Source organism: Amblyomma americanum, chromosome 1, assembly GCF_052857255.1.
Source record: "Amblyomma americanum isolate KBUSLIRL-KWMA chromosome 1, ASM5285725v1, whole genome shotgun sequence".
Lineage (NCBI taxonomy): Eukaryota > Metazoa > Arthropoda > Arachnida > Ixodida > Ixodidae > Amblyomma > Amblyomma americanum.
Window position 1 is genome coordinate 352,381,762 of NC_135497.1, and position 144,179 is coordinate 352,525,940.

Sequence of the window (144,179 nt, forward strand, 5' to 3'; positions counted from 1 at the left end):
GCGCAGTAAAGGGCGGGATAAAGGAAGGCGTGAAAGAAGAGAGAGGTGCCGTAGTGGAAGTCTCCGGAATAATCTCGACCACCTGGGAATTTTTTTTTTGAAGTGCACTGACATCGCACAGCACACGGGCGCCTTTTGCGTTTCGCCTCCGTTTCGCCGCGGTCGGGTTCGCACCCGAGAACTCCCGGTTCGGTAGACAAGCGCCTTAACCACTGAGCCACCGCGGCAGAGCTAACACCTGCTTTTTCCACATTGAAAAGGTGCTTCGCCGCGGAAAACAGGGACGAGACATTGGAAGAAAACGCATCACATTGCGTTCACTTTTTCAATACGGATCACACCAAATGGCCCGCAACAGAACCTTGCTGAGCGTTTTTTTCTCATTATTATTTGTACTTCCTTCAAACAACTACAGCGTGGTGCAGCTTGGCTCTATTCACCTATAATCATTATGAGCGGAACAGCGCGTCAACGCAGCGCAAAAGTGTAGAGGCACACTCTTCCCCCTGACGGCCACCTCCGCAAGTGGCGCCGCTGTGAGGCCAGGCACCGCGTACGCCACGTGCAAAGGTGAGCGCCGTATACCAGAAACCTTCTGACGTTCGGCTACAAGAGTAGCAGTCTACTCATGGACATTCTCCGTACAGCACCCAAGATGATGACGAAAGGATGGCGAGAATCAGCGCGGTGCCCCACTCAGTGCCCCGTACGAGGTCCTCGATTTCACTGAGCAACGACTGTAACGTGAATTAATTGCCAAAGGCGGCATTAACAAAAAAACGAAACCGGTTTGAGGGTTGCTGACGGAAAAGCAGGCAAAACATAACACTGTAGGAGTCAAATTCGCTATAGACTAAAAGGATGCAGAAATTTATACAGAAAGTAGAGTGACGTTCAAGAGAATAATTAATTGTTGGCATCAAACAATGCCGCAAAATAAATAAAGAAGAAATGGTTGGACCTCGTGGCCCCCGCCACGTCTCAGTTTCACTGTGAAGGATTTAAGCATTCTGCAAGAGTGGCTGACTTGGACAGTCGGCGATTCGTAGCAAAAAAAAAAAACGGAAAACAGCCCAACTTTTGAAACAAGGGATAGAAAATGGCGACCACCACCGCGCTGACTCATTTGATCACAAAAGAGAATTCAGTAGTCAGCGTGACAGTGTTCCTCTTTTTTTTTCCCCCTGGTCTCAAAAGTTTCGCACTGAACGCCCGTCCATCCATGCGGGAAATGTTCGAAGTCCTCAGCTTTCTTTCACAGCCAGAAACGGCGAGACAAAATTAAAGGCTTATCTACAAAGGACAGGTCTGCCTAGGTTGCAATCTTTTGGCTTGATACGCGCGTTTGACGGCCGACCTCCAGGGCACTTCAGGCATCCGCCAGGCACAGTGAAATAAATGCGAAACCCCACCACAGCGTGCCATGGCAGGTGCTCAGTCAGAGGCATACCAGTGTCGACCCTTTACCATGCACCGCGCGTGCACGGAAGGGCTAAACCAAATGCGCACAGCCAGAAAAATGGCCGTTGCGAATAGCTTGTCTGCGATCTAGGTTCACTGTCACCTTGACTCTTCGTGCCGAATGTTTTCCGCCCTCAGTGTCGCAAAGAGCGCGTGGCACTGGTCTCAGAGACAGCAGAAGACCGACCGTACACGACAGGGACGTCCTGGATGCTCATCTGACGGCATGTCCGACTGCAAGCGCGAACGTTTGTAGTCGCCCCCTTCGCGAAATGCTTCATTTAGAAATATTAAAAAAATTAAAGCAACTTACTGGTACTTTGCACGATCCATTCTTTCGCAGTTCTCTGGCAGAAGGGGCTGCATGCACATGTGAGTGCATATATAAGCAGTACTAAACCGAGGCTTCCAAAGCCCACGCACACACACACAGAAATGAAGACTTCCGACAAGCTATTTCAACTGCGAATGGGTTTGTAAAGGTAGTCGACCATACACTCAACTGTAACAAAAATATGTCCGGTATGTTCAAACCTAAAACCTAAAACAGGAAAAATAGGTCTCTGCCCACAACGAATACGTACGCCTTCAGCACGCACCGCACGCGCTTTCCGCCCAAAAGGTTATACGACGCGTACAGAAGCTAAACAGTGCAAGCACTAACATTCGGGAATCCGCTTGTCCAGCCTGGCTTTGCAACGTAATAAAACCACGGACGCCGAATAAATAGTTTATGCCCCCCCTCCCTAGAATTAACGCGTGAAGTTTGCACAGCTAGTGCTTTTAAAGGGACACTGAGGAGAAATTGAAGTTGGCTTGTATCGTTAGAATACCAGCTCCTGATCACAAAAACGCCACTCTTACTGATAGCAAAGCTCTTGTAAGGTAGAAAATAGCAAGAACCAAAATACAGGTATCGCCGCCACAGGCAAAACTCGCAAGTACAAGCGTGGTGACGTCTAGGACAAGAGACGCCACCTTGGAGGAATTTCCCTTCCTACATCCGCGCGAATCTCTGAGGCTGACAAAGGAAGATTGCGCGGTTCAATATTGAAGTAAGTTTTCTTTTAAAAGCGATAGTGCACTTTTATCACACAAAGAAGGCAGACAAAAGGCAACCTGAATGTTGGAAGCAAAGACAACCGATGCTTGGCGGCACCACAGGCGGCCAGGAGAGTTTCGATTTTTTAAGGCGCTTCGCGTCTATGAGCTCTGCGTGCCCCGTGGTTTTGTTTTTGACGCGCCACGATTTACAAGCGCCGAACAGCAGAGGAACTCCAAGTGCCGCTTAAAGTGCTAGTTAACCTTTGAAGGAGCCTGTTAAAGCTTGTCAGATGATCGCCACGGTCGATGAAAAACTATGATGGCACGATGGTCGGTGATCGTACAAGGCAGCACTTGTGTATTCGCACGCTTGCCCGGCGAAACATTCCCGGCTGTGCCGGTCAACTTCAAACTACTTAACGGAAATTGTTTATTAGGTACGGGAGACAAGGTACAAGGCAGTTCAGAAAAATTGCTGATGGCCTAGCTCTTTTAGGCTAGGATATACGTAGCAAAAGCGCGGAGATTTCTGCATCGGAAGAGTGAATTCACTAGATGCACTTTTATTGATAATTGCTACTTGAGCCGTTGTGGCGGAGTGGTAGCGTCTCCGCCTCAAACGCCACAGGCCCTGGTTTGAATTCCGAATCTCGGCAGATGATTTTTTTTTATTCAGTGAGTGGGCGGGGGGTTTCAGTGGCTCCCATAGATGCCGCCACCGAATACGTTGATTAGCGGTTAAGCGCAGGCTCTGTTAAGGCGCGTTTATGCTCCGGCGTAACACGCGCGCGCGCGCTGCACGGCGACGTCACATCGGCCAAAGCGAGACCCTCTATATTGCGCTTGACCGCCGAAGCGTTCGGCGGCTTGGGCGCACTCTGACCACACTGGCGGGGAGACTTGGAGCATGTCTCGTATTTCGCGCCGAGTGCGCCAGCCGCCGCCGGCCCGGCCAGACTGATTCGGCTCCGCGGCGAGGTGCGCGTTGTGACGTAATTCAATAACTTCGGCAGTTGGGCGGAGCTGTTCTTTTCGAGCTTTCGGCTAATTTGATCCATTCACGGTACACATCTGAAGGTACATGCAAGTGGGCGAGAGAGCACAATCCAGTGGACCCGTTGGATCTAGCGGAAGCCGTTGAAGCGTCGCGCGTGGGCTTTAGTTTCAAGGCGCCCAATTTAAACGCGACCGCCCTTCAGCCCCTATCCGTTTTTTTGTGGCAATAAAATGAATAAATAACTTGGCCCGTGCAACCGCGCCGTTCAAGGAATCCCAATCCGTTGGCCCCAAAGCCCCGATCATCCTCCGATGGGCGCAACGCGCCGACCTTGTCCATGCGCCTCGCCACTCCCCGCACTGGGATTATGATATTTAGTGTACAACGGCTGCTCACGGCGGAAGGGGGAAACGACCCGCGGGCGCCTAACCTAACCGTGCTCCCTCAAAAGCATCGCACGCTCTGTGGGGCTGAGGTCGCTGAAATGCAGGCCGGAGATTTTGCGAGAACTACGTCGTCGGGTTCGGGAACGGGATCCATCGCAACGCTTGCAAGACGCCGGTGCAAACGTAAACAGAGCGACGGTAGCGACCCCCGATAGATGCCTTCAACGTGCGGCGGCGGTTTCATTTCGGCAGCTGCTAGACCGCACCGCTAGCAACCAGAAATCACGGAGTCTCCGTTTACGTAACGTTTCACGTCACTCCGTCCTGTGACATCATAAGAGTTCTCCGCGTCGTCATAAGAGTTCTCGAGTTTGAATCGGAGCGGCGGGAAAAACTTTTTGAACTTCGAATCCAAATTTCTTTGAAATAAATGCATCTTTCGCGGCCGGACAAGCGGCAACAAAGCAATTAAATGCCGAACTATCAGATTTTGCTAACGAAAAAAATTTGATAGGGTTCTCCTCAGTGTCCCTTTAAGAGATTATCACACCTCGTTAGATTATTCCTGCACATTAGAGCATTTCACGAAAGTTCTCGGTTATATGCGTAAAAAAACAGCGCAACAAAGCCTTTCTGTGCAACAAGACGTAAGTCTACCGCAAAGGCAAAGCGCAACAGTGCCTCCTCACCCTCTGATGGAGCGACCATCGTAACCGACCACGCAGCGTTTAGTGTCACCTGATGTTGGGTTGCACAAAACCCACGAGCAAATCTTAGTTATGCGCAAGTTGTAGCCTAAATTAAGCCACCATAACCGTAATTTTCTTTTCAATGCGACAGTTCTCGTATCGCAGCCTTCACCGCACGACACGGCGGCGAGCGCAGCCTGTTTACGGCGTCTGCTACGCGGGCGACGAGCGTAGGCGTATCAGTCGACAGTTTCGAACCGGACACCAAAGCAAACTTAGCACACCCCGCAAACCGACTCGGAGGCAGGCGTGAGCAGGGCTCGCTATGCTGTCCAGGAAGTCCATCTCGATTTCCGTTGAATCCCATCCGAGAGAAATGAAGACAAAACAGCCTTCCTCCCCCCCCCCCCCCCCCCCGCCCCCTGGCGACTCGTGCGTCTGGACGCAGCTTACACTGAGCCAGGATATTGAAAACAGCACCTTACCCGCCGCGGTGGCTCAGTGGTTAGGGCGCTCGACTACTGATCCGGAGTTCCCGGGTTCGAACCCGACCGCGGCGGCTGCGTTTTTATGGAGGAAGAACGCTAAGGCGCCCGTGTGCTGTGCGATGTCAGCGCACGTTAAAGATCCCCAGGTGGTCAAAATTATTCCGGAGCCCTCCACTACGGCACCTCTTTCTTCCTTTCTTCTTTCACTCCCTCCTTTATCCCTTCCCTTACGGCGCGGTTCAGGTGTCCAACGATATATGAGACAGATACTGCGCCATTTCCTTTCCCCAAAAAACCAATTATCATTATTAAACAGCACCCAACAGTATGACAGTAATTTTTCGCGCTTCTATCTTATTCATAACATATGCTTTTAACAAGTACGTTTCTTATTTTCTCGCAACTTTTTCGTAGCTTCCAAACTTCCAGACCAGTTTCATCAAGGGAAATCAAAGGAGCCGTCTTTGCCGAGTTGGCAAAAGGGAAAGGAAAGACGAAAGGGAAACGAGAGGGGGGGGGGGGAACGAACTATAGCAAGGCCATCAAGCCGAGCGACCGCCTTCTCCTCCCTCCCTCTTTTTTTTTCTCCTGTCATTGTTTTCTCGGCCCATTTGGAAGGCTGGACGTCCGCGCAGAGCATATCGCAGCGCACATCATCACCCTGGTCACGATGCTGGCAGCCCGCGCAGAGTTGCAGAGAGCGGGCGAAAATTTTAAAAGAATAAGAAAAATGATGCGTGGACAGGACAGCAGCCTAAAGAAAGGCAACAGCTGGAGAATCGCTCACCGTGAAAGTCGGCGTCTTCGTAGCCCGACGCACTGCCGCGGCCCGTGGAACCGTAGCGGCGCTCAGCCGAAGCGTCATTGGCGAGCAAATTTTTCTCGGTCTTGGACACCGTAAACCGAGAAGTCATTCCGCTAATCGGTAGTCCGCAAGCGCTATATGTGAGAACTTCTCAAGAGTTTGCAGTGTCTCCTTCCGTCGATGCTCGCATGCATGCAGTACGGATGTCTCTCCGCTCAAGCGCTCGGTCACATTTGGGAGCCAAGCACGCGCGCACGCACTCCGCTCATAAAACGCGCCGCGCACTCGACGGGCCGGCCGTCGCTCGAGTGCACCCCTGGCGCGAACAAAATTCAGATCTAGCCGCGAAAGAGACTTTCAAGTTCAGCAAAAATCGTTAATAGCTGCTCTACTGCCCAAGAACAAACTTTCCTCGGCCGCTCCGAACTCCACTCGGAGTTTTATTTGACTGATGCCGCTTGACTGGCGCACTACGCTCCCGATCTGTGCCCGCCAGCTCACAAGCAACGCGTGCAACAGACCTCGAGCCGCTCTCTACCTGCTCTCTGTCGTGGTGCGAAAGTGAGGAAAGTGAGGCGGAGAGAGCACGGCCAATGTTGAGGCTAACCGTGTAACATGGTTAATGAGTCGACTACTAAGATACGGGGTAATGGAAGTTAACAGGGCAGTGTACGAGGTCAGGCCCCACCCTTTTGCACAGGATGGCATTCACTACGGTGGTGCCACTTTCAAAAGGGTGGGTAGTAGGATACGTCGCCAGGCAACAGCTTTTTTGAGGGGACCAGAGCGCTGAGGGAACCAGTGTAGAGAAGGAAGAACCAAGATCAAAAGGACGATGGAACCATAGGAGAAGAAATAGACACAAGCGCCAGGGCCAAGTTAATTAAGATATTGGTTTCATTAACATGCAAGGTGGTAGGAAGACTGAAATGGGAGGAAAGAGAAGAACAGTTAAGGCAGGAGAAATTAACAGTGTATGCTTTAGTGGAAACGCATCTTAGAGACATGAAGCAACCACCCTGTAACCCAGACTACGCATGGGAATATTGCACTAGAACAGAGGGCAGCAGAAAGAGGTGTGGAATCGGGGCATTCATTCATAAAAGTACGAATTTCCATAGGGTTAAACTGGGATGCAAGGAACATTTATGGCTAAAAGGAAAAGTGGCAGGGGTGAAAACACTCCTTGCCTTTGTATACCTGTGGACAGGAGCTAATGCCAAAGAGGAAAACAAGAAAAGGTTAGAATGTATTGCAAGCGACATTGATGAGCTAGGAGGACAGGGCGAGATATTTATATTAGGCGACATGAACGCACATATAGAAGACATGGATGGGTACACAGATTCGACAGGAAGCATGCTGCAGGAAATGTGTGACAGGCATGATTTAGTTGTATGCAACAGTACCGAGAAGTGTGAAGGGCTCACGACATGGGAGGCAGGGAGTCTGCACTCGACGATAGATTATGCACTAATGTTACAGAGGATGTATAATAGATTAGGCGTAATGAACATAGAAAAACATGGTTCCAGAAGTCTAGGTAGTGACCACAAGCGTATCAAGTTGAGTTTCAGAAGAGAAACCAATGTAGGACTGAAGCGAGATGAACAATCACAGGGGAATTTTTACTCGGAAGAGCAATTGGAAGCAGCAGCCAAACAAATTGAGAAAGTGATTTTTGAGGATAGTGAAACAGAATGAACTTATACCAAATTAATTCGATTATTAGAGCTAGAGCTAGCTAAGGTGCGAGTAAAGCTAAAAGGGAAAAGACGCGAACCCAAGAGTTGGGATGAGGAGGCCAAGAGGGTGATTGAGAAACATCAGGAAGCGTCCAGGGAACACAGATATTCCAAGAGGAGGGGTGAACCAGAAGTTGAAGTAGACAGAAAATGGGATACCTTCATAAATTTTAGAAGGGAAGCATCCTATTTTATTAATGAGAAAATTAGAAGAAGGGGTGCCCAATGGATGTCAAAAGTAAATAAACAGGATAAAAAAGCCGCTCAAAAATTCTGGAAACATCTAAATGCAATGAGTAATAAGACTAGGCTAGAGAAAAGGTTTATTGTTACAGATCAGGGTATTCGACTAGAAGGGGATGAAGCGATAAAACACATAGGAACAACGATGACAGAAAAATTTAAAGAAAGAAATGTTGCACATAATTTATCGAAGGAGGATAGACCGGTTACTCCAATAGCTTCACTTGAGCAAAGAGAGTGGGAAAGGTCAGAGAAGAAGGTTCCTAGTGGCACATCAACAGGACCAGATGGTATTCCGATTATGTTAATAAAGAAGCTAGGACCAAAATCCAAGCAAACATTAATACATGTATGAATAAAATGATAGTGGATGGGAAAGCCCCCGATGAATGTGATTAAGTAGAATGAACATGATATATATAAGGAAAAGGGGGACAAAGCTGACGTAAGTAACTACCGTCCCATGACAGTGACATCTGTGGTGTACAGGGTGGTGATGCAGATTATAAAGGACAGATTGCAGGCTTGGGTGGAGAACGAGGGGGTGCTAGGGGAACTAGAAAATGGGTTCCGGAAACAAAGGAGGTTGGAGGACAATATGTTTTCATTGACGCAGAGTATAGAGATTGCCAAAAAGGAATACAGGGCCATATGGCTAGCCTTTCTGGATATTAAGGAAGCCTACGACAACATTATTCAGGAGTATCTGTGGGACATACTTGGCACATTGGAAGTGGAAGATGGAGTAATTAATCTTTTAAAAGATACATGTAAAGGTAACAGAGTGCTTATAAAATAGGAAAAAAAAATGTATCAGAACCTGTAGAGGTACAGCGGGAGGCTTAGCCAAGGATATCCTCCGTCTCCTTTGTTGTTCATGTTGCACCTGCAAGGGCTAGAGTCCAAGCAAGAGAGGAGCGGACTAGGCTTCAACATTTCTTTTTTCAAGCAAGGAGAATTGATTAAACAGTCATTACCGGGACTAATATATGCTGATGATATAGTGCTAATGGCTGACAACAAGGAAGATTTACAGAAGTTGATAGACATATGTGGTACAGAGAGAGATAGATTAGGTTTCAAGTTTAGTAAGGAAAAATCTGCAGTCATGATATTTAATGATGAGGGCGGTGAGCATAGAACACAGGAGTTCACGCTAGAAGTAGTGGATGAGTACAAGTATCTTGGGGTGTGGATAAATAAAGGTGCTGAGTATCTGACAGAGCATGAAAAATATGCAATGAATAAAGCTAGTAGGAATGCAGCTGTCATGAAAAATAGGGCACTGTGGAATTACAATAGGTATGAAGTGGTAAGAGGGATCTGGAAAGGGGTGATGGTTCCTAGCCTGACTTTCGGTAATGCGGTCCTGTGCATAAGACCAGATGTTCAAGCAAGGTTAGAAATTAAAGAACGTGGCGTAGGGAGGCTAGCTTTGGGAGCACATGGCAATACACCAAATCAGGGGGTACAGGGTGATATGGGATGGGCCTCGTTCGAGAGCAGAGAAGCTAGCAGTAAGATAGAATTTGAGGAGCGATTGAGAAAAATAGGGGAAAAGCAGTGGGCTAGAAAAGTTTTCAGATACCTGTATATAAGGAATGTTGACACGAAATTTAGAAAGCGAACTAGAAAATTGGCAAGCAAATATCTGGACAGCAGTAGGGTGGAAAACCAGCAATTATCGGTTGAGAAAAATGTTAAAGAAAAAGAGAGAGCTCTGTGGTAAACAGGGATAGTGACGAGATCAGTACTGGGAACATACAGTATTTTTAAGCAGGAAATTGCCAAAGAAAATATCTATCATAACTGTAGGGGAAGTTCTTTGTTGTTTGAGGCCAGGACGGGAATTTTGCGGAGAGTCAGGTACCACGAGATAGACACGATGTGCGTTGCGTGCGGAGAGGAGGAGGAAACGGCTGAACACTTGATACGTTTCTGTGAAGGGCTTCACCCTACAGTGGAAGACAGCGGGGCTGATTTATCCAAGGCATTGGGTTTATGGACAGTGAAGGGAAAGTAGATTTTAAGCGGGTAGAAGTAACCAAGCGAAGATTATCTGATTGGTGGCTAAAATCAAGAGAATAGTAAAATTTCTTAAGTCATGGCTAGGTGGCCTGAGCCACCGCCCGATTTAAAGGGTTCAGCCGTATCCATCCATCCATCCATCCATCCATCCATCCACGTTGGCGCGCGGATCCGGTGAAAAGGCGATGCGGCATGTTCCGGAGCTCTGCCCGGCAAATACGATTTCACAGAAGCATTGAGTCATGTATTCTCCGCGGTAACTATGAGGCCTTTAACGTATTTTTTTACTAATTTTCATGTATAAACAGGTTCTTGTTTAATGCAAAGACGTGAAACGAGCCACTTAGACGATAACGTCTTTGCAGACGGCAGTTTTTCTCCTGTCATTCCGACGGTGTTTATGAAGATCGCCTACATCGCTTCCTAAAACGTGTCATTCATTCTCCGCGTTTGAAACACTGAAGCGGCAGCACTGCTCAAGAGACGCAAGAAAGCTGTTCCCGTTCGTATGCTTGACTTGCAGTGAAGTATAGTGGTTATTAATAGTTATAATAACACTTATTGTAGCTAGGGTTGTCTGTTTTTATTCGTCCAGGACGTCGTTGCATCTGCGCCGAGGTGTTGACGAGAAACTTGCAATGAACAAGCTGGTTTATTGCAACAACTGCTTTGCTCAACCAACCGGAACATCATTGTTCTTTGTTACAAATTGCGCACATGTCTTTTGCCGGGGTTGCAAAGAGGAATGTGAGTACATTCCCTTTATTAACGCGTGAAATGAATTTGAATTCATCTCTGTTGTACTTCTGCTCAGGCACTCGAAGCAAGTGCAAGATTTGCAACGCAACATGTTCAACTGCCCCCTTGAGTCAGAATGTATGTATCCCGACTTCTCGTGCGTTCAGCACAAAAATAAGGGCTGCTCACGTTGTAACTGGTTCTTTTTCAGATGAGCGCCGACGTTCGCGAACTCTTCAAAGACCCCAAAATCATTATGCAGAGGGCAATGATGGTAGTAGCTTTTGCAGTCACATATTTGCAGTCACGTAGGGAAAAATGCATGCAGTACCATGACCTTATTGTATCCGGGTGCTTCTTTATTGTCTGCTTCGATAAGAAGCCCAGCATTACTGTGCTTTTTTTTTTTTTGCTTGCTAGATCACCGGATTCCAGGTGTCGCAGCTCTCCGGGCTATCTGCATACCTGAGGCAACAGGTACGAGCAGAGCTTTCCAACCTATTGTACAGTGAAAGCTACACTAGGCTAGTCAGCGGCGCACTTCGGGAAAGCATCCCTTGTCACTAGCCGCGGGCGTTCATTGGGTTCATTGGCGTTGACAGCGTTGCAGAGGCCGTTCATTTTCACAAAAGGAAAGGTGCACAACTGGCTCCATGGGTCAGTGGACACCTCAATCTCACTTTCATGTATGTGGCGTTGGTTTCTGACTGCAAAAATTTGCTTTGATTGCATTGCGCACACTGGATAGGCAGCGCGCCCACCCTGCCACCCTGGCAGGTGGCAGTTAACGGTTGATCGTGAGCGGTTGGTCACCACTTCACGCTGTGGCCTATTGCTGCAGTGCCACATGCCAATCAGCCACAACGTTGTTAGCACTAATGCATGCAGCCCACATCTCTCTCTCACCATACCGAGCGTTAACACACCTAACATAGGTCGCCGGATCGAATCCCTGCCGCAAGCTAGACTAACTAGTAAGTTTATGCTGCATTAAAGCCGAAATCTTATGCCGCCATTCGAACACTCTGCATGCGACAAGCGGTTGAGCCACACTGTTCATATGATTCCTAAAGACGTGGAATTGGGAGTATATATGTCGCCGGTTGGAATCCCTGCCGTGAGCTAGGCTCCAACTTGTAAGTTTATGCTGCACAAAACGCTGAATTGTATGACACCATCCGGGACATTCTGCGGAAAATGGTTTGGCCACAAATTTTGCACGAATCTCTGGACTAAGTGGCCCGACTTTGACGCCTGCCAGACAGGGACATTTATACCGGCTTAACATAGTTTAGTTTAGAGTTATGGTGCTCGGGCGTCACGCTGCCGCCTGTTATTTTATTCTATTAATGTAACCACCTCGGCTACCATGGGGTGCAATGTCATTGCTGTGGAGGCCGCCATCTTGGATTCTATCCGTGGAATCAGCATAACTCTGAGGCTCGAAACGTGACCAGTAGAGCTGACACTCTAAGAACGAACTGCAGAAAGATGAAAAAGCTTGAGGGCCAAGGCCCCACGTATACTACATAGACAAACGGTCTCAAACACACCTGCGGCAAAGCTTAGTCGTGTGACCCGTAATGATTTCAGTCTCTGTCCTGAAAAAGCGTTGATACTTTTCGCATTTTCACTCTCTCACGGCTTGGAAGAACAAATAATTCCTCGACGTACTGTCATCCCTGGCTACACCAATAATTAGCTTTTCCTGAGAAGGGCTTACAAATTTAGAATATGATGACCTTCTACACCATGTTTCTGCCACATTCGAAATTTTAACATGACAGCGTTAAGGCTCCCAGTCTTCAGCAAATACGTCGTCGCCGTTGTGAGCAAAAAATCACTGGAGGATTACAACCTAGGTGGGCCACTTGGCACATGAGACCTTGTGGCGTCGCATAACCTGCCCACGTGGTTGTGAGAAAACTGACCACCTTGGGAGGTGGTAGTTCAATGATTGGTCGCATGAGGTTGGATCAGGAAGAGCAGCCTGGGTCGCACAAGCACCTGCCATCGCAAGGTAGTGGCGCATCGCTTAACCAATGCATCACTGCACCAGAAGTGATATGAGGACTCCCAGGGATCTAGAATGAAAAGTTGAGAATGACCATTTCCGCATATGTGGGCATTAACCCATTATCTCTAACCAAACAACATCCATCCAAGAACAGTGGATCCGAACACTGGAACCGAAGTGAAAACCTAAGTGCTAACGCACCTAATTTGCATTTGGCCTAATTGCGCAAATGGACCGTGTTTTTTTTTCACTTTACTGGAGACCAAACCCAACTAAAATCTTTGCTCTGACAATATTAATATATAAGTAGTGCTCATTTCTGTACATGTCATCACTTGAGGCCGTCACGGCTTGGTGGTCAAGCGTGTTGCTAAGTTAAAGAGGATTTCTTCGCATGATTGTTTAGATTTTTAAAATTTTTTCAAAGAGGAAAACTGCACCTCGTATTTTCTCAGGGTGAAAGCGTCTTCGTGTAGACTCGTGTGACTAGAATTGATTGAACATGCAAAATGGGCAGGAGATGTAGAGGTATTAAAAGCAGTAATGAAGGAAGATGAAGATTAGCGGTAGAAATAGTAGAATAGAAAAAGGTCGAAAACTGGTCGTGTTTGCATTCACCGCCAGTGTAGTGGAATCCCTGGCTACAGTCACCGCATTGTAATGGCCTATCCGCCTTGCAGGTATGTGCTATTATGTGTTGAGGACAAAACAGCACTATCTGCCAGCACCGAAATAGTGGAAGACGATCATGTTCCTTACTGCGCCCAAGGAAAAGGACAAATTTTTCTGGGTTGCCCCTGGTCGAAGATACTTATTGGTACAACCGAATCTATACCACTGGCTATTTACGACCAAGAAGTGTTCTGCTATGTTTTGTTGAGTTGTATGATGAATAAGCAGCCAAGAAGTGGCAACGGTGAAAGCTTGAAGGCTGTATCGGGAAACAACGATCAAGCGAAAGAAAAGAAATAGTACATGTCTATGTTTGTGGAATGGAGAAAAACAAACTGCTTCAAGGCTTTTCATGCACATCAATTGTGGCCTTCGGCTCAAGTTATGCTCAAGGTAACCAAGACGTGATTTTTGTCACATGAAAAATATATGTGCACCTAAGGGTTCTACAAGGGTAAAAGATCGTGTCCTGAGTTGGACTGTTTCAACCACTGGGCTGTGGCCTCCTCGTGGGAAAGCACGATTCATTATTCGGTAACCATGCATATGCACGATATGATTTTACTTTTTGGTTCCCTAGCCACAGTAAAGGACCTGAATATGGGAATAAAAAAATTCTAGGACTGTATATGAAAATCAGGGCTAAAAGGGTTAGAGGTTAACATCAGACAATTATGCAAAAAGTAAGTGCAAAATTTGACCAAGATCTGGCGCTGTTCACGACAGATGGTGCTCAGCTGCATTTGTGGACAAAATTGTGTAATGCTGTAGATATACTGTGCTACAACATGCGCGTCGTCCGAATATGTGCACCCACGTTCACTCTCTCGAGTGGAGGAGCAACGCTGGCGTATATTTTCATAGATCATCATCATCAGCCTGACTACGCCCACTCCAGGGCAAAGGCCTCTCCCATGTCTCTCCAGTTAACCCTGTCCTTTGCCAGATGCGGCCACCATATCCCCGCAAACTTCTTAATCTCATCCACCCCCCTAACTTTCTGCCACCCCTGCTATGCTTGCCTTCTCTTGGAATCCACTCCGTTACCCTTAAGGACCAGCGGTTATCTTGCCTTCGCATTACATGCCCTGCCCAAGCCCATTTCTTCCTCTTGATTTTGACTAGGATGTCATTAACCTGCGTTTGTTCCCTCACCGACCACCCGCTTCTGGTCTCTTAATGTTACGCCTATCATTTTTCTTTCCATAGCTTTTCTGTAGATATTCTGTAGCATTTAGCATGGTATCTTTTTACATGAAAGAGACATAGAATATTTTTTATACGTCGGTAATTCTTCTGCTGCAAGGGTTACGCAGCGGAAGTATCTATCTTACTTTGTAATGTCACCTGTTTTTATTTATGTGAAAAAAAAGTAAAATATTTGTGCTCCTGCAGACATTTCTTAGAGTTCAAGGGGCCAGCATCAGTCTCCCGTCCTGCGGCTACAGTATACATGCTAATGGCACAGATATGGAGCTTTTAGTGGAATCATGTTGTGTTATATAGCTTTATATAGCTTATAGCAGCACACCTATCCAGAACCATCACGAAAAGCTGAACGAACTGTAAAGGAGGATGCAGGGACTTGGACCTCAGGTGCTGCACCTAGTTCGGCTTTTGAACTAAATGCGCTCGAATGTCACTTTGAAGTTCTGAGCTTTACACATTCCAACATACGGCTGACGGTCCTTGTGCTAGCAGCAGTAGTGGTAGCAGCAGTCAAGGTAATATCGCCTTCATTATTATTGTGCCTCGAGTTTCTGCTAGACTTATTACTTTTTAATCGCGGCTGGTAGTAGTAGTAGTAGCTTGAAAAAAACCAGTCACAAAAGACAAGGGACAAGAGAAGGACTGTTCACGCCACAACGACTGGTCTGTCAACTGAGATTTATTAGACAAAACATAGTCCCAGCAAGGCCAGCAGAGCATGTGCAACAGTCACATCACAACTCCCGTCGCATAGGGCACACAAGATGCACATCTACCGTGACCAGCCTAAAGAAGCGAAGTCCTTCTCGAGTAAGCACACCGAGGTTGTGATAATGCAATCTTGGCCTGACAAACTGATATGGTGTGCTTCCAAGATTTTTCGCTCTTGCTTTCCCTTGCCTCTACCAAAAATCATTACATTGCTGAACTGTGGATAACACCCACATTCATTGCAATGGCGAGGCAAGTTGGCACCGTCATCAGACCCTAGGGAGGAGTGGTGCTCACGCAGCCGGTCATTAATACATCGACCTGTTTTGCCTATGTATACTCTTTCGCATGTGAGGGGAACTTGTACACGGCCTGAGCGACACACGCCGTGAAGCGGTTCTCATGCTGCGTTGTGCAAACGTGGTTCCTTTCCCTGCCTCTAGAAATGCGCGAGCACAGACCCGAAAGCTTGCAAGGGGCAGAAAACACCACACTCACTCCCTGCTTGGCCACAACTTTTTTGATGCTGTGGCTCACTTTATGCACGTATGGCATGACCTCAAGTTTCTTGCGTTCAGTTGCTCCACCATCAGCCCGCTTTGTCCGTTCTTTCTTGAGCTTCTGAAGCAGCGATTCAGCCACTGCTTTCAAAAGATGCTCAGGGAACCCCGTGGCTTCCAAACGTTGGAACTGATTATCAAGGCCCCTTTTGATAGCGTGGTGACAGCTTTTTTCCAGTGCATTGCGGAAACAATTCATCGCAATCCCTCTCTTTACAATGTTAGAGTGTGCAGAACCGAAAGGTAACAGAGTGTTCTTGCTTCTAGGTAAAAACATCCAGCATAAATGACCATAGTCAAAGAAGGTTATTTGCAATTCTAGGAGCCTGATAAAATGATTGTTATGGAGTTCATGAGTGAAATTAAGGGCGCGTGAAGGTTTAAAAGCACTCAAAACATCGTCTACTGCGGCAGGCAGTGTGTCATTAGGTAAAGCTGTAAAAGTACTAAAAGATCGTCCACGTACCGAAAAACTTTGCACACACCCTTTTCCTAGAGTGTTCTGTCAAATTTTGCTAAATATTTCTGAGAAAGCACTGGAGCAACGCTAGAGCCAATACATATTCCACTTTTCTGAAGGAACAAGGAGCCTTTGAATTCAACAACGGTTGATGACAGGTAAAAAGATAACACCAAAAAGGCATCAACCGACATGTCACATGCCACATTGAATTCCGACATCCCACATAGAATTCAAAGGCTCCTTGTACCTTCAGAAAAGTGGAATATGTATTGGCTCTAGCGTTGCTCCAGTGCTTTCTCAGATATATTTAGCAAAATTTGACAGAACACTTCAGGAACTACTTCAGGAAAAGCGTGTGTGCAAAGTTTTTCGGTACGTGGACGATTTTTTAGTACTTTTACAGCTTTACCTAATGACACGCTGCCTGCAGCAGTAGACGATGTTTTGAGTGCTTTTAAAGCTTCTTCACGCGCCCTTAATTTCACTCATGAACTCCCTAACAATCATTCTATCTGGTTCCTAGAACTGCAAATAACCTTCTTTGACAATAGTCATTTATGCTGGATGTTTTTACCTAGAAGCAAGAATGCTCTGTTACCGTTCGGTTCTGTGCACTCTAAGATTGTAAAGAGAGGGATTGTGATGAATGGTTTCTGCAATGCACTGGAAAAAAGCTGTCACCACGCTATCAAAAGGAGCCTTGATAATCAGTTCCAACGTTTGGGAGCCACGGGGTTCCCTAAGCATCTTTTGAAAGCAGTGGCTGAATCACTGCTTCAGAAGCTCTAGAAAGAACGGACAAAGCGGGCTGATGGTGGAGCAACTGAATGCAAGAAACTTGAGGTCATGCCATATGTGCATAAAGTGAGCCACAGCATCAAAAAATTTGCGGCCAAGCAGGGAGTGAGTGTGGTGTTTTCTGCCCCTTTCAAGCTTTCGGGTCTGTGCTCGCGCATTTCTCGAGGCAGGGAAAGGAACCACGTTTGCACAACGCAGCATGAGAACCCAAGAACCGCTTCACGGCGTGTGTCGCTTAGGTCGTGTACAGGTTCCCCCTCACATGCGAAAGAGTTTACATAGGCCAAACAGGTCGATGTATTAATGACCGGCTGCGTGAGCACCACTCCTCCCTGGGGTCTGATGACGGTGCCAACTTGCCTCGCCATTGTAATGAATGTGGGTGTTATCCACTGTTCAGCAATGTAATGATTCTTGGTAGAGGCAAGGGAAAGCAAGAGCGAGAAATCTAGGAAGCATACCATATCAGTTTGTCAGGCCAAGATTGCATTATCACAACCTCGGTGTGCTTACTCCTTACTCGAGAAGGAATTTGCTTCTTTAGGCTGGTCACGGTAGATGTGCATCTTGTGTGCCCTATGCGACGGGAGTTGTGATGTGACTGTTGCACATGCTCTGCTGGCCTTGCTGGGACTATGTTTTGTCTAATAAATCTCAGTTGACAGACCAGTCGTTGTGGCATGAACACTCCTTTTCTTGTCCCTTGTATTTTGTGACTGGTTTTTTTCAAGTTACTATGAACCAACTGGCCCGCATTTCAACCCTTCTGAGTAGTAGTAGTAGTAGTATTGGTTTAATAAAGAAATAAGAAATGGAAGGAAAAGATGTTGCTGGCCGCAGCATTTGATGTCTTAAGAGGAAACAAAAGGGACGGGGAGAAGACAGATAGGGGAAAACGCAGATAGCACTGATGGCGAGAAACGACAGGGGTTGATTTTTGTCGAGTTTTGCGATGTAGCTGCCCAGCTTGTCTGGTTCAGTGCACTTTAAAGGATCCAGGGTGGTCGAAATAAATGAGGTGTCCTTCACTGTGACGTCTCTAATATGCCATGTGCATTATCAGTAGTTTAACCCCTTACACTATATCATATTAGTACCATGCCATGCCGTACCGTACTGTACCATACCAAACCAGTTCTTTTGCCATTTCTTTTTCTTGCTGACCATATGCCTTACGCAAGATCCGCTTCCTTGTTACCCTAATAGCATCGCACGGCTCCATCCTTGCAGGTGAACTCGCTCAAGGCATCCCTCAAAGCGGCCACTGATAACTGGATCAAGCACAAGCAGTGAGTAAACCATATGCATGTGGCGGTTACGAGATCTGTCAGGTCAGCGAGGAAATGATTACGATTAACGTGTCCATTTCAATGCAGCCATGAGTAGCATTTCTTTTCAAAAGCCATATGCCTGCGCTCGGGTGGATGTTAACTGTAATCATTTCCTCCTTCGCGAACTGCTCCACCTCAGAAGGCTCCCCCCATACACTGCTCGATAAGGTGATGACTGTGGGCACTGCAGCGCCTTTGCCTTCATGAATTTTATGCGTGTGCGTGTGAGGGGTAATCTGCATGCACGTGTACGCAGTGACAAGTGACTGGTTGTGTATGTTTTACATTTGTTTTGTTTTAATTTTTTATACCCGGCCAGACACCATGTGAAGGTGCCCACCCCCTTAAAGGGCATGGGCACTAATCCATCACCATCAGCAGCAGCAATAGTTGCAGGTGTAGCACTGGCATTGATGTTCTTTGGAATTGGAATTTTATTTTTTGGGTCATCAAGAATCCTGGAGCCCAGAGCTCGAGGCAGATAAGTCTGAGTGATGAGGCTCTGGGCACCAAGTAAAAACATACAGTACAGGAATGCGTTTACAGCAGCACTGTGGGACATTGTTTACAAAAAGATACATGCATAAATACAAAAACAGGAACCAATGCATCTGATGAAATGAAAATAACTCGTCTGAATAACGCAATGAATAAAGCACCAGGGATATGAAACAGCAAATCTAGCAAATGAGGATCATTGAAACAAATATCAAGTATACAAATAGTTGAGAGAAGGTTAAGTCTAATAACCCTTTTAAATGAACGAACAGCTTTGAAATGCTGAGATAAAGTGTTGATGAAAGGGAGTTTATAAACCGAAACAACATAAGAGATTATCTGCATACCATAACTAGTTCTAATGCGAGGAGTGACATATCGTGTGTGTCTGAGGTAGCATGCATCATGTTTTATGAATTTTGTATTGAAAGAATTCAGTTGTTTGTCATGTTGTACCAGACTAACAAACAATACTGGAGTCGAGATTATATTAGGGAACAGTAAAATAATGTTTTAACCCTTTCGGCCCCAATTTTTTTTACCCCTTGAGGAATATTTTTCTTGTATTTTACTTCATTGCCACCCAAGAAACATATATACATGAAAGATTTCTTCAGGACCGAATTTGTATAAAAGGTGGCGTCGTATCCTCTATATAGGACACCTGGGCTTACTGGTTGTAAAATAGAGCAATATGACAGAGATTGGTGTTAGTGTTTATTTTAAAGCTTCCGTGATGTTTAGAAACTAACGCAGTGCTTTCTTTAACTTAAAACAATTAGTAGGCTGTGATTATTGCCTGTGAGAGGCCTTGAAACAATTCTTCGCTTTTGTTATGCTCAGCTAGACATTGCACTCCTCACATTCCGTTTTTGGTTTCTATTTGCATTCGTCCATCTTGTATATATAGTATTGGACGCATATATCGTGGCATGCTGCCACAAATGTATTAATATTAACCACAGAGAAAACTTTCCGCATCTGTTAAGGCCTTGAGTATCTTTGAAATAACACACAAAATTCTAATCGGGAACACACCTGTAGCTATAGAGAAAAAAATGCCAAAAGATGCGCATACCAATGCAGCCACTGCTTTGAGTTTCCACCATCTTTTTTGTTTACTCTTGGCGGCGTTGCGACAAGGACACAAGCATTTTCAGGCAGGTAGGCTGGAAATGCTGCTAGGTCAAAAAACGTGACGTCACACATGTGACGTCAGTGGGCACGTGACATATGATGACGTCATGTCTGGTTGTGGACAAGCACATTTTCTTTAGATTTTTCCGAGAGTTCCCCACATTTTTCCGAGCGTGCGCACCCCGCTCTCGCTGCCTGCTTCTGTCCGGAATAGCATCAGTATCCCAACGAGGGTCAACATCAACCTGATCACGGTGACCATGACTCTCACCACAATGATGCTGGTCATTATAGAGATTTCAGCATGTGCTACAAGGTCTTCACTAAGCGGAAGAACATGCTGAAGCGTATTAGTAATGCCCAGAAGTTGGAGACAGAAGGAGCATTCCTTAAGTACGACCAGTGCAGCAGCAGGCTGCAACACTGGAAAATTTGGTTCGTGACTGCTGCGTAGTACACCAGTTCCCTGCCGAAAGCCTGCAGCTTACCCTTGAGAACGACAAAGGTAATTATTTATATATCATGCATGAATTTGTGTGCGGTCAGCTACTGTGACGTCTCTGAATGTATCTTTTTTTTTGGGGGGGTGGGGGGGGGGAGTTTTTTCTGCGAGCTTCTCGTATCTCATATTTATCCGTGCTCGGTGCTGTGCTCCTTTTGTGGCCTGTGTAGAGCGTGCTCAAAGGGCGAGCTCGACCGTTGTGCATTTGTGTCAGTTGCCACTTCCTGGTGTACCATACAGCTTTTAAAGATATGAGGTTAAACACGGTCCGAGTTCCATGGGGATGTGCATGCACGACAAGCCACAGGCGACTCAAATATGACACAAGTGCACTGACAGACAGGAGTGGTCGACTTTGCATGTCATTGCATGCATGTAGACAGTTCTGGAGAATGCTTGACAAAGCCCCTATGGACCTCCTTCATGTTTGTAAACAAACGAGGTGGCGCTACAGTCGCTAGCGAGCTCGTGGTAGGCAAAAGGTCGGGGAGTGGCGTCGCGGATAGGTGTTGAGCGCGGGTTTTCAAGGCTTGTAGGCGCGTTTCTAGTTTCTGCGAAACATAGCAATGGTCGATGCTTCCAACTTAGTAATTTGTCGAAGTACACGAGCTCGCATTGTCCACGTGCGGCCTATAAAGAGAAATAGTTTGCCACTGTATTGTATATATGGTTAGTAGTAAACATGTAGAAAGCGTTCCTGCCGTTTATTTATCCGCTAGGCATTGAATAAAACAAGTTTTGACACTCTGCACTAGCCGGAATGATTTTACTTCGGGACAATAGTGAGGGGAAGTGCTGGCCTTGTTTCGTCGGAGCAGACATGCGCTCATCGTCTGCTGACATACGTACGTGTCGCGCTGTGCGAAAAGTGGGGACAGCGTCGTGTCCCTGATCTCTTGTCTAGCTTAGCGCTGTGTTTAGCCGCATGACCACGCACCAGCCAGGTCGACTTGTCCTCTTGTTAAGCTCTTCGATTTAGTGAAAATTTTTGATTTCTAGAATTATTTTCTTTCCTAGCCCTGAAGTCTAGTTTCGTGACGAAAAATTATAGCAAAATATTGAGTACAAATTTATAAATTACGCTTTTTAGAAGTGTGGTCGTCAAAAATTGTGAGGTAATTTCTTTGGTTTCAGTGCTGCATTTCTTTGACCAAAGCGAAAGCGAAGATGCCATAAACGAGGGAATAAACTTTAAGGTTCATTTTGTGACCTCTCACATTTTCTGCGACTGGATCACTCACCTTCGTAATTCGCATGAAAATCAAATGATTCCATTTGTCACAAACTGTTCCTGAGACATTGTGGAGCGTAATAAATCTCGATTTTTTTCCCTACACGTGCAGTACTGTGTTAGTTATTTCTTCTAAGAAACGTTTTCATGTAACTATGCATGCATAAGTACTGATCATATAGAAAAAGAACTAATCGCGTCATCGTACAGAACAGGGCTTTATGTACATGCTGGCATAAAAAAACTGCGCACTATCTACTAAATTATTTAGACCTTGGGGGGACTTGACGGTGTTAATTATAATCACCCAGAACTGCACCAGGTATAGCTATAAATAAAAGGAATTACTGAAACTAGCGTAGGAATTCCATATTTGCACCAAGTTTAGTTACATATCGCATGCATGAATAACGAAAACACTTTTCATTGCCGCGTCCCCTCTCAATCTCGCCACGTGTCTGTTAGTAGCACGCCTGCGGCTGCTTCTTTCCAAACAAGCTTCGCGATCATGTACTACCTCATGAAACATGACACATGCATGATGCAGTGAAAAAGCATATGGCGTTTAGCACACTTAAGGTACGCTATTCTAAGCACACCAACCGCGCAAGATTGACACAACTTACCAGACTTCTTTCTACTCGAATGAAATAATTACGTCGTCATATCAAGAAACAGTTTCAAGTAAATATTAAATGTAATAAAATGCGCCATTAAAACATGGTGTGCTATTAACAAAAAACGCATTCCTTTGGCGCGAGGGAACCTGTCGGCGCCCCGTGCACTCCGGCTCAAGGTGATAAGTACGTGTGCAGCTGCATATGTCTTTTTTTTCCTTGAGCAATTATCAGCCTACTATCCTGAAGTTCTGATGAATGAACGCAGTAACTTGCATGCTATAAGTGCATTGAGTGGCAGTGCCTATCGACTCCCAGACTTCGCGCTTTACTACAGTGGCCCAATGCCTGTTAGCCAGTTTCCGAATGTGCCATTTATGCGCGAGAAACCTATCGAGGCTAATTTAATATTTTTTATGCTACTACGCGGATCAAGCAGTGACGCAGCTGGTCAATTCATGCTGCTTCTGCAGTGCACAGGCTTGAAGCAGCCGCCGGTAGCTGCGGCAGCTGCGGTAGACACGGGCAAGCGTAACCTGTTTTGCCTACCATGCGAAAGTCGCTGCTAACGTCAGCGCCACCGCATCTTCGTGACGTCGCGGGGTGAAGGAGGTCCATAGGTTTTGTTAGTGCTGACATTTCGCACGGGAGTATCATTTGTGGTTCAGTATGTGTTTTACATGACGTTTTGTACGAGATATTAAAAAAAAAAGGTTTCTGTAGGACGACTGCGACATCAGTTTTCAATATGTTGTATGCGTACTTTGACAATAAGTGACACCATATAGCGGTATTTGGTTGGACTGCCGTGCTAGAGAACAAAACTGCTCGTTTCTCTAACCTGCGCACAAATATTGTGCTGAATCGTTCGCCACAGTCTGTTGTGTGCATATTTATGATCCATTTGCTAGCTGGCCCAGCAAGGGATAGAAAACGAGGATCGCACAAGGGAAAGTCGCGGCCTAGCGTAATACCTTGCGAACTCATTTAGTGTGAACTGTATATAAATCTATACAGATGCGTAACTGCGAAGCCGGTGATGTGCCTTCTTAGATAGAAGTTCTGCCTCCTCTCATCTTTCATCCTGTTTTCGTTTTGCATGGATTTCCTTTCAGCAAAATTAAGGGCCCTAATTGTTTGAGTCGATTTCGATAAGCTTTTATATATGACAGCTGCACGCGAAAAAGCTTACTTGGCGATCAAGAGGCACATGTTCGTCGTTACATTGCTGCGGACAACCCCTTTTAAAATTGGGAGCCAGAGTTGCTTGTCGGGCGAAATCAAGTTGCGTTTTTGAAAATCGACACACGGAAATGTTTGCTTATGGCTTGTCACTCTTGCAAAAGTGAATGTACTTAAGCTCTGGAAGAATTGCCATTATTTTCGGCACAAATTCCGCACTCTGTAGATATATTCCGCGTATACAATCTGTGCATCAAAAATGCATATGCAAGCGCTGATCATATATGATCTGGACTGTAAGAGAAAAAAAAAAGTCTTGTTTCTAAGAAAGGCTCATGCTTTCAGTATCCTCGGGTGCACATGTCCGCAATCCAAATAACATATTGCATTCCAGTATTCTATCACCTAATTGCACTCTTCTGCGTGAAAGTGGGTGTTATTTAGGGAGCAACTAGGGCCAGCTAGCAAACCCGCATTCAAATGTTTATTCAGGTGGCGGCAACAGAAGCACAGCTCGAGTATCACAAACCTTCGTGATTGAAATGCATTGGGAATTTGAAGATATACTGAGCAATTTTGAGAAAAAAAATGCGCTGTATATTCTGCAAGGTGCGAAGTTTCAACTTTTAAGCACTTACAAGTGGGGACAGCGTAGTGCAAATTAGAGTACACATAATCCACAATGTTTTGTTTTTTTCTATCAGCCATGCTTGATGAGCACAGGAGCATTTTTTATTTGTCATTGACATTGAGTGCTTTCAATTTGAACACCGTTGTACATAATATTTTGTACAGTATATTTTTCCACATTTTACAGAATTCCATGAAGGAAGAGATCCAGGTGTGCAAGTTAATAATATCTGTATGTTATAAAATCTTACCGACAGAAGTACAAGGACGTTCTACAGCTGCAACATGCCTGGAGTGGCTTGACCAAGTCGAGGCAACAAGACTCTTGCGATGTAAAGTCAAGGAAGCTGCAAGTTTGGTAAGACATGCTTCTCTTTTATGATCATTACAAGAGAAGAGAGTACTTTCAAGGTCTTGTACCAGAGGACACATTATGGGCACGATACCAACATCGCACACCTAAATATAGGTTTCCTTATCTGGCTCCACTTTCTGCACTTGTTCACAAAAGTTCCAGTGCAGTGCCAGTTCTTGCAGCGCGGGTGTAACCTGACTCTAGTACTCCCAGTGCAGTGGCCAAATTGAGTGCAAAAGTGCAAAAATGTTCGTTTGCTCCGGCCATGTGTTGGTGTTTATCGCGCGGTTTTAACTATGCACGGGATTGTGCTAGTTGTGTTCAGCAGCGTGCACTTGTTAGAAGAGGCACATCTCATGGAGTGGCCATTAAATTTGTTAATTCCAAAAGTGACGAAAATTAGACACTGTCCTTTCTCTTGCATTGTGCATAGTGGGCCAGGTTGACCATCACTGTGTCAACGGGTACTTGAGAGAGAGGCAACGAACTTGGAATTCAAGAAGTTATTCAGACTTGCTCGAGACGACCTTTGAGTTTATACATGTGGCTCAGGCTGTTGCCGTTCTTTCGAAATCTGCAGTTGTCAGCCAATTACAGCAGAAAAGAGTTGCTTGATAACTTGGACTTATTTGAACTCAACAACTCGTGTTCACTGTCAGCAGACGGTGCAGCGGAGTGACTATCAGAGACTGACTGGCTGGCAAAGGTGTCGGCTGACGGTGACCTCAAAGACAGTCGCTACTGCAAGCGGAGGTGCGGATGATGTTGCAGCGAGTCATCACTAACGTTATCATCCACATATTAAAGATCTCGCCATCTGCCTCTTATACAAATGCTACATCGTGCTGCATGTAATAATATTTGCACACAAAACAGATATAGCATAAAGAAACTTGCAAGGTTGGACAGAAAGGTGAGAACCCATATGTAGTGCACCTGCCAGGCAGTCGCTTACATGCACATACACGGGCATGCACACACACTGTCATTTGAGCTCTTTGGTGAAGGCATGGCGCAGATGCTGTATCTGGCATGGGCACACAGCTGTCTCAACGCCACTTGGCCGTGTAGCTGTCTGGTATTGAGCACACTGCACTGCTTGCATGAGAAGAGCACTCTCTGGGAAGCTATCGCAGAAGAATTCATACAGCACGAAGTCACATCAAGTGCAGAAGTGCAGGTGGCGCTAGCTGCACTGTTAAATCGAGTGCAAAAGTGGTGCACCTCCTGAACCAGTGCAGAAAGTGCAGCCAAATCAAGGAGACCTTATGGCTGACCGTGAAAGGGCAAGCATTCCTGATGACCTTTCGAAAGGAGTTCTCATGAAGACAGTAGTGAAAAAAATTGGATGGGCACTTAAGCTCTATCTTAAGGATATGACGTGAGTGTTAATGCACTAATTAATAGTCATTATCAGTTTACATTCTTCTGTCCCTGTGAGTCCCACTCCATGGGCAATGGTGCAGTGGTTGAAGGGACCCTGAAATGATTTCGATGGGCATATTTTAGTACAACAGATCTGTAGAAGCGATCTTTTTGGGTATTCGAGTCAAATTTGAAAGCTGTTCGTGTACCGTATAATTTAGAAATAATTTTTAAAAATTCCTGCTCGCAGTAGCTCGCAACTGATTAGGATGACACACCTCAGAGCATGTCCCCTACCCCGATGACGACAGTGGGCAGAAGAGCCAGCCTTCAATCTCGCCCCGTATGCTCTCTAACATCATCGAGGTAAGGGACGCGTGGTGAGGTATGTCGCCCTAATCGATTGTGAGCTTCTGCGAGCAGCGACTTTTAAAAATTATTTCTAGATTATAGAGTCCACTTTGTTCTTGCCTTATAGAGTCCCTGAGAAGGGTGTTTGAGGTTGTCTATAAAATGCTCACATTATGTAGAGACCAATGAGCATTCATGCCGCGTACAGGACCTGCCGTGAGCCAATAATTTACAATACAATTTTTAAAACTCCTGCTTCTGCACCTAGCGGCGACCTGCGGTGCTAGGTTTTCGCCCGAATCCGTGCTCGTTGTGTCATGTAGCGCTCATTACTTCAGCAGCGGACTGCTAGTATTGGTTCGTGCATTGGCAGCCAGCAGAGGGGGCGAGTGCGAGGAGCTGGTGGAGGAGTGCAAACATTTCAGTGTGCAAAAAGTGACTAGAGGAGAGGGAAAGGCATGAAGACGTGGAAATTCAAATTTTGACTACAGATAACTCAGCTTGCACAAAACGCGCCTGAAAAATTCTTGCTGGAGGATATTTGTAAAGCAGCGTCCTTAAGCTTGCTATGCACATCGCATCTTTGTTGAGGCCTCCTTTCGCTGCCCCTTTAATGACAGCGTCCCAGGAAGAGCAGCTGAAGGTATTGGGGTCATGAACAGTATGTGTTGATTCTGCACTTGGAACAATAGGGCAAGAATTTGAATTGGTTACTCTTTTGATGGTGGATGAGTATGGAGCAGTATTGCCTATGGCCTGCTTCATCTGCAGAACAATGCATGTGCAAACCTTGGCAGCATTTTTTTAATCCATGAAGCCCTCCACAGGAACCCTGTCACTAGAACTTCCCCTGTGGTGGCTCGGTGGTTATGGTGCTCGGCTGCTGACCCGAAAGACGCGGGTTCGATCCCGGCCGCGGAGGTCGAATTTTGATGGAGGCGAAATTCTAGAGGCCCGTGTACTGTGCGATGTCAGTGCAAGTGAAAGAACCCCAGGTGGTCGAAATTTCCAGAGCCCTTCAAAAAACCACCATAAACCAGAACTTCCACGTCACATGATGCATCTGAATACTTCAAAAGGTGCGAGTTTAGTGGAGGCGAAATAATGGAGATCCGTGTACTTACTCTTCGATGTCAGTGCACATTAAAGAATTCCAGGTAGTCAAAATTATCTGAAGCCCTCTGTTATGGAGTCCCTCATAGCCTGAGTTGCTTTGGGGTGTTAAACCTCATAAAACCAAGCATCTGAATTCTTGAAGGCCTGGCTGACAGTCATGAGCCCACCTCAAGTGAAGAATTATTTAGGTGATAAAAGAAAAAGGAAAGAAGAATGGGCTGCTGGAGGGCAGTGACAAGAATGAGATGGCTAAGCTTCTCGAGTCGTCTCTAGCCAACATGGACCCTAGGCTTCAGGAGTTTATTCAGTACTTCGGAGGAAACTATGCTCGCTACCAGGAGATGTGGGCCTACAGTTTCTGAACAAGGCTTGGCATCAACACGAACATGCATCTTGAAAGAATTCACAGGACTTTAAGGCATAGTTTCCTGGAAAATAATAGGAATCATCATGTTGCAAGCTCATCTCTGCACTGATGGACATGACACAAAACTCTTTGATGGAGAGGGTAGGCCACATTGTAAAAAAAAAGAGAACAAGCAAGATGAGCCAGATCGAGAACCACCAGAGATCTGCAGTGGCAATTACTGCATTTGCCAAGAGGAATGAAGAAGGTGCATGGGCTGTGCAATCCTAGTCCACAAAAGTCCTCGCACACACAGTCTTAAATTTGACAAGGTGTGCCCACTCACCTCTGAAATGCACCAAATGTGTTTGGTCTTCATACATGTGTATTCACTATGTGGGCATTACTAGCCCACCTGAAAGAAGAGATAAGAAGATCCTGAAAACTACTCAAGCAGTGTCATCAAACTCAGCAAATTTCCTCATTTTGGAAAGTGTTAATATAGCAGAAGCCTCCACGAGCGTGGCAAACTCAATTTGTCTTGGCCATGGTGGAAGTGGTCAAAGAATAATAGCAGAGGAAAAAAATTCTCAGGAAGTGCACAATGAGGTCAGCAAGCTTTTGGACCCTGTATTCAAGATCTGTGAAGACAATGTGAAGCAATAAATGCCCCACACATCAGGGGACCCAGCAAACAATAAAATTGAAAGATTTCATTTTACTAAGAAACCATGTCTGTCGAGCTCAGGTTCAGGTTTTTCGAGCAAGCCAAGCTTCAGAAGAAGAGCACGAAAAAGGCAAATTCTCAACAGCAGTATCGAGGCTACTCTTATGATTACATCCCCAGGACACTACTTTTAAAAGGTGTGATCGCCCTTTTGGCACCCTGTTCTAGTCATTGCATCTCCTTGACTAGTTTACCTGTGTACTTATCAACATAACCAATGAAGTATGTAGCTATGGGGTACCAGTTGGGCGGTGTGTGCGTTAGAGAGTGAGAGACACTTCCATGCTCGCCACATGTGCTGCAGGTAAGTATATTTTTCTTTCAGCAGAGTGTCTTGCACACTGCAACTGCAGCACAGGGGTTTTGCTGCATCTGGCTGAGCCAGACCACTTCTTATCTCAGCAGACCCTGGCTGCTATGGAGTGCGTATCCCAGGTTACGGATAGGGAGGCTCTAACTAAGCACCTGAGTTCAAAAGGCACTATAGGTTTGATTAAATGGAGGCATCTCTCCAGACACGGCGTGTCTTACTATGCCAAGGGTGCTTGGTAAGAGTGGAGCTTGCATGTGCAGACCAATGGGGTTTCCACTGCATTGTCACATTCCTCACCTGTACATGTTTTCTTCTCACTCAGGTCCATGGTTGCATGTTGCTAGCAATCAACAAATTTGCTGTGAGGGTGCAGCTTAATGCACACATGTTCTGGTCAACTTTGCTGGGTGACACATAACACTATTATGTGGTATGAAGTAAGAGGCAATTGTGTGCAGAGCTAAAAGAGATGACTGCTCTAATTTGTGCCATTGTGATGCATTTCAGAGGACAAACAACCAAAGAGACGTGAGGACAAAAATGCTGGCTTTTCAGGATTCCATTGAAGATGTTATTAGCGTCAGTTATGGAAATACTTGGAAGATGACAATATATACTGTGCCTTCTTTCTTTTTTCTTTCTTTTTTTACTGATACTATCAGCCCTGTTGAAGGGCCATTAAAGGAGTGGAAACCACAAACAAGAAAAAAAGCACATTTAACAAATCAAATAGGGGTAACGTGCAATGTATGCAAACAACTGGTCACACTTGGACAAGGGTTTGGAGGGGAGTCAGTTCGACCATATTTGTTGAAGATAAACCGTGAAGCCAACTCTGGACCCTTTCCAGTTTGTTACGGTATTTCTCTGTGTAAGGATCCCAGACAATTTTCGCGTACTCAGTTATAGGTCTAACCAGAGTCCTATAAGCCAAATTTTTTATTTCAGGTGATGCACTCTTTAAATTGTGCCTTAGGCTCCAAAGGGCTTGTTAGCCTTATTACTACATATCTCAAGTCACTTCTAGATATTAAACCATGATATTTGTTCTCCCCTACTCTCCCAAGCTCATTCTCATACATACGATACGAAAATTCCAGGATCTTCTTTTTCCTAGTAAAGGACATGCATACAGATTTTATGGGATTGATCACCATTTGCCAGTCATCGCAGCATTTTATAATGTTTTCTAGGCTGTTCTGCAATCTTATTTGGTCACTGTGAGATTCAATCTGATTGTAAACAATGCAGCCGTCGGCAAATAATCTTAATGGAACAGAAGTGAGGTTAGGCACGTCATTAATAAAAAGAAATAGTACAGGCCCAAGGACACTTCCCTGGGGTACTCCCGATAACACCAGTCGTAAGCTGGACCTGTACATGTCGGTTTCTACATATTGCTGCGGTTTTGTAGGTGCGAGGTGAACCATTTAGTGAGGTTGGGATTCTTGAACACTGTTTTGATTTTTAGCAAAAGTTTGGAAAGTGAAAGCTTATCAAAGGCTTTAAAAAAATGTAGATAAATAAGGTCCATCTGTCCTCGCAAATTTATCGTTTCTGAAGCGTCATGCGCCAATTCAACTAACTCTGTGATCGTAGACAGACTTTTACGGAAACCATGCTGTACTGGTGATAAGTTATACATTTCAAGGTAGTCGGAGAGGTGTTTGGATATAATGTGTTCTAGTATTTTAGAGCAAGTACTAGTAAGGGAAATTGGCCGGTAATTGCTACCGTCTGAACTGCTGCCTGTTTTATGAACCGGAACTATCTTGTCTAGTTTCCATGCGTTTGGGAAGGAACTGTTCACAATTGAATGAAATATTTTCGTAAGGAACTTTGACACCCATTCAGCATACCTGACTAAGAATTCATTCATTAGGAACACCATCTGCTCTGGGGCTTTTTTTTGTGTTAATATTAAGCAAAAGGTTCAGGACACCTTCCCCGGCTATTCTAATCTCTGAAATAGGAGTACGAGCAGAGTAGTCGGTGAGGATTGGAACTTTGCCATCATCTTTAGTAAAGACGGATGAGAAGATGTTAAATTGTTCAGCTCTCTCTTCAGTATTAATTTCACCGTTAGAAAAGTGCTGCTTAGTCGGCGGATTCACATACCACGAAAACTTAGCCGGTGCTTTGGAAAGGAAATTCTTTAACGTTACTGTGCAAAATTGGACTTTTGAATCCCTAATGAGGCGCTTCAAATCTTGTCTCATATTGCGAACACTGATTTTATCCACTATATTGCTATTTTGGAAACATGCTTTTTGTTTTCTTTTATTTTTGTGTTTTGCATGAATAATTTCTCTATTCTTGTACTTCTTATTCTCCTTAGGAATAAATTGCTCTATACAGTGGGCTACAACATTGGAAAAGAAATTCCACAATTCATCAGTGTTTGCCTGTGATTCATAAAAGTACACGAATTCATCAAAAGAAGTTTAAGGTAGTCTGGGACACTCGCATCATCTGCGGACTGAAAATTCAAAACTAGTCTTTTTGGGTTGCCCGGAGAGATGCATGGAGACATACTGAAAGTAGCTATCGGCATTCGATGATCTGAAATTCCATCTTCAACATAAGTCTTTCAGAAGGCTTATCGAACCGCGCGATACTAAAATTAGATCAAGGATAGATGAAGTTGTTTCACACAACCTTGTGAGTTCAGTTACTACCTGCACTAAATTATGAGAGATTTCCAAGTCTAAAAGCTGTTCACAGCTTGCCATATCCGTCTCCCTGGGTGAACATGAGGTCCAATTAATTGTTGGTAAATTGAAGTCGTCTAAGACAATTATATTGTCTGCCTGTCGAACATTGTTTTCCATGAATTCCCTTAGACTGGCGATTACTGCACGTGCAGAATTTGGGGCCCTCTACACCCCTTCAATGTAAACTGTCTGATCCGTCAGCTTTATTTTAATCCATACTGCTTCTAAATTGTGCAACCGCTCAAGGGCAGTGCACGAAATGCTTTGCATAACTAGTATGGCTGCACCACCTCCTCTTCCTGCTCGATCCCTTCTGAATGCTTTATAATCGGTTGGCACACACTCGGCGTCTGTTATATTCTCATGCAACCATGTCTCTGTTATGATAATAACGTCAGATTCATGTTCCATGACCACGACTTTCAGACCATCTGTTTTGTTTATTATACTCCGAGCATTTATATTTATTATCTTAAAACGATCCACTTTTTTGTGCTCCCGTCAGTTGCTGTTTTCAGTGGCGCTGGTAATTTGGTACCTCTCATTTTTTCCTTCGTCCCAACCATACAACATATTATTCATTTTTAGTTTGTCAAAAACAAGTTTGGCCTTACGGCCTTCTTTCCTTTCATCTGCACACGAGTTCCAAAGTTTCTTCCTAATCTCCACTACCCACTCAGAGTAATCCTCACTAATGCTGATTTCAGAGCCTTTAAGCTTAGTACAATTGCTCAAAATTTTTCGTTTGTCCCTTAAGTCTGCTACCCTGAAAATAATGGGGCAGTTTCTTCTAGGTGCTTTCTTACCAAGCCTGTGAATTCTTTCAATGGAGCTTACTTCTACCTTGAGGATGTCACTACAAATATCTTCAGTCACTTTCTTCATCAATATGACCTCAGTTTCATGGGCGTCTTCTTTCACGCTTCTGATTATTAAATTATTCCTTCATGAGTGATTGTCTAGTTCATCGACCTGTCTAGCAATGCTCGACATGTCATCTTTCCACCTATCGGTAAGCGCTTCAATATTTGCAAGCCTGTTCTGGGTATTGTCTGGGTTTTCTAGCTTGTGTTTAATTGCAAGAACTCAATTTTGCACTTCAAGGATTCTCATTTCAGAAGAAGCCTGGTTTGTCTGGACCTCGGTGAGTTTTGACAGGATCTATTTTTGGTTCTGGATCAATTCTGGAAACATTTCTTCTGTCACTGGACCGGGATTCTCCTCCACATTGCCCGACAACTTTAGCAACAAGCCCACTAATGATAAATATTCGCAAAAACAACTTAACGCAGTGTGTGGACACTGCAACACTACAAGACAGTTTTGAATGACTAACCTGCACAAACGTGAACGTTGGGTGACATAGGGCCGTGTTGCCGCGTCCACTGAAGCTGTCTCTCAGTGAGCTCCAATTTATAGGCAGCAGGTGGTCCTGGATGGGGGCGGGTCCCGTAGTCATCGTACTTGAAGAAGATGCGCAGAAGGTAATGTCCACGTGCGGTGTCAGTGGCATTGCGCTGCAGCTTTCCCTGAACAATCCATCGCAGTCGCTCTTCCGGTCAAAATGTAGCATTGGGTTAACGCCGCAGGAACGCTGCTGGCATCCATCCTCCAAGAGTGCTGTAATCCTGCTGAAGGAGAAGCCGATACTCGTGTTCAAGACCAATACAAACAGGGGAATGTTGGGTGACATAGTCACGGCTGTGTTAGGTTCTAGTATATTGCAATTTGCCTGTTCTAGCACTGGAATAAAGCTATTATATTTAGTTTGTTCATGTAGTTGTGTTGTCTTCCAGTCTCTTTTAGGTATGTGCTTCCAGAGATTTTTTAATTTATGAGTAGCACAGTCTGCCATGCAGTGAACAAATAAACAAAGCTGCAGCAGTGGCTCAACGGTTATGGCGCTAGGCTGCTGACCCGAAAGACGAGGGTTCGATCCCGGCCACGGGGGTCACATTTCGATAGAGGTTAGAGGCCCGTGTACTGTGCAATGTCAGTGTGCGTTAAAAGAACTCTGGCACCCTCCACTATGGCATCCCTCGTAGCCTAAGTCACTTTGGAACGTTAATCGTAGATCGTTTAACCATGCTCCTCAGCATCCACATAAATGGAAGTCCATATGCTCAAATGGGACAATTAACTGATGGGTTCTGAATTGAGATAAGGCTATGGAGTGCACAAAATAGACGTCTAGTTGTCTCTTTGTCTGAATTTGATTTTCATGCTCATGTGATGTCAACTGAGGGCCACCTAATGAGATCTGGCATACTGGTTCAGGTGACAGTTCGCGCTAGTAATTGTTGAGATAAACCAAAATACTGACAAGTGGCAATGATTAAATGGCAGTGCTCTAGAGGTTGAACAACGATGATGAAATATGGATACATGCTCATTGCGTAACACTATGTTGCTGTAGTATTGGTGGTAAACAGCTGTTCTTAGAATGTGCAGAAAGAAGCAGAGAGCATTTCATTGAGTGGATGGTAAAATGGGTCAGTCTGCATTCAAAGCAACAGTCAATCATTTAGAACAGCAGTTTTTGCTTGCAGGTTTCCTTCTTTGAAGTGATGCAATAAATATTAGCATACATAAGTCACCACATGGTGTTCCCCTACGACCACTAAATAATTTATAACGGATTTCTTCTTGATGCTGTTTTGGTTCCGGCTTAAATGAAATTATGGCTGTGACATGGAACGCGTGTTTAGCTCACGTCAAGCATGAAAAAAAAACTAACTTCTCGCACGTCATTTCTTGTCTATCCAGCTTATGAAACAGGCTGGCTTAAGCATTGTGATGGATTGATACATGACTCTGAGTGAAACTACATATCTGTGATTATTGCACGTTTTTTTCATGCCCGGCATGCCTAAATGCACCTTGCACATCGTGGCCATCGTTCGGTTGTTGAAAACAGAACCAAATATATGTCGAGAAGAAATTAAAATGCAAATTATGTAGGGGCAGAAGGGGTGATCCATGTATACTATTGTCCAATGAGCTATTCGAAATAAAGCACACAGGCCAAGAATTTGATGTCTCTATTCCTTCAAACATAAAGGCAATATTCCTGTAGAACACAAAAGGACACTATTGTAGTGAAACAGAAGCATGAATCAAAATATTTTCCCGCTCAAAATGTTCACTGGAGCATATGCTGTTTCAGTAGCCGCCAGCACTGCTTATGCTTGATAATGTCTGCTTTGCCTGTTGCACGTTTTCAGTGGTCAAGATGATATCAATATACTATACAACTTGCTTTAAGTCTCGCTATGTTGCATCACATGTGAGAAGGTTGGCGCAGTAGCTCTGCTGAATACATGGTATTTCACTGCGTGATTAGTTTGTTTGGTACTGAGCACTCCGTTGTGATCCACTCTTCAAGACCTATGCAATGGAAGCACTTTACCCTTTCTGGTGACCTATGCTTTAGTGTCATTTAGAGACATTAAGGAACAAGAAATTGTTACATCAAGGTCTGACATTAAATATTGACAGTCCATGTAAGAATTCTTATACGTTATGGTAAATCAAAGAATCGCCAGTGAATAATCTAATTCCCGACTTCACAGCTGGGTAAGTTGTTAATATATTAAAAGGATGTAAGGGGCCTAATTGACTTAACACATCCCTGGAAGACAGATGTTAATGTTCTGTGGAAGAATTAAAATAGTTATTTGAAATGAACTTCATTGAAATGACCGAAAACTTTGTATCATTGCAAAAATGTCAGGATGATTGTTTAGTTGCAGTAAAGTTCAGAATCAGCCTGGGGTGAGGAACACGATCAAATCTCATAGGAAATCTAAAAACACTATCAAATTTGAAACCCAAATATAAGCATAAATAATATGAATATTTATTCAATACCTCAATAATTAAATCTAGTAAGTTGCATTTCATACCGATATCCCTTACAAAAACTGATGCTTAGAAACTATGTTTGGCAGGGTAGTTAATTATTTGCATATGTAGGCTATATTCTAGAAGTTAAAATGCTTACTTATGAGATTTTTTTCTTTTTTGTTCACACAACTTTATCTGCTCTTTTTTTTTGATAGCATTGTTTATTGCCTCTGGGCATAAGGGGGGTTAGGAAGAAAAGAGAAAAGAAAGGAAAGAGAAGAGGGGGTGGGTGTTAAATGAAGCAGGAAAGATGTGCCGATCTAATGAAGGCGAGGAGGGAGCGGTGATGTGGCCCCTGCGTCCAATCAATGTATGAGGACAGGTTGTCTGGGTGGAGACCCAGACAACCTGCTTTTGTTCTTTTTATTTTTTAGGTGTGTCAATTGTAGGCACTCACCCATCCGATTGTCCACTTCGTTTGGTTTAAAACTATGCTTTCAGCGTTGTTTTGCCATTTTTTCTTTCTTTCTCGTGTTTTTCTGGGTTTATTTGCTCTTCTGTTTTCTCTGGTGGCATTCCACATGAGCTGTAGTTGCATGTTTCACTTGCTTCATCTACCATAGGGTGTTTTACATTTACCTTCAGTTCTTTCATTGTTGGTTGTCTGAAAAAGGCATGATCTGGCCTAGCCTTATCCTAAATGTGATTTCTTCGTGCATTTGTGCCAACACGTGTACTGTTTTTTTCAACCTTGGTGGGCGCTGCCTTGAGGATATATATGTAATGGCTTCAGCCTTCTCAAATAAAGTTGTTAGTTAAGCGCTCTTTCCTATCCGTCTCTTCCTTCCTTCCTTGAATGTGCTCACGCTGCTGAAATTATGATCCAACACCAACTAGCCCGACGTCAGCTCGTGTTATTTAGAATACAGCTGCCATTTTAACAGACGTGTGTGTCACTGCTCTCTTTTTCAACAGTGTAATGCTTCTGACAAACAGAGTCATATAACTGCTCAGAGCTTTATGTACCCAATGCAAAAACATAGCCAGAAGTTCAAAAACATTGATGCAGGTGCAACTAACTTCCAGTACTTCCCAAGAATTTTAGCAGTTGTCTTTGTTAAATCTAAGCAGAAATTGTTCGACCCTTTCTAAGGAGCAGGGCAAAAACTGTTAATAATTGTGTGTTTCTTGTTAACAAGTCAATAATACGCATCATATGTTTGCCTTGGACCTGTCTAGACTATAAGTGGAAATGTTATGAACTCTGCTGATACAGCTTCTGAGATACACCCAATGCACCCAGAACTCAGAATGGAGATATAAATCTAGCATTTTGTTCAGATAAGGGTACCAGTAGTAGCACACCAAGCAAACTGACTTGCCTATTAGTTTTCATGAGACGTTTGAAAAATGTTTTACATCAATAATAATGCCCGTGTTGTGTCATATGCTGGTGAAAGAATTCTCACAAGTGCTTTAGAATTAGCTATAGAACAAAGTGCAAAACCTGTGCTTATATAATCAAAGCATCAGGCACAAGTAAATTTGAGAAAATTTATTGCAAGTTAATTTTTCTTTGTATTCTCCAAACAAATCGCTTCTACATTAACCCTACTTTTCTAAAGTAACCAAAAGATAAAACCACGCAGTCGGTAAAAATGGCCAGGAGTCATTTTTTAAGATGTCTAACTTTGAATGCAAAAATACACTACTTTTGTTCAAACTTCACAGTAAATGCATGTAATTAGCACAAGTGCATGACCAATCAATTGAGGCTCACGCTTCGCTGTGCATTAGTACCAAATCTTATTTTGGGACAGTTTGCTGCAAAACAATTACGTAAGCGGTCAGCATTCATTTACTTGGGAACTAAGCACAGGCATTAAGAAAGTGTTTACTCCAACCTCCAGAAAATTTAATTTTTTTTTTATGGTTGATATAATATGCTTACATGCTGTTAGCACACCGAAAATTGTTAGTGCATCATGATAATACTGTCATGAAAGAACAGCTCTTGTGGCTCAAGGCTGAGAGCAATTTGATTTATGAATCAACTTCTTAATATTCTAAGGGTTCTAGTAAGCAAATGAAACTGGCAATTTTGATAATGTGTCTAATCCTTGTATGCAGCTATAATACCTTTAGGAGGTGGTACATGTAAATAAAAAAGTAAATTATTTGATAATGACCTGCATGTTGTTGCACCTGTGTTGTATGTTTCTTTCTTGCTGTGCATTTTCTTAATGCTGTGTATTTTTTGATGGACATGTTTTTGGCTTATTATATTCTTTGTTTAGGCTCACAATTTCTGCATTAGCTACATTTCACCCGCTTTCGTGTCGCGATTTCAATGCAAACATGACTTTGTGTTTGGACATATCTTTTGTGTGCGTGCCTTAAGTGTTGGAAGAAATTCAGTTTGCGGTAGATGGTATATACTACTTCAGACAGGAAACAATAGCACCAACAAAGAGGAACACAAAGAAAAAAAGATGCAGGGCAAGCACTGAACTTCATCTAACTTTATTTGCTGAGAAAGTTGTACTCATCTTTGTTGGCACTATTGTTTCATGTCTCTTGTAGTGTTGCTCTCCTAGTACATGCCAATAATGTTGAGAGCTGAGTCAGGCTGTTGTACTTTCTTTGAGTCTTGCCTCCTCCTTACCTTAGCCTTTACTTAGCTGGTATCATATTTTTTACGGAGACATTTAAAAACCAGGCACCAGTGTCGATTTAAATGTTATTTTATGGCAATAATAATTACAGAATATAATATGCAAGCTTTGCAGCGAAAAGAATCATTCACATTTTTTTTTCTGTGAAGCAGCCTAAAGACTCACACTGACATTAAGGTTCATTTTTCATATTCACAAAGTTCTGTGCGGCTTGAAAAGTTACAGAGAAGAAAAAAGAAAAGGATGTGTTCACGGTTGGTGCTTGCCTCTCCGTTTTCATTCTTGATTTTTAATAGGGACATCGCCATTTATACCACCAGCACCCTTTGGTTCGTCCTTGATAACTTATTCATTAATAGGAAAATTAACAGCTGTGACAACCTGTTAGCCATCAATGAGTCTGTTACACATACATTTAATAACATTTACACTGCAAGATGGTGATAACAGAGCGAGTTTGTAACTCTGGCCACTGCATATAAACAAGTATTATCATTAATAAAATTGTTTTCATTTTTGTGTAAAGTATTTAAATATATGATGATCATGGCATCAATAAACGTACACAGCTTATCTGCCACATGAATGGAGATGCTGTATGAGCTGGTTGTATTCAGTCATAGGATGACAGTAGGCACATAAAGTAACAGAATTAAGTTACAAGGATGAAAGTTTACACCCCGGATGAAGAGTGCTTTGGTTTCTTCTGAATTTTAAAAATGCAGTCTTAATGGTCATGTGCGAGAATCGTCACAACATCCGTTACGAAAGCTGAACAATTCAATAAGTATTCAATGGCACCATCCATGCACCATCCAAACACTATCTGCAAAAGTGCAATTAGCAGCAGTCGAAAGTTGGCCCTCAACACCTCCAAAGCTTTCTCTCTACTGCTGATACTCTACAACATTGAAAACCATGCACTGAGATGCTCATAAAAAAGCTGTGCCCATTGACTGTGCTCTGATTGTTTTGCATTTTTCTCTTGTGCTCAAGCACCAAATCCTGATAGCTTAGGCATGGAACTGGCTGCATATGGTGCTCTTATCATCATCTGCAGTTTTGTGGTGCTTCAGAAGTCTGTCTTGCAGCTGTTACCTTTATGCTATTAAATTAAATTTAAATTAAAGCAAGTGAAATGTGAGAAATAACAAAGGCAAATCCAGATATGAACCATGTGAAGAAATAGGTTTCAGAACAAGACTGCACGTCCTCTGCTTTGCAAGGCCAGATATATTTGACTCAAATATTCACTTATCATGCTCAGAAAATGCTCTCGCTCGGTGCATGCCTCCCTTTTTAAATGAGGTTAAAGCATTAGCGCCAATTTTAGTGTGGTGATCCCCCAATATGTGCACATTACACAGATTTGGCTCTTTGAATGATCCATAAACAGATTTACTTAGAGAATGTGCCTCTAAAATACTGGCCTAGCGCTAACCACGGCTCCAGTGAACACCGTCTCTGTTCTGTGAACCGTCTCGTACTTGAAGGGACATTCGCTGCCCCCTTCCAGCCGACAAGGAAGGGGGATTCCTAGTGCTGCCCTCTTAACTGTGCGTCAAAGAGGGTAGGGAAGCTTTCCTGTCTTCGTTTCCCGCGGCCAAGAACATTTCCTTGAAAAAAATTAAAGTTAAGGCCAAGAAAGTGTGCAAAAAACTTAACCTTGAATTGTTAACGAAAAGAGCCGATTACAGTAAAGTACTTAGTTTATGAGTGTTTTTTAGCGCAAAGACCCATAAACCAGAGTGTCCGTTTTGTGTGATCGTATCTCGGAGCGGCACTTGGCAGAAAACTCTTGCCGTTTTTCTAAAGATTTTAAATTCACTCACGGACTATCCGTACCAGGTAAAAAAGTTTACAGGATGTAATCCAGTTTTTAGAAACTAACAAGGGATTGATGGCCTGCTCCTTTGACGTTAAGGACTTATATTCACTACCCCATGATGAGCTTTTCGCATGCTTAGAAGAATGTATTGACCAGCTAGGATTAATTGAATTCCGAAACAGGAACGGCATATCCGTTAGGGGCTTTTTAGAACTGGTTCAAGTGTATTTAACTTCTACATTCATTTCCTGGGAGGGTGAGTTTTACCTTCAAAAACGAGTTGTTTACATCGAGTCATGCATAGCTCCCGTGCTTAGTGACTTGTTGTTAGCACAAAAGGGTAGAAGGCTTCACGAAAAATTGAAAGGGTCAAAGGTTTTACAGTGTTTTCGCTATGTTGATGACTTTCTTGTTCTTATAGACACTAGTGTGGAAATATTTGACGCAGTCTTTATGCAGATAAAAGCTACCTTTGTTCAGTGCCTTCATCCCCTCATACTAACTACTAAAGTGCCAGAAAACAATGTCATCCGATTTTTAGATATCAAACTCGGATTAATGCACCATCACACGTGTTAGTCTTATGAGCCACGAAGCTGTAAACCATTGCTCCCTTTTACGTCATCTCATTCTAAGCTCGTTAAATGTGCTGCGGTGAAATCTTGCTTTCACAATGCGCTTAACAAATCTTGCCCGCGCTCCATATAAGATAGCTTCTTTGACATAACTGATCGGCTCGTAAAGGCTGGGTATCCCAAGGAGCTGCTAGTGTCAGTGTCAGAATCTATTCTCAGTAGTTTGAGAAAAAATAGAAAAGGGGAACGGGCAAATTTATTGACGCGAAAGGAAAAAGAAAAAACTACTGTTGTGCCTTACATTCATCATTTCTCCCACTGACTGAAAAAGATAGCAAATAGATCACGTGTCAAAGTAATTTTTTTGGCTCCAGATAAGCTTGGGGAGATGTGCAAAATGGTTAATACCGATTTCGTTCCTAGAGAGTGCGACATCAAACATGAAAATTAATTCGTCTCCTGTGAAGAAGGTGTAGTTTACGCCATTTCTTTGTCATGTGGCAAGCTTGATGTGGGTCAGATGGGGAGATGCCTTAATGAACGCTTGAAGGAGCACAATAACAATGTGCATAATACTGTAAAAGGGCATGTCGGCATCCACTGTAGAGTCTGGGACAGCAAAACTTGCCATCCTGACTTCACTCGCACACAAGTTTTAAGGAAGCACAATAACCAACTAACGCATGAAGTAAGTGAAGCAGCGCACATTGCCTGGTCAAAAGACGCCTGCGTCAGCAGCCCCTCTTTATCGATTTGTTCCAAAGAACTGGCATTTTTAGCGGGGCGAAAATGATGATCATGGTTATCTCCTTTGCTCAATGTGGCATGGATGAATGACTGTGAATCTATGAATGGTTGTTTTGTTTATTTTTGTTGGAACTGATTATATTCCTCATTCCAAGCAATAAACATCAGTAGCAAGTCAGTGCTCGTCTCTGTGTCTTGTCTGCCTCGTTGTCCCTGTCAAACTACACACTGTTCTGTTTAAAATAGTGCTAACCACATTACTTTTAATGAAGCCACATTTGCTTAGAGTGACATCTGGCTCATCACAATTGACATCCTTTCAAAGAGGTCATGTCTATCACTGCCCGAGAAAAATACTTAGGCCATGGCATTAGTATGGTACCATTATGTACCATTACTTACTGTATCATTAGTAATGTACAGTACTGTACTGTAAGCCCGGAAGAAGCTCTCGCTTCTCTCCGGAAGATCCTACGCTGACGCAGCACGCCGGGGGGCCGCGCGGCATCTCGTCTCAGTGGGCACACAATTCAGCATCGCTGATGCGCGTCCACTAAGGCCCCTCAACAAGCAGCCTCCGGCTGCACCAAACTTCCATGTCCCAGAGGTCAACTTTTCACAGACCTCTGGGAAAACACAGACTAATGAGAGGGAGTCTCTCCCTCTTGAAAAATCCACGTCTGCTTCCGCGTCTCCACCGGAAGCGTTGTACATGACACTGGGACCCTCAGCGTCGGAGGCGCTGAGGGAGACCCCCAAGAGAGGTGAAGTCTCCTAGACCGCCTCTAACAGAAAAGACATCTGCCAGTCAGGACGCCTGATAAAGGCGGCGACGTCTAAATACTCCCACTAATCGTCGCTTCCTCACCAATAAATATGGCTGTAGAGAGCATTATCCAATGTAACTGCCGAGGTCTACCTAAGAACCTGAATAACATATATGAAATACTCGTGGAATATCAAGCAAGCATACTTTGCCTACAAGAAACGCACTTAAACACAACACACAAACTTTCTAAAGAAGTACACAGTATACCGGAAGGACAGGCAAGGCAGTGTGCACTCATCAGGAGGTGTTCCTGTTGTGGTGCAGAATTCAATTGTCTCGCAATGTCTTCCACTGGCTACTGATTTAGAGGGAGTGGCAATACGAGCCCTAACTTTTGGTTGAGTTATAATCGTATGCTTCCTCTATATCTCACCAGATCATCGGCTTTCGACTGACCAACTCGAAAAACTTTTTGTTCAGCTTCCCGAGCCGTTGCTGTTGGTTGATGATATTAACGCTCACCACCCATTATAGAGAGGTACCAGAACCGATTCTCGAGGAACGCTAAACGAAAAATTCCTGTTGTCATCTGGCTCATGTATATTCAATAGAAAAGACCCAACATACTTTAATTCAACACACAACTCATACACAGCGATAGACCTTGCTATTGGCTGTCCATTACTCTTGGCAGCTACTGTATAGAAGTGACCACTTTCCCATTTTTTAAAAATATACTGAATATATCAACCTGGGGGTAAATAACCCTAGGAAGTTTAAAAAAGAGATTGCTGATTGGAAGATGTTCAGGGAACTATCAGCATTGCCCTGTTCATCAATTACGCAATTAGGTATAGATGAATCTCAATCCCTGATCACACTGCATATAATAGGCGCTGCACAGAAATCCATCCCACACACGTCAGGTAAAACAAAACAAACGAAGACCATGGTGGAATGCCCACCGCAAGAAAGCTTGTCAGGACCAAAATAATGCATGGTCAAAATTCCGCCGTTATCTTACGATTGACAACTTGACAAACTTTAAGCGAGCTAAAGCGAATGGCAGGTGTACTCGCCGTATATCCAAACGGGAAAGTTGGCAATAGTTTATCTCCTCTGTAAATTCTTACATACATAAGCATAAAGTGTACGGTAGACTAAAAGCACTTAAAGGGCATAGTACACATCCGATTCCTCTGGTTAGTATTGCTGGTGATACATTGGAGCACCAAGCAGATGCACTAGGCAAACACTTCGAATACACTTTTAGCTCGGTGCATTATACAGATTCTTTTTTGAGATACAAGCTAGCTGAGGAGGGCAAGCCTACTCACAATAATAAAAGGCCATCAGTTGGAGGATACAATAGAGCATTTAGTTTACAAGAGTTGAAGGTTGCCTTAGGCTCATGTGGCAACTCAACAGCAGCAGGCCCTGACAGGTTCACATATGGAATGCTCAGGCACTTGCATGAAGAAACCCTTGGAACTGCCCTGTGCCTGTTTAATAAGATATGGGCTGCTGGCCATCTTCCAAAAGCCTGGAAAGAAGTGATTATAATCCTGGTCTTAAAGCAAGGCAAAGAAGCCACACTTGCGGCCAGTTATCGGCCATTCGCCCTAACAAGCTGTTTATGTAAGCGATTTGAAAATATGATCAATCGTCGCCTTGTGCATTTCCTTGAATTCAACAGTCTTCTTGACCAGCACCAAACTGGATATAGGACTAACCAGTCAACAACTGACCAGCTCGTTGCCTTCGAATCTTACGTAAGGGACGCTTTTGTGCATAAACAGCACTGTTTGTCGGTTTTCTTTGATCTAGAAAAAGCATACGATTCCACATGGCGCTATGGTATAGTCCGTGACCGTTTAGTCTTTGGGATCTCAGGGAATATGCTGTCCACCATTCAAAGTTATCTGTCTGAACGAACATTCTAGGTTTGTGTAGGGAACTCATTGTCCACGCAATTTATACAAGAGAATGGTGTCCCTCAAGGCGGCATTATTGTCCAAAAAGAGCACAAATTTCTTGGCGTCATAGTCGACGAAAAGCTTGCATTCATAAAACACATTAAGCACCTAAGGCTTAAATGCATGAAATTTATGAACCTTTTAAAGATCCTGTCCCACCAGTCTTGGGGTACAGATCGATACTGCCTGCTGAGTCTTCTAAATAGTGTAGTTCTATCACGTATAGACTGCGGCTTATTAGTGTACGAGTCAGCATGAAAAAGCACCTTAAAATGCTAGACGCTGTGTACCACCTGGGTCTGCAATTGGCTACTGGTGCTTTCTGTACCAGCCCAATTGCCAGTTTGTACGTTGGGGCGGACCGACAGTCACTTGAACGACGACAGAAGTACATAAGTACCAACCGTCTGAAACCCCACCATTACCCATTAGAGTGGGGTTTCAGACGGTTGGTTTGAAAAGAGCAGTGTATTGGTTGGGTTTTGCAACAGCGCGTTGCATGGATAATCAGCATGAGATAATACCTTCATAGCGTACATTATACTTATGTACTTCCGTCGTCGTTCAGGTGACCATTGGTCTGCCTCAACATACGAACTGGCAATTGGGCTGGTACGGAAAGCACCAGTAGCCAACTGCAGACGCAGGTGGTACACAGCTTCTAGCATTTTTAAAGTGCTTTTTCGTGCTGACTCGTACACTACTGAGCCGTAGTGTACCCCACCTTTACCCATTAGAGTACCCGCCATGGTAGCTTAATGGTTAGGGCGCTCGTCTACTGATCAGCAGTTTCCAAGTTTGAACCCGACTGCAGCAGCTGCGTTTTTATGGAGGCAAAAAGGCTAATGCACCCGTGTGCTGTGCGATGTCAGTGCACATTAAATATCACCAAGTGGTCAAAATTATTCCGGAGCCTTCCACTATGGCACCTCTTTCTTCCTTTCTTCTTTCACTTCCTCCTTTATCCCTTCCAGATACTGCATGATTTCCTTTCCCCAAAAGTCAATTATTATTATTATTACCCATTAGGGTCACCACACTTGTCCAAGACATGAAAATACCAATATACAACATTCTGGTAACTTCTAAAGACATAATTGCTCCCTGGGAAGTGTATCCAGTTTACTGTGACACATCTTTTCATGAGGTTGGTGAGAATGGGTCACCAATTGCCATAAAACAGTATTTAAAGTCCCCACAAGCAAAATATCAGTGCATAGAGTTTTACACTGATGCCTCAAAGACATCCTCAGTTTCATGTGCAGTTCACAGTTGTAAATTTTCTGAAACAAAAACAATGAATAGACACACAAGCATATTTACTGCAGAATGCCATGGCATTCTGTTGGCTGTTAGATTCATCCTGAAAAAGAAAGTCCCAAGCTCTGTTATTTACTCAGATTCCTTAAGTGTGATTATGGCCCTGTCTTCTGGGAAACCCTGTAATGAATTCCCTCTTGAAATGCCTTATGTCTACACGCACATTGAACTTTAACGTTACAGTATGCTGGGTACCAGGTCACTCTGGAATAGATGGAAATGAAGAAGCTGATAGGCTCGCAGCCTCAGGTGCCGAACTGAGTAGGATGGATATAAAACAACTTACATGCCAGGACCTCACGCCATATATTAGGACTGCACGTCACAAAGAGTGGCAGCAGGATTGGGATGAACAAACAGACAACAAACTGCACACAATAAAACCATGGATTGGGAGGTATGCCACAGAAAAACAAAATAGATTCAAAGAAGTTGCTCTCTGCAGACTGTGGATAGGATATACATACATCACACACATCTTTTACAGGGTACTCCGGCACCACAATACGCGAGATGTGGAGCCCACATCTCAGTTGTCCACACATTAGTCATGTGCCCCAGACTAGGTACACGAAGACGATAGCACTTCCCTGAACTTTACACATTTCAAATACCAATGCACCCTTCATTATCTTTAGGTGATCACTGCATGTTTTCATTGGATAGGGTTTTTAAATTTTTAACTGATGTAGGGTTGTTACGAGAGATTTCATATTCAAGGTAACCAAAAACCTCGTGTTTGGCACTCTTTGGCCTTAGTTGCCCTTGCGCCATAAAAATCTAGCATCATCATCAGATGAACGCGCACCATTGATTTGACTAAATTGAGGACGGTTCTGAAGGTATGTACTAATACGTTGTAATGGCACGCCTCTGATTCCGTAAATTTCCTTTTTTCAGTAGTATATTGTTCCCAACAGAATCGAAAGTCTTCCTGGAAAGAAAAAAAAGAATGCCTATGGTATAGTTTCTGTTACTCTTATAAGCTCTCTGCGATCATGTCTCCGATCGACAAAAGCGCGTCTTCCATTGATTTATGCTTTTGAAAACAATACTGCTTTTCAGTAATTATGTTACGTAGCTGGAAAAGAAATTGGACAGCCTCGTAAAAGGACCTGGCTTGCACAATTATAGCTTGCGTAAACTCGAGTAAAACCGGGCCGGGTCGTTGCGATATGGTCCAGTAATTTGCAGTACCTTTCAAACGCAGACCGACCTGAGCAGGAAGCTAAATCGTTGGTTCCGATATCTAGCAGGATGGTTGAGGCTGTTGAAGGCACGATGTTTGGGAGCAGAAACGCGTCCGCAATGAGGGCACCGCATTTCGTAACGAATGCGCAAGTATCCGATCAAAAGTGATGAAAGTGCTGGTAGAGGTGTTTGGTTCGGGAATCTCCTAGCACGACGCTCGATACGTCAGCATGTCGGAACTTCAGGAGTATGTTTTTCGCCGTGGCCTAATTAATCGGGGGTGAAGATCGGATGGATCCGATAGAACATAAACATAATTGAGTTGGCATACACTGAAAAAAAAACAACTTTCTTTATTCTAACGTTTCGGTCAGGGTCTGGCCTCTGTCAGTGATATAATACTGGCAGAAGACACATAAGTATACATGCGCGTTGAGGGAGTATTCTGGTTGGCGGGTCGCAGCGGCAAACACCTCAGTATTAATCGGCAGTGAAAGATAAGTGTAAGTCAGTCAAAAATGATTAAAACACCGTGAGGGATCACTGCAATATGTCCTTGCGAAAAACACGCAGGTCTTCTTCACCGCGAGGCACTCTTCAAAAGAGAAAACCACGCATCTGATCAGTCACAAATCAACCTGGTCCTAACCCATCTCAGCATCGCCCCCGTGTTGTCCATCGCCGTGGCAAAAATCACAGTGGCATTCTCACTTCATCTAAAACAAACCCAAGTGTGCCAATCGGCTGCCACCCATTTAATAAAGCAGGTTGCAACTTTGTGCGCAGATGACGACATCAGTAATGGCTTCCAGCACTGCATCGAAATTCAATGTAAAAATTCGCGGTAACTACTCATGTGATACCAGCAACGTAATCTGCATGCTTAAATCTTCAAATTGCAAAAATCAATATATCGGCCAAACAGAAACGCCGTTCAGATATCGTTGTAATAATCATAAAGCTCATTGCAAGACACTGCCAAACCTCCCTATCTCTAAAATGTGAACAATACTAAGCACCGTTTTGAAAAAAAAATTCAAGCAACTTTACTAATCAGGCTTCAAGATCCGTAATGAACGCGAAGTTTGTGAATCATTCCTGATACGGAAGTTTAATGCTGTTTCTTGCGGTCTGAATGAAAATGTTTGGAAGCTGACTTGTCTCTCGTCATAAAAGTATTACGTTATGGTATCATGCATGCCGTGTTTCATCTACACTGATCTTCAATTGTGTCCTCTTTTCCACTGTTCGCTCTTATTTTTTCGATCTTCAGTATAATGCCTCCCCGAAACAGCATCACATCTCAGTGCCATACCCCATAGCCTTCCACGCGACGCGTTGTTTAATCTACACTGGTATTCACCTGTGTCCTCGTCTATCTGATTTTTTCTGTTGCTCGCCTGTTCTGGTGCATTGGAGCACACGACCAATTTTTCGCAATAACATTACTGCGGTGATCCCTCACGATGATTAATCATTTTCGACTGCTCTAAAACTTTTCTTTCACTGCAGATTCATACTGTGTGCGTGCGTGCGTGCGTGTGGCACGCTCTTTTAGAATGGAGCGAGAAATGGCCCAAATTTGTTGAGCCACTGCGGAGAGGGTAACAGCGTTTTCACAATTATAAAAACTGCTACTGCTACAGCTATCGATATGCTACAAATCTCTGATTTCAATCAGGTTCCTATCACAAAAGCTATTACAATTTAGTTATTCACTTTACATTTAACATGATTCGCCTGTTTTAAGACATCTCCCAACACTGGTATCATTACGCCAACAAATGGCATTTCTTGGCTCATTAATGACGTGGATGAAAGCTGCAGACAAAGGCTGTCCGTAAGTGTCCGTACGAACTGTTAGTCATAAGTTCTATGGTAATTATAATAAAATGTAAAAGTTGATTAAGCAATAGTTGATAATCAATATATATGCAATGATAGTAGTGATGCCTATTAAATAGATCGTAAAAAATCATGTTAGACAGTGGTAATGGTAGCTACTGATAGTGACTAGAGTTAGTGACTAGAGATAGTGACTACTGATAGTTCTAGATATAGTGATGGTAGTGATAGTGAGAGTTAGCGCTAGAAATAGTGATTGTAATGATGATAGTGATAGTTGGTGATAGTGATGATGGTAGTGATACCAGAAAAAAATTGGCGGTGGTTTAGCTTTGGTTAAACCTGGAGTGACGCGATAGCTACAGCTAACCGAGTGGAACTTGTTCACGTGAACCACGTGATCAGCCACGGCGCCGCGCCGCCGGCAGCTGCGCACTCCACACCACGTGACAGCGTGGTGGCGCAGCCACAGGGTGGCAGTGCCGCCACGCTGAAGGCTCGAAATGCTACCGTAATGTAGCTATCCCTACAAAAAACCGTGGGTTCGAGTCCCGTGAAGGTCGTGGGATCGAGTCACATGAAGGTCGTGGGTTCGAGCATGAAAAAGGGATTGAGAAAGAGGAAAGGGAAATGCTTTCGCATTTCAGCTTTTAAAGGGGCTCTAATAAAGTTGCGGTATGGCTGGGATGTTATCACATGCCACTTCACGAATATTGCCCAGCAAGAATTTTTTAATCTGCTTGGTATAGTTATCGGTAGTCAAAATTTGAATTTCTGCCTCTTCGCGCCTTTCCCTCTCCTCTCGTCACCTTTTGCACGCTGCAAGGTCGCCGCTCCTCAGCCGGCCTCACTTCCGGGGGCAGAGCTTCCTGGCACGCCGGGATCTACGTGGCTTATTGGCCGCGGCCATGGCAGCTAGCTGCCTGCCGTCTGAAAGTATCTAACCAATAGCCACCTCTCAACTTGTATACGCATGTGCGAGCGACTGAGGAGGCTGCGAGCATGAAAAAGTCGACGGGAAAGGGCTCGCCAACGTTTGCGCGTGATCGTGGGGTTTTCTGGTGCGTGTAGAAGTGCGTTGTTTGGCTCAGGTCTTCATGACAAGACTATGCAGTGATTGAGCGAGTTGATGTGCTATCCTCGGAAGGTGTTTGAGAGCCCCTTTAGCAGACCTAAGTGCAATCCTGCTATTTTGTAGCGACAGCTGCATTGGCCACGAACTCGCATTTCGCCGTGCTTGCAGTCCCACCGTGGTCGCACCGCACCACGTGACCAACCGCGTGACGAACCTCCTGACAACATCTAGCCGAACAAATACACTAACCTGGACTTGCAGTGAAGATTAACCAAGGCTAACCATGCTATGCCTTAGCTTTCGCTACGTATATCCTGGCATAGCCGAGCTAAGCCACTGCTAATTTTTGCTAGTACTACTGCGACTTCCAGTGGGACTTAGGCTGCGGGTATTTTATTTAAGAGAAAATACCGTAAAATACAGGTGTGCATTATAATTAGGGTTCTTCGTCTTTGGGTTATATTTTTTCTCTAATTTTGAGAATAAAAAGTCGGGCGATATTTTCTGAGCTAAAACTCGGGTACAAATCGGATTATTGGCCAAGTAGTTCCATAATTCGGATTTTTTGGAGTTATTGTTTGCACGAAAAAAACACATTTTATTATTTCCGCTCGTTTTCTGGTTGGGCATAAAATGCTCATTCGTTTTGCTAATAATTTCATCAGCATTATGGAAATTGAAGGTTCACTAAAATATTCTCTACTAAATCGAAAATATTCATCCAGCATCACAGCAATCCTTTTTAACGCTGAAGAGCTTGGAAGCTGGACGTTGTTGAGGTGGGTAACGCTTCATGCACTGATGCCAATAAGATATCTGGTCAGCGTCAGTGTTTCCGTCCCTCGCTTCAGAAACGTACTTTTCGAGTTTTTCCTCAAATCCAACCGCGTCATGAATAACAGGCGTTTATAGAAGTCTAAAACATAACTGGAAACACCCCTCTGGAATAAGCGCAATGCATCTGCTAATTTTCGTGCTGTGTCTTCAGCTTTGTTCTGTGGAAAACTGCATTATATATAATTGACATATTGCGAGCAGAAAAAGGTTTTAACCCCAATCTTAAGAAATTGTTTTGCGAATGTAAGAATTTGCTAAATCTTTGGTTTTACCCGAAAACTAAGTGCCCTAATTATAATATGCGCGGGGAAAACCACAACCATGAACGAAATTCGGAAAGTAACGTTTTTGGTTGCACGGCACTTTTCTTTTAAATGTTAACACAAGCGAACTGTATTACAATGACTAATTAACGAATAGCCGTCAGCGTATTCATGCTCAGCTATCAGAGTTTCTATAGTCTCCATGCGGGGCGTTTTGCAGTCTTCCTGCTTGTTCTCGTACGATATAAGAACAATGAGCAGGAACCCCTTTCAAGTACAAGAAAATTGAGGAAAAAGCCAGGTTTGGTTCTGTACGACATTTTCTAAGTTAATTTTTTCAAAGCCTGTGTAAGCTTCTTAAGAGTGCACACATAAGTTTTCAATATAGCTGGCATATTGAAACCACAGCCACGCAGTGTTTCTCCGTAACACCGTCTGCGAAAATATACCTTCGTCAAGCATTGACTACCGAGTGATTTCGCTGGTCGTCTGTTTTTTGAAGATACAGTCCCATGTTCCGACAGTAAGAGCGCCGTCATTCCTACCTGTGGCAGTATACTGTTACTCTGCAGTGTAGTTCGCATTCTGCACCCCCCCCCCCCCACCCCAATCTGTCCGGGCTTCGCTTTTTTCTCATTGTGTATATAGTAATCCCCCTGCATTAACGTAATGGAGCGCCTTGAAACTCTTACTGCCGCGCGCACAACCTGCACCCGAAGTGGGAAAAACGTTTGCAGCCGTGCATTGTCCTCTGTTCACGAAATAGCGCACGCCTTTAGAGCCGTTGTGTGCGCATGCAAAAGAAGCCACCGCATGACTGGCAATGTTCGCAGCCATACCGGCGAATATTAAGTTCCCAAGCGGCATCCAGAGAGCATGCGCTTGTGAATGCGAAAAGTAAGCGACCACTGTAGATACGAGATGATGTAGCGGAGCGTGTTTTTTCTTTCTTCATCGGCCTCCATCCGCGCATGTTTTCGCGGCATTACATTCCCCCGGAACACATCCGGGCTGGCGGTTTGCATTCGCAGGTCAGGCGGCGTAATGCCACATGCCTTAATGACGAGGTCCAAATCCCTTTCACGAACTGTTGTGTGCTGTTGACAAAAAGAGAGAGGTCGCTGCGGCTGTGTGGTTCGGCGATGCTATCAGCACGCGGTTGCCGTGGTGACACGAGCGGCCCGCATCGGAGATCTTCCGATGCGCTTTCATCTATAGGCCGCCCTGGCGGCTGGACGAGCCTCAAAAGGCAGCCGCCGTAGTTATTTGCCCGCTGTCAGAGCGACGCAGACCACTACCACCGAGAGCGAACGTGCTACAACAACGCGCCGGCGCTCGGAAGGAAGCCGGCATTTAACTCAGTGGGGCTCTAACTCCACGGACCCTGCGCCCAGGCGCGCGGTACCAGCGAACAGAGATCTCACTCGCGTGACCGAAGGACCAGAGGAACGTCTGCAGGGGACAGCACGTTTACGAAATGAGTGCTTGGGCGGGTCCCTATCCCCCCCCCCCCCCCCCCCATGCCATGATAACGTGCCTGGTGACGTAAATCTGAGTGTCCGAAACACGACCGTATATGGGCGAAATCAGTGGCTGCTTTCTTGAATGCCCCCCTGGGTTCCGTGCTCTAGCCGCTGCAGTGCGTCCCCCGCTGCCCTCCTCATTACGCTCACACCGCCTAAACATGTTCACTGTCTATGATGAAATTGCATGCATCGACTGACTCTCACGTCCCTGTCTGTTGCCGCACTCTCGGTCACTAGGTGCGTATTGCAAACAGGCCGCCATTACAACTATGTGCCGGCCAGGCTCAGCGGGCTGGATTGTAGGCGGCGCTTGCTTCAAGGAGCTATTCTTGGCACGCAACATGCTGCCCTTGTTTCCCAGTTTTTACCCTGTTCCGTCGCTGTGTCAGCCTCCTTTCTTTGCACTTGTACGATAAAAAGTAAAAAAATGATACTGTCTCCTGGCCCAGCGTCATGCAACAATTCTGCGACAATTTTATTCCATTTTGATTTCTCCCTCACCCTTGGTGATTGGCTCCAGTGATGCCACGCCAGCGCTATCACCGGGATCTGTCAGTCTTTCCGGTGGGCGATAAGGATGGAATTATGGGATCAATGGAGGAGAATAGTTATCTTGTTCGTCTGCCGTGATCTACATCCATGCACTGCCTGGACAGCTAGATATTTACTTCCACTTTCGTCGCATGTGCGCGCGCTTTCTCCTCTTTCAAACCGAGAAGGCTCGCAGCGGCGCTTGGGGGAAGGCCTAGTGATCAATTTGCGCATTTCTTCGTCTTAGCCATTTAGTTGGCTGTTGAAAGCCATGTAACGATGCCAACTTGCACTTCTCGTAAAGTATATGTAAGCCTATTATTCTCGTTATTTGACCCTTCGCGACAAATTCACGCGCGCGTGGCTAACCGGCCTTTTGTCGGCTTTGTTCTCTCTCATGTGCGTGCTTCGCCTTTCGAGCTTTCAGCGCCTCGTCACCACCGCGCACCTTTCTCCAGAGAGTCCAGCGGTTTCCAACAGCGCAAATAAACCGTCGTCCAGGACTTCCAATCCACTCCAATGTATTCACGCACCCGCCGCGGTGGCTCAGTGGTTATGGTACTCGGCTGCTGGCCCAAATGACGCGGGTTCGATCCCGGCCGCGGCGGTCGAATTCCGATGAAGGCGAAATTCTAGAGGCCCGCGTACTGTGTGATGTCAGTGCACGTTGAAGAACCACAGGTGGTCGAAATTTCCGGAGCCCTTCTCTACGGCATCCCTCACAGCCCGAGTCGCTTTGGGACGTTAAACCCCGTAAACAAAGCAGCCAATTTAATTACATGTATGGACAATGAATAAAAGCCTCAAAACAGGGCTTGACAGCGTCTACTGACCGTCTACTTGACAAACAGCGATACAGCAGTGCAAATAAACTTTGTACACAAACAAAATATAAAATCAAGAAAATATATGCAAGGAATAAGGGCGAGTAACACCTAAGGGCGCATGCAAAGTAGGACCAGAGAAAGGAATTGTGTTTTTATACTAAAAGTCACGTCCAGACAAACAGCGTAAAGTATGTGCAACATACTTAGGCCTAGGTACACAGGCCAAAAGCTGCGGGAAAGGAATGTATATGTCTTATCACTTATTAAGTTTGGAGGTTGGAAGCGCTACACCTGATCCTCATTGTTCGTACAATTGCGTGGAACTTCCCACATCTCATGAAATCGAGTGCGCGAAATGTTTCTGCTTAGTTTTAGACAGGATACTCCTCAAGCGATTTGTTTTCCCTTTTAATCTGCGTTTCATAACGCTTTCTGATAGCAACCTCATAAGGTTCTGGAAGCAGCACTAATTGTAATACCTTGTAAATTGGCTGAGATTGAATTAGATATATAGCACTCATGATTGCTCGAAAAACATTTTTATTATATGTAATTGTTTAATGTCTGACAAAGCAGCCGCCTCCAACTTACTAGTGACACAAAGAACGAATTAGAAAAAATGAATTTGTACACTTTTACTGAGGCGACGTCTAAATTTATAAAGTACTCCGGATACTCGGGATATCTTTTCCTTTTATATTTAGATCCCAGGACATGTCATTTAAAAAGCGGCATAATTTAAATGGACAAATTGTCAAATTGGGCCTGATATTGCAAATCAGCAACAATTTAGTTTTTGTAGTTTATTACTTCCCAATGCGAAACCGTGAAAAATGCGTTTTTTCCTTAGAGAGCGGAAGGCGCGCGAAGAGAACTGACACAGCCCTGTAGAAAGCCCGGTCGAAACTGCCGCACTCATTCGACTGTTCATTTATTTATTTATTTGGTCTCGGGTGTCGGAGGGGCGAGAGACTCTCTACTGCGTGGAATCTTACACTTCCAGACGTCGACATTGATTAGGATCGACTCGTCATCCACAGGCAGTCTATCTCACCATCGGGAGCAGGTGTAAGCATGAAATGCATTGTAGGAAAAGCGTAACGCGTTTTAGGGCGTCTCACAGATGGTGGTAGCTGCACTCGAGTGTTCAGGAGCCATTAGCCGATTTTCTTACCTCAACAGCCCGCTCGGCTTCCTTCGCCCCTTGTGCGTAGCTCTAGAACGCACTATGCACAGAGCGTTGGGACCTTCGCCCCGGCCGAGCAGCGCCCTTACCTCACGGCGCGGCAGAGGTATAGCGAGAAGTGAGACAGTTACATACTGCGACTTTCCTTTTCTCGAAGCCAATTTTTCGCGGCGCAGAACGAACGCTTGAAGGATGAAGACGATATCCAACGTGCAGAGCGAGAGGCTACCATTCAATTATGCAGGCCGTGTGGTCTAAGGCAGCGGGGGACGGTAGTTCGAACACCACATGGGGCTGAAGATTTTGTTCTGCTATAGATGCCATTCGGACGGAAATATTCGTGGGTTTCCAGATAAGTCCGTCTTCATGTTCGACCTCAGGTTCGCCGCATTTCCCGGACGATGTTTGCCTGAATTTTCCAAGGCGAAGGGCTAAAAGCGTTCCGTGCTTAACAGATATAATCGGCGTATGTTCAGAGTGCAGTTCTCGACGCACCCCGGCACGACTCGCTCGTCAGACTAAAGGCGCCTCATTATGCACCGCGCAGCGTCGGCCTCTTGCCGCGGACGGGCGATTTCAGCTAGGGCGCGCGGCAGCGACCGCGCCGGAGCATTGTTCCCGGACATTGTGCGTCTCCGCATTTAGCGGAAACCGCAGCGGAGCAACGCGACACGCGTCTCGGCTGTGCCCGTGCGCCGCAGTCGCGGTGGGTGATTGCTCACATGCATGTGGCTGCCCAGTGCGCCTGCGGCTGGTGCGGGAGATGCTTCGGGCCCACACTGTTGCTCCATACATAGCTTGGTCAACAACTCCTTCGTGAATTGAACGGCTGGAAATAGCGATCACGAGCACGGGCTGCTGACAGGGGGTAGTTGCGTAGTCCGCCCGAGACAAACTTTCGTTCGAACCGTCCGACCTAACCTGCGCACGTACCGAGCACGTGGCAGTTGCCAAACCTCCAGCATTAAGCGCGGTGCCGTGATCTTGATTTTAAATCGCGGATAAATCAGCTGGATGTAGCTAGTGATCGCAGCAAGGTCTCCTGCATGTACTCGTTGCTCCGCCCTCGCCCTTGGTAGCTGACGGCATTTCTCGATGACACTCCGTGACACGAGCTCCACCCAAACGCCAAGGCGCCCGCGTGCTGTGCGATGTCACTGCACATTAAAGACACCCAGGTGGTAGAAATTATTCCGGAGCCCTCATCTACAGCAACTCTTTCTTGCTTTCTCCTCTTAGTTCTGTTGGGAAATTCACTCAATATGCGCAGCCATCGTGGGTTGTGGTGGCTAACTCTCGATCAGTCCCCGTGCTTCCGACTCGAAGTCTCTGGAAATGGCAAGGGAGTTTCAAAGTACAGCGGGATTTAAGGGGCACCTTCCAATCGAGAAATTTCCATTTGAAAACTATACTGACCCCCCATTTTTTTAGGCGAAGGAAGGTTTTAGGACGAAGGCAGAAATGCAGTGTGCGAACTCTTACAATAATTGATGTTGAATTTCTAATATCGTTATAATATACCGTATACACTCGGGTGATGGCAACACCTAGATATGCTGCGAAATTTTTACAGTGTGCGGCGCCAAAAGGAAAACGTCATTTTTCCACGCAATTTTTCTGACTGCAATGGAAATCAGATTATGCGTATCCCGTTTGTGCGACGGCCCGCATTTTAAGACGAATTAGCGCGGGTCTAGTTGAGCCTTTATGAAAATGGCGCATTGAAAGTATCGACGTTATGACAATCGGCAGCAACCGCAATAAAACAGGCTCGTAGCACATGCTGAACGTAAAAGTGCAAAAAGACAAGGACACAGAATAAGACAGACAATACGAGCGCTTACTTCCAACTGATTTTATTTCATGCAAGAAGCGGAATATTATAGTCCAGATATTGCCTGCGCATGCTTAAGAGGCATTACCACAGAGTGGTGAAAGACAACAGTTATCGAGCGACACGCTTGAACGATGTACGATATGCCATCTCTTTTTTTTTTAGAATTGACGGAGCACTTACGCAGTCATCGCCAGCTAGCGCTGTCTCCAAAGCCTCAACAATTTCTCGCGTAATTTGACGTTTGTTCTTATAAAGGACTTTGCACTTGTTAAAGAGAGGACGACAACCTTTTTTTTCGTTTGCTTTTGCACTTGAGACAATGAATGCTCACGTGCCCCCCTTTATTGTTGTTCACAACGTAGTCATGCTCACCCAATCGCTCATTTAGGCATCTTCCCGTTTGGCCTACATAATATAACCACAGGTTAACTGCACTTTGTACACAACACCTTCTGTGCATCTCGCGAACGGCTTTTGATGCCTGGTTTCACACGGAAGGGAGGTGGTAGCAGACCCTAATAAATAGAGAAACGTGATGAGTAAGAGCTAACGCTCTTAAAATTTGCTCGCCGATGACGCTTCGGCCGAACGCAGCTACGGTTCCACGGGCCGCGGCAGTGCGTCGGACTACAAAGATCCCGACTTTCACGGTGAGCGTTTCTCTAGCTGTTGCTTTTCTTTAGGCTGTTGTCCTGTCCACGCATCATTTTTCTAATTCTTTTAAAATTTTCCCTCGCCCTCTGCAACTCTGCGCCGGCTGCCAGCATCGCGACCAGGGATGATGTGCGCTGCGTTATGCTCTGCGCTGACGTCCAGCCTTCCAAATGGTCAAAAAAAAAGAATTATGGGAGATAAAGAAAAGAGACAGAGAAGGCGGTCGCTCGGCTTGATGGCCTTGCTATGGTTCGTTTTTTTTTTCCCGTCTCGTTTTCCTTCTTTGGTGGTTCATTTCCCTTTTGCCAACTCGGCAAAGACGGCTCCTTTGATTTCCCTTGATGAAACTGGTCTAAGTTTTGAAGCGACGACAAAGTTGGAAGGCCCCAAGAAATCGAGAAGAGTGATGAGTAAGAGCTAACGCTCTTAAAATTGGAGGAAGCTTACGCTTCGCCTTAAGAGTGGAATGCTGCAGCATGTTGCAGTGCTGCCAAGGAGTCCACGGAACGCCATCGCCTGTTCGGCGAGACGCTTTGCCCGTTGGACAAATCGCTCGGAGCCTGGCCTCTCAAAACAGCCCATCCGCCGCCCGAAGAGATCACGATCACGAACGGGCTGCAGTGACTGCTCCCTCAGTTGCCCGTTGTGCGTCTCCGTTATGATTGTGAGTTTAGAGGAAAGGAAAGGCGCAGTAACTGTCTGGCGTATTGCTGGGCACCTCATCCACGCCCTAAGAGAAGGAAGGTTGTAGTTCGCTTTCTCCATTTCGTGTCAACATTCCTTATATACAGGTATCTGAAAACTTTTCTAGCCCACTGCTTTTCCCCTATTTTTCTCAATCGCTCCTCAAATTCTATCTTACTGCTAGCTTCTCTGCTCTCTAACGAGGCCCATCCCATATCACCCTGTACCCCCTGATTTGGTGTATTGCCATGTGCTCCCAAAGCTAACCTCCCTACTCCCCGTTGCCTAATTTCCAGCCTTGCTTGAACATCTGGCCTCATACACAGGACCGCATTACCGAAGGTCAGGCTAGGGACCATCACCCCTTTCCAGATCCCTCTTACCACCTCATACCTATTGTAATTCCACAGTGCCCTATTTTTCATGACAGCTGCATTCCTACTAGCTTTATTCATTACATATTTTTCATGCTCTGTCAGATACTCAACACAGTTATTTATCCACACCCCAAGATACTTGTACTCATTCACTACTTTTAGCACGAACTCCTGTATTCTATGCTCGCCGCCCTCTTCATTAAATATCATGACTGCAGATTTTTCCTTACTATACTTGAAGCCTAATCTATCTCCGTCTGTACTGCATATGTCTAACAACTTCTGCAGGTCTTCCTTGTTGTCAGCCATTATCACTATATCGTCCACGTATATTAGTCCCGGTAATGTCTGTTTAATCAATTCCCCTTGCTTGAAAAAAGATAGGTTGAAGCCTAGTCCGCTGCCCTCTAGCTTGGTCTCCAACCCTTGCAGGTACAACATGAACAACAAAGGGGACAGAGGACATCCTTGTCTAAGCCCCCGCTGTATCTCTACAGGCCCTGATACATTTTTTTCCCATTTTATGAGCACTCTGTTACCTCTATGTATATCTTTTAAAAGATTAATTACTCCATTTTCCACATCCAATGTGCCCAGTATGTCCCACAAATGCTCCTGAGTAACGTTGTCATAGGCTCCCCTAATATCCAGAAATGCTAGCCATAAGGGCCTATGTTCCTTTTCCGCAATTTCTATACACTGTGTCAATGAAAATAGATTGTCCTCCAACCTCCTTTGTTTCCGGAACCCATTCTGTAGTTCCCCTAACACCCCCTCGTTCTCCACCCAAGCCTGCAGTCTATCCTTTATAATTTGCATCACCACCCTGTAAACCACAGATGTCACTGTTATGGGGCGATAGTTACTTACGTCTGCTTGGTCCCCCTTTTCCTTATATATCATGTTCATTCTACTTAATCGCCATTCATCAGGGACTTTCTCATCCACTCATCCACGGAACACGGTCACACCACCACCTATCGTACTTCAGCGCAAGCTGTTTGTATTTACTTTCATCTTTACGACATAGATGTCGCTGCTTTGCCACTGCTCATGGATGTCAGTTGAAATGCTTTATAGAGTAGAATGCATTGTTACGGGGTCCTGTTTCAACATTCGCTCGCGCGTGATTACTCGTACGCATTAGTACAAAGACATTTCACGAAGTCAAAGACCGCAATGCATTCACTAAGTCCACTTTTTTTCAGGATCGATCGAACCAACGAGCCTTCGTAGCGCTGCACTCTCAAATATCAAGAGCGGACATGTGTTTCACTCACGTGAGAAAATCAAAACTGTTTCAAGGAACACAACTTTTCCATCAAATCGATAACTTCATCTCCTAAACATAGCTCATTGTACACTTCACGCAGCTTAAATACGTTATCTTTGAAGTAGAATCTCGGACAGACCGCGCATCTTCATCGCAGTGTCGTACAACCATCTTGCTTCGCCAAATACTGTGGAGGCCAAGAAGGAAAAATACATTGTATTTATAAAGATCTGGCTCAACGTCCAGGAATCTTATACCATACGGCGTAAATGGTAAGTCATTCTTTATTGTTTGCTGGAGCACGTCCCAAAAGAGCAGCGCATCCCAGCAATCAATAAAGACGTGTTCTATTGACTCTGGTTCGTGACACAACAAGCAGTCAGCACCCCATAGTAAAAACATTCCCTTCTCCTCCATCCATGTTTTAACTGGTAACGTACCAGTGTGCAACTTGAAGAAAAACGTCTTCACACACGCTGTCACCACCATTTTCCGTACTCTTTTTAAAACGTTTCCTCCTTGGCCTCCACTATATATACAGAGATCGATACATCGGCTCGGGGAAGACAGGGTGAAGTAAATGTTTTAGCAATTTCTTACGCGTGACATTTGAAAGGTATTCCAAACTGAAGCGAGCATTTCGAAACCAGAAAGCAAAGATCACTTCTTTCAAAAACCTGCTTGCACTGTATCGCATCCAGTCTACAGTGGAAATAACACAGTTTGGCAAAGCCGAAATCCTCACTTGAATAAAAGTCCGCAGGAAAGGGTCGCGTTGATCTCGAAGAAATATAAATCTTGACATCACTTGCCTCAGGTACAAGTGCCACAAGGAAAGGCCCCGTTTTCTCAAACGCAGAAATAAATCACGTTTAGTCCTCTCCCACGAGGACTGCAAAAAAAAGAAAAACTACGAAGAGACGATGAAACTTTTGAATGCTAAGTCGAAAGAACGAAAGGACCTGCAACAAGTAGCACACTTTTGAAACAAGGTATACATAACATATGTTTGCACACTAGAATATATACAGTTCCTTTCCCGACCATTTCTGTGTACTCCGTGGACAGCTCTTGAATTTTGTCCTTCCAAAAGTCATCGTTATCTCGATACTTGTCAAGAGGAACACTTAGGTATTTTGAAGGGACATGTGACCATTTTACACTTGCATGAACCAAATTTGCTGATGCCCAATTCCCATGTCAAAGGCCCGCGCATTTGTCCAGATTAACAACGCTATTGGTTGTATCACAAAGCCTGCGAACAACTGACATCGCATGTTCTATGCTGCTGTGGTCGCTACAAAAAATTGCCACATCATCGGCATAAGCCAATACTTTAATTTCACTCTTCCAGTTCAAAACCACGAATAGGGCTTTTATTTATTAGATTCCGGCATGGCTCTATAGGTACAGAGCGAAACGTAACGGTGAATATGGGCAGCCTTGCCGCACGGATGCTCTCACGGCAATTCTGTCTGAGAGCTCGGTTAACAACCAGATTCGTGGTACAGTTACTATAAGCCATTTTAACCCCTTTAAAATAACTTCCCCAACAGAGACATGTTCGCGGATTTTAAACACAGTGTCATGTCATATACGGTCAAAGGCCTTCTCTAAATTAATTTGCAACATTGCGACTCGACTAAAGTCAGCGTCACAGCATTCCACTATACTCCGAGTGACATGAACATTTGTGAAGATGGTCCGCCCTTGAATTTCACACGTCTGGTGGGAGGCTACCAAGATGTCCATAACTGATTATAAACGTGTGGCTAATACATCAAAATTTTATAATCAACATTATTGAGCGTTATCGGCCGATAACCAGTTACTTGCTTAAGCTTAGCAAGATTGTCAGTTTTTGGTATAAGTACTGTATGTGTAGAGGAAAACGACGATGGTAAAATACCTATTCTAAATTACTCTTCATAAACGCGTTGTAAAATGAGAGTAGTTTCGCGTTTGAACACCTTATAAAATTCCGCTGTTATTCCTTCAGGACCTGGCGATTTCCCCAAGTGGGGCTGATCAATAGCGTATTCCAATTCCGCTGTTGATAAGTCGGTAGACAGGCTATCACTGTCTTCACCGGTCAGTCGGGGTAGTAAACTTAAAAATTCAGCCTGAAAGGCCGGTACATCCTCTGATTTGGAAGCGAACAAATCGCGATAATATTGACTGAAAGCCTCCCTTATCACCTTCGGATCGTCCGTCAGAGTACCTGTGTTTTCGATTTCTGCGATATCTTTCCTTCCAGCGTATATTTTTTCTGTCGTTAAATTCTGCCTACAGGGCATATCATCTGCCAGCAAGCGATCTGTTCGTGCAGGGACTGCAGCTCCCTGAAACCTTGTCACACCGATAACGTCAAGCTTTGCTTTAACTTAGCTGATAATTGCAGTATATAGTCTCTTAGCGGCTTATAGAGTCCCTTAACGCCTTAGCGGAGCACGCCGTCGTGAATGGCCACAAAATTGACTGTGACAAGGCAAGGATCATCGCTACCGAAGAAGTAGCAGCATCACGACTTCATTTGGAATCCCTAATCATACAAACTACCCCACACACGTTAAACCGGAACGACAGTAATCTAAACCCGAAATACGCACGCTCCTTGCGCCGATTATTCAACCAATTTAAATGAACCATATTTAAATGACCCTTGTTTGGTAATGAATTCATTGTGAACAACGCTTCCGTGTGGAAGCAGGAACGTGAAGAACGAACCTTTTTCACTCGTCGGCGTCTCTGATTTTTCAACAACAAAGAAAAAATCACAGTATATAGTCCCGGAGCTCTATTTTCCTCAATATTTAATTCTTTCAGTATCTGTTTTAGATTCTTTTGTTCAGCTTTTTCAGCGTGTTTTATTTGTACGGACCTTTCGATAGCCCTCATTTTGACACCAACTTTAAATTCCCCCCACTTTTCTGCCCAACTTTTCTCATAACTCAACCAAACTTTCTCTAACACGTTCTTTGTTTCTAAAAAAACGTATCATCCTTTAATAATTTTGCATTGAGCTTCCACAAGTCCCAACTAAATTTCGCTTGAGATGTCACGTTCTTTCCCGTGGTGAATATGGTACAACAGTGATCGCTAAATGTAACCGGTTCGACGACGTACTTATCGCAAATGTTGGTGATGTGTTGTAAACTGTCGAAACGGTCAATAAAGATAAAAAAAGCCTTCGTAGCGTGTTCTGCGTGTGCTCCCCTTCCAACCTGAAGGACCTTAGTTCGATTCTCCGTATCTCCACAGAGTTTTTAATTTGGATATTGTCGGTTTTCGTGTTACAGCGCTAACATCGGCTCTTCTGCGACTCGAGCTCCTTGGCCCTATCGCGTTAAAATACCTGATGACTGTGATGTGTCAAGTCGTCGAGTTTAAATAAGAAACTCGTCACATATTTTTCTGTGCGATTAGGACGGCTTCCACAAGTATGCTTCAGTCTTGCGCTCACATGTGAATCTCGCAGCTGCGGAGAGTGATGGCTCGCTCACCCAGCCTATGTCGCATAGCTGCGGGAGCTTGTCGCGTATGAAGGAACGGAAAATGTACGAAAACGAAAAGACCTGGGGCTTCGAGCAAAAAAACGCGTGCGCTATTCATTTTGTTACACGCGTAAAGTTGGCATACAAAACAAGTTGCATTTTGTAGTCTGCAGTGGCCGACAAATGAAAGCTCCCCCCCCCCCTCTCTCTCTCCCAGGGAAAACGAGAGACTGCGCAAGGAGGTGGCGGCGCTCAGGAGCGAGGTCAAGGAGCTGAAAGACCAACAGAGGCAATCTTCTACTTCTCCATTCTTTTCCGCGCGAACGTGATGCAAAGTCAAGCGCGCGCAACTCCTCCCTCCTTGCGCCTTGCCTTGTGTGCAGCATGTCATGGCTGCAATAATAGGATGCATGCAGATGAAGCATCGGTTGGCGCAACTCATCCAATCGACCTCGAGGTCCTCGACTTGCGATTACGCGATTAGCGTTCGGGGCATTGCGTTGGGACTACTGAGGCAGCATTTTTTTCGTATTAGATGCTCAAAAAAGTGGCGCACAATTTGTAATATAATACCTCGTCTTAAAACTAAGAGGGATTCGCGCAAAGAGTGTTCACTTGCCAGATAGCAGAAACAAGGAACGTATTTCACGGTTTCTTCGAGGAATTGATCGCACCACAGCACGCTGGAAGAAACTATGCACGAATATGCAGAGTTATGCATATACGCAGGAAATATATGCATATATGCAGGAAATATCTTGGATGCATGTGTCCAACGTAAATCAGTTCTGCACCCGGCAGTCCCGCATTGACCTTGCAGAAAATGCTGAGCGCAGACACAACATTCGCACTGTGCAGCCCTGGCATCGAAATCGCCCAGTCGCCGACCTTCCTGACCCGGCCCGACTACCTGATCCCGCCTGCCTTCGAGCAACCCACCGCGGCGCCACCGGTGGCACGCATGGAAGGTGAGAAAGGCATTCCACAAAGCGAGAGATTTTACGAAGGAAAAGTATGCTGAAGCCACATTTTCTACCCCCTCCCCTAAATGCCCCCCTCGGAGTGGCCCTTTGAGAGTTAGCTTGCAGGTATATATGGATGGGTGAATTTGTCAACAGACACCCTGCGTTCAGGTTGTCTTCAGGAGGGTCCTCCAGTCCAGGGCCGCCTCCGTGCGTGGCGTGACAGCGCTGGAGTCCCCAGCAGAGAATAAAACCACGCCCTAACATGACTCACTGAACGAAGAAGCGCAGCTCGCTTCCCGATACCAAGTCCACGTTCCGAGGCATCGATCGGGGTCTGTCCCATGCTTGAAATTAACTGACGCGCGACATATACTGCCGCAAGTGATCGGCCGTGGTCTTGCAATAGAAATCTGTACTCTAGAAAATTCAACATGCCGACCACCAACGTTCCATCGAGTTTTGTGCCCGAGTTACTTGGGTATTGCCACCCCAGTTCACTGGGTGTTTTAAATAGGACGTGACATTGAAACTCGTCATGCCCTTTGTGTTCGTGCGTGTGTGCAGTCCTCAGCGCGCAGCGTCAAAGTTTGTAGCATTCGAAAATGGCGTGCGGTATTTTTACGGGCCACGCAGGACTGAGCCCTCTGCTTTAGTTTCGTGAGCGATACACTGATTCGGATGCCCTCAAGCTGGCGGCAAACGGCTTGAGAGCTGCGATCTCCAGCAGCTGGGGGTCCACTTCAGAGCAGCAGGGCGCGTGATCCGTTGAGACCTTCTGGGCGCGTTAGGCACGAATGCGTCGCTGCTGCGGTACTGTAGCCTCGCGCGATTCTGGAGCAGGACTCGTCCGCCGTCTGGCCATTTTAATTCACATATCGTTGAGACCTAACAGACGGCGGTCTCGAAGCCGGCGAACTGTGCGGTGCGCTCGTCTTTTTGCTGACCTTGCCCATGTTGTTATGTTGTCACATTTCGCAGATTTCGGACAACGCACTCCGAGCATGCAGAATTTCTCCGGCGGCGCCATCGGGTAAATTCACTGCTACCTCCCTACTGTGCTCACCTTGTCTAGAGAACTTCACTGCCTCACTGCAAACTTCTTCTGAACCGTGGCCACGATTCGATGACGCGGTACCTTCGAATAACTCAGTCATTCCAGTTGTTGTAAAACTTGCTTTGTAACCATTGTGCCGAAAAGCGGCTGCGAAGCCTGTCCGTCCGCTGCCAGGCAGTCTTTTTGGCCTTATTAACTGCGACAGGCCGCAGACTTTGCCTCTGCGAAGCAATAATTCCGTTCTCCAAAACTCTACCTACCGCAGACTGCTGCTGCAATTTGAAGCAGGAGAGAACTCAGGCATCTGCACTGGGTTCTACGAGCTATTTACATTGGGCTTGTACTGCTTTGTGAAGCTGTCTGTCTCTGTCCGTACCTCCCTCCCTCCTTCACTCACTCATGGCCTGGAGCGGGTTGGTGACTCCCGAACTCTCTTCTCATGCAGTTACACGCCGAGCAGACGTGCCACCGCCATGATGGCCAGCACGGTGAGTTCATAGTGACTCCGATAAGGTACTGCACGGTGTGGAACGTTCAACTCAATCCACATGTGCTGGCATTTTTCGTGAGCCTTCGTATGCCTTCGTTGCTGTGTCGTGTGTTTAATGAAACTACAGCCTCCTGACGTGCACCTTGTGGCTATCTGCACATGTTGTCCCAACTAAGGAGCAGCCAGCTCTTATTATCAGATCCAGCAAAATTCTCGACCCTCCATCCACGCCGAAGAGCGTCCCTCCTCAATTCATGAGGACTCTCTGGCCTACCTGAAAAGTACTCCCAGTGGTTAGGAGATGGACGCGGGAGCTTTTGTTTATGGCATATTACGACCAGTAGCACGTTGATAGTAAACATATCCACACTAAGCTAGTCCTTCAACGGCTAAACATTTTGCGCCAATACCGACTCGACGTTGTGCATAAACTCTCGAACAGCTGGGCACCTCGACGTTCATTTGTTCTGCTTCGCGCCCCGTGGCATGCCTTTCGCCAGTACTACTAGAAAGTAACGCGAACCTCGTGTTGCTGCCGCAAGCTCTCATCAAAAAGTTTCTGGCCTTTCGAAATGCACTGTCGCACTTCTAGGCGAACTGGTTGCCACCAAAACCAGGGCAGCTCAGAAAGTCTCCTATACTAGCCCCATATCCAAAAGTGCTGATAAATTTGCTCCATAGCCTTGGAGGTTGAGCGTACTGGTCAGTGCGGTATCGGCTGTAGCCCAGTGCATACAACGTACTCGGGAGCAGGTTTTGTTGCAAATACGATGCGAATGTCTTGCGAGTTCCGCAGACGGCGCACTTCTCTCTAAAGCAAAGCATCAGTGAGGATGTTCGCATGGACGAGCTCCAAGGGGACCTCTGAGCCACAGTTTGAGTGCGTATATTTGAGCCGGTATCGAGCAGCTCCACCACTCATTAATGCGACGTTGTCACTGCACACCACCCCATTCCAAGGAACTCGGCTACCGATCAAGCCAACCAAAACGACTCATATGACTTGCACAGTGGGGATCTCCCTGTAGCAGATGGCTGCTGAAGTGGAAGCCAGCCGCAGGTTGCACAGATATCCAGTCCGGTCCGATACTTTGTGCATAGACCTCGTATTCTCAGCCGCGCAATCTTTACTGCATGCATAAGACTGCGCATCGGCAGTTTTTCCGAAGCTCTCTTGGTAGTTTCTCGCGCGCTCTACAATTTTTAAAAGCCAGTGGAAATGGTTAAGCGTACCACTTCCGTCAAGCAGTCAAAGAAAGGGTGTTTAAGCCTTTTCTCTTCAACCATACATCTAAGAAATCGGTCTGCGTAATTTATTCCCTCATGAAAAATACCAATTTCGCTTCTTGACTGGTGGTCGTGGGGCTACTTCCAATACGTAACGCGCTTGCCACACAAAATAAACAGTATATTACTGCTGTAGGATTTTTATCCGCACGCTTTAAAATGGTGTTACGTCGTGTATTCGCATGTTTCAGTGCTGTAAGGTTCATACCACCTTGCATATAACCCTGGCTGGTTTCGAAGCGAACGCACAAAATGTTGTTCCTCAACTTGAAGCCCTCCGTGTTCCATGGCCACCCGTTTTGTTTATGGCACCCAGCTGTACCCGTGGCGCCATCTATCTGCGTGGAATTTGCAGGCTCTCGTTCACTGCCAGGCTGCGTAGCATTTTTCACGAGATATTCTACCATTCTTCGCGTGGGTCTTACCGAGCGCGCGTTGGTCAATATGCCTGAAGTGCGCTGCGGACGAACATGTGCTCACGCGATTGACAGTCTTGACGCGAATACCGCAGGACCTATCCCAGCAGAGGGGTCACCGCACCTACGCCCATGATGACCAGCCCGCCAGCCGCTTGGACGTGGCTCAAGCCACGCTGGCCTTCGGTAAGCAATCTCGCCCACCACCAGCTTCCTTGCAACCACAGGGCGTCCTGTAGCCGCTGAAAAAGCTAACGGGTAATTGAAGACAGCATGGTTAACGCCAGGCCGCTGTAAATTTTGCGCTGCTTCCTAGAGGAATAACAAAAAAATGTCAACAAATTCGCCAGTTGGAGGACGAAGATATTGCTCAGTACACGGCGCGCACGAACCTTCAGAGTTACTATATATACCGGGCCAGATGCAGAGGCGACCGCTCTCGTGCGTCATTCCTCATATGCGTGTAGCATGAAAGTGATGCATGGTTGGCTGCGGTACGTACACCTCGCAGGAAATTTTATGTGGAAACACCAACCACGCTCGTTGCGAGCTGAACGTGAAAAGGCGAGACATCTTTGCAGCCGGTGTTCCCGTTTGATTCCCGCTTGATAGTACTCGCACACGTATACGGTGCTCCCACGAGCAAAGTAGAAGACAGCGAATCTTTGTTGCGTGATTTGTTGATTACCTAGTTCATTTCGAAGTGAAGATCCAGCAGCGAACCTCCCCTGTAACTTGGTCACTGGGACTGAAATGCAATTCAAAACAGAAAGCTAGGGAGGTCTCTTGGCGTGCCTTCAGCGCAACGATTTCGGCAGCACGTCAATGATGCTGAACTGCAATTCAGCATTACTTGGCTTTACATTTTTTTCCCCCTCTCTTCTCAGGGAGTTCACCGAGAGAGCGCAGGTGAGGAGGCTTACGACTTTCCAAGATATGGGCGAAGCTATTATTAACGTGTGCAAGATGAAAATGCTGCTGCGCTTTCCAATAGCATAATAGAAAAATTTTCTAATCAATCACGCGCGGCTAGTGCCACGTGTGCCACCTTCAAGAGAATACTCCCAGCACTTTAATGGCCATGACATTTCTGTGGGGCCGCTTCTTTTGGAGGATTCGCAACTTCCAATCGAAACTGCCACTATGCCCCCCGCCCCCTTCAGCATATATTTTATTTTTCATGAGAAAAAAAGGCAAGTTAAGCAATGCGCAAGAACAACGCAAGAAATATGCTTAAAGGGGCCATGACATGGTCGTTCTTCATATTGCAGTTTTCTTCTTCAGTAACTAATGCAAAAGCTTATGATTCAAATTCTGAAATTTGGCTGCCCTGGACGCGCTGTATTTTCCAAAAAATACGATCCAAATTGAGACCGGGAGACTCCTCCCACCGGCAGCGACCGCCATATTGAAAGCTGTCGTGACGTCACTAGCACATGCACGGAGCAACGTCGTCTGCTCTCGTTGCTGCAATATGCGCAGCGAGGTCTCATTCCCTCCTGTGCTTTTGCGGGCGATCGAAGTAGCAGTCGTCCCCCATATATGAATGACTGGTACCGAAAAAGCGATAATAGTAACACAGTTTTTCTTCGGTATAGGTAGGGTCCGGTCACACTATAGCTGATGCGACAGCGATCGATGGTCGGTGGGCTGATGGGTACGCAAATGCCGTTGCTGACGCACTGGTCTGTCACGCTAGATTGACGACAACGCCAGCACGATCAACGATCGCGTATCGTAGTAATGTTAAAGAGGCAGCATAGTGGGAACCAGAAGAGAGTGGTAGGGGACTAGTTGGTATGACATTCTATAAACTTAAGAATTGACCTCATGCTAACCACGGCGACATACGCGGTGTGCGTGCACCAGCGAAGATGGGCTTTCATTCGGTGCCTGCGCATAAATCCGATCGGCGAGGCAAGCGACACGGGCAGAAAACGCCGCATGACGGTGCCGCTCGCCGCCGTCGCCTGGGCTTGTGCGGCCTAGTGTTCCTGTATATGCTCCCCCTAGTGTTCCTGTATATGCGCGTCTGTTTTCCCTCGCCGCTCCGAACGCCATTCGCCGAGAGGCGGTCACATGATTTTCGTGACGTCAGGTGTTCGATTTTCTGCGGGGAAGCTGACTTCACAGGTGCAGTGCCGAGCGACCCTTCGTCAGCTCGATGCCTCACGAGAGCCCACGCTGTCGGCTACATTTCACACATTTCCCGTGCACGCCTGTGGCGTCAGGTTTGGGGTTCTGCTGTGGCAGTGAGCCGCGCAGTTGTCAGCTATGACTGCATGCAGTGCGCCAAACTGCAGCAACCGCACTGGAAACAGCAAAGCGTTTTACAAAGTGCCATTGGGAAGTTCGGCGGCTGAAGTGCGTCGGCGATTGAAGTGGCTTATGAGAATGGGCAGCGTTAAGCGCTACGAAATATAACTTATTAACAGATGAAAAAATGCTTTTTAATAAAATTTAGGTAAGCTAATATCAGCGAGAAAAGTACTTATTCGCGGTCCTTTAAAGATTCGTCATTTCACTGCATTTAGCTACGGGGCACATTTTGTAGAATGTTTTAGGCAAGCAATTGAGTTTGAAATTTTTTATTTAGGTCAGAGTCGCCTGTTCAATGCATTGGTGTTGCTTTAGTCTGCTTGCCTGCGACAAGTTGCAGAATCATTTTAATGTGGTTCTAGGGAGATGTGTTTTCATATTTTCCTTGCATAACTCGCACAGAACACGCGGCGGTGCTAGTTGTGAAAAAGTAATTCACCGCAATACTCCCTATTTTTAAGACGCGCGCAGAGGAAGACAGGACGGGACAGACGCTGCCCCATCCGGAACGGGACTGCTTGTTCATTTGAAATTACTTGTTCCAGGAAAAAAAACTGCAGGCCGTTTCTAGTATTTTTCGTCAATTTATTGTCATGACTACAATTTGCTGTTAACCGATGGCGATTTTTTTTTCATCCTGTATGCACACCCTCGGCAAGCCACAGATTAGTTTTTCGCGCTATGTTTAAAAAATTGAGATCGAGTGCAATTTTTACGCAAATAAAAAACAAGCCCAAGCGCTGTACACAGCGAGACGATGTACGCAGCCCCTGTGCGCACGAGCGGTGGCTTTCCCGCAAAGATTGGATCATGATGGCGGACCTTCGCGCAACTCTTCTCCCTGTGGGAGCATATACAGGAACACTAGTGTGGCCGAGCGAAAGCTCCACGCCCGGCCGGTGAGCCGACGGCTGGAAAAACTGCGCTTGTGTACCTTATCCGTATCGAAAAAAGTGAAACAAGCGGCTACATATCATATCTTCACACGTTGTTACTAGTCAGTGAGGAACCTTTCCCATATTCTTGAATTTTGGTTGACGGTGGACTGCCGGCCCCTTTCGTGATGAGGCCTAGCGAGTACGCAGGATTCGAATGTGCGACTTCGGCGATTGTGAAGAGTGAATTCGCAAGCTTTAGCGCCTGCAAATAGCTGTCGAGCGTAGTTTTGGCTACAGTGCCCTCAAAGCGACGACTGCCTACATCTCAGGACGCGAGTACAGTAAGGGGGAAGTGCCGATATATGTGACCCGGTCTGCATAGCATGTGCAGAAGGCAGCCGGCAGCAGCCGTCAGCGTCGACTGTGGACAACATATCTGGTTGTTTTCATTAATTCAAGTAATGCCCGAACGTGTTGTTAGCCAAACCGACCTAAAATTAAACTTTGGTGACATAAAAGAAAGCAGATACAATTAGCAGAAAGCGCCGGTATTTTAAGCGAAGCGTTTCCCAAGCAGGCGATATAGCATCATCGGCCCTTATTGGAGTGTTATCATGGTGTGTAAATGAGTAAAAGTGCAATTTGTGAGCAAGAGTATGTAATATTTAATAAAAGGATAACCCACCAGGCGTTTTATGCCACCCAAACGAGCAGTACTGTTTGCGCACAGCCATGTAAACAACCTCAGCGCGGGGCTGCAGTTGTAATCGTGGCACTCCTGGGGCACAATGCACACACACAGCAAAATGCTGTACTATAGTATCAAAGCACTTATTTAGACGGCGGCGACTATTCATCATTCGGACAGTGAAAGCATTCGAGTCACGTAGGGTTTTGCAAGCGGCAATTGGTTCCTAGCTACAAAAAGGTTCTATGAGTCGAAGGAAATGTATGTTCGACCTACAAACGCGTGCATGCAGAGCGGAAGTCGTTGCACTCGGCACTTTTCTCTGCTCCTTTCGTGCCTCAAGGTTACGGTAGTGCACCTCTTGATAATTTGAGTTTAATTATCGAGCAATGAATAGCGGACAAGAACTTGGTAGCTATAGCTACAAAACGCCGTGGCTTTCACGGCGCACATCGGCTAAGGCATGCACGGCACGTGCCGCATTTCACATACGGGAGCACTTGACTGCTCAAAAGAGACCACACTCATAACATACGAACAGCATGCTTCTAAGCGTAAATAATAAAGCAGGGGTCCATCGATTTCTGTTTCCTCAACAATCGGAAAGTGGGCGCCATGAGCAAGTCCGCTTTCCCAAGGATCACTCAGCTCGCGTACCAAGTTGAAGGCTTGCCAAAAGAGAACACGGAAAATGCATTTTATTTTGCTAGGCTAAAAGAAAAAACCTTTCGAGCGACCGCTGTCTACGGTGTGCATGCAAGCACCTCAACAGCTCGCAGCAGACGACGCGTGGCGTGTATGTGCTTGTGACGTCAGCGAACAGAGGTTGCCAGACCAGCAAGCATTTCGCAAAAGGAACGAAAAAAAAATTCGTTTTAAGGATATTTACCGCACAGAATCAACTGAAAATTGGGTGAATTGTAAGTTACCTTGTTGGGAATTAAAGGCGATAAGCAGGGTATGCGTGAAAATAGGCTGTCATGGCCCCATTTAAGTCTAACTAAAGTGGTTCCTATCCTTGCTACTAAAGTGAATCATCTTTAGTGTAGGTGGACTTTTGACAGTATACGAAGCATAAGGGTGTGCGAGCAGCGAATCAAATATCCTCCTATTTGATTCGATGAATGAATCAAATTGTGCGCTTTCAGCCTTATTCGAAACGAGTTGAATAAGTTCTCAAGTTTTCGAATAGCTTTTAAACTATTGGCAGTAACGCTCGGCGTGGTTTTATTCAATGACTGTTTCAAAAACAGGGCCTATACTCTGACCCCGCACAGCATGCTGCCGTGATCGCACTGCGCAGGAAGTGGGGTTCAGCGCCACGACGCGGTCGTTTCCTATGGCGGCGTTCAAAACGCCCACGCATGGACCGCCACGGTGGCCAAGTCGTTTGAGCATCCGCCTCGCATGCGGGAGGTGTGGGGCTCGATCCCCAGTGCCGCCGGAAACCCACCGATGATACAATGGGTACAAGCCTTCCCCCGCCTGGTGCTTGGGTTATTTGGGGTGCAATGCTTGGGAAATGGGTCTTTGACCCCACCTTGAGCAATAGAAAAACCTTGTGCTATGGCGCTCTTTGGCCACAGGTGCCCTTGTGCCCTAAAAATTCATCATCATCATCATCTTCATACATTGCCGCTGTGGTGGCTGAGTGGTTATGGCGCTCGGCTGCTGGCCTGAAAGATGCGGGTTCGATTCTGGCCGCGGCGGTCGAATTTCGATAAAGGCGGAATTTTAGAGGCCTGTGTGCTGTGCGATATCAGTGCACGTTAAAGAACCCCAGGTGGTCGAAATTTCCGGAGCCCTTCACTATGGCATCTCTCATAGCCTGAGTCGCTTTGGGACGTTAAACCCATATAAACCAAACCAAACCATTGCTTCCTAGATTGGGCGATGAGGTAGGGCTCAGGCAGGTTTCAGCAAATCCCGCCTTGATGCGGGATCTCAAAAGCCTTGCCTCACAACTCTTGCCCTCGCCCGTCTACTGAGATATGGCACTGGTTTATTCGCTGTCGTCACCAGTAGCAAAAAGTGTGTGTGTGTGTGTGTGTGTGTGTGTGTGTGTGTGTGCGTGTGCGTGTGCGTGTGCGTGCGTGCGTGTGTGTGTAACCTCCTGTATCAGCGAATGCTTTCGAAAATTAAAAAAAATAGGCTTTTCGGGGTAAAAATATGGCTTTTGCGGCATACTATTTTCAGTGTTGGTGGACATGAGAAAACCGGATAATCGCCTTTAATAGTAAACTGGTTAACTAATTTTTAGAGATTAAATTTTAACTAATAGAGTTAAGTGACTAGTTGCAATCACAGATTTGTAAAGCCAGTTGTTAGTAATAGCCACATCAGTTTTTAGAATTTCGAAAACGCGGTTACCCTTGGCGCTGTGGCTGGACAAAGTTTGGGTGCATCGTGCGAAAATACATGCCCTTACAAAGGCATGCAGGCAAAGCAACCCCTTCAGTTCACGTAACTAGCCGAGAAAGCTGGCTCCCTGGGTAAATGGACACCTCAATCGCGCTTTGAGGTATGTGGCAGTGGTGTCTGCCTGTAAAACGTGCTTTCGCGAAACATTTCATTCTTAGCAATGCTAAACCATGAGCCATTGTTTTTTAATTTCAATGCAATTGCCATCTGCCCACCGTGGCACTGGGAATCAGCTCATTGGCGAAGAGGTAGATAGCCTCCCGAAAACATTATGTGTAAAAATGAGCCTTACCGGAGCTCGACTAGAGCAACCTGGGTCTTATAAGCCCCATCGGTGGCCATCTTTGAAACAGCAACCTGCAGGGGCATTGGCGCATTGTTCAACCACACCACCGTGTCAGTTGTGGTATGAGGACTCTCCGCGTTCTATGAATCTATGCAAGAGAACAAGTACTTGAGCGGTAGGGATCGCTAATGTTTTCACATTATACTCTTAAGGGAAGGTTAAACGTCGTCTAAGTTTCCCAAAGCCCATTTGTAACGTTTCACAAACGCCTGAAAAAAAAAGGCATTGATAGCAATTTATTAACCTGCGACAAAAATAGTAAAGTCGCATAGTTGTAAGGTTTCAGTGGTACAGAATTTTCCGATTGGTCGGCAGAGGTCACGTGACTTTGTGACGTCATCATAACCTGCCCATCATGGCAGGTAGCCCCCCTGATTTTTGAAGTTGGCCCACCCCCCAAAATTCCAAAGGACCGCAGAAATTTGCAAGTAGGTCTACCCAAGAAAATGAATTATTGTGGATTAGTGGGAATTGTTTGGCGGATTTGTTAGATTGGTATAACCCCATCTGATAATCCAATAGAAGGTACTCAAACACTAAAGAAGCTGGTGAGTTATGCATACCATATAAGGGCAGTGGAGGCTGTTCCAACAGAAGTTTCGGCGTGAAAATCGCAAGAACATTAGACACTCATTATAGACACCATACAGCAGGCAACCTAAATGCTATCACATTTTCTTCTTTAAGAATGTGGTTAAGAAGTCCCCCAAATTTTAATCACAGGTCCACTTACTATGAACTTCGGATATAAATGATAGAAAACCGCGCTACCCTCAGGTCCGTTTGAACTGGGCTCGACTGACTAGCCACTTATAACGGTCGCACGGATTCTATTCCTAATGTATCTGAGGTTCGGAGGCGACATTAGTTGTCAGCAGCAGTTATGACTGCATTGTCAGTGGGAAAATGCTGTCCTCTCAGAAAAGCGAGGTCGGGTGATTAAGGTGGGGTCGGTAACAGTGCATTGCTTCAAGCAAATGGGGTCCTGCGTCGAAGAGCGTGTTGTCCAGCTAAAAAATTACCGCAAGTTCTAGCTTTTTCAGAGTGTTTCCTCGAAATATTGGCAGGTTTCGGTGCTTCCAGAAAGTTCGAATAGTACTGGGCATTGATTTGTGGAGCTTTTGGAGGTAATCAACCATCAGAATTTCCTCAAAGTCCGATAAGGCGGAGGCTATGACATTTCCCTGCAGAACATTTCCATTTCTGTAGAACATTTTTATTGTTCTAACTGCTGCTTCATTTCTGGATCAGAGTGGTGCACCCAATTTTTGTGGCCAGCTGGCCCAAGGAGGCCTCCCGACTGGCGCGGATACGCTTCATTTATATGAGCAGACCATCAACCTTTGTTGCATTTGCGCCTGACCACGTTGGCCACAATACATTTGCCACCTTGGCCTCGCTTCCAGTTGTCCGCCGCCTTGCGATTTCCACCGTTCTCCTACCTGGTGTTGAAGCTGTTCCTTGGGACACTGAGTGCCTTGGGTTTCTCTCCATTCCCAAAAGATGCATGTATAGTACCCCACATCAGGAATATATTGGGGACGCCGTGGTTGAGGAATGCGGGTTCACCGGGGTTCTTTAATGCGTGCCGACATCGCACAGCCGGCTTTTTTTTTTTGGACTTTGCCTCCATCCGAATGGGCCCCCTCGGCTGGGATTCTGTCCGTCAACTTGGGCTCAGCAGCCAAAAGTATATGAATTGTAAATTTTGGTGTTTAATTAACGTCTCGAAGCAACATGTAGGCTATGGTGGATGCCGTAGTGAAGTGCAACGGATTAATTTCAACCACCTGGGACTCTTTAATGTGCGTTGACATCGCATAGCTCACAGGCGCCTTTTGCGTTTCACCTCCGTCAAAACGCGGCCGCCCTGCTTCTGATTGAACGTTGGTCTTCCAGCTTGGCAGGAGAGTGTCCCAACCACTAAGCCGCCGCGGCGGGTCTATTTCTAGGCTTACAGACCATCTGTAATGGGCAGCGTGTTGTACAATACACTCACGTGCATTAACGTTTCTGGTGTGGAATGAACTTATAAAGTACAGCAACACGTCTCATACTTTTCAATCTCTGATTAACGCACATGTGTAGAGCATTTAGCCCTTGACTGACTCTGAAGTGCCAGTCTTCTTCCCACCACCCACTGCGTGAACTACTGGCTGCTTTTCATACATAATGCTTTGAGCGGTGTTGATGTAGCCTTGTGACTCCTGTACTTAGTGATGTTAGTCCAATATGGTCAGGGTGGGGGTTAAAAAAGCAAAGCATCTAAATGACTGCACTCAATCGTATCCACAACTGCTCTTGATGAATATACTCAGGTCACTACCACGCTCCGATTCGTCTCTGAGCAGCATCCGCTTCCGGACACCAAGCACTGATTCTCATTCAAGGTGAGTGCATATGATTTATGGATCCAAAAGTAATAAAAAAATAGTGTCTTTCTTGGCCATGTTTCAGGTATAATTGACCCCAGAGGTGGTATGCACTGTAATCTCTGCTTGTAGCAGTATGGTGATTATGTTAAAAGAAACCTGCTTTGTTCGCAGATTCAAAGACATATTTTAATCCAGCGGTAAGGGTGAGTCCATTTGTTCTCTAGGAAAAGCATCAAATACTTAATGTGGCGCACATTTACACAACTGCATGCCCAATCAAAAATCCAAGCAAAGAGCACTTAAATGTTAAAGTTGCAGTGACCTTCCAACAACCATGCTTTTAAAGCTTGCTTTTAATTCTTGTGAAGAGGGTTCTAGTTTTCACATTAGGTACCTGCTGTATGTATGAATGGTATTGATTTCTCTTTCATCACAGTGTGCCAGCATTATTTAATTGCATGATTCTCTTGGGCAAGCATCGTCGTTCTCAAGAACTTTGAGAAATAAGTTGTAGAAGTGACCATTCAGTTAAATCTAATCGCCATTTGCTTAAACGTTGTTCTGGCCATTACCACAGCTAGACTCTCTGACAAGAAAGTGCAGGCAAGAAACAGGTGTGCAGAGAATGTTTTTTGGGCACATCTCCCATTTCTAGATTCAGGCATCCAGCAATGTCTGGAAGTACAGTGTGTATGGAACTGGCGATAAGATTCTGATAGCAGCTTTTGTACAGGTTTTGCAGTAAAAGAAATTTGAAATTTTAGCAGAAGTTTTTAGGTTTTCTATCAGAGAAAATGGCATTTTATAGCAGAAAAAAATGGTTCGCACCAAAATTTCAGTTCTTGCAGGACATAAAAAAGGGGATTGATAAACTTCAGGTTTATTTGGCAAGTTCAGTGTTCACTGTGACCATAGTAAAGCAAAAAAATGAAAAACCCTATTCCCAACTGCTCTCGTTAAAATGCTATTTCCTAATAAAAAAGGATAGCCAGAAATAAACAAATGGAAAAACGATTTTGCTGAAGACTGTGTAATTTTTATTAATTGTGAACAATAACAAAATGTGAAAAAATCAACACAACACGCTGGCGAAGTTTGGCGCAGAAGTTCCTCCACTGCAAGTAACATGATAGTGGCACCTTGAATATTCCAATATTTGTCATGAGTTTTCTGTCAGTGGAAGCAGACAGCTCCATTGGCTCCAAGGCAATGTCAACACAATGTACCACTCAAAACTTCGCTTGATATTCTCTACGTGGTGACATTGTCGGGGATATGACATCAGCAATCATATCGCATTAGGTTTCTACTATACTGAATCTCATGTAAACCAGAGCATATGGACTAGAAAGGTGTATTTTCCTAATGTAACAGACAGGCCATGTTGTAATCAGTAGCCATGCAGGATGAAGTGCCAGTGCCTTTTGTGAGATACTATATGCAAACAGCAATTCACTGCCGTAATGCGATATTATTAGCATACCGTAAATTATGGTGTACAACCTGCATGCTAGACGTTTAAAAGTTATTTGGGGCTTTGTGGACACTATGCGATTCTATATACAAGGTGCGATCATAAGAAAAAATATTTTTGCAGCGAAAATTGAGTCCTGCAGACTATACCCAGGGTGTGTGTGGACTGTATACCAGAGATTACTAAATTCATTCAACACACCGATCTCGATTCAAAATAGTGAAAGCATCGATTGAAGACTGTTGCATGAGTTTGTGTACATGGTGGTGCAGCTGCGCTAGCTAACAAATCTGCGCCAATATTTTTGTTGCAATCAATATTTAAGTTTCACCATGGTGGAGCAATTGGAGGGAGAGTAATTGGAAGGCTAACTTTGCCGGTAGCTAACAACTCAGCTACGGTGAATCATACGCCCCATTAAATTCGGGGAGCCAGAACTAGTGAGGCTGGGCATTACTTAAAGAGCTTCAGAACAGTGAGCCTGTTTTAAACAGTTGGGTCCATAGGGCTTCCTAGGCATCACCAAAATTGCTGCGCTTCACTGATACCTACAAAGATGAGAAGTGTGTACAAAGCAGGGTGCATAATACCACGACACAAAGTCAGCTAATTGAATTTTCAGTTTATTGATAGCTACTGAAAACACCGTATGGGATAGGCCAGAAAAACAAGCAGTTGTGTGAGTACCTCCAAAAATGTCTCAGCACTTCATTTGTGTCTCTTGCCATTTCTTATGTCTCGTCCCTTTTCCTATTGCCATGCGCCAACCAGCCCAACTTAGCGCTTCGCTGAACTTCCAGAATTCAATGAGAAACTGCTACTGATGGCAGTTAGGAGCTCACGATGCTGGTCTGATTTTTTTCAGGTTCCCAGTGAGCAGGTGCTTCTCAGAAGACCACACGCGCTCTGGGAAAGCTTCACCTTCCAGGAGTTAGAACACAACATGAACTGCAACATATTATTATAGCTACCTGTTAAAAGTTCTTGTTGAAGTTAAGTTTAAAGTCTTGTTCCAGTTACAAGTTAGTTAATTTAAAGTTCTTTTTTAAGTAGCGTGGTTCTTTAACAAGATGGCAAAGTATGCCTGAACAGCTGTGTGCATGTAACAGCTTCTGAGAATAGAACACAGCAATAACTGCAACACATTTAACGTAGCTAGCTGTTAAAGTTCTAATGAAATGTTAACGTTTTTTTCCAGTTAAAAGTTAGTTTTAGGCTGTTGTTGAAATAGCGTTGTTCTTTAACAAGATGGCAAAGTGTGCCTCCTTTGTTGTGTACCTAATAAAACAAAACTTCACTTTATCTCAAGAAAATTGCCCTGCAGACTCCGAAACCCAGCTTGTGCCAGCAGCACCAACACAAAGAACTGAACATCGCATAATCAATCCCTCGCGAAGTGAATTTTACAAGAAACTTGTGCGGGGAATGCAAAATGAGAGGAACACAATTTACACATCTCACCTTACTGAATAAAGAACACAGAATGGCTTCAGAAAGCTTTAAAGGAAGCGTGAAATTTTTTACCCATTCGTTAAGCGGAAACTACCTACTTAACCATGCAAATTTGTTAAAAAGGCCAAAACAAACCTCTCTGTACAATTGCATAATGAGGTAAATCAAGAACATGAACTGAAATTAGGCGTTTCCAGAGATTTACTGTTAGCTATCAACTAGAACAAGCAAGTTGCCTGGCAGAGCTTTGCGAGTCACTTTGTTTGCCATCTCGTTTTCATAATGAACTGAAATTACACGTTTCCAGAGATTTACTATTAGATGTCAACTAGAACTTGCAAGTTGCCTGGCAGAGCTTTGCGAGTCGCTTTGTTTGCCATCTCGTTTTCATAATGGCAGTGTGCTGGGGATATCTAATGTCAAAGGAGATTGGCTGATGGTTAGTTTTCCTAAACAGACTTGAGAGATTTTTGTAGGACTGGTTTCAAGCCTGTGAATGTCACCCATCGCCCATCTATTCGTCACAACATTTATTATAAAGATATTTTCTTTGATGCCGTGCAGCTCTGCCACTGTGGAGACTGTTGTCCATTGAAGGTGATAGGAGAGAATTTGCCCTGCAGAAGTGGCACACAGAAACCAAAGGAGGAGCTGTGGTTTCAACATATTTAGAGTGAATAAAGTTTATTCTCGCTCTCCTTTGAACATGAACCATGGGTGAAGATTTTGCTCTCTTGCGAGAATTTTGAATTATTTATTGCAGAGCTGCTTGCAGTAGCACAGCCTGTGGCACACGGTTCTTTGCAATAATGCGGGACATAAATCACATGATCGCTTTTGCAAGTGCGTGTAATAAATCATTTGCACTAGCAAATGCAGGTGTAAATGCGTGCAGGCATAAACTGATCTTCCAAGCGCAACAGCTGTTGCAGTAATATGAGGCTAACATGGTTTTCCTACTGATGTTGGCTTCAGCTGTTGTAACAGCACATTGCCAGGCATCTTTTTCCTGAGTACCGTAGAATACAGTATCTGAGCAATAATATCACCACCCCCCCCCACCCCCCCGCAAAGATGAAAATTTTCTTTAGCTGCATAATATGTTTCAGATGGAAAATGTCTTTGCGCAAGCGTGAAACAAAAGCTGCTGAAAATGTACAGTGGGAGTCATAAAGGCATGAAAAAACCATGGTAAATCTCAATTTCGGATGAAGTAAGTGCTAGGATGTACAACAAAAAATGCAGCACTACCTAAGGATCGCAAGCGGCATTGCCTGTTGATATTTTGGCACCACCGTAATTCTGATTCAGAGTTGTCAGATTGGAACCAGATGCAATCACTACCTGTGAGTAAACACAATTGATGGCTAGCCATGACACTGCCTGCACTTCCTCGTACAGTCTTCAAGTTCTCGGGAAGTTCCGCTTTAAAAAGTCCATCCCTAATCAACAGGGGCTTTTGCATGTAAATGGTCACTTTTAGAGTACTTGCAATTGAGTTGAACAAAATGGCAATATGACCTTTCAGACATTTGTTCCATTGACAATGGGTCAAGCTATGAGGTGGGGGTCAATACGCGCACTGCCATATTTACCCGATTTTGACACGCACTTCTTCGTGCTCGAAAATTGAGCCGTGAAACAAATGCGCGTTAGAATCGGATGCAAAACCGAAACCAAGCTATGAACCGTCCCATCACAATGTGCTGATTGCACTTTTCTCCGCTAGTAGTTATAATTCTGGAGACAATAGAGACCTTTAATATAGCGCATGAGCGCTTACGTACGTTATACGCCAGCATTTAGCAGGAGGTTACAGCAGAAGTCGCATGAGCACACTTTTAGTTTATCATATGCCTACAAGAATGCAACGATAGCACAGGCAGCAGTGGCGCCATTTGGTGTTGAGTTCTGGAAATAATTTGTGACAAATTTTTCACACTTAGCCAAGGTTATCCAAGTCGTATAGCGTAGACAGCCAGTTCCATGGCCTGTACAGTCGAGCCACGGCCTAATTTTTTTTAGGTTACTGAACCGAGAAAGGTTTTTAATAACATCATACTGATTTTTTTCGAACCTTTCTGCCTATCACCCTAACGACTACACTTGGCAAGGCTATGACCACTATGATTACCTGGGCGTAAAAGTCCAAATCAAGGCAATCCACAGGCGGCGGTCGCAGAATCGAAAACAGGTTAAGTTTATCCCTCATTCGTTCTACTGTCAGTGATAGGAGGAAAAGCGAATATCACGCGTACCATTTAAAGTCAATGAATATGCCTAAAAACCGAATAGCATTGACGAATTCTCTCCAAAGCGGGGGATGTGGGCGATGCGAATTTTAGAAGCTATTTTTCTTAGCGCAAGCAGCAGCACGCACGCTAAATTTGAAAAACAGCGTACGTAATGCGAACGTAAAAGCTCAATTTGAAATATCGTTTGGCGCATGCACAGTACGAAGAACACTATTTTATAGACCTCCTGCATGTTTGAAAACAAACGACGTGGCGCTGGACTCGCTAGCGGGCTCGTGGTATGCAAAAGATCGGGGAGTGGCGTTGCGTATAGGTGTTGAGCGCGGGTTTTCAAGGCTTGTAGGCGCGTTTCCAGTTTCTGCGAATCATAGCAATGGTCGATGCTTCCAACTTAGTAATTTGTCGAAGTACACGAGCTCGCGTTGGCCACGTGCGGCGTATTCAGAGAAATAGTTTGCCACTTTGTATTGTGTATATGGTTAGTAGTAAACTTGTAGAAAGTGTTCCTTCCGTTGGTTTATACGCTAGGCATTGAGTAAAACAAGTTTTGACACTCTGCACTAGCCGGAATGATTTTACTTCGGGACAGTAGTGAGGCGAAGCGCTGGTGTTGCTTCGTCGGAGCAGACGTGCGCTCATCGTCTGTTGGCATACGTGTCGCGCTGTGCGAAAAGTGGGGACAGCGTCGTGTCTCTGATCTCCTCTGTCTCGCTTAAGCGCTGTTTTTAGCCGCATGACCACGCACCAGCCATGCCGACTTGTCCTCTTGTTTAGCTGGTCGATTTGGTGAAAATTTTTTATTTCTAGAATTATTGTCTTTCCTAGCCCTGGAGTCTTGTTTCGTGATGAAAAATTATACCAAAATATTGAGTACAAATTTATAAATTACGCTATTTAGATGTGTGGTCATCAAAAATTGTGAGGTAATTTCTTTGATTTCAGTGCCGCATTTCTTTGACCAAAGCGAAAGCGAAGAGGCCATAAACGAGGGAATGAACTTTAAGGTTCGTTTTCTGACCTCTCACATTTTCTGCGACTGGATCACTCACCTTCGTAATTCCGTAACGCATGAAAATAAAATGATTCCATTTGTCACAAACTTTTCCTGAGACGTTGAGGAACGTAATAAATATCTCGATTTTTTTTCCTACACGGGCAGTACTATGTTAGTTTTTTTTTTGTAAGAAACGTTTTCATGTAACTATGCATGCATATATGTTCTGATCATCTAGAAAAATAACTAATTGCGTCATCATACAGTACAGGGCTTTGTGTACATGCTGGCATACAAAAAACTGCGCACTATCTACTCAATTATTTAAGACCTTGGGGTGACTTGACGAGGGTGTTAATTATAATTACCCAGAACTGCACCAGGTATAGCTAAAAATAAAAGGCATTACTGAAACTAGCGTAGGAATTTCATATTTGCACCAAGTTTAGTTACATATCGCATGCATAAATAACGAAAACACTTTTCATTACCGCGTCCCCTCTCAATCTCGCCACGTGTCTGTTAGTAGCACGCCTGCGGCTGCTTCTTTCCAAACAAGCATCGCGATCATGTACTACCTCATGAAACCTGACACATGCATGGTGCATTGAAAAAGCATATCGCGTTTAGCACACTTCAGGTGCGCTATTCTAAGCACGCCAACGCGACCGCGCAAGATTGACACAACTTACCAGACTTCTTTCTACTCGAATCAAATATTTACGTCATCGTATCAAGAAACAGTTTCAAGTAAATTTAAGTGTCATAAAACACGCCATTAAAACACGCTGTGGTATTAACAAAAGAACGCATTCCTTGGGGGCGAGTGAACCTGCCGGCGCCCCGTGCACTCAGGCTCAAGGTGATAAATACGTCTGCAGCTACATATGCTTTTTTTCCTTGCGCAATTATCAGCCTACTATCCTGATGTTTAGGGGAATAAACGCAGTAACTTGCATGCTATTAAGTCCATTGAGTGGCAGTGCCGATCGACTCCCAGACTTCGCGCTTTACTACCGTGGCCCAATGCCTATTAGCCAGTTTCCTAACGCGGCATTTATGTGCGAGAAACCTATCGAGGCTAATTTAATTTTTTTTATGCTACTACGTGGATCCAGCAGTGACGCAGCTGGTCAATACATGCTGCTTCTGCAGTGCACAGGCTTGAAGCAGCCGCCGGTAGCTGCGGTAAGCACGGGCCAGCGGAACCTGTTTTGCCTACCATGCGAAAGTCGCTGCTGACATCAGCGCCAGCGCATCTTCGTGACGTCGCGGGGTGAAGGAGGTCTATGGGCACCGTGCAGGAACCCAGGTGGCAGCACTCTCGGCAAACAGACAGCGCCGCCGGTGGCCGCCGGAGCAAATCCGTTGGGAGAGTCGCGGCCGTCGGAAGGTTTTCGGGATTGTTGCAGCAAGGTGGCGGCAATTTCGGCTAGTTGGAGTGACACAGCGATGGATAAACAGTGCGGCAACATGAATACACCAGACAGAGAGACAAGGACGAGTCCTGGCTTTATGCTGGGCGTTTATTTCCAAGTAGGAAAGCACGAGAAACAGAGCAGACGACACAAGGATAAGGGTGCCCAAGAATAAGGAGGAAAACACAACAAAACCAAGGAGAGGGGATAAGAAAATGCGATGCAAAAAGAAGTAGAAAAATACAGAATAAGATTTGTGGCCGCCCCCACGTGTGGTACAGCGCGACACAAAGCCAGCCACAAGCACGTCGACCGAACGGGACGGCCGGGGGAAGATTGTTGTGAGAGGTGGGGACGTACTTAGTCGAAAGCTAAAAGAAAAAGAACGCTGCCAAGAAGGTGCCCCTGGAGGAGGAAGGAAAAGGTGCGGAAGAAGAAGAAAAGGAATGAACGGACGGGGAGCTGAAACGGAGAAGTGGAAACAAAATACGAGAAGCTGACGAAAGGTCTGAAAATTCGCGTACGTCGGCCGGCTCTCCCTGTCTGTGCGAATAATTGAGGTAACTCACGTAGTAGACAGGCAGAATTATTTTCAAAGGTTTCAATTGTCTCTCCGGTGGGGCACATTCCTCTTCTCCTGATGACAGAACAGTCCTTAAAGGACGGCATGTAGCGGCGGTCTCCACAGCGAACATCAACAAGACGCCATTTGATCATTCCCTCCACATCGCACTGGTATGCGCACAGGAGGTAGCTGATTCAGCATATTAGGCAGACTCTTACAAATGTTCCGATTGGAACATACGAATTCGAATTTTTTTTTCACTTGCCGTCAAGATACACCTGACTTAAAAATTTTTGTTTTCCCGTCTGTATGGTTAGAGAGGAAATCATCGCAACTATAAAATTTTTTATCCTTTTACTTAAGGACTGAATTATTATTGGAAAATGGACACATTTTAGCCTGTGTCGAAGCCGAGTGTTTGTGGGGCACTTCCCCGGAAAAAAAAAGTTGCAATCATCAAAAGAGAACAAAAGTACTGACAAAGACTTGCTTTACAATTAGAGGAGAGCACTGCAACAAGACAGGAAGAGGAGAGTGAAGGAAAGGTAGAAAAAAAATGAGAAGGGAGGGGGAGGTTGTCAAACCACTTGAGAAGGGAAACGGCGGTGGAGCTGGAAGAAAAGGGTGTAGGTGCGGAGAAAAAAAAAGAACAAAAAGTGTAAGGACGCTCAAAAAAAAAAAACTAAAGCAAATGAACCTATTTTATTCAAGAAAGAGAAATAAAAGATAACGTATTGAAATACAATTCTAAGCAAGAGAGACATCAGAAAACAACGCATTGAAATACGGGAAGCTGATCAAAACCTTACATCGGCCAACTTGCCAGATTTGAAGAAGAAGCGGCATTTCTCGGTAGACGGAACAATGACGTAGTCTTGTGCAGTAATTTCAAAGGGATATGTTGTTTATTTTATTTGCTCAGATATGACAGCGAAGTTTGGTGCCTGACAGCGGCGCCGGCTACTTCTTTTCACATATTGGAAGAAATCACTTGTATTCGCGACCTAAATGTCAAGCAAACACAATATACACACTACGAATCTGGTGATGCGGTTTCCGTATTTCACGGTCACTGCAGCGAACGCCAATGTGCCAGTTCATTACTTTTTCTACATGGTGCTGGTGCTTACGCATGCTATAGCGGACACAGTGACCCGTTTGGAGAATATAGACCAAACCACGGAGCGTTATGGAATAACTATCTACGTCGGCGCACGCCACAAGACGCGTTCTGCGGTTCCTAGTGCAGGCCCTTTCCTTCTGTCGGGTAGGCTAAATGGCAACAAAAAATACGAGTGCAACATTGTGGAATAGCTTGATTCTTTTAAGATGGCGAGAAAAATTACGAATGCAGGGGTTTGTAGAGTGCCTTATTTTTCTCTTTTAGGAACAACGTCATGCGGCGAATACTGACATGATTGCCGGCTCACTGCCCGTCGGGACGAGAGCCATCCACTGTTCCTGTCGCTTTTCTTCGTAGAACTTGTTTGCGGACGTGAAAAACATTGTCCCTGGCGAGTTCAAGTATGTGCTATTGCAGACTCCTGCGCTGCAATTCATCTGCGACCACAGAATATCACCAAAACAACAAACGAAGAATACGACGCGCTCCCGGGCAGTTTTGCCGCATCTGAGCGGCGCGGGCCGGCGCGCGTCTCCCACCCGGTCTGCCCATTTCGCCGCGAGGGGCGCGCGCATCGCGCCGGAGTTACTCCTGCACGGTGCCTATAGTGTTCGCTATGCCTTTGCGTATGTCTGCGTACGCCCTACTAACAGTCTCCGAACCACGAATGACCAACCTGCAGTGCCCGGGCGGAGCTGTGATTGGTCCATCAAGCGCCTAAAAACTGCTGCTGTAAGCCGCTTCGGCCACTACAAGCATGAAACCACATTCTGAACGACCAAAGGCCCCTGTTTGGCTGATAAAATGACGCCAGCTGCGGCGCCTACTACCTTTGTCGGCGCCGCCCCAGCTTCCAGAAATTTCGTGCTTGGTTTTTCGATCGACAGACCGTGCACACGCGTTGGCGGCTTGGTTAATGTGCTTCCGCCTTCGGCGATCGTCTCTCCCCTGCTCCCCCAATCCCTCTGAATGGACTCCTTATTGAAATTGTAATGTTGAAAGGAAGCTGTGCCGGCCGTTGCTCGTGGCATTTTGCCGCGCCGCGTAAATCAGCGTGTGCCGAATCGTTCTTCTCCCGTTTGCGACCGCGTTTCAATTCAAACAGTGATGTGTGATGTTGAGTAAATGGTGCAGCGTAAGAGCAAATAGTGTGTAGTATGGTGTGCTACGTCGCGTGCGATTCATGACCAATCCCGCGAAAGTTAAGGACTCTGGAGAAGTGGAGGGGAGACGGCGAATAAGGCACTGAATTGCGCTACACAACCCACTGAATTCCAAGCAACTGCAATGGACCCCCGTCAGGCGGCGAATTTATAACGTCATTTCGGACGAATGACATTAGCCAGAGTTGACTTCCTCGCTTGCGCCGTTGGCACGTGACTAAAGCTGTAATGTCATTTGCTAATGTTTCCAGTGAGGATTCCCCGAGGAGAGGCGGCGGCGGGTCGCTGTGCGCGCTGCACGCAGAAGACTAAACCCATGTCCGCCTCCGTTCGGCCCTGCGTGTCCAATCGGCGGTCGCCTATGGTTGAAATACCGCAGCAGCTGCGCTCAAACATCGCATTACCGAGAAGTGTAATCGCCGGCCAGTTTTTTCATGCTCACGCCCTCCTCCGTGGCATTCTCCTGCGGATTTAATTCTGTGCAGAGATGGCTATTGGTTAGATTCTTTCAGGCGTCACACAGCTACCATGGCCGCGGTCAGTCAGCAGCCTCGCTCCGGCGGGCCAGGTACATACGTCGTAAGTAAGCTCCGGCCCCTGGCGAATTCCCGCGCGTCTCAGCGATGGGGCAGGCGGGAGATCGCCGACCTTTGAGCGTGCAAAAAATGACAACAGGAGAAGGAAAGGCACGAAGACGCCGAAATTCAAATTTTGACCACACATAACTCAGCTTCTGCAAAACAAGGTAGAACGTTGGGCCAGTTGGTACTTCATTTTTTTCCATCGTCAAACAGCGCACAAAAAAAAACACCAGAAATGCTCTTGTCCATGTCGTTCCTTCCAAGTGTCCTGGTGTTTTTTGTGCACTGTTTGACGTTCGAAAAAAATGTTCGACAAAACGCATTAAAAAGTTGGAGGACGCTTAAGCTTCGCCTTAAAGAGCGGGCCGCGACAGCGTGTTGCAGCGCTGCCAGGGAGTCCACGGAACGCCATCTTCCGTTCGGCGCGACGCTTTGCCCGCTGGAAACACCATTGAACGGATTGTTCTTTTTTTAATCGTTTCAATAATTTTTTGATCAATTACACACTATAAATTTTCTTAATAATATTGTAATACAATGGATTGAGGCGTACCTAACGCGCAGACAGCAGTTTGTTTTTTACACACTATAAATTTTCTTAATATTATTGTAATAAAATGGATTGAGGCGTACCTAACGCGCAGACAGCAGTTTGTTTTTCTTAATAACGTTGCCAGCTCAAATAAAAATGTACGATCAGGTGTTCCACAAGGCTCTGCGATAGGTCCTTTGCTTTTCTCTTTGTATGTTAGCGATATGAGCACCGGCTTTTCACCAGAGGTAACGATTAAACATTACGCAGATGATACTATTATATATTGTACTGTAAAATCTTGTGATGATCAGAAGAGACTGAATGACCATCTGGACATAATCAGTACCTGGTGCAAACGGTGGCAAATAGATGAACACAGAGAAGACCGTTTGTATGCATATGACGCGTAAAAAACAACCCCTTGTATTTTCTTATAAAATTCATGATGTCATTCTAAAAGATGTCGCTGAGTACAGGTACTTGGGCTTGTGTCTCAGATATGATCTAAATTGGTCATCGCATGTAGATCAAGTTTGTGATAATGCGATCAGAAAGCTTTGGACGCTACGGAAGAAACTAACTGATGCCACGCCAGATGTCAAGTTGTTAGCATATAAAATGACAGTCCTGCCACTATTTACTTACGCAAGCCCCATTTGGGAGCCATACACTGAGCAGAATATTTTGAAATGTGAACGTGTGCAGAACAAAGCTCTTAGGTTCATTTATAATGCCTATTCTAGAATACAGTCAGTTTCAGAACTAAGAATTAAGGCTGGATTAACCACTGTTAAGAAGAAAATGAAAAACAATAGGGTTGTTTTCTTTTATCATATTTTAAGTGGCTATTACAAAGTAAACCTCGAAAGGTACATTGTAGCAGACAGTTCCATCCAGTCAAGGACAAAACACAGCAAACATATCAAACCACTGACTTACAGGACAGACTCTTTTCATTATTCTTTTCTCATGAGGACAATATACGACTGGAACAAACTACCCAATGGAGTTATAAATTCTGAGACTAAGGGCTTTGAAGCTGCACTACGGGAATATTCTATGAGGGCATAAAAACATGTCTTGTATACTAGCCTTGTTACCTGTCACCCTCTAAGTGATCTATGTACATTGCTCTCTGTTTTCTTTTATTTAACTTCTGTCAGTCGGACCTACTCTTAATTACAGTTGTTGTACTTTGCTATTACGGCCACGCGCCTCTCTTCTTCACATTGCACCACAGCGGCTGACGTTTTTGTGCGCTATTCAAATATTTTTTTTTCCTGCCGTCAGTGACGTGCAAAAATTTCTAATGTTCAAAGAGTCGTTTTGTTTTTGATTGTATTTTGCATGCAAAAGTTCTAACAAGATGTGTACTTTGTAAAACTGCAACTCCTGCCTAGGCCTGTGCCGGCAGTATGAATAAATAAATAAATAAATAAATAAATAAATAAATAAATAAATAAATAAAAATACCATCATTAATCATTGGCTTCTTAATTCAGAGCAATTTGACACCAAGCTTTGAACCCCTTTTTCAATTTTTCATTTCTTTGATTAATCAAATACAATGATTCCATAAAACTCGTCATCATCTATCACACAGCGACCAATCGTCAATCACTAGAACCACAAATTACCATGATACGATTTCTTTTACGCAGCCCTCGATTATTTCCGACACATGTCCGGTGCCGACTACTAGTACGCCGACGGCTTTTCGACCGAACGAGCTGCATACGCTGTCGCGTAAAAATTCTTGCTGGAGGATATTCGTGAAGCTGCGTCTTTTAACATCCCAGGAGTATCGCACATTTATTGAGAGCCTCTTTAATTAGGGAATCCACATAAGTCGGAATGCTAGCAGCCAACGCCCAAGCAAGGCTATGGTGCCGGACTCTCGCACCGGGTAATTTTGACGGGATCCCGATGGGGGCCATGTGGAGGTGTGACTGGCACGGCTGAAAATAATGCGCATAGCCGCAATCCTTGAGCATGAAATGCAGGAGGCATTCCTGTGCACCTCCGACGTGTGCGCAAAGATATTTGCAACAACGATCAGAGAGTCTGATTGGTGAATAATAATCCGGCCGCATAGCCCAGTGATCAGCCGGTTGAACCCGGCTAGGTGGGGATTTGGATGCTATAATTGGCGCGTAGCTTGCCTTTATTTTTAGAAGGCCCCCTGTCATACCGGCACCAACACACATCCCCCCGCTTCCGTCTGTGTGGTGAATCTATTCTTCCAGTGCGCACTTTCTGTCCGGTGTTACTGCAGCGAGGCCTCCTGAGATGGGACGCTGTGCTTGCCAGGGCCACTATCGCTTCGCCAGGAGTGAATGCTCTATGGATGCTGAGCGCCGACCACCTGACGGACCTAAGCAAATACATCAACGAAGAACTGTGGGAGAAGGGCCAGCTGCCGTCGGCTTGGAAACAGCGAACATCATCACTATCCCTAAGGGAGGAAAGCACTATAGAGAGTCTCCGTCCAATCTCCCTCACTCCTTTGCAGGGAAAGGTCTGTGAACGAGTAATTCATCTGAGGCGTCAAAATGACATAGACGAAAACAACCTATGTCCTTCCTGCATGCTGGGCTTCCGCAAGGGACTCTGCACCCAGGATGTCTTCCTCCCTATCAAAGAAGTCATAAATACCATCCCCAAACACGGCGAAAACATCCTACTCGCAATAGACTTGAAAGCAGCATTCGACAATTTAGGCCACCACACAATATTACAAGAATTAATCAATATCAACTGCGGGGAGAAAATCTTCAACTATGTGAAGGCATTCCCTTCAGATCGCACATCCACCATAGGAATTGGAGAGATCCGATCATCAATGGTACCCATGCACAAGAAAGGCACGCCGCAGGGCTGTAAAGTCACTCAAATGCTGTTCAACACAGGAATGCTCAACTTAACCAAAAAGCTCTTAACCCGCGAAGATATCGGCTTCACCTTCTACGCGGACAATATCGCCATATGGGCTACACAGGGATCCTTGGCGTAGAAGGAAGAAGCTCTGCAAGCAGTTATAGGTATACGGTCGAAGAATTTGCCGAAGAGGCAGGTCTTCATTGCTCCCTGGAGAAATCCGAACTTATCAGGTTACAAAGGAAAAATAAGTCCCTAGGAGAGATTCAAATCTACCTACGAAGCAAGAAAATTCAGGAAAAAGAAAAGATCAGAGTTTTGTGGCTGTGGTTACAAAGCAATCTGAGAGAAGATCATGCAGTCAAAACTCTCAAGGCCACGGGCAACCAAATATCAAGATTGATTAGAAGGGTAACCTGGCATTGAAAAGGAATGAGGGAGGAAAACACCCTCCGCCTAGTCCAAGTCCTATAGTCGTAAGCAGGATTACCTACGATTGTAATCAAGAGATAAGAATCGTTGATAGGAGGGCCATTATTGATGCCATAAGGGGAGACTATAACACTGACCTGAACATCCTGCCAACGACATCAACGGAACGTCTTTTGGCACTCGGGGTACACAACACCTTCGAGGAGCTCACGGAGGCGGTTCTGGAGGGTAAAAAAAACACCTAACCACAACACAAGCAGGTAGGGATATTCGGACCAAACTGGGGCTATGGCAGGCACTACGAACTAGTGAGAGCAAGTCCAAAATTTCGACACCTGCAAGAGAAAATATCTATGTAAACCCGATACCCAGACACATGCACTGTTATAAATCGGATAGCATGGCCGGTTGGTTCGATGCAGGGTAGCGTTGTTAGGCCGGAGAAAGGATGAGGAAGGATGGAAGCTGACATTTGGGGAATGAAGACACAAACAGGGCTGCCACCAGTTGTTATAAATCGGTTAGCATGGCTGGTTGGTTCGATGCAGAGTAGCGTTGTTTGGCCGGAGAAAGGATGAGGGAGGATGGAAGCTGACATTTGGGGAATGAAGACACAAACAGGTTTACTGCACTTAGGGAAACTTATTCAAATATATTACGAAAGAAAGAACCAACAGTCAAGAATTAAAAGTTCCTAGTGTCGAGCGACGGGATGAGCCTGTCGCCAAGGCCCAGAGCCACTGGATGAGCCATCTCGCTAAGGCCTAGAGCGATCGTTCGTACTCAGGACGCTCGTTAAATACACTGAGGCTTCGCCTCTTTCACCACACAAGACACAGGTCGGAAGAGTTGCCGACCGCACGTAGCCCGCAGAGCCCCGTGGGATTGGGAGAGGAGGATTCGGAGGTCCACTGCTACTTCATCCGAAGCTGTCAATCACGGCCCGCTTCCCCCTTCAACTGTACACCATCAGCCGCGTCTTGCGAGGAACTGCAGACGAAGGAAAGGTCATCTCCCCTTCTTCGTGTGCGTGGGAAAGATGGCAGCGGCTGCTTCCCTGGGAGGCACTTTTTTTTCGCAGGGGTCCTCGTGGGTCAACGGTCTGTCGAAATTGCCGCTTCCACGTGGTCATCCCGGTCGTTGAATTTTCGCTTTAATCGCTGCCGGGCGATGAATCTTCGTTTTAATCGCCAGTGTGGATACCGTTCATAACGGCCCTACGAGCGGCAGAGTCAAAGCACTGGCAAAAAAAAAACTATCAAATCAGCTAGGCCACACCGCCGCTGTCACCGGCCTCCCCCGCGCCAAATTTCCAGCTGTCGAGTGTGCAACTCCTCACGACGTCGACGCTCCTCTGCTTCGATTTCTGCACACTGTGACCGATGACGTGCTTTTTTTCTCTCTCATTTTCCCCATTCACTGTATCGTTCGTCAAGGTAACGGCCATCGATAATTTCAAGGGGCCACACCGGTGAAAACACCCGTAGTGTGTTTTTTTCTTCATCTCCTTCATAGCTGCACGAAACGAGAGGAAAGGGGGGAAAGAGCGAAAGGCTAGCATGCAACGGACCGTATATCGTTATGCCGGTGTAAGGTCACATGTCCCCGAAAGTCGTGCATGCCAATAGCTTTCAGGGCGCTTGGAAAAAAAAAATTAGGGGCACAATTAAGCTCCGCCTTATGGGTATGACGCGACAGCGTTAATGGCTCCCTCCAGCTGCCTGGGACCCTCTTTGCATATCGCTTCGCAGGCTGAAGCCACTATACATTTTACAAAGCAGTTTTGGCACTTTTCCCTGCTTTTTTTTTCTTTCTACAATTCCACAGCACTTGAGGGTAGGTAGAATAAATAAATATCTAAGGAGCACCACTCACATCAAACTGCTTGTGCAAATTGTGCACATTCTTTTTCTTTCTGCCAGGAGAGTCCCCGGTTCGTGGTATCACTGGTGGTGCACGGTCGGACCGGCTCGGACTCGTCCATCTTGGACATTGTTGAGGCCAACCCATTCAAGCACCTCGTCTACCTCTCACTCAAGCTGTCTCGTGCACCAGACGCGGTCATCCGCAAGCATTTGACGACAACCATGCACCTGCTCAAGGTATGGGCTTGGAAGCCATGCATCTTTTGGATTTGTCTGCAAAGCTATAGTTGCGTGCATGGGCTCCTGCATCGCGCCCATTCCTAGTTAACGTATTCTTACTCATTTGTCTCTAGTTTGCCTCTTGCCTCCTGAGCAAACTCTTCTTTATTGGGGAAATATGTACCTTAAAAGAAAGAACACGCGATGGCAGAAATTGTAGTGACAATAATTTGCATGCCTGGCTGTTATTGGAATGAGAATGGCCATGACACTGTTGACTGCACTGTATTTAAACACAACTTGGAACATTCTTGATAGTACATTTACATTGTCCAAGGCAGTTCCAGACATTGCAGGAGTGGTCATGCTTGACAACTGTTCTGAAACGATCTAAGCACGTCTAGTGAGCCTGCGCAAAATAGTGGACCCCACGTGATGAACAGAAAATGACTGTGTTGCATGCGAATGGCAGTAAACAAATTACCACTTGAATGAAAGTGAAACAGAACTCATCGCATTATTACACGGCTTGCGCCCTTCGAAACCAGTGTACTGTGGTGGAATTTTTCTTTTTGTACATCTGGGGCTAAACCACTGCACCAAGCACATTCCATTAACAACCACTCCAATGCCCTCAATGTCATCATCAATGTCCGGAGCTTGAATCGAATTATGGAAAAAAATATTGAATTTTTGTGCAAAAGCACTACTTAACAGGGTCAAACCCAATGAAGAATCTTGTGTGAAGCCTCAGAATAACATGGGTAATTGGGTTAGATTGGAGGAGCGTTGCACAAGCTGCAAACAATGGGAGGAAGCTCAGGTAAGTTCAGAGGAGCGTCACGCCAGCTGTAGCCAATGGGATGAGGGCGTAGCGCCAGCTGCCGCCGAGTGGAGAGATGGTGTGACGATGAAGAGCGAGAAGCGTGGTTTCGCGCACGGGCAGATGCCCGAAGGAAGAGGCGAAGAATGAACTCATGTTTTCACACGTCTACTCAGTTTAACTAAGTTAAAACCCTACCAATTTTTTAACTCCACATTTTCTGGGAATAAATATATCGTTTCCGCTGAACAAACTGCAACAAAGCCTGCATCTCTCTTAAAGTTTTTCTTTTGAGCTGTGGACGCTGGCTGGTATTTTACCCTTGCGATCCTCCCCCATTCAATGACGAAAACAGAAGGCTCGAGGCGGCACTGAGGACCTCTGAGACGGACTTCCACGCACGCCTGCACCAGTACCAAGAGGTGACGACGGAACGGTCACGGGAGCTGGAGCATATCCGCTCCCTCCATGCCTCCCAGCTGGCTTCGCTGCGGGAGCTGCACGAGCGGGAGCTCACAGCCGAGAGGGAGCAGCACGAGCGGGAGCTCACGATCGAGAGGGAACAGCACAAATGGGAGCTCACGGCCGAGAGGGAGCACCACAAGCACGAACTGGCAGCCGAGAAGGAGAGTGCACGCAAGGTTAGCAAACCAACAAAAGGGGGGCTAGTCATTAAAATTAGCAGCGTAAAAACAGGCAGGCGCAGAAGCAAGGCATAAAAAAAGACAAAGGTAGGTGCTGACTAGCAGCTGAAGTTTATTCTACAGTCGAGCCCGCTTATAATGAACATGAGCGTCACGCGGCATCCGTTCGTTATATTCCGAAGTTTGTAGTAAGTGGCACAGCTTTAAAGAGAGTTGCTTGTCAAAAAACACAATTTTTTCTTTGCAAGAAAGTCCGTGATGGACGTCTGTTTTTGCAGCGCAGATGCGATGAGTGAGGTTTCTAGTTTATTTAAAGGAGAAGCGTGCTCTTCGCCGAGGCACTTGGCATAGACAAGTTGTCTGAGGCCCTCTATGTAGGCCATTGCTACGGGCGCGCTTATGGACGCTGGCTCCGAAGTTTCATCCTCATCCGATTCCTCCGCGTCACTCTCGTTCGCACTTCAGAAACAATGTCCTCGCTTGTGCACGGTTCCGCGGTGCCGGCGTTGTCAGCGACAGAAATAAAATCATTCCAACCGACGTCATGACTCCCCATGTTGGAGTCGACAATGCGCTGCCACAAATCGCCGCCGGGCTGGTCATCTTCTGAAGCATCAGGCTCGGCATCAGACACTCGACGAAGCCGGCCTTGCAGAAACATTTCCGCTCGCCAGTGGCCGTCACCTCCGTCCAGGCCGCTTGCGTCATCTCTACCGCTGAATACAATGGAAATGGGCACGGTGTTCCCGTCCGCCATCCCGAATAACAACCAGGGCCCGAGATTTGAAAGAAGCCAACAAAACGTCCGCACCACAACAAGAGGGACCAAAAAAAGATATCTTTTTTTCCCTGCGGGTATTTTTCCTGTAGACGCAGCATCTTCTAAAATCACGATCCGTTTGAAGGCTTTTGCGCCATTCCGCTTACACGGCCAAATAATTTTCTATGCTTGAGACGCTGTTCAATCCATTTCTGGTCTTGACGAAGATGCTCAATAATGCCTTCTATGCTCCTCTTCTAAAAGCTCCCATTCTCTCCTTGCTTCTAGACATTCCTTTCTATCGCTTAATCTTTTATGAAGGGCTGAACCAGCGCTGGTGGAAAGTCAAAATGGTAGCAATGCGAGGGCACTGTTCGATGGCATAGCTGCACAGATTTTTGTTGGCTTGTTTGTTTATTTTTACATACAGCCTCGAATGAAGCTATGGGGGAAGGAAATAAAAAATGTGGAAACAAATCAAAACAATTCGCGGAATCTGAGATACAGTTGAATCTTAATGTAATGAAGGGGCCCGGTGATTACTTCACGAAAGCCGTAGCTTCGTAATAGCCCGCATTGACTGAGCTTGCAAGGGAAATCGTCATTCCTTCGTTATATCCTTTACTTCGTTATAAACCGTTTCATTATAACGAGGTCCGACTATAATACGGAAGCACTAATAAACGCACAACAAAAAGATGGCAGGTACAAATAGCAGAATCGAAAAAAAACCCTTCATAGGCAGAGCATGAGTAGGGCCAGAGCGGGATTTCCAAACTTCTTTAGAGCACAAAAAAAAAACTATCTGATCAAGTGATTGCAAGGACTTAAGGTTGATGTTCAGTGCGTGATAGGCTCCTAATTGTGATGGTCTATAGAGGTTTCCAAATGACTCGGATCGCGTAAGGTTTATTAATGTGTGCAAAAAGTTTGGACGTTCAATGCAAACTCGTAAGTAAAGTGAGTCAGCCTCAGATCAGACAGATGAGAGACCAATGAATTAATGTTTATTAAGAGAGGATTTGCAAACATAAACGGCATTAGTGGATAGCACGCAATGCAATTACGTCTGAAACGTTCTGAAAGAAGTGTATTGCTCATTTTTGGTCTAGAGTCAATCTGCCAATGTCTAGTATGCCAGCCTTCAGCGCCGTATTGAACTGCTCGGCAAATTCCACGATGAACCGGACACGACGGTGTACTCTTTGGTGAGGCTGACTTGCAGAAGAAACAACAAAGCACGACAGCGATGTTGGAGACGCGAGATATATCCTCGTCCACTGTTACATGTTTCTGCAAAAATAATGGGCTGCATGGTTTTCCTGCTTAGCGTTTTTTTGTTTGTTTTTCATGGTTGGCTGTTTACAAAACACCGTAAGAAATTATGAGGCACCCATTCAGACGAAGAAAAGCAGACGTTTGTCAGAAGCAAAATTACGCTTTATGCTCAAATTTATCCTGTGAACAGATACATGCGTAATTGCAAGTTTTAATATTTCTGAAAATTCGTGCCTTAAAACATTTCAGATTATGCAACAAAACTAAATTCATAATTGTGTAAACTATGATCGGATGGGGGGCTTAAAGTGGATGACGCCGAAACTTCAGAGGACTTAATGAATTTCTTCTTAGGTTACGAGAATTTTGCGATATTCTGGCGCATGAAATAATGCCACATATGAGTGAGTTTATTCAGAACGAAAGGTCCTAGGCCACTGGCTGGCATGCACGTAAAATGTAACTGAAAGTGTGAGCTTCTTCCATTTCAAATGACCTGGCATGTGGATTTCAAAATAATTTTGTACTTTGCTTTCGTTGCAATGCTATGGTTTATTAAAAATATTTTCACAATTTCAGAGCAATTATTTCTGAGTTTTCGTAGAAAGTGTTGCGGTCAAAATTAACCAATTGCTACTGTACTCAGATACAACTCAAGAACGTAGCTGCCAATTGCACTGGAAGGAGGCACTCCGAGTATTGGTGTGGACCTATTTTCATGCCGTAGTGATCAACCACCTTGAAGTCTACGTCATTACAAGATATATACATCGCAAGGGTAGTTTGTGAGCAATATAAATGTAATACCCCTGTCACACGGACACTGTAAAGGTACTTTGAACTAATGCTCCATTACTCTAAGGACGAACGCGCGCCGCCACACGGACGCGCCAAAGGACACCTAGCTCAAAGGAGCTTCGAAACAAAGCAGCTCGAGTTCGTCCTTCCAGGCTTCAAGGGAGTACTCTCTCTCCCAGCGAGTTAACAGCATAAATAAATTGAGAAAAGAAACGTTCAATTTTCATTTTATAAATTCACTTCATAAGATTAGTGGTGTTTTAAAATATAAGATCATTTGTTTTGTGGCAATATCACCACGCTATACTCTCGTTCCAGATATACGAGCGTCACGGTAAATATGCCGCCATGTCGGCAATGTTGTTTGTTGTTTGTAGCGAGTAGCGACGGAGAGCAGCTCGTCACATCTGCGGTGCTGTTGCCACTAGACTCAGGTCGCCACTGCTCGCCCACGATTATCGCACATCGAGACTGCACTGCTCTTTTTTTTAATACAGTTTCGTGCTTGTTTTTTGTGTGTGTGTGTGTGTGTGCGTTGACAAAATGAGTGGCGGTGAACCTGCGGCGTCTGGCAGTGCCAAACCGATAAAACCGCGCGCCACGTGGACCGAACGGGAGACTTGGGCTCTCATCGCGATATGGGAAGAGCATTTAGATAGCCTCAGGGCAGAGAAGAGATACGCCAAAGTATATGAGGCCATCGCGCAAGGCCTCGCCCGAAGCGGGATTAATAAATCACGCAAACAAGTGCAATCGAAGATTGACAACCTCACCCAAGCATACAGGTAAGTCCTTTGTTGGTCTAGACTTTGGTGTTCCGGGCTGGTTGCTAGTGCGTTTACAGGAATCAATGCGGAGGTGCTGCACGGTTTCGTGAAAGTTTGCGGAGTGAGTTCACAAAGGATTGAGGCGCATTGTAGTCGCCGAGAAGTGGGGATGAAAGGTTTTATTGGAAGCGGCATCACAGTCAGTTATAAATGAATGTGCAACTGCATTTAATGTCCTGACCCCCAACCCGATAGCTATATTACGCTGCTCTTCCGAGATTGCCTTTTCACCGTAAACAATTACATTTTGTACCTAGATCTTTTTGCATGCAGCGAGCTCTTACCACTCACCATTTCCTGCTTATTCTGGCGCTTATGTGCAAATAACAAATGACTTAAACTGTTTCAGGAACTGTGCCAAACAAAGGACAACGGGCTCAGCGCCAGTTGCATGGATTTATTTCTCAGAAATTCACAGGTTTCTGGGCAGCCTGCCAGCCAATGACCATTCATTGGTTGAAGAGAGTATGACAGTACAACAGGTGGGCAGCAGTTTTTTTCGGCACTGCATTAATGCTTGCAATTAATAACCCAAGTGAACGAAAATGCAGTCCATGCCACTACACTCACTTTTACATCAAACCTTGTGCACATTATTGGTTGTATAGCAGCACAGAAATGACACCATATATTAATAGGCACAGAGCACTTCCATGGTCTCCTACATACATTTCCAGACTCATACATTCACTGCTTTCTCCAAAAATGAAATTCTTCATTAATGCAAGGAATTCCGCATGTTGATGTGAACTTGTTCACTGCTGAAAATGTTATACGATTACTGTTCCATACAAAAGGCTGTTTGTGTGCTACGGGTACAGTGCAATAATTTTTAATTGCAATTCAGTGCAACTCTTGAGAAGAAAGTCATTTTTTGAAGAAGTCTGCACAAAAGTGGTTACGTCGAGAACGTTTTGCTGCTTTCATTGCCACCAATACATGGATTATGATAAGCACATGTTAATTCTCTCACATTCGTTTTTTCAGCTCATCGCCAGCATGGAAGCCCGCACAAGCCCCTCTAGGAGCACAACTGAGGATTGGGATGCCCCAGTTTCACCGCATACACCTGCCTCTTGCGCAGCTGTATGCGAGGACAATGCTGAAAATCAGGAGCCAGCAAGCAACCAGAGGCAGCGCTCACGCAAGAGGAAAGCTTATAGCTCAAGCTTCCAGCAGCAGCTGCTTGAAGAGCAACGCCAGCTTCTAATTGCGCTGGCAGCTGCCTCAGAGAAGGAGGCTCAGTTAATGGAACGTCACGTGAATGCACAAGAAAAGCTTGTAGATTTAATGGGAAATTTTTTTAATAAAGCTTAAAAGGAGTAGGCGCACCTATTGTTTGCACGCTTTATTTTTGTTCTTTCAAATGATGCTTTAAGCATTACATAGATCACCCCGTGGTATTTGCCTACAACTGCTAAATCATTTATAATTCAATTTCTTCTTGACACAGTTTCGGTTTCATCAACCGAACAATGGCTGCGATGTGCAGTTTGTGTTTAGGCCACGTGATGCACGAAAAAACTGCAATATAACTGCTGCTACGTAGTTTGTCATTATTCCCGTTCTTGAAGAATGCTGGTCAAATGTTCCAATGAATTGTAACTGTGTATCAGCGATTATATCGCACTTTTTTTTTCTGCCCCGTCACTTACCATACACACATCACAGCCATCGCTCGGTTGATGAAATCGAAACAGCATCAAGTTCAAATTGAATTTAAAGTTATTTAGCAGCTGAAGGCAATAAGCCACACCATGACAGATGTATTGAAATGTATAACCCATCATATGAAAGAGAACATGCAAATAAAGTTAGGTGCATATTGCCACCTGGTGTTCTCAGGTGGCGCTGAAGTGTCTTCGAAGACGTTGAAGTGTCTCTCGCTGGCTGGCTGGCTGCTTGCTGTATTCTGCTGGTTAGCGACCTGTCTCCCTGTTTTCCGTTACATATTTTGGTGTAGGCGCTGGGTAAAGATCCCTGTATATGTCTCATACTCCTCCGGATACCCTGGGCTCCAGTCCTTCGCTAGTGGACACCCCCGTGCACCGTGCTAGCCGGAGAAATCAAGGCCTACCTCCCGAACACGGGCTTTTGGAGTCTGCCAGAGCACCCACCCATCGACCTGTCATGCCAGCTGCTGCCTACTACACCTTGCAGAATCCGCGACTGCCCAAACCATTCCACGGCAGTCAGCTCGAAGACGTAGAGGACTGGCTTCTCGAGTTTGAACGCGTGGCCTCATTCAACCAGTGGGACGACGCCGCTAAACTTCGAAACGTCTTCTTTAGTCTCGAGGATGGTGCACGTACCTGGTACGAAAACCGAGAAGACGCCCTAACATCATGGCACGAGTTCCGCCGACGCCTGCTGGAGACCTACACCAGCACGGATCGTCGAGAACGGGCTGAACGGGCTTTGCAGTCTCGCATTCAGATGCCGAATGAGACTGTAAGCATGTACGTGGAGGATATGACTCGGCTCTTCCGGCGAGCTGACCCGGCCATGCCCGAAGATAAAAAGGTGCGCCATCTCATGCGCGGCGTTAAAGAGCAACTTTTCGCTGGCCTCGTGCGCAGTCCACCTGGGACTGTTGCTGAGTTTCTCTCGGAGGCGGTCACGATGGAGAAGATGCTCTTGCGGCGGTCTACCACCTACGACCGGCCGGTACTCGCCGCTTCACTTACAGAGCCGCTTCCTGCCTTCGGGGCTAACCCTGGTCTTCTCCGCGACCTGATCCGCTCCGTTGTGCGCGAAGAGCTCCAGGCGCTTTTCGGTGCTCCCCTGCCGACGGCCGGCTCTCTCGCTAGCCTGGTCCGCGAAGAGGTTCAAGCCTTGAGACCTTCGTTCCCGTCCGTTGACCCGCCGCCTTTACCAACGGAGTGCCGTCGTCCAACGTACGCTGAAGCCTTGCAACGTCCTGCGCCCTCTTCGGCGCAGTTTCCTCCGTCCAATCAAGGCTCGCTGTTTTCCGCACACCCCGACACGTACTACATCGACAATCGACGATCACCCCAGCGGAAGACGGACCTGTGGCGTGCTCCGGATCGGCGGCGTCTCTGCTTTCACTGCGGGGAACCCGGTCATCTGTATCGCCAGTGCCCGTATCGACAGCTTGGGCTGCAGGGGTTCCCTATCGACATGCCCCGTCCACCAAGAGGTCAACGACCCCGGGAGATCGAGGACTACGTAGCCCAGCAGCGCATGGCGACAATTCCCCAGCGGCAGCCTCGGTCTCCATCACCACGCCGACCTTCGCCACAGCCCCAAAGCTCCTCCTGGATGGCGCAGAGACGGTCGCTAAGTCCCCGCCGGGAAAACTAAAGAGAGCGACCTCAGGGGGCGAGGCCGCTGGCAATCGATACGAACAAGACCCCCCGACAACGCGAACAGCGACCGACCGCGATTTAAAGGCAACGACTGCAGTACCTGAACTCGGAGATCGATTCTCGTTGGATATACCCGTGCTTCTCGATGGCTATAAGGTTAGTGCTTTGGTGGACACTGGCGCTGATTTCTCGATTTTAAGCGGAAAGCTAGCGGCGCTTCTTAAAAAAGTAATGACACCATGGTCCGGCACGCAGATTCGCACGGCTGGCGGACATGTCGTAACTCCGCTTGGCCTATGCACAGCAAGAGTCCAAATTCGCAGCTCCACATTTGTTGTCAGCTGCCTAGTTCTACCGAACTGCTCCCGTGACTGTATCCTTGGCGTTGATTTTCTCCGAGAGTATGGAGCTATTATTGACCTCCGAAAGCGCACTGTCACATTTTCTACCGAGAAAGCTGATGTTTACTCCGAGGACTGTCCACGCCGCGCCGCCCTTAGAATATCCGCCGAGAGCGTTTGGATTCCGCCACGCGCCAGCGTTTTTGTGAGTGTTCACTGCGACGGACTACGTGAAGGGACAGCGGTCGCAGAGGGCAACCTGTCCCTTTTGCTCACCCACGGCATCTGCTCAGCGCGAGGTCTCATCCATCTCCGCGACGGCTGCTCTGAGCTCCTGGTGACTAACTTCTCTAACGAGCCCCGGCACCTTTTTCGTGCTACTGCCATCGCATTCGCCGACCCCTTAGCGGAGGTTTCTGAATGTTTCGCGTTCGAAGCTGTTAGACCTGTGCGCCCATCCCTTGACATCAGCCCGGACCTTTCGGTGACTCAACAGCGAGAACTACGTGCCCTCCTACTTGAATACTCCTCCTGTTTCGCTTCTTCGTCGAAAGTCCGGCAAACGGCTCTTCTCAAGCACCGCATCATTACGCCCGACGATGCCCGCCCCATCCATCAGCAGCCGTACCGTATCTCACCGAAGGAGCGTGAGGCGATCCAAACGCAGGTGAAGGAGATGCTTTCAGATGAAATCATTCAACCTTCCAGCAGCTCCTGGTCTTCACCTGTCGTGCTGGTGAAGAAAAAGGATGGGACACTCCGCTTCTGCGTGGATTATCGGAAACTGAACAACATCACCAAAAAAGACGTCTACCCGCTGCCTCGTATCGACGACTCGCTCGACAGACTTCGTCGCGCCCAGTACTTCTCCTCCATTGATTTAAAGAGTGGGTACTGGCAGATAGAGGTCGACGAGCGGGACCGCGAAAAAACGGCGTTCGTGACACCCGACGGACTGTACGAATTTAAAGTGCTACCTTTTGGGCTATGTTCAGCGCCGGCAACTTACCAGCGGATGATGGATACCGTTCTCGCTGGACTAAAATGGCAAACTTGTTTGGTTTATCTCGATGATGTCGTCGTATTTTCCGAAACCTTTGCCGAACACCTTGAACGCCTGAGGACAGTATTAGATGCCCTCCGATCGGCCGACTTAACGCTAAAGCCCGAGAAGTGCCACTTTGGGTACAAAGAGTTGAAGTTTCTCGGTCACCTCGTGAGTGCCGATGGCGTTAAGCCCGACCCCGAGAAAACTGCTGCCGTCGCCAACTTTCCTGTTCCTGCAACAAAGAAAAGTGTGCAACGTTTTTTGGGTCTGTGCGCATATTACCGCCGCTTCATCGCCGACTTTTCAAAGATTGCCGCACCCCTGTACCACCTCACGCGCAATGATACACAGTTCGTGTGGGCTGCCGAGCAGCAGGAGGCTTTTGCCGAGCTGCGCAGACGACTGCTAACATCCCCTGTTCTTGCGCACTTTGATGAAGAGGCTGAAACCGAAGTCCACACCGACGCGAGCAACGTCGGCCTCGGCGCCGTACTCGTCCAACACCAAGGTGGCGTGGAAAGGGTCATCGCGTATGCAAGCCGCACGCTTTCTCGCGCTGAAACAAACTATTCGACCACAGAAAAAGAATGCCTTGCGGTTATGTGGGCAACCATGAAATTTCGTCCGTACCTCTACGGCCGCCCGTTCAAAGTAGTTACCGACCACCATTCGTTGTGCTGGCTTGCAAATCTTCGCGACCCATCGGGGCGCCTAGCCCGATGGAGCCTCCGCCTCCAAGAATTCGATTACACCATTGTGCACAAATCTGGCCAGACGCACGAAGACGCTGACGCACTCTCTCGCGCGCCCGTCGGGTTAGCGGATGATAGCATAGAGGACGAGAGTGGTTTTATTGGAGTTGTCAGCGCCTTAGACCTAATGACCCGCCAGCGAGCTGACCCAGACCTGCGACCTATCATTGATTATCTGGAGGGCCGAGCTTCTGTCGTACCCCGACAATTTTCTAGAAACCTGCCGGCCTTCTGTCTCCGGAACGGCATTTTGTTTAAGAAAAACTCCAGCACTGTTGACCGAGCGCACCTCCTCGTCGTTCCGGCAGATCTCCGCGCCGATATCCTTCTTGCTTGTCACGATGAGCCGACCTCCGGCCACTTGGGCTTTGCCCGCACACTTGCACGCGTGCGCCAGGCGTATTATTGGCCCAAACTTTCTCACGCCGTCCAGCGTTACGTCAGAGGCTGCCGCGATTGCCAACGTCGTAAGGCGCCTCCTCTCAAGCCAGCGGGCTTGCTCCAACCTATTGAACCCCCTCGGACGCCTTTTGATCAAGTCGGCATCGATCTTCTGGGCCCATTCCCTGTGTCATCGGCCGGTCATAAATGGATCATAGTCGCGACCGACTATTTAACAAGGTATGCGGAAACTAAAGCGGTGCAGCGCGGTACGTCATCTGAGATCGCCCAGTTTTTTATGCAACAAATCGTGCTGCGTCATGGCGCACCGTCCCACGTAATCACTGATCGAGGTACGGCGTTTACGGCACAGCTCATGCGCGACGTGTTCGAGCTCAGTCACACGAACCATCGCAAAACTACTGCCTATCACCCACAGACGAACGGGCTCACAGAGAGACTCAACAGAACGATCGCCGACATGATCGCAATGTACATAGACTCGCAGCACAAAACCTGGGACGAGATTCTCCCGTACGTCACATACGCTTACAACACGGCCACCCAGGAGACGACCCGATTTACACCATTTCGTCTGGTCTACGGACGTGACGTTCAGACGATGCTGGATGCAATGCTTCCATGCAGCACTGATGACCACCCACTCACGCCAGACGCCGAGCAGTTCGCTCAGCGTGCCGAGGAAGCACGTCAACTTGCCCGTCTTCACATTCAGCGGCAGCAGGGCACGGATGCACGCCGCTACAACCTCCGTCATCGGCACGTCGAATACCATCCGGGAGACCAAGTTTGGGTGTGGACCCCGGTACGCCGCCCAGGCTTGTCTGAAAAACTGATGTGCCGTTACTTTGGACCGTACCGAGTTTTGCGCCGCGTCACCGAAGTGACCTACGAAGTTCTTCCTGACGGGACTGTGCAGCCTCAGCGTCGTCCACCCCGCTCTGAGGTTGTGCACGTTGTCCGCATGAAACCCTACTTCACGCGGTAATGGATAGTACGCTCAGTGTTCTGCTAGTTTTCGCGTGGGACACCTTCGCCCACCTCCCTTGTACATTTTTGTGTGCTTGTGCTGTTTTTTTTTTCTCTTTCCACTGCCCATACTGCAACCCCGCTTTTGTTTTTCTTTTTTTTTGGAGGGGGAGTAATGCCACCTGGTGTTCTCAGGTGGCGCTGAAGTGTCTTCGAAGACGTTGAAGTGTCTCTCGCTGGCTGGCTGGCTGCTTGCTGTATTCTGCTGGTTAGCGACCTGTCTCCCTGTTTTCCGTTACAATATAGTCTTTGTTTCCATTAACAGTATTCAAGTCGTGTAGTACATATTTTAGGACTCGAATGACACTGTAGACAAAGTACAAATTGGACCTCAATGTGCAGTACACATGGATTTGCAGCCTGAATCGGCAGCAATTCACAAAGCACCGCAATGTGCCACGACAAAGAAAAAATTACAAAATCATGGCCCACAGCACCAGCAACATGCTTTAGAACAAACTTGTGTTGCCCAGCCTCTGCTCTTCACAGCCTATGTTAAGCAGACACTGAGTACAAATGAGTTAAAAAAAGCTTTGGGACAAATGAACATGAAACAGTAATACTAAACGTGCGTGTTGTTTAGCCAAACTCTCCATCAGTAGGTCTATTATTAGGCACTAGGCAGAGAGAATAATTGAAAATCCCTTATTATGAGATGAGGGCATAAGGCCACTGTGGGGGCAAATGGGCATAGGATAAAAATCTGTTGAAGACTATATTATTCAAACAACACAAAGAATGACACATTCTTTCCGCAGACATGTGTGCCAAAACAAATATTTCTAGTGTTGTTCAAACTGCCGGTAGTACTCGACAAGTGCTTCCCTAACATCTGCACCATTTGCAGTTACAACATCAGAGGAATGTGCAGGCTGCACATGCACAGCGTCATCAATTTCTACTTCGTGCAACCACTGTTGTGCCACAGAGTCATTAAAATGCTCACAAATATTGTGGAGCACGCAACACGCCCTTATTATTTGTGCCACATTCTTGACGTTGGCATCCATTCTTTTTGAAATGAGCCTGAACCTTGCTTTAAGCCTCCCAAATGTGTTTTCCACAACCCTTCTGCACTTGGACAGGTGGTAGTTGTAGCTCCTGTGCCCATCGCAAGTATTCAGGCTTCTGAATGGCTTCACTAAGTTTGGTGTCAGTGGAAATGCTTGATCACACAGGATCAAGGGTGGCACAATCACTCTGTTGATGGTGGCAGTTGGCGCACTGAATATCGGTGACTCAACCATCGTGGCCAACGTGGAGTTCTGGTATACATATGAGTCATGGCACCGCCCCGGTGAACCAGCGCTCACGAACCGGAAATGGTACTTGTGGTCAACAAGGGCCAGTAGAATGACACTGTACCTGCAAAGCACAATATTTCATGACCATACAACAAACTGCATTCAGAAAGAGTCATCAAATATGTACTCTCATGAGGACAGCAATGAAGGAGGAATATTATAAAAAGAAGTAACACGATGCGCACATGGAGTGCTTCAAATTGCTTGCTAATGTCACAAGATGCATTCCTGCCGTTTTTTCATATGCTTCCACATCAGTAGTTCATACGTTTGTTCTATCCTATCTTGACCATCAAACAATGACCTCAACACATACGCTTAGAAAACTCACATTTACAATGGCTATATATTGTTTTACAGACGAAGAGCACAATATATGTAACCATGAAAAGATGGACATTTCATTTACAACTGCTATGAGTTTTTTTTTCACAAGTGGCAATGAGCATAGTATGTGAGAAATAAAAACGCGGCGTCTCCAATGTATGACTGCTACAAGTTAATTGTGCTGGTGTCAAGCAGCACAGTACATGCAAATATAGTGGACGTCTCCTGCATGATCCTTTCAATAATATCAGAACTCGTTGACTACTTACCATCCTTTGTAATTATAATAGTCACTGGCATGCTCCTTCGACCCCGCAGGGGGGCGCCTGCAGCTTGCAGGCGTCGCGACGGTGAGCGGCGACACCGCGGGTTCCCGAGCATCCGCATGGACATCCCCGCAAGGGGATGATGGTGAACTGTGCATCACCACGGACCAGAGCACCCGCGCCTTGCCGTGCGTGGCATCGCCGTGTCCGGGGAAAGGGGATCCTGGTGGTTGAGCCGATGCCGAGCGTTTGGACCCTTAAGGCCCCTTGGCGGAGGCAACACACCACTTTGGCCCCAGCTTCCTGCAGACGGCACCTCCGGCCTGACCCGACCGGGGGGAATCGCAGTCGCCTTTTCCTATCCTCCTCTCCATCTTTCACTTTCCTATCTCTGTCTCACAACTCTCCTATATCCTACTCGCTTTTTGGTTTTTCCTTTTTTCCTGGCGGCGAGGGTTAACCTTGTGTGACCAACTACCCTGAGTTGCGTCATATTTGGTTATAGTTGAGGTGTACAGCTGGCGTGAGCAGGACTTGCTATCAAGTTCCTGTCCCGTCCCCTTGTTGGACTCCGTGGTGGGTGGCTGGCACCATGACCGAAAAACAATTTTTTTATGGCTCCCCAACTTTCAAAACCTGATCGCTCTCTCAAAAGAGGGCGGAACGAGGCAGACAACTTCTTTTAAAAAAGAAAAGTAACTTTCCCCAAATATCATGTGATCCACAGTGAACAACAAGATAAACAGGCAAGAATAATATCCCCCTTCCTTGTGTCAAAGTGCTTGACTGAAACCTTAGGCATTGGCTATAAGCTGTCAAAAATGGCCAGCGGCGACTTATTGCTCGAACTGTGTGACAATGTCCAACAATCTAAGCTCTCCAACCTAACGTCCATAGGGGAAATCCCGGTCTCCATGACTCCTCATCGCTCACTTAACACTGTCCGAGGCGTAATATAGGAAAATGATTTTCTTCACATAACTGCAAAAAGAAATGCTCGAAGGGCTCATCGACCAAGACGTCATAGATGTCCACCGAATCAAAATCCGGAAGGACAACAAGGAAATAGACACAAAACACATGATCCTGACGTTCAACACCAGCACCCTGCCCGACACAATCGACGTGGGATATTTGAAAATCAATGTAAGACCATACATACCAAACCCTCGCAGATGTTTCAACTGCCAAAGGCTCGGGCACGGCTCACAGAGCTGCCGCGGTCGCAAAACGTGCGCAAAATGTGCCTCGAACGATCACCAGTCTGATGTATGTGACGCAGCCCTGTGCTGTGCAAACTGTGAAGGAGAACGTGCTGCATACTCCAGGGCGTGTCTGTCCTGAAAGAAAGAAAAAGAGATAATCACCATAAAGACAAAAGAAAACATTTCTTTAAAGAAGCGAGAAGGCGTTTTGCGCTTACAAACACATTCTCCTTCACAGCAAAACAAAACTTCGCTGATGTGGTGCGCAGGGGCGTAGCACCACACAGCACTCCGGCACCTGCCAAGGCCGCTCCCACCGAGCCGATGGCAGGGCCATCCATGCCCCAGGCAGGGTCAGCGAAAGCTGCCCTGTCATTGCCAAAGCAGGGACCGCCGGTCCATGGGTCGGCATCCCGCAGGACCTGCCCCCGTCGGGAGAAACCTGAAACTAACACAACCGCGACTGCGCGGTCCTCCAGCACCTCTGTTGAGGTGATGGATACAACACCCACTCCGCCTCCATTACAGCGGCGGAACAGCTTTCTTGAGCGAAAAAAAGACAGGCCCCTCATAACGGGCCCACCACATAAGTAAATCTCCTTTGATTTTCTCTCAAAAATACAAGCATGGCTTTTTTAATTCAATGGAATTGCAGAGGACTTATGCGGAATTATAGTGTCAGAACACATATTTTAGGGTCAATGTTACCCATAGTTTTATGTCTTCAGGAGACCAATCTTGGTCCACAACATGTGCATATCCTGAAACATTATCAAACTTTTAGACGCGATCGAGAGCAGGCAAATCGACTCTCAGGAGGCGTCGCAATTGTCGTCCAAAGCGGCGTCCCTGCTCGAGAAATCAAGCTCAATACAAAACTTGAGGCGGTTGCAGTCAGCATCGTCAGCTATAAAACACTAACAATCTGTTCCGTATACATTCCTCCACATTTTACATTAACAGTCCATGATCTAGAAGAATTGATAGATGAACTTCCAAAGCCATATCTGGTAGTTGGGGATTTTAACGCTCACTCCCCTTTTTGGGGAAGCGAGCGCTGCGACTCTAGGGGGCAAACAATCGAAGATTTTATCCTCTCAAATAACATCTGTCTTTTAAATACAGGAAAAGCAACTTATTGTTGCTCAAGCTCGGCAAAAATGAGCTTTCTCGATTTAGCTTTCGCATCACCATCGCTTTTTAACGATTTTAAATGGGATGTTTTAAATGACCCTCTGGGAAGTGATCACCTACCTATTATCATCAGCCTCTCATCGTCTACTGCAGTCATCCCCACAAGACCACGGCGCTGGAAACTTCACCTCGCCGACTGGTCACTTTTTACAGCAAGTGCCACACTAGAAAAAGAATTTTGTGAAGATCTCAGCATAGACGAAATTAATGGAAAGTTTACTACATGCATAATATCGGCCGCTTCACTAGCCATACCACAAACAACAGGACTCGTACACAAAAAACATAAAGTATGGTGGACACAAGAATGCACATTGGCAAAAAAACAACAAAATAAAGCTTGGGGCTCTCTGCGTCGTCGGTATCCCACAGCGGAGAACTTGATTGCCTTTAAGAGGGCCAAGGCCAGAGCGCGATTCGTTCGGAGAAATGCCGAGAAATCCTCGTGGCAGAAATATGTGTCCGCAATAAACAGTTCAATAACCTCAAAAAAAAATGTGGGAAAAGGTTCGAAGATTCAGTAGTGACCATACCCCTTTCACACTTCCTCTATTGACTACACCCGGGACACAAACATTATTAGAACAGGCCAACTACTAGGTGAGCATTTTGCTGAAGTTTCCAGTTTGTCCAATTACACAAACACGTTCCAGAAGTACAAAGCAATAGCAGAAAAACAAAAATTTCCATTTGCAGCAGGTATGCACGAGGACTACAATCAACCCATCACACTCCAGGAATTGATTAGGGCATTATCTTCTGGTAAAAGGACAGCAACAGGCCCAGATAATGTGCATTACGCTATGCTTGCCCATCTCTCTGAGGCTGCCGTGCAGGCATTGTTGAAATTCTTTAACAAAATATGGACAACTGGAAATATACCTGAGGAGTGGAAGAAAGATATAATAGTACCTTTTCTGAAACCCGGAAAACAACCAACAAGTCCTAACAATTACAGACCGATAGCCCTCACCAGCTGCATCGCTAAATCTTTCGAAAGCATAATAAACATTAGACTGACCTTCACACTTGAATCTCGTCGACTCTTAGATTTACATCAATGTCGATTTAAGGAAGTATGCTCGACCACTGATCACCTTGTACGCTAAGAAAACACCATCCGGGAGGCGTTCATCCACAAACAGCACTGTATCGGGGTCTTCTTCGATTTGGAGAAGGCCTATGATACCGCGTGGAAGTTCGGCATCCTCCATGACCTAGCAGAGCGAGGGATCCGCGGCAGGATGCTGAACTGCTTGAACGACTTCCTGACTAACCGCACATTCAGAGTCCGTCTGGGAGCAACTCTATCAATGACATTCACCCAAGAGAATGGTGTACCCCAGGGATGCATTTTAAGTACGACACTCTTTATAGTAAAAATGAATTCTTTGGCCAAAGTAATACCTAAGTCCGTAATGTATTCAGTTTATGTAGATGACATACAGACTGTCCTGCGAGAGACAAATACAAATCACACTAAATAAACTGGCTGCTTAGGGAGAGAAAAATAGATTCAAGTTCTCCCCTCAAAAAACGGTAGCTGTTTTGTTCTCATTACGACGAGGCCTACAGGTCGATCCCAATCTGTGCTTGAATCAAACCACACTGCCAGTCAAACAGGAACATAAATTTTTAGGCGTCACTTTTGACAAGATACTTACATTTCTGTCACTCATTAACAACCTGAAAAAGAAAGCATCCCAAGCCCTCAATGTATTAAAGGTACTCTCGCGAAAACGGTGGGGGTCCGATAGAGCATGCCTATTGCAAATATATCGCTCTTTGGTGCGCTCCAAGCTGGACTAGAGGTGTGTGGTATATGGTTCGGCAAGAGCATCCTACTTGAAACGACTGGACCCTGTTCATAATCTTGGTTTGCGCCTATCAACTGGAGCATATAGAACATCCCCGGTAAATATTCTTTACGTTGAAGCTAATGAGCCCACACTAGAGGATAGAAGAGTCACACTAACATGCACGTACATCCTAAAAACCCGTTCTTTCCCTAAACATCTCTGCTATCCCATTGTTACCAAGTGCCCATCTAGGAGATTATTCAATAATAAACCACATTTTGTCAGGCCACTAATAATGCGCTTTGAAGATAAATGTGAAGACTTAGCAGTGCTGGACGCCCTACCTAATATTGCACAAAGACATGAATATCTACCACCGTGGTACAGCCTTCCTTTCGGTATGTGACTTCACATTGACACACGTAAACAAAGAGAAAATAGCACACGAGCACATACTGCAAGAGTTCTTTGCACTACAAGAAAAAGATGACTCACTGAATTTTACACTGATGGCTCAAAAACAGAAAGTTATGTCGGAAGCGCAGTAATTCAAGGAACAAAGGAAAAAATGATACGATTGCCACAGTATGCATCGGTATTTACTGCGGAGTGTTATGCAATCATTGTAGCTGTAGAACAAATAGTAAAACAAAACATAAAAAATAGCATAATTTACACCGATTCACTGAGTATGCTAAAAGCGCTGCATTCTACAAACGCTGCTGAACCCATAATAGGAAATATCATAGATAACATAGTTAAAATTACAAAGCAAAAACATAACATTATATTCTGCTGGGTCCCTAGTCATGTTGGAATTTTAGGTAATGAGAAAGCAGATGCTTGCGCAGCACAAGCTAGAATTGGCCATATAAAACAAGTTAACATAGCACAGAGGGATTTTTCTAAATTACTGCACAGCAAACTCAGGAATAAGTGGCAGATTGCATGGGACGAACAACAAACTACATTCTATAAAACCTGTTTTGGGAGAATGGAGATCATGTACACATCAGGAGCGTTTCATAGAAGTTATTTTGTGTCTACTACGCATTGGACACACACACCTTACTCACAACTTCTTACTGACAAAAAAGACAAACCTCTCTGCGAAATGTGTGGCGATGAACTCACGGTAAACCACATTTTAATTGTATGCAAAAAACTGGAACAACATAGGAAAAAATATTTCACAACATTGTACAATGAATACATCCCACTACACCCCATGTTACATTTAGGAGATCAAGCACTGGTTGATTTTTCAAGCATTTTTAAATTTCTCAGAGAAGCCAATGTTTTATACAAACTTTAGAAATAAAAAGCGTAACCTATAACAAAAGCTCTAACCGTGTGTTTGGCGCATCATAGCCTCAGTTGCTTTTGCGCCATAAAAATCAATATAACTAACTAACTAAGCTCCTTCGGTGGCGACACTGCGATGTGACATCCGTCCAGCGCTCCAACGGCTTGCGGGAACCCACACATAGCTTCAAATTCTTTTATGTGAGCACGCATGTGGGCATTTTCACCCACTCGTGTTCCCGCGTAGCCACGACAGTCTCACAGAATTCTCTGTAGAGCTCGTTGACTGTTGACCGCCCAATGCCAAAGACGTCAGCGACAGCTCTGTCCTCTGCGCACGAGCAGAGCTTGTACAAAGCGACTGCGACGCGTTTCTCTACGGGGATGGGCTCACGCATGTTTGTGACTTGTCGCTCCATTGCTGGTCGGCAAACATCTACAAGATAGCGAAAACTTGTCTCCGACACGCAAAAAGATTGCCGGAAGTGTCGGCTACCTAAACCAGGCAGCGTGTCTTCAAACCACCGTTCGTTACGGGGGTATGCCCACACTTGCCGCCGCACTGTGCGCCGAGACGAGGCCAGTGCTATAAGCTAGGCGTTATTCGCCAATAGACGCCGCCTTATTTCACGCACCTTTCGCCTTGATAGCGCAAGATCCACGGACGACGACAAAACCACACTCATTGCAAGCGCAATTTCAAATTTGCTCTCGTCGTCGCGTGGATCGTCACTCATTTTGATGGAGACCGCCGAAAACAAGGCACACCAGAAAAACGTGACCGCAAAAACAACGATCGCAGGGGCAAAAGAACCAAAGGGAACAACCGAAGAACGAAGCTGAGCCTGAGCCAGACTGAGCGAGTAGGGCTCAGTGTGGCCAGCACTGTGATGTTATGCTCTGTACTTGGAAAGTCATGTCATTATTGCAGTTAAAATTGCGTTGCTATAACACAATACGGTTATAAAAGTAATTTGCTAAAAAAATGTGACATTTCTGTATTTACATCTGCAGTGAGGTTTGCAATTTTAATAACGCTTTTCGCCGATGAGGGCACTAAAAACTTCTTGCGAAGGTCGTTCCGCGACCGTGTAGCACGGACGAACTCCCTTGAAGTATAGTGCTCCTTTGGGAGCGTAAAGGAGCATTAGTTCAAAGTGCCTTTAGAGTGCCCGTGTGACAGGGGTATTAGAGGCACAATCATAGCGCAGCGAAAGCTCCAGCCAGTGTTGTTCACTGCTGTCACTCGATTGGCGATGGCTTTCTATAACCGGTACGAGTCTCTTAGGCCCCGCTGTGTGAGCCACGTGAGAGAGATTAACATTGCAATGTTCCGATAAGTCCCGTTTGAACACACGCACAACATTCCTACTGATGTGATTTCCGGCATACAGTCTTGGAAAGCAGTTCTTTCAAGAATCCAGTGCCACTTGCAAGATGCACGCACAATGGCATCTCCACAACTGCCAGAAGAGCAAGTTTTGCTTGCTACCTCATCGAATTTGCCGTACCGCTAAGTATACAGAGACTCTTGACAAGAACTTAACACCAGGGCGCGCTAATATACACAGAAAGCATAGTGAGTCCCAAGCTGAACGTATATCCTGACTTGAAAAAGCTCTTGAAAATGTTTATCCCGAAAAAGCTCTGCGATGCATCTAGTTAGCGTATCACAGGTCAGCAGCTGCAGATGCAATTCGAAGGCACCTTGCAGAATTCCCACAGGATATTTCACCCAAGACTAACAGCAATTTGAAAAAAAGGGCTTTCTGAGTTACAACAGCGCTTTGCTTTTTTGCATGACATTGTCAGCGGTGCAGTGCATCACAATGCAGCTAAGACATGCTTACAAGAAGGCTGGTTAACTAATTCTCATTAGTTAATTTGTATTTCTAACTCTGACTATTAGGCTTCTTTTTTCCCAGAGGCTTGACGCAAATGATTTCTAATATCTCTAAACACTTCCACGCACATCTTCGTAAGAATTTGCGTATTTTTAGGTCAGCGGGCAACAACTAAGCTTTTCCAGTGATCAGCGAAACGTCGACGGTTTGCTATACAGCTACGGTGACAGTCGCGCAGTGCTGCAAGTATAAACTCGAGGTGACCTCTTGCCAGAGGTGACCGGCTGCAAAAGAGGACCACTTTTGCAAAAAACAAGTACTGTTACTGGATGTTATTGGGCTCCCTTCGAGAGTCCTTCGAGGGCATCCTCTAAGAAAGTATTATTCGTAAATAATACTTTATGCCAGCAGGCACACTGTCGCAATAAAAATAAACAAACTTCCTACCCTGGTTCTTCTCTTTCGCGTAATGCCTGTTTTCTTCCTCGTTTTATTGTAGTGAAGTTTATATATCGGCTACGCACAACTGCGTAACACCGATCTGGACAGAAAAAAAAAGCAAACGATTTTGAGAAGCAGTAATTTGCTCATGGTGAATTGTTTATTTTATTTAGATCATACTGTTAGCCTCGTCAAAGGCTGTTACAGGAAAGTGCAAAATTGACAAGCAAAAAGCACAGGAATATACGAATGTAGGTGCAGGAATTTAGCAAAATAAATAAAGAAAAGACATTGCCACCGCAAAACAAGACAGCGTTTCGAGTGCCAAGGCCAAAGTATATTCAAGGGAGGATTGATGTTTGAAATAAAAGGGTACAATGCCACAATTGCACGAGGAAAATTGAGAATAAAAAGAGGTGTTTCTGGCAAATATTCAAACAACAAAAATTACACTAATGAAAATGCTGGGAGAAATAATACATGACAAAGGTCAAGAAGGATGAGCGGTACTTAGACTCGGTAGAAATTCATTTACTGACGGGCTCCTGATTGTATCACTTCTTAGTGAGTTCCATTCCCTGACTGCTTGCGGGAAATAATATCTAAATGTGTCGCGACCGAATCTAAATTCAGTTAAATTTTTAGAATGACTTCTGCGTGTGTTTCTTGTTAATGACTGGGATAGGTGTTGAATTACGCCTAATTTCAGGGCTCCACTCGAAAGTAGGTAAAGAAACTTCAGGCGTGAAAAACAGCGGCTACTGATAGTGGGAAGACAAGCTTGATGAAGCGATGGTAGGCAAGAACTGTACGTCAAAACGCTCGAATATGTGCAAAAGGCCCGGTAAGTACCGAACTAAACGGGTAACATATTAAATAGTGGGTTACCGATATTTCTAGTTAGTGTGTCTTCGGTGAGCTCTTGTTAGCTGGGCCTTTCAAGGATAGTAATCTGTAACGGTTCTTTTGGCTCTTCTACCATTGGTATATGGTGAGGACTTGTGACGTCATGATTCACAGCTAAGCAACCAACCTCACTGGACTGTTCCTGTATTGGAGGCGGATCTGGCCAATGCCGAAGAAGCGAGCGAATGAATCGCGAAAAAGGTCCTCCGCCGAATACGGCGCGAAACGTTATATAGTTCGCTGCAGCCTTCCATTGAAGCTGTTGCTGTTGGGTGTTCGCGCCCGGGCAGAACAAAAAATTCGAACTGCTTTTTATTATTATTTCAAGCAGGAAACGCTTTCAGGCCCTGTAGTCTGCATAATCAAGTGACCTTAGTCTGGAAACCTTGCCGAACCTGAAAGCACCAAGGGAGCCCATGAGCGCTGCCTCTATCCAAGAACACAAGCAAGCGAATCAGCAGCCAAAGGGTCTAACCAATTTAGACGAGTGCGGCAACGGCCATCGATGAGCTCCTTCTTCAATGCACTACACCTTTCATTCCATTCCATCCTTACTTCTCTCGATGACGAGAGCGACTAGAACAGGCGACGAGGAAATATGCATTAGGCGCGAGAAACCTGCATGGTCTGCTATGATGATCAGAAATGTGAATACAGGATTATTAAAGAGACACTTAAGACAATTCGATAGAATTTTCGTTGTTAGTAAAAATCAATTCTGTGCCTCTTTCTAACTACGTTGATGTTTGGCCGGCAGCGAAACAGCCATTTGATGCTGAGAAAATTGCATTTCAATCTCTCCGCCACGGGATGCATACTTGTGGCGTCTACGCCAAAAAGTACTCCGTGATTCCCGTGTAAAAAGAACGCCGAGAAAGGCTAGCCTCTGGGATCGGAGCTAAATCTGTCATACTTGCGAAATCGCTCGGCAATAACGACAAACGGCTTAATTTTTTTTCTCCGTTTCAAGGTTATTAAGGCTTCGTTTTCAGTGAAAGTAATGTTTTATTCGTTAGATTCAAGTAATCAGTCAACATAGGCAAAGTTCAGGTGAACCGTAGGATCCCTTTAAATTCTCATGACATTGTCACGGATCGGAAACTTTAGTATATGTACCACGTATTCCAGCAAGGATTGGTTTGGTTTACGGGATTTAACACCCCGGTGTTCAACCATGAGTTACGAGGCAAGCCGTAGAGGATGGTTCGGATGTATTTCGACCAAATGGGGTTCGCTAACGTCTTACGCTGCCTTCGCACAGCACACGGGCGTATTTACATTTCGTCTCCACCGAAATATGGCCGCGGTGGCTGGGATTCTATCCCGCTACCTTGGACGCAGCAGCAGGACACCATATGCGCTGAGCCACAGCGGTAGATGTGACGGAGAACTTTTAGTCATCCTTAAAAATATAGCATGTGAGATAAAAGAGCATGCTTCTTCGGAATATTAATGTCATTGGAACGGAAAGCTGAGCGATTTAAAGTTCCCGGATTGAATGTTTTGTTATTAGAGTTTCTAAGAGAGACGGGACACATAAGTGCATAGGACAAGCGCTGTTGTAACAACTGGCTCTCGCTTCGCAAAAGGGTCGTTCTTTTTTATCGTCACATCCACATGCGATCGAAAAACCAAGACAGATAAATCTAAGTACCACCGGCATACCATGTCTGAGATGATATATCTCATTATTCCAGAGATTCGCTGCTTATGCAGTGATCAGCCTCTTTCCTGGTAGACAACGCTTCTCGTATGTCTCTGAAATTGCGTGTGTGGCTTAACAAGAACTCGCGTGTTTTCTGGGGGCTGGATAAGAACCACAGCATTTGGAGGAATTAGCCAGAAAGCCAGAAGTCATAGGACCGATAAGCTATGCTTAGAACCGTTCGGACACCGCGTAACGTACGAACTGGGCCTCTTGAAGGTAGAGGATCCTTGAGTCTCATCATCTCCCCATTGTGGGGTTGCCACGTCAGGATCCTCTCCCCCAATGGTGCTTTCGCATGGCTACACAGGCTTCCAACTCTGGATCTTGAAGTCCCCACAGACTCTTGTGTTCGCTGCGATGTTCGCTGCGGTGTTCGCGAAATTCTTTCAAGCTTATACCATAGAGGAACAGCACGAAAGGAATGAGGAGACAAGAAATACGACCAGCACTTCGTCATCTTGTGTCCTCTTTGCTTTACCACTGTTTCGTGATGGGTAGTAACCGGTAACCACTCTCGCAGTCGTCAGTCCTACTTCTTCCGAGTACTGCAACGGGCTGCCCATCATCTCTATCATGCACGGTAATGAGCGACTGAGTGACAGACGTATACGCTGCGACGCTGTGGCGTCAGAGTAGATCCAACGTCGAACGGCGCGAAAGCGGCCCACCTTCTCTACAGTCGAACGCAACTCAAGACCGAAATGCAGCTTCACCTCAAAGATTGCCCTCCAGGGAAAGGCGTCGATCGATTATCATGACGTTGTGGATAAAACATTAATACGTGGTTGATCACGTGTCAACAGCCAGTTCCTGCGGTGTCAAGCTGGCAGGTTCAAGGCGATTAGCAGTGACGTCACGAGAACCGGTCGACGCCATTGGCTGGAGGGTCTCCCTTAAAGAGGCATCCGTAACTTTGTTCTTGAGTTGTATCTGAGTATAATATAGGCAGCGCTTTTGACGCGAATTTTAACGCAATTGAATTTAAAGTATCACACAGATTAGATGAAGCACAAGGCAATCAAATTGGAACAATGCACACCGTCAGTCCCGCTCATACCCAGCAATAATGGACAAAAGCATTTTGTAGTGATAGCTACATTACGGTAGCATTTCGAGCCTTCAGCGTGGCGGCGCTGCCACCTGGTTAGTCACGTGGTGCGGAGCAGCTCCCGGCGGCACCGTGCCGTGACTGACCACGTGATTTGTCACCATGGAGGAAGAAAAAAAACTAGGAGCAAGCGTGACATGAAGCGCTCAGCCTCTTCAAGCCATCCTCCAATCTTACGCCGCTGCCGAGGGTCCTTTTGCGCACTGACTCTGGTGAAATAGCCCCTCCACAGCTACCGGACTGCCAACCAGATTGGATTGCGGGGCTTTTTAGTCTGACGCAATACAGCGAGAGAGCGAAACCGAAATTCGGCTAAGAGCTACCGCTGCCTTGTCACTTGAGGGCCTATTTCCCATGATGCTTTCAATTATATTTTTTATGACTTGGCTTCAAGATTATGACATCACGCCCCCTCCTAGTTTTTTCTCTCTCCATGTTCATCACCTGGTTGGTCACGTGACCACCCACGTGGTGCAGAGCAGCAGTTCCTGCTGGTGGCGCGTCGCGCCGGCGAAACCGCGCTGCCACAGCTGTGCACATGCGCCGTGTCAAGTGGGACGAAGATGGAGAAGGAACGCCCAGCGAAACGGAGCGGCGAAGGAGGGAGTTTGCAATTCAATTGAGCAAGTTCCACTCGGCCAGCTGTAGCTATCGCGTCACTCCAGGTTTAACCAGAGCTAAACCACTGCCTATTTTTTTGAGTCACTCCTTCCTTTGAGTCACTCCCTTCTCTTACGGCGTGGTTCAGGTGTCCAACGATATATGACAGATACTACGCCATTTCCATTACCCAAAAACCAATTATTGTTATTAAACCGCTTATGAACGCAATTTTTTTTGTATAATGGAAGATTTCGCTAAAACAAGCAATATGTCCACAAATCACCCTATGGCACTCTTGTATTTTCTGCTTTATTATCGTTTATGCAATGGTCAAGTGTTTCCAATTATTTTTCTACAGCGGCCTTAACTGTTCAACGCGACCGGCAGAAACATTTTTTAAAAACGGACCATTCATTACCTTGAATAATTCCATACGAGTGTCGTACATTTTTCTAATTTTCAAAATATTTGTCCGAAAAATTTATACATTGTTCAACAATTGCTCAATTTAACGCACTCCCATCAGAGATGGTTCACTTATCACTGATCGAAACATTGTAACAACAGCAGAAGGTTCCGCAGCAAATATCAAGCGATGGCATTCCTGGCTATCGCTCACTCGTGAGGCCTTTTTCTCATAATGTTGTGGTTGGCCGCCCGGACACTGATGTGCGTGACAAGTAGCTTGTGTATTTTCATGCGATAGCGTTAAGGGTAGTGTTCTGCAGAAAATCCGGTGTCGTCGGCGTTGTGAGCAAAAAATCTGCGAAGCTGCCACCTAAGTCACGTTACCTTATGGCTTCATCGCAACCTTTGCACTGGACTGTGAGCAAACTGATTATAATGATAGTTCGCGAGAGGTTGCTCGGCAAGAGCAACCTTGGTCGCACAAGCCGTACCGGTGGCCGGTGGCAGCACCTGCCATCGCAGGGAAGTGGCGCATCTCTTAACTGCTGCACCACTGCGCCAGGAGTATTATGAGGACTCCTAGAAATGTATGACTGTACAGTCTAGAATCACCAATTCCGCATGTATGGGCATTAGCTCATTAACGCTGTCGCGTCGTACCCTTAAGGAGGAGCTTTTGTGACCCCTACATTTTTTTTAGCGAATGTTTTGCTGCTCCCTTCCGTAGCATGTTCGGCATATGTTTCATATGGCCTTGAACCGAGGATAACCACGTGACATCGCCGAGCCCCAGGTGCGCCGGCTCATCAATCTTCAATTTTCTTCGAAAGCAAAGGAAAGGCGCATAACTGGCCCCCTGGAACAGTGGACACCGCAGTCACACTTTAAAGGGGCTTTGAAACACCTACCGAGGAGAACACAATTCGCTCAGTCACTGCTCTATAGGTTGTCATGAGCACTTCAGCCATATAAAAATTAGCTGCGGTTTAACTACTGCTGAACCTGGTTAGAGAGCGGAAGCTGTGGTGTATCGGGCAAGTAGACGCGGCTTGGCGTATGTAACGTTGAGTGCGTTCATCACGACGGCTAGGCAGCACGCCCACACTGCCACCCTGGCAGGGGGCGGTTAAATTAATGGTACACTGCGAGAGGTTGGTCCCCCAATGAACGCTGCACCCTATTGCTGCAGTGCCGCTCTCTGCCACAACGTTGCCAGTGTTGATGCATGCAGCTCACGTATATCTCTCTCACCACTGCCACGCACCTGAAAGCGCGATTGAGGCGTCCACTGACCAAGTAGTAGTAGTAGTTTTTTATTAAAATAATAGTAAACAGAAAAGAAAAGTTTTTTGCTAGCCCCGGCATCTTCCATCGATACTGATGCACCTCAGCTGGGGCAGCGGAAATAAAGGATAGCAGGCAGAATGGAGAAATGAAATGAAAGAGGTGAGGGGAAGGGAAGAGACTATAGGGGGAGAAGTAATGTACACAAACTATTTACACAATAAGAAATGTGTCCAGGTTGTGCGCGTGATTAGTTCATGTTGGAGGAATAAAAACACACACGCACAGCACTGTGTTGACTACAACTGGAGTGGGGCGTCCAGTTATTAATCGTTCAAGGTAGAACTCGCGGAGCGTTCGGTCACTGCGTGTAACTACCTGGCGGAAAACAGACGGGACGTCAAGCCCGTGTGTTCGAAGAATGCACAGATGCTCACCAAGGTTCGGTCACTGGTGCGCGCACTGCCCTGCGGCCACAATAGTGTCTTGAGGGAGTCTGGTAGTATGCCCAGCGGCCTATAGGCTGCAAGCATGTCACGACGAGCATCGGCGAACGTGGCATGTGGAACACTTTGAAGTAATGAGCGCCAGCTGCTTGGTTTACTAGAATTTATATGAATGACATTACAGCGAGGTACCCCTATGGAATTACGAACTTTACGCTTCAATAAACTACCATTATTGGCCGACATCTTCGAATTATAAGGGACGTCACCAATCGATCACCAAATGAATAAATCAGTGACATCACCAATCACCAATTCGATACACTAATGACGCCAGCAATCAATCCCAAATAAGGTTGCTATATCGATTTACTATGGGGGCCGCCATTTTGAATTGCTCCGACAGAAAATTTCACGGCGAAGGGAGGCGGTAGCAGACGCCAAGAAGTCGAGAAACGTGACAAGTAAGAGCTGGCGCTATTAAAAAATGAAAAGCACAAGCAAGGTCAAGGTATTCCCAGGAAAATCACTATTTTTTCAAAGACCGGCTACCGTTATCATTTGTCTCAAATGTGGGTGGACACCGGAAACGAGCAGTGAGGGAAGGGATAAAGGAGGGAGTGAAAGGAGAAAGGTGCCGTAGTGGAGGTCTCCGGAATAATTTCGACCACCTGGGTATCTTGACATGCACTGACATCGCACCTCACACGGGTGCCCTTTGCGTTTCGCCTCCATAGAAACGCGGCCGGGTTCCGACTACGGTACTCCGGCCTAGTAGCCACCGCGGCGGAGCATAAAGCGCTGATTATCAACAAGTCATCGAGTGGCGATTATCAACAACACGAGTTGGACAAAACGCCCGTCGCGGTGGCTCAGTGGCTAGGGCGCTCGGCTACTGATCCGAAGTTCCGACCGCGGCGGCTGCGTTTTTATGGAGGCTAAACGCTAAGCCGCCCGTGTTCTTTGCGATGACAGTATACGTTAAAGATCCCCAGGTGGGCGAAATTATTCCGGAGCCACTACGGCACCTCTTTCTCCCTTTCTTCTTTCACTCCCTCCTTAATCCCTTCCCTTACGGCGCGGTTCAGGGGCCCAACGATATACGGGACAGATACTGCGCCATTTCCTTTCCCCGAAAGCCAATTATTATTGTTATTAAAACGCCCGACACGACTTCCACCACGCCTGATGGCCCAGTGCCATGTGTCTTGGCAAGTGACTCATTTTCATTAATTTGTCGAGAGGCAGCGGCTGGGCTGGTTGAAGGCTGTAATACATGGAGCGCGACTGCCTGCGGTCATAGAGAGATATCCTCCAGCACTACAGACTGTAGCGAGCAAGGGACCTGCCGGCCGTGAAATATTCAATAATTTCCATCTAAAATGTCAATTTTTCTCGCAAACCAAGATCTCCACTACGGCACCTCTTTCTGCCTTTCTTCTTTCACTCCCTCCTTTATAACTTCCCTTACGGTGTGGTTCGGGTGTCCACCGAAATATGTGAGACAGTTACTGCGCCATTTCCTTTCCTCAAAAACCAATTCCTGTCGCAAACCAAAACCGCGGCGTCCCGGCGCGCGTCTGTGCGAAGACAGGACGCATGTCAGACGCGTCTTTTTTTGGTTGTTGTTTTTGGCGGGCCAATAGCACGCGAGCATGATCACGTGACTCGCCCACGTATGTAGACAGTCCACGAAGGGAGCAGAGAGCGAGCCGCTGCATACAGTTCAGTGGTGCGAGAGCCGGCTGTTCGTGAGCTCAGGCAAGGTGCGTATTGTTATTTTCTGCTTCGCAATATTTTCCCGTGCTTTTATTTCACATCCCTCTGAAGGAGATTTTTAAGTTCCTGGTGTGTTGAGGAATTTGGCAACCAGTTTTTTTTGCCAATTGTTTGAGTCTGTCGTTAGGCCTAATGACGGTTTTCACCCGAGGTGTACATGTACCATGTGATTATCATGCTCCTTTGCAATGCAATTTGGATCTCGATTTTTGCTCACTCACGATGTATTGCCTCTGTATTAGTAAATCCAAACCGATTCCGCGCGTCGGAAGTTCTTTTCGAATGATTTATACGGGCGAAACGGGCTTCTGCATTTCCGGGAGCGTTGTAGAATGCGTTGAGACGCGACTTCGAAAAATCAATTGCACGAGAAAGTGGGTCAATAGCGGATGTTTCAGGAGAAGATATGACCTCCGATTATTGCGGAAATGCATTTTGTAGTTCGACAATCTTTCCCAAGTGTCGGAATTTTTGTTGATCTTGGTGCAGAATGCTTTCAGATCTGCTAAGACTGAGCGTTCGAAGAGTGCACGGAGGCCAAGCTTTGTTGTGGGCATGCTTGCTTAAACGTCGCATTTCTTCTCTGCGTTATCGAGTTGTTTTTAAACCTCGCTGACTGCTTATTGTCACGATGCAGTAACCGAGATGTGCATCTTGCCACTTACGTATAAATATCTTTCTGCGCGTATTAGCTGGGAGAAGTTACTAGAACGAACGCTTGTCAGAAAAAAAAATGAGCAGTCCATAAAGAATAGTAGTGCGGGAACGTAAGCTGTGTAAGGTTAAGCTGAATTAGATTCGAGTTCTGCTTAGCGTTACGCGGCTTTCAGACTAACGTTCGAGCAACGCGCCGGCATTTGCTGGCCTTGACAAAAAAAAAAAGCCGTGGGCAGCTGTGAATAAGAACGCCCTGATGGCTGGCGTTTGGCAAAAATTGGGGATGTCTTATTGGAATACTTTGCTTAATTTCGTGCCCATTTCTGATTTTGGACGACGAGCTCATCCGACTGCCACGAAAGAAGGGAACTGCGAGTCAGTTTAGCGCTTCCTGAAATTTATAGGCTTTCACAACTTTTTGCTATGTGTGATCTTGGTTGTTTTAAGGCCGAAAGCTGCGTTGTGCGTCGACTACAAACCTGGATCGGGATCCGGTTTGGCGTTGTTGCGTTCGAACTACTACTGCGCACGCTATCTCCCCCTCGAACGCTGCGTGCCCTTGGCTGGTTGTGCCGTTCAGTTCGAGGTTTAACGCGATGGCGTTAAGGAGCTCGTTTCGCAAGAAAGTCGGCGTTGTGTCTTAAGAATTTTTTCCAATTATTTGTAGTTGATATTTGTCATTTCGACTTCTGTTCATTTTTTATTTCTTTCTATTGCATGTCTGTCAATTTCCTTTTATTTCTTATTGTTTTTATTTTTTATTCATTTTTTAAATGTTTTTTGGCTTTTTATTCTGTTTTATTTTGCTGATTCCATGAGTTTGAGTGTGACACGTTTCTGCGAACATCCCCGCTGGCGAGTCATGTGTCTATAAAGGTTTTGGCCTTAAAAAAAATCGCGTAGACACTGGGAATGGAACCATGGTCTCTCAGATCGCGAGGTGAGTACGCGCTACGAAGGCTCGTTGGTTCGAGGTGATTAGAAGACGGACTTAGTGAATGTGTTGGGATCTCTGACTTCGTGAAGTGTCTCTGTACTGATGCGCACATGAGTAATGAGTGTGCAAATTTTGAAACGGGACCCCATAAATATCGCGTTCTGCTTTAAAATGCATTTCAATTTACTGCTGTGAGCTGTTTGAACGCAGCGCCATCTATGTTATAGAGATGAATTAAATGTGAATAGCTTGCACTGAGGCACGATAAGTGCTATAATGGCTGTGTTCGGTTTGGGGTTATGAAGTTCGGCGTTCCAAAGCGATTCAGGTTATTAGGGACGCCGTACTGGAGGGCTTCGGTAATTTCGCCGATCTGGGGTTCTTTAATGTGAACTGGCATCGCATAGGGGTTGTGGATTTAAATTTAGGGAACCAGCAGACGAAATCATTGAAGACGTCAACTGGTCCGAACTCTGTGCCCAGTGGTAACATGACGGTGGTAACATGCCCCTGCGCGCGGCAGCTTGCGTGCAACACATCGCGACCTTTCTTGGCATTGCAGACGGGCAGGCAGCGGTGGCCGGACATGTGTGCGTCATGTTTTGTGCGGGTGGCAACCATTGCGATGTCGTTCTTCTCGCACCGTCCGAGCGCCTGTGATGTAGTACGCGTCCGTGTGCTCTTGTGTTCAACGAACGCGACACCAGCGGGGACGCAGGCCTCCATTACAGCCTTTGTCTTTAACTGCAAACTTCCTCCCTTCCCTGACAGCATGGTTGAGGTGTCCACTGATATGTGAGGAAGTTACTGCGCCTTTCCTCTGAAATCGCAACGGAGACGCACAACGGCCAATTCAGGGAGCAGCGTCACTCCTGCCCATTCGCGACCTCTTTGGGCGGCGGATGGGCTTTCTTCAGAGGACTGCTAGAGACGCCGAGCCATATGTTTCATGGGCAAGTCGTTGCGCCGAATGGGCGATGGCGTTCCGTGGACTCCCTGGCAGCGCTGCAACACACTGTCGGGTTCCGCACTTAAAGCCGCCGCTTAAGCGTCCTGCAATGTTTTGTGCCACCTTGTTAAATTTGTTTCTATTTTGCAAGCCTGTAATCTTCAATGCAGTTGTACGTTATGCCTATGTAAGCCCGGAATGTCGCGTGTTTGCGCGTTGTACTTTACTAGCGTAGACGCTCCTTGACATCCGATAGAGGGCTCTCCTGCCGAGTTATCCGTTACGCGATCACGTGATCACCGATTGCATCCACCCCGAGCTTTGCTGTTCGTGCAGCTTTGTCGTGAGACGCTGCCGCGCGCTTGAAACGCCTCTTGGACGCTATACGTAGCTGCTAGCTACGTGCAGCGTTCGTGGATTCCCGGCGTGTTTCATATGAGGCGAAAAGGAATATCTGCACAGGAACGCCCTCGTGTACTTGAGCTATCGGTGCACTGTTGAGAGCCACATCTTTTCGTGGAAATGAGGAGGAGCCGTCGAACCAGACACGTATAAAAGCGCAGTCTACTCCATCCCGTCGTAATTAATTGGCAGGAAGAATATCCGCCGAAACCATTAGCCTTGCAGTGCATTTCAGTGATTGCATGGATGCCTATACATTTTGGCTGGTGGAACAAAAATGTTTATTATAGAGCGACGGGTGACTGTCAGATCCTTGATGCGAAGAGTTCTGGTAGTACCAAGCGATTATGGATTTTAGTGTGTGACGTAGCAGTTGAGGTATACTCATTTGGGAAGGAATTAAACGCCCTCGTCAACGGCTTAGTCGCGTTGTACCTCTACCCGAACTAGCCGGAACGCAATGTCGCAGGTAGTGTCTAATTAATATTTGCGATTGAAAATCAGCTAAGCCGTACACGGAAACCCATATTTCGGTCGGGCCTTATACCCAACCAGTTGGACACCCAGATAGTGCTCTTGAGCCGTGAATGCCACCATTTGAAGCACGATGCCACGTGAGTCAGCTTCGTTGCTGTTGTCCCTCTGCTGCTGTGTACTGTCGCGCTGCATCGAACGGAAGATCATGCCTTTTGAGATCCAAGTTTGTTTGTTTTGGTTTGATTTATGGGGTTTATTGTTCCAAAGCGACTCAGGCTATGAGGGCGCCGTAGTGGAGGGCTCCGGAAATTTCGACCACCTGGAGTTTTTTAACGTCCAACGACATCGCAAAGTACACAGGATTCTAGAATTTCCCCTCCATGAAAATTCGACCACCACGGCCGGGATCGAACCCGCGTCATTAGCCGAGCGCCATAAACACAGAGGCACCACGGCGGCTGAGGTGCAAGTTGTGTTATCCCCTGAAAGACATGAAAGCGCGTGTGTGCTGAACGTCAGCGCTCGTGTAGGGGTGCTATGCAGTCGCCTCCCCATATATGGTCCCTTTGTCCTGCTTGTATTTTAAAAGTGACGATTGTGTCTGTTCACCGCCGCAGGGCTTCTGCTGCCCACTTTCCCGCTCTGGGAGTCGACGAGGCTAGGACATATACCTAAGCGGTCTCGCCCTTGAGCTGTCTTGTGTACAACACCACTACACCGAGTGGGCATCGCTGTAGCTCGGCGTTTTTTTTTTTTTGCAGAGCCAGATGGACGAAAACAGTGGCGATAAAGCACCTCCGCCCGTCGGTCGCGCTCGCGGCCGTTCGCGCGACAGGGCACGGACCGTGGTCGTATTGCCCGGAGCACAGGCGGCACCTACGGTGCCTCAATTTCCTGCTGCCATGGCGCCGCTAGCGGCTTTGCCAAGGGAGCCTGGTGTTTTGAGGCCTGCGACGGTGACCTTGCCGTCGATGCCCACCCACGACAGCGTGGCGGGCCTGTCGTCCTCCTTCGACAGGATGGCCATCGGACAAGGGGCGCACCTCCAGCAGACGGCGGCGATGGCCCCTTCAGCTGTAGTGAGTTATCTTTTGTTTACGGCGACAGCTGTTAAAGGGCTGTTGCTTATGTTTTAGCCCTTGGTCTATGGGGTTTAATGTCCCAAAGCGACTGAGGCTATGAGCGCAGTGAAGGGCTCCGAAAAGTTTGACCACTTCGGGTTCTTTAACGTGCGCTGACATCGCACAGTACATGGGCCTCTAGAATTTCCTCTCCATGGAATTTCTACCGCCGCGGCCGGAATCGAATCGACATCTTTCGTGTCAGCAGCGCGCCATAATAAGCCACAGCGGGGCACCCCTGGGTTTTGCGTCGTAGTAGCAGTAATGCGCAAAGGAAAGATGGTTGCCACGGAAACCGTTTGAAGAGCGTCCGGCGAGCGTGGAATGTGCAGAGTATGGAGAGAGCGAAGGGGTGTGCAATCTGAAGCATTTCATTCTATAACGACACCTGTTAAATTCCCGTTACCTGGGTTTCGCGTCGTATACTGCTAGTAAAGAACTTCAAAGTGACGCTGCTCTGTAACTATACGCGTATGCATGTCGCTCTGAAATTCTAGCGCATTAATCTAATGGCGGGGAGCTGCTTCAACTGGAAACGAAGCTTTTCTACGCTAAGATAGAGACGTGGAGCGCAGGTGTCGCCTTTGCCGTCTGTGGCAAAATGAGGATACTCGGTACTGTTTATAGTCGCAGAGCTCTGAGGCTGTGCCACACAGTCGTTCACATTCAAAATGTGATCACGGCAACCCGCCGCGGTGGCTCAGTAGTTAAGGCGCTCGTCTACTGAGCCGGAGTTCCCGTGTTCAAAACCGACCGCAGGGGCCGTGTTTCGATAGCGGCGAAACGCAAACGGCGCCCGTGTGCTATGCGATGTCAGTGCAGATTAACGATCCCCAGTTTTCCGAAAATTTTCCGGGGTTCACTACAGGACCTCTTTCTTATTTCACTCTCTCCTTTATCTCTTCCCTTATGGCATGGTTCGGGTGTCCACCGAGATATGTGAGACAGGTACTGTGTAATCTTCTTTCCTGAAAAACATATTTTTTTTCATTTTCACACGGTCAGATCGAGTGGCAAGAAGGATAAAACACCGTTTTATATTAACGCGACAGCGGTAAGGAGTTAGTGTCGCAGAAAAGCCGTTATCGTCGGCGTCTTTGGCCGTGAGCGAAAAATGGCGCATCTCGGTGGACACCTGAGCCGCGCTGTAAGGGAAGGGATTTTAACGGGACAGCAATAAGGATTGATTGATTTATGGATTGGTGGATTCATTGAATAATTAATTGATGGATTGATTGACTGGTTGATTGATCGATCGGTTGATTTTTCTTTCCCCACGGCATGATTCGGGTGTCCAGCGAGAAATGTGAGACAGGCTTCATTTCCTTTCCTTGAGAGCAATTGTTCATATCATTTTCCTTCCCTTACAGCCCGGTTCCACCAAGATATGTGAGACAGGCGTCCTTTCCTTAAATTGTCCAACTGGCCGCGCAGGCGATGGCGTTCCGTGTACTCCTCAGTAACGCTGCGACACACGCAGTCGCGTCTCACTCTTAAAGGGAGTATGCAATCAATTAGTCTTAAGCAGTAAAAAGATCCTGTGCATATAGCACTAGGGCATGCTAGTCATCCATTTGATACGACATCAGCCAGGTACTGGGGTGAAGGGGGAGGGACGGCAAAGAAAGGAGGTTTGTAGGGCTGCTCGCCGCTGAAAGAGACAGTGCCTAATAATGCATAATAAAGATGCATGTATAGTACCCCACATCAGGAATATATTAGGGACGCCGTGGTTGAGGAATGCGGGTTCACCGGGGTTCTTTAATGCGTGCCGACATCGCACAGCCGGCTTTTTTTTTTTGGACTTTGCCTCCATCCGAATGGGCCCCCTCGGCTGGGATTCTGTCCGTCAACTTGGGCTCAGCAGCCAAAAGTATATGAATTGTAAATTTTGGTGTTTAATTAACGTCTCGAAGCAACATGTAGGCTATGGGGGATGCCGTAGTGAAGTGCAACGGATTAATTTCAACCACCTGGGACTCTTTAATGTGCGTTGACATCGCATAGCTCACAGGCGCCTTTTGCGTTTCACCTCCGTCAAAACGCGGCCGCCCTGCTTCTGATTGAACGTTGGTCTTCCAGCTTGGCAGGAGAGTGTCCCAACCACTAAGCCGCCGCAGCGGGTCTATTTCTAGGCTTACAGACCATCTGTAATGGGCAGCGTGTTGTACAATACACTCACGTGCATTAAAGTTTCTGGTGTGGAATGAACTTATAAAGTACAGCAACACGTCTCATACTTTTCAATCTCTGATTAACGCACATGTGTAGAGCATTTAGCCCTTGACTGACTCTGAAGTGCCAGTCTTCTTCCCACCACCCACTGCGTGAACTACTGGCTGCTTTTCATACATAATGCTTTGAGCGGTGTTGATGTAGCCTTGTGACTCCTGTACTTAGTGATGTTAGTCCAATATGGTCAGGGTGGGGGTTAAAAAAGCAAAGCATCTAAATGACTGCACTCAATCGTATCCACAACTGCTCTTGATGAATATACTCAGGTCCCTACCACGCTCCGATTCGTCTCTGAGCAGCATCCGCTTCCGGACACCAAGCACTGATTCTCATTCAAGGTGAGTGCATATGATTTATGGATCCAAAAGTAATAAAAAATAGTGTCTTTCTTGGCCATGTTTCAGGCCATGTTTCAGGTATAATTGACCCCAGAGGGGGTATGCACTGTAATCTCTGCTTGTAGCAGTATGGTGATTATGTTAAAAGAAACCTGCTTTGTTCGCAGATTCAAAGACATATTTTAATCCAGCGGTAAGGGTGAGTCCATTTGTTCTTTAGGAAAAGCATCAAATACTTAATGTGGCGCACATTTACACAACTGCATGCCCAATCAAAAATCCAAGCAAAGAGCACTTAAATGTTAAAGTTGCAGTGACCTTCCAACAACCATGCTTTTAAAGCTTGCTTTTAATTCTTGTGAAGAGGGTTCTAGTTTTCACATTAGGTACCTGCTGTATGTATGAATGGTATTGATTTCTCTTTCATCACAGTGTGCCAGCATTATTTAATTGCATGATTCTCTTGGGCAAGCATCGTCGTTCTCAAGAACTTTGAGAAATAAGTTGTAGAAGTGACCATTCAGTTAAATCTAATCGCCATTTGCTTAAACGTTGTTCTGGCCATTACCACAGCTAGACTCTCTGACAAGAAAGTGCAGGCAAGAAACAGGTGTGCAGAGAATGTTTTTTGGGCACATCTCCCATTTCTAGATTCAGGCATCCAGCAATGTCTGGAAGTACAGTGTGTATGGAACTGGCGATAAGATTCTGATAGCAGCTTTTGTACAGGTTTTGCAGTAAAAGAAATTTGAAATTTTAGCAGAAGTTTTTAGGTTTTCTATCAGAGAAAATGGCATTTTATAGCAGAAAAAAATGGTTCGCACCAAAATTTCAGTTCTTGCAGGACATAAAAAAGGGGATTGATAAACTTCAGGTTTATTTGGCAAGTTCAGTGTTCACTGTGACCATAGTAAAGCAAAAAAATGAAAAACCCTATTCCCAACTGCTCTCGTTAAAATGCTATTTCCTAATAAAAAAGGATAGCCAGAAATAAACAAATGGAAAAACGATTTTGCTGAAGACTGTGTAATTTTTATTAATTGTGAACAATAACAAAATGTGAAAAAATCAACACAACACGCTGGCGAAGTTTGGCGCAGAAGTTCCTCCACTGCAAGTAACATGATAGTGGCACCTTGAATATTCCAATATTTGTCATGAGTTTTCTGTCAGTGGAAGCAGACAGCTCCATTGGCTCCAAGGCAATGTCAACACAATGTACCACTCAAAACTTCGCTTGATATTCTCTACGTGGTCACATTGTCGGGGATATGACATCAGCAATCATATCGCATTAGGTTTCTACTATACTGAATCTCATGTAAACCAGAGCATATGGACTAGAAAGGTGTATTTTCCTAATGTAACAGACAGGCCATGTTGTAATCAGTAGCCATGCAGGATGAAGTGCCAGTGCCTTTTGTGAGATACTATATGCAAACAGCAATTCACTGCCGTAATGCGATATTATTAGCATACCGTAAATTATGGTGTACAACCTGCATGCTAGACGTTTAAAAGTTATTTGGGGCTTTGTGGACACTATGCGATTCTATATACAAGGTGCGATCATAAGAAAAAATATTTTTGCAGCGAAAATTGAGTCCTGCAGACTATACCCAGGGTGTGTGTGGACTGTATACCAGAGATTACTAAATTCATTCAACACACCGATCTCGATTCAAAATAGTGAAAGCATCGATTGAAGACTGTTGCATGAGTTTGTGTACATGGTGGTGCAGCTGCGCTAGCTAACAAATCTGCGCCAATATTTTTGTTGCAATCAATATTTAAGTTTCACCATGGTGGAGCAATTGGAGGGAGAGTAATTGGAAGGCTAACTTTGCCGGTAGCTAACAACTCAGCTACGGTGAATCATACGCCCCATTAAATTCGGGGAGCCAGAACTAGTGAGGCTGGGCATTACTGAAAGAGCTTCAGAACAGCGAGCCTGTTTTAAACAGTTGGGTCCACAGGGCTTCCTAGGCATCACCAAAATTGCTGCGCTTCACTGATACCTACAAAGATGAGAAGTGTGTACAAAGCAGGGTGCATAATACCACGACACAAAGTCAGCTAATTGAATTTTCAGTTTATTGATAGCTACTGAAAACACCGTATGGGATAGGCCAAAAACAAGCAGTTGTGTGAGTACCTCCAAAAATGTCTCAGCACTTCATTTGTGTCTCTTGCCATTTCTTATGTCTCGTCCCTTTTCCTATTGCCATGCGCCAACCAGCCCAACTTAGCGCTTCGCTGAACTTCCAGAATTCAATGAGAAACTGCTACTGATGGCAGTTAGGAGCTCACGATGTTGGTCTGATTTTTTTCAGGTTCCCAGTGAGCAGGTGCTTCTCAGAAGACCACACGCGCTCTGGGAAAGCTTCACCTTCCAGGAGTTAGAACACAACGAGAACTGCAACATATTATTATAGCTACCTGTTAAAAGTTCTTGTTGAAGTTAAGTTTAAAGTCTTGTTCCAGTTACAAGTTAGTTAATTTAAAGTTCTTTTTTAAGTAGCGTGGTTCTTTAACAAGATGTCAAAGTATGCCTGAACAGCTGTGTGCATGTAACAGCTTCTGAGAATAGAACACAGCAATAACTGCAACACATTTAACGTAGCTAGCTGTTAAAGTTCTAATGAAATGTTAACGTTTTTTTCCAGTTAAAAGTTAGTTTTAGGCTGTTGTTGAAATAGCGTTGTTCTTTAACAAGATGGCAAAGTGTGCCTCCTTTGTTGTGTACCTAATAAAACAAAACTTCACTTTATCTCAAGAAAATTGCCCTGCAGACTCCGAAACCCAGCTTGTGCCAGCAGCACCAACACAAAGAACTGAACATCGCATAATCAATCGCTCGCGAAGTGAATTTTACAAGAAACTTGTGCGGGGAATGCAAAATGAGAGGAACACAATTTTCACATCTCACCTTACTGAATAAAGAACACAGAATGGCTTCAGAAAGCTTTAAAGGAAGCGTGAAATTTTTTACCCATTCGTTAAGCGGAAACTACCTACTTAACCATGCAAATTTGTTAAAAAGGCCAAAACAAACCTCTCTGTACAATTGCATAATGAGGTAAATCAAGAACATGAACTGAAATTAGGCGTTTCCAGAGATTTACTGTTAGCTATCAACTAGAACAAGCAAGTTGCCTGGCAGAGCTTTGCGAGTCACTTTGTTTGCCATCTCGTTTTCATAATGAACTGAAATTACACGTTTCCAGAGATTTACTATTAGATGTCAACTAGAACTTGCAAGTTGCCTGGCAGAGCTTTGCGAGTCGCTTTGTTTGCCATCTCGTTTTCATAATGGCAGTGTGCTGGGGATATCTAATGTCAAAGGAGATTGGCTGATGGTTAGTTTTCCTAAACAGACTTGAGAGATTTTTGTAGGACTGGTTTCAAGCCTGTGAATGTCACCCATCGCCCATCTATTCGTCACAACATTTATTATAAAGATATTTTCTTTGATGCCGTGCAGCTCTGCCACTGTGGAGACTGTTGTCCATTGAAGGTGATAGGAGAGAATTTGCCCTGCAGAAGTGGCACACAGAAACCAAAGGAGGAGCTGTGGTTTCAACATATTTAGAGTGAATAAAGTTTATTCTCGCTCTCCTTTGAACATGAACAATGGGTGAAGATTTTGCTCTCTTGCGAGAATTTTGAATTATTTAGGTCAGAGCTGCTTGCAGTAGCACAGCCTGTGGCACACGGTTCTTTGCAATAATGCGGGACATAAATCACATGATCGCTTTTGCAAGTGCGTGTAATAAATCATTTGCACTAGCAAATGCAGGTATAAATGCGTGCAGGCATAAACTGATCTTCCAAGCGCAACAGCTGTTGCAGTAATATGAGGCTAACATGGTTTTCCTACTGATGTTGGCTTCAGCTGTTGTAACAGCACATTGCCAGGCATCTTTTTCCTGAGTACCGTAGAATACAGTATCTGAGCAATAATATCACCACCCCCCCACCCCCCCGCAAAGATGAAAATTTTCTTTAGCTGCATAATATGTTTCAGATGGAAAATGTCTTTGCGCAAGCGTGAAACAAAAGCTGCTGAAAATGTACAGTGGGAGTCATAAAGGCATGAAAAAACCATGGTAAATCTCAATTTCGGATGAAGTAAGTGCTAGGATGTACAACAAAAAATGCAGCACTACCTAAGGATCGCAAGCGGCATTGCCTGTTGATATTTTGGCACCACCGTAATTCTGATTCAGAGTTGTCAGATTGGAACCAGATGCAATCACTACCTGTGAGTAAACACAATTGATGGCTAGCCATGACACTGCCTGCACTTCCTCGTACAGTCTTCAAGTTCTCGGGAAGTTCCGCTTTAAAAAGTCCATCCCTAATCAACAGGGGCTTTTGCATGTAAATGGTCACTTTTAGAGTACTTGCAATTGAGTTGAACAAAATGGCAATATGACCTTTCAGACATTTGTTCCATTGACAATGGGTCAAGCTATGAGGTGGGGGTCAATACGCGCACTGCCATATTTACCCGATTTTGACACGCACTTCTTCGTGCTCGAAAATTGAGCCGTGAAACAAATGCGCGTTAGAATCGGATGCAAAACCGAAACCAAGCTATGAACCGTCCCATCACAATGTGCTGATTGCACTTTTCTCCGCTAGTAGTTATAATTCTGGAGACAATAGAGACCTTTAATATAGCGCATGAGCGCTTACGTACGTTATACGCAAGCATTTAGCAGGAGGTTACAGCAGAAGTCGCATGAGCACACTTTTAGTTTATCATATGCCTACAAGAATGCAACGATAGCACAGGCAGCAGTGGCGCCATTTGGTGTTGAGTTCTGGAAATAATTTGTGACAAATTTTTCACACTTAGCCAAGGTTATCCAAGTCGTATAGCGTAGACAGCCAGTTCCATGGCCTGTACAGTCGAGCCACGGCCTAATTTTTTTTAGGTTACTGAACCGAGAAAGGTTTTTAATAACATCATACTGATTTTTTTCGAACCTTTCTGCCTACCACCGTAACGACTACACTTGGCAAGGCTATGACCACTATGATTACCTGGGCGTAAAAGTCCAAATCAAGGCAATCCACAGGCGGCGGTCGCAGAATCGAAAACAGGTTAAGTTTATCCCTCATTCGTTCTACTGTCAGTGATAGGAGGAAAAGCGAATATCACGCGTACCATTTAAAGTCAATGAATATGCCTAAAAACCGAATAGCATTGACGAATTCTCTCCAAAGCGGGGGATGTGGGCGATGCGAATTTTAGAAGCTATTTTTCTTAGCGCAAGCAGCAGCACGCACGCTAAATTTGAAAAACAGCGTACGTAATGCGAACGTAAAAGCTCAATTTGAAATATCGTTTGGCGCATGCACAGTACGAAGAACACTATTTTATAGACCTCCTGCATGTTTGAAAACAAACGACGTGGCGCTGGACTCGCTAGCGGGCTCGTGGTATGCAAAAGATCGGGGAGTGGCGTTGCGTATAGGTGTTGAGCGCGGGTTTTCAAGGGTGGTAGGCGCGTTTCCAGTTTCTGCGAATCACAGCAATGGTTGATGCTTCCAACTTAGTAAGTTGTCGAAGTACACGAGCTCGCGTTGGCCACGTGCGGCGTATTCAGAGAAATAGTTTGCCACTTTGTATTGTGTATATGGTTAGTAGTAAACTTGTAGAAAGTGTTCCTTCCGTTGGTTTATACGCTAGGCATTGAGTAAAACAAGTTTTGACACTCTGCACTAGCCGGAATGATTTTACTTCGGGACAGTAGTGAGGCGAAGCGCTGGTGTTGCTTCGTCGGAGCAGACGTGCGCTCATCGTCTGTTGGCATACGTGTCGCGCTGTGCGAAAAGTGGGGACAGCGTCGTGTCTCTGATCTCCTCTGTCTCGCTTAAGCGCTGTTTTTAGCCGCATGACCACGCACCAGCCATGCCGACTTGTCCTCTTGTTTAGCTGGTCGATTTGGTGAAAATTTTTTATTTCTAGAATTATTGTCTTTCCTAGCCCTGGAGTCTTGTTTCGTGATGAAAAATTATACCAAAATATTGAGTACAAATTTATAAATTACGCTTTTTAGATGTGTGGTCATCAAAAATTGTGAGGTAATTTCTTTGATTTCAGTGCCGCATTTCTTTGACCAAAGCGAAAGCGAAGAGGCCATAAACGAGGGAATGAACTTTAAGGTTCGTTTTCTGACCTCTCACATTTTCTGCGACTGGATCACTGACCTTCGTAATTCCGTAACGCATGAAAATAAAATGATTCCATTTGTCACAAACTTTTCCTGAGACGTTGAGGAACGTAATAAATATCTCGATTTTTTTTCCTACACGGGCAGTACTATGTTAGTTTTTTTTTGTAAGAAACGTTTTCATGTAACTATGCATGCATATATGTTCTGATCATCTAGAAAAATAACTAATCGCGTCATCATACAGTACAGGGCTTTGTGTACATGCTGGCATACAAAAAACTGCGCACTATCTACTCAATTATTTAAGACCTTGGGGTGACTTGACGAGGGTGTTAATTATAATTACCCAGAACTGCACCAGGTATAGCTAAAAATAAAAGGCATTACTGAAACTAGCGTAGGAATTTCATATTTGCACCAAGTTTAGTTACATATCGCATGCATAAATAACGAAAACACTTTTCATTACCGCGTCCCCTCTCAATCTCGCCACGTGTCTGTTAGTAGCACGCCTGGGGCTGCTTCTTTCCAAACAAGCATCGCGATCATGTACTACCTCATGAAACCTGACACATGCATGGTGCATTGAAAAAGCATATCGCGTTTAGCACACTTGAGGTGCGCTATTCTAAGCACGCCAACGCGACCGCGCAAGATTGACACAACTTACCAGACTTCTTTCTACTCGAATCAAATATTTACGTCATCGTATCAAGAAACAGTTTCAAGTAAATTTAAGTGTCATAAAACACGCCATTAAAACACGCTGTGCTATTAACAAAAGAACGCATTCCTTGGGGGCGAGTGAACCTGCCGGCGCCCCGTGCACTCAGGCTCAAGGTGATAAATACGTCTGCAGCTACATATGCTTTTTTTCCTTGCGCAATTATCAGCCTACTATCCTGATGTTTAGGGGAATGAACGCAGTAACTTGCATGCTATTAAGTCCATTGAGTGGCAGTGCCGATCGACTCCCAGACTTCGCGCTTTACTACCGTGGCCCAATGCCTATTAGCCAGTTTCCTAACGCGGTATTTATGTGCGAGAAACCTATCGAGGCTAATTTAATTTTTTTTATGCTACTACGCGGATCCAGCAGTGACGCAGCTGGTCAATACATGCTGCTTCTGCAGTGCACAGGCTTGAAGCAGCCGCCGGTAGCTGCGGTAAGCACGGGCCAGCGGAACCTGTTTTGCCTACCATGCGAAAGTCGCTGCTGACATCAGCGCCAGCGCATCTTCGTGACGTCGCGGGGTGAAGGAGGTCTATGGGCACCGTGCAGGAACCCAGGTGGCAGCACTCTCGGCAAACAGACAGCGCCGCCGGTGGCCGGCGGAGCAAATCCGTTGGGAGAGTCGCGGCCGTCGGAAGGTTTTCGGGATTGTTGCAGCAAGGTGGCGGCAATTTCGGCTAGTTGGAGTGACACAGCGATGGATAAACAGTGCGGGAACATGAATACACCAGACAGAGAGACAAGGACGAGTCCTGGCTTTATGCTGGGCGTTTATTTCCAAGTAGGAAAGCACGAGAAACAGAGCAGACGACACAAGGATAAGGGTGCCCAAGAATAAGGAGAAAAACACAACAAAACCAAGGAGAGGGGATAAGAAAATGCGATGCAAAAAGAAGTAGAAAAATACAGAATAAGATTTGTGGCCGCCCCCACGTGTGGTACAGCGCGACACAAAGCCAGCCACAAGCACGTGGACCGAACGGGACGGCCGGGGGAAGATTGTTGTGAGAGGTGGGGACGTACTTAGTCGAAAGCTAAAAGAAAAAGAACGCTGCCAAGAAGGTGCCCCTGGAGGAGGAAGGAAAAGGTGCGGAAGAAGAAGAAAAGGAATGAACGGACGGGGAGCTGAAACGGAGAAGTGGAAACAAAATACGAGAAGCTGACGAAAGGTCTGAAAATTCGCGTACGTCGGCCGGCTCTCCCTGTCTGTGCGAATAATTGAGGTAACTCACGTAGTAGAGAGGCAGAATTATTTTCAAAGGTTTCAATTGTCTCTCCGGTGGGGCACATTCCTCTTCTCCTGATGACAGAACAGTCCTTAAAGGACGGCATGTAGCGGCGGTCTCCACAGCGAACATCAACAAGACGCCATTTGATCATTCCCTCCACATCGCACTGGTATGCGCACAGGAGGTAGCTGATTCAGCATATTAGGCAGACTCTTACAAATGTTCCGATTGGAACATACGAATTCGAATTTTTTTTTTACTTGCCGTCAAGATACACCTGACTTAAAAATTTTTGTTTTCCCGTCTGTATGGTTAGAGAGGAAATCATCGCAACTATAAAATTTTTTATCCTTTTACTTAAGGACTGAATTATTATTGGAAAATGGACACATTTTAGCCTGTGTCGAAGCCGAGTGTTTGTGGGGCACTTCCCCGAAAAAAAAAGTTGCAATCATCAAAAGAGAACAAAAGTACTGACAAAGACTTGCTTTACAATTAGAGGAGAGCACTGCAACAAGACAGGAAGAGGAGAGTGAAGGAAAGGTAGAAAAAAAATGAGAAGGGAGGGGGAGGTTGTCAAACCACTTGAGAAGGGAAACGGCGGTGGAGCTGGAAGAAAAGGGTGTAGGTGCGGAGAAAAAAAAAGAACAAAAAGTGTAAGGACGCTCAAAAAAAAAAAACTAAAGCAAATGAACCTATTTTATTCAAGAAAGAGAAATAAAAGATAACGTATTGAAATACAATTCTAAGCAAGAGAGACATCAGAAAACAACGCATTGAAATACGGGAAGCTGATCAAAACCTTACATCGGCCAACTTGCCAGATTTGAAGAAGAAGCGGCATTTCTCGGTAGACGGAACAATGACGTAGTCTTGTGCAGTAATTTCAAAGGGATATGTTGTTTATTTTATTTGCTCAGATATGACAGCGAAGTTTGGTGCCTGACAGCGGCGCCGGCTACTTCTTTTCACATATTGGAAGAAATCACTTGTATTCGCGACCTTAATGTCAAGCAAACACAATATACACACTACGAATCTGGTGATGCGGTTTCCGTATTTCACGGTCACTGCAGCGAACGCCAATGTGCCAGTTCATTACTTTTTCTACATGGTGCTGGTGCTTACGCATGCTATAGCGGACACAGTGACCCGTTTGGAGAATATAGACCAAACCACGGAGCGTTATGGAATAACTATCTACGTCGGCGCACGCCACAAGACGCGTTCTGCGGTTCCTAGTGCAGGCCCTTTCCTTCTGTCGGGTAGGCTAAATGGCAACAGAAAATACGAGTGCAACATTGTGGAATAGCTTGATTCTTTTAAGATGGTGAGAAAAATTACGAATGCAGGGGTTTGTAGAGTGCCTTATTTTTCTCTTTTAGGAACAACGTCATGCGGCGAATACTGACATGATTGCCGGCTCACTGCCCGTCGGGACGAGAGCCATCCACTGTTCCTGTCGCTTTTCTTCGTAGAACTTGTTTGCGGACGTGAAAAACATTGTCCCTGGCGAGTTCAAGTATGTGCTATTGCAGACTCCTGCGCTGCAATTCATCTGCGACCACAGAATATCACCAAAACAACAAACGAAGAATACGACGCGCTCCCGGGCAGTTTTGCCGCATCTGAGCGGCGCGGGCCGGCGCGCGTCTCCCACCCGGTCTGCCCATTTCGCCGCGAGGGGCGCGCGCATCGCGCCGGAGTTACTCCTGCACGGTGCCTATAGTGTTCGCTATGCCTTTGCGTATGTCTGCGTACGCCCTACTAACAGTCTCCGAACCACGAATGACCAACCTGCAGTGCCCGGGCGGAGCTGTGATTGGTCCATCAAGCGCCTAAAAACTGCTGCTGTAAGCCGCTTCGGCCACTACAAGCATGAAACCACATTCTGAACGACCAAAGGCCCCTGTTTGGCTGATAAAATTTCTTCGCCAAAGCGGTCTCGACGTAGGGCAGTCAGCGAGCCCTCACGAGAAGTGGGGGGGAAGACGCAGCCTGACGCCAGCTGCGGCGCCTACTACCTTTGTCGGCGCCGCCCCAGCTTCCAGAAATTTCGTGCTTGGTTTTTCGATCGACAGACCGTGCACACGCGTCGGCGGCTTGGTTAATGTGCTTCCGCCTTCGGCGATCGTCTCTCCCCTGCTCCCCCAATCCCTCTGAATGGACTCCTTATTGAAATTGTAATGTTGAAAGGAAGCTGTGCCGGCCGTTGCTCGTGGCATTTTGCCGCGCCGCGTAAATCAGCGTGTGCCGAATCGTTCTTCTCCCGTTTGCGACCGCGTTTCAATTCAAACAGTGATGTGTGATGTTGAGTAAATGGTGCAGCGTAAGAGCAAATAGTGTGTAGTATGGTGTGCTACGTCGCGTGCGATTCATGACCAATCCCGCGAAAGTTAAGGACTCTGGAGAAGTGGAGGGGAGACGGCGAATAAGGCACTGAATTGCGCTACACAACCCACTGAATTCCAAGCAACTGCAATGGACCCCCGTCAGGCGGCGAATTTATAACGTCATTTCGGACGAATGACATTAGCCAGAGTTGACTTCCTCGCTTGCGCCGTTGGCACGTGACTAAAGCTGTAATGTCATTTGCTAATGTTTCCAGTGAGGATTCCCCGAGGAGAGGCGGCGGCGGGTCGCTGTGCGCGCTGCACGCAGAAGACTAAACCCATGTCCGCCTCCGTTCGGCCCTGCGTGTCCAATCGGCGGTCGCCTATGGTTGAAATACCGCAGCAGCTGCGCTCAAACATCGCATTACCGAGAAGTGTAATCGCCGGCCAGTTTTTTCATGCTCACGCCCTCCTCCGTGGCATTCTCCTGCGGATTTAATTCTGTGCAGAGATGGCTATTGGTTAGATTCTTTCAGGCGTCACACAGCTACCATGGCCGCGGTCAGTCAGCAGCCTCGCTCCGGCGGGCCAGGTACATACGTTGTAAGTAAGCTCCGGCCCCTGGCGAATTCCCGCGCGTCTCAGCGATGGGGCAGGCGGGAGATCGCCGACCTTTGAGCGTGCAAAAAATGACAACAGGAGAAGGAAAGGCACGAAGACGCCGAAGTTCAAATTTTGACCACACATAACTCAGCTTCTGCAAAACAAGGTAGAACGTTGGGCCAGTTGGTACTTCATTTTTTTCCATCGTCAAACAGCGCACAAAAAAAAAAACAAACACCAGAAACGCTCTTGTCCATGTCGTTCCTTCCAAGTGTCCTGGTGTTTTTTGTGCACTGTTTGACGTTGGAAAAAAATGTTCGAGAAAACGCATTAAAAAGTTGGAGGACGCTTAAGCTTCGCCTTAAAGAGCGGGCCGCGACAGCGTGTTGAAGCGCTGCCAGGGAGTCCACGGAACGCCATCTTCCGTTCGGCGCGACGCTTTGCCCGCTGGAAACACCATTGAATGGATTGTTCTTTTTTTAATCGTTTCAATAAATTTTTGATCAATTACACACTATAAATTTTCTTAATAATATTGTAATAAAATGGATTGAGGCGTACCTAACGCGCAGACAGCAGTTTGTTTTTCTTAATAACGTTGCCAGCTCAAATAAAAATGTACGATCAGGTGTTCCACAAGGCTCTGCGATAGGTCCTTTGCTTTTCTCTTTGTATGTTAGCGATATGAGCACCGGCTTTTCACCAGAGGTAACGATTAAACATTACGCAGATGATACTATTATTTATTGTACTGTAAAATCTTGTGATGATCAGAAGAGACTGAATGACCATCTGGACATAATCAGTACCTGGTGCAAACGGTGGCAAATGGATGAACACAGAGAAGACCGTTTGTATGCATATGACGCGTAAAAAACAACCCTTTGTATTTTCTTATAAAATTCATGATGTCATTCTAAAAGATGTCGCTGAGTACAGGTACTTGGGCTTGTGTCTCAGATATGATCTAAATTGGTCATCGCATGTAGATCAAGTTTGTGATAAGGCGATCAGAAAGCTTTGGATGCTACGGAAGAAACTAACTGATGCCACGCCAGATGTCAAGTTGTTAGCATATAAAATGACAGTCCTGCCACTATTTACTTACGCAAGCCCCATTTGGGAGCCATACACTGAGCAGAATATTTTGAAATGTGAACGTGTGCAGAAAAAAGCTATTAGGTTCATTTATAATGCCTATTCTAGAATACAGTCAGTTTCAGAACTAAGAATTAAGGCTGGATTAACCACTGTTAAGAAGAAAATGGAAAACAATAGGATTGTTTTCTTTTATCATATTTTACGTGGCTATTACAAAGTAAACCTCGAGAGGTACATTGTAGCAGACAGTTCCATCCAGTCAAGGACAAAACACAGTAAACATATCAAACCACTGACTTACAGGACAGACTCTTTTCATTACTCTTTTCTCATGAGGACAATATACGACTGGAACAAACTACCCAATGGAGTTATAAATTCTGAGACTAAGGGCTTTGAAGCTGCACTACGGGAATATTCTATGAGGGCATAAAAACATGTCTTGTATACTAGCCTTGTTACCTGTCACCCTCTAAGTGATCTATGTACATTGCTCTCTGTTTTCTTTTATTTAACTTCTGTCAGTCGGACCTACTCTTAATTACAATCGCTGTACTTTGCTATTACGGCCACGCGCCTCTCTTCTTCACATTGCACCACAGCGGCTGACGTTTTTGTGCGCTATTCAAATATTTTTTTTTCCTGCCGTCAGTGACGTGCAAAAATTCCTAATGTTCAAAGAGTCGTTTTGTTTTTGATTGTATTTTGCATGCAAAAGTTCTAACAAGATGTGTACTTTGTAAAACTGCAACTCCTGCCTAGGCCTGTGCCGGCAGTATGAATAAATAAATAAATAAATAAATGAAAATACCATCATTAATCATCATCATCATCATCATCATCATCATCGTCAGCCTTACTACACCCACTGCAGGGCAAAGGCCTCTCCCATGTCTCTCCAATTAACCCTATCCTTTGCCAGCTGCATCCACCCTTTGCCTGCAAACTTCTTAATCTCATCCGCCCATCTAACCTTCTGCCGCCCCCTGCTACGCTTACTTTCTCTTGGAACCCACTCCGTTACCCTTAAAGACCAGCGGTTATCTTGCCTTCGCATCACATGCCCTGCCCAAGCCCATTTCTTTCTCTTGATTTCGACTAGGATGTCATTAACCCGTGTTTGTTCCCTCACCCACTCTGCCCGCTTCCGATCTCTTAACGTTACACCTATCATTTTTCTTTCCATGGCTCGCTGCGTTGTCCTTAACTTAAGCTGAACTCTTTTCGTTAGCCTCCACGTTTCTGCCCCGTAGGTGAGTACCGGTAAGATTATGCTGTTGTACACTTTCCTCTTGAGGGAAATTGGTAAACTGCCACTCATGATCTGCGAGAATTTGCCATATGCCCTCCACCCCATTCTTGTCCTTCTAGTTATCTCCCTCTGCTGATCCGGATCAGCTGTCACTACCTGCCCTAAGTAGACGTATTCCGGCACAATTTCTAGGCTCTCGCTGCCAATTGTGAACTGTTGTTCCCTTGCTAGACTGTTGAACATTACCTTGGTTTTCTGCATGTTAATTTTTAGACCCATCGATCTGCTCTGCCTGTCTAACTCGTTGATCATGATTTGCAGTTCACCTCCTGAGTGACTCAGCAAGGCAATGTCATCAGCAAATCTCAGATTATTTAGGTATTCTCCATTTATTCTTATTCCCAACTGTTCCCAATTCAGGCCTCGAAATACCTCCTGCAAACATGCTGTGAACAGCATTGGCGATATCGTGTCTCCTTGCCTGACGCCCTTCCTTATTGGAATTTTATTGCTGACTTTATGGAGGACTATAGTAGCTGTGCAGTTGCTATATATATCTTCCAGTATTTTGACATAAGGCTCTTCTACCCCCTGATTACGCAATGCCTGTATGACTGCTGAGGTTTCCACTGAGTCGAATGCTTTCTCGTAATCAATGAAAGCTATATA

At 45.8% G+C, this 144,179-nt stretch overlaps 2 protein-coding genes and 1 long non-coding RNA gene across 7 annotated transcripts; all 3 read left to right on the forward strand.

Annotated features, from left to right (window-relative positions):
* The first annotated feature begins 10,105 nt into the window (after positions 1 to 10,105).
* LOC144115576 (E3 ubiquitin-protein ligase RNF212B-like) lies at positions 10,106 to 78,820 on the forward strand. 5 transcript variants are annotated; one of them, XR_013311457.1, is made up of 14 exons: positions 10,107 to 10,388; positions 10,482 to 10,633; positions 10,701 to 10,762; positions 10,836 to 10,898; positions 11,045 to 11,101; positions 18,285 to 18,343; positions 63,023 to 63,094; positions 63,664 to 63,773; positions 64,749 to 64,800; positions 65,270 to 65,312; positions 67,113 to 67,203; positions 75,988 to 76,059; positions 76,216 to 76,247; positions 78,384 to 78,820. XR_013311457.1 is itself a non-coding variant. In XM_077650002.1 (13 exons), exons 2-12 carry the CDS (start codon positions 10,525 to 10,527, stop codon positions 76,014 to 76,016), a joined length of 747 nt encoding a protein of 248 aa, XP_077506128.1. In that variant the 5' UTR covers positions 10,106 to 10,413; positions 10,482 to 10,524; the 3' UTR covers positions 76,017 to 76,059; positions 78,384 to 78,820. The 5 variants fall into 5 exon arrangements, 2 of the variants coding, with proteins under 2 accessions (XP_077506128.1, XP_077506127.1); XM_077650002.1 differs by lacking the exon at positions 76,216 to 76,247 and having other exon boundaries at positions 10,106 to 10,413; XM_077650001.1 differs by lacking the exon at positions 76,216 to 76,247 and having other exon boundaries at positions 10,108 to 10,388.
* A 44,044-nt stretch (positions 78,821 to 122,864) lies between these two features.
* Positions 122,865 to 129,778, forward strand: LOC144121651 (uncharacterized). The gene is made up of 3 exons (XM_077654980.1): positions 122,865 to 122,942; positions 127,139 to 127,456; positions 129,770 to 129,778. Exons 2-3 carry the CDS (start codon positions 127,145 to 127,147, stop codon positions 129,776 to 129,778), a joined length of 321 nt encoding a protein of 106 aa, XP_077511106.1. The 5' UTR covers positions 122,865 to 122,942; positions 127,139 to 127,144.
* A 225-nt stretch (positions 129,779 to 130,003) lies between these two features.
* On the forward strand, positions 130,004 to 132,841 carry LOC144100481 (uncharacterized). Its single transcript, XR_013307678.1, has 2 exons — positions 130,004 to 130,071; positions 132,405 to 132,841. It is a non-coding gene; the product is annotated as an uncharacterized LOC144100481 (long non-coding RNA).
* Positions 132,842 to 144,179: the final 11,338 nt, after the last annotated feature.

What these genes read in the sequence shown, in the direction of transcription:
- LOC144121651 (XM_077654980.1), top strand. Translation starts at nt 127,145, where the DNA reads ATGGACGAAAACAGTGGCGATAAAGCACCTCCGCCCGTCGGTCGCGCT.
- LOC144115576 (XM_077650002.1), top strand. Translation starts at nt 10,525, where the DNA reads ATGAACAAGCTGGTTTATTGCAACAACTGCTTTGCTCAACCAACCGGA. An exon ending in CTGCCCCCTTGAGTCAGAAT is followed by an intron (nt 10,763 to 10,835) that starts GTATGTATCCCG and finishes GTTCTTTTTCAG; the next exon opens with ATGAGCGCCGACGTTCGCGA. An exon ending in TTCTCCGGCGGCGCCATCGG is followed by an intron (nt 64,801 to 65,269) that starts GTAAATTCACTG and finishes CTTCTCATGCAG; the next exon opens with TTACACGCCGAGCAGACGTG.